The sequence below is a fragment of the Eretmochelys imbricata genome, chromosome 5 (genome assembly GCF_965152235.1).
Source record: "Eretmochelys imbricata isolate rEreImb1 chromosome 5, rEreImb1.hap1, whole genome shotgun sequence".
Classification (NCBI taxonomy): domain Eukaryota; kingdom Metazoa; phylum Chordata; order Testudines; family Cheloniidae; genus Eretmochelys; species Eretmochelys imbricata.
In genome coordinates this window covers 34,652,215-34,796,393 of record NC_135576.1, presented here as the reverse complement: position 1 = coordinate 34,796,393, position 144,179 = coordinate 34,652,215, and the positions used below count along the sequence as shown (strand labels likewise).

Here is a 144,179-nt window from a genome sequence, read left to right as displayed (position 1 = left end):
TTAGTACTTCCTGGATTTCAGTGGTTTAACTTTAGCCACGCTCCACGTTCTGGAAGGGCATGAGGCACCACGGGGCACCTTAACTCAATAAACCAAAATTATGGACCATTGTGCTAGGTACTGCGCCTGCAAACTGTAGAGGACAATCCTGAAGCTGACTGTAAATAGACATGACAAGCAAGGGAACACTACTATACCCATTATACAGATGTGAAACAGAGGCACAGAGGTGTGAAGTGACTCACCCAATGTCACATAGGATGTCTGACAAAACTAGGAACAGAACCCAGAACTTCTAAGTCCTGTCAAATGCCTTAACCACAAGATCAGACTTCTTCTCAACCCCCCCATCAATACACAGCCGTTCTGGACAATATTCCCCGCTGCCCCATGGGCTTTAACTCCCCTTCATTTAGCTGGTGTGTGTGTGAGCATGAAAGCAGGCAGGGAGGGAATCAGATTGTACATAAAATTGAGTGGTTTGTAGCGGGTGGCCAAACAAATAGCTTTGGAGAACTCTAGACATGTTTGAACTGTCTCTGCATATGAGATACCTAGTCTAAAATCAATTTAAAAATTATTTCTGGAAAGTTTTTATATTTACCCTTCTAGTCACAAATCAAATTTGCCTAGATTCCCTGATTTTTTTCAAATTCCTGTGTTATTATATTCCAAACTGGTTCTACTTGTTAGTTCATGTTCATAAAGATATTACTAATAATTAAAACAGCATTTAGAAAAACAGAACATATTACCTTTCTTTTAATAGACAGAATATTTTTGAAAAGGGCTACTTTTTTCTTTACTCTATGCAGTATATTTATCTACTACTGGAAAACAATTCCTAGGACACCTTAATTTTGTTCTTTTTGACAGCATTATTAAAATGACTAAACAGAGGAATTGATAATGTCTGCAGTTGCTTTTGTGCAGCATTACAGAACATGCAACTGCTGGGGAAAGATATATGAAATAGCTTTATTTGTGAACAATGTACCCTTGTCTGTCACACTTTCAGGAAAAAGAGATTTTATGGGAGGTCACAAGGGCAAAGCAGACAGTATCCTCCTCTTGAACTTCACTGGCATTTCAGTTTAGCTTCACCGGAGATTAAAGTGAATATGTAGAGCAGAAAATAGAAGCGAGTGGGAGGAGAAGTCTTATAAACCAGCTGTATCAAAGGAACTTTCCCCCCCAAAAGTGGGGAGGGGGAACAACCATGAACAAATGAGTTAAAACAAATCAATAGGTTGCTTGCTTTACTCAGTCTAGACTGGATTCTGTTGCATCAAGGTTTTAGTGTACATTTTGAAAAGCTGCAGAACACTATATGGTAAAAACATTAATGAACTGTAAATTTGACATTAAAAATGTCATTGCTTTTCATGCTGCATCATTAGGGGCCTCTGAGCAGCTGGACAGGGGAAGGCTCTTTGCTTTTGTAGAGCTGTACAAAGTCTGCTCATAATGGGCTGAACCTGCATCACCGATTTAAATGGGAGCAAGATCAAGCCCAGTAGAAGTTGCTGTACTCCGGCGAGCACAGGGGCTGCTCACTCCAGCACTCCTCTGAGGCATAAGACTCCAAAAAGGGGTTGGTGGGTAAGACCAGGCAATGGCCTTGTTCCCCTCACTGGCCTATGAAGGGGACTGATGAACTATGGAGCATTGTGCTGCATCTTAATGCTCCAACTACCATACACAAGAAACAGTCTCAGAGGCTGAGAGCCTGCCTCCTTATGGGGGTGAAATGGCTTTTCACTGCCTCCTCTTCTCAGGGCACTTGCCTAAATACCACGCTCTGGCCCTATATTTGTAAGCCACATTGTTCTGGGAAAAACAGAACAAAATAACTACAGGTATTTGGCTTCATTTCCCTTATTTTTCATGGTGTTTTAAAAGAGCGATGCAAATATTTTCTTTCATAATCGTTAAACCTAGAATCAGCCTTTGAACAATGCCTTTCTCAGCTTTTCTGGGGTCAGGTTCTGGCTCTGTTTGCACCATGCTGGTGAATATGCCTGGGGAGAAATACTGGCTTCATTGAAATCAATAGCAAAACTCCCATTCAAGTGGGGCAAGTCTTTAACCCGTGGTGTCTAGACATTATGGTGATAGCTAGAAATTTCTAATGCACCCGTCTCCATTCTCTTATACTGTATAGGCCCACTTCTGTAGGCCTTACTGAGGTAAAATGCCCATTGACCCCAGGAGGAATTTTACCAGAGTACAGACTTTAGGATTGTGCCCATAACACGTACAAGAATATATTATCTATATAATATTCAAAGGTAGCCTACTCAGAATTTACACCTTTGACCATGTAGTTGAGGAAGGTCAAGGGTCTTGGTTTATGGTTTACTAAATACTTAGGCCATATTTACATCAGCGAGCTTACAGAGGCACTACTGTACCGAAGCAGCTATGCAACTGTAAGATCGCTCATGCAGCCACGCTATGCCAATGGGAGAGAGTTCCCCTTTCAAAATAATAAAATCAGAGTGGTGGTAGCTATACAGGCGGGACATAGTGCTGTGTACATGACCATTTATGCCAGCAAAACTTATGTTGCTCAGGGGTGTGGTTTTTTCACACCCCCGCCTGACATAAGTTTTGTCAATGTAAGTGGTAGTGTAGACATGGTCTTAGTTATATAGCTTTGGTTTTGCAAGGCCAATGACAAGCAGTAAAAGGTCCCAGACCCCACTGGATATACAAGAAGCACTATTATTTTCTTATATTGTGGTAGATTCCACATCTAGGTGTTATACAGACCCAGAGGGAGATGCAGTCACTTCCCTGAAGAGTTTATAATCTAAAAAGACAAAGAAACACACCAGCAGTGAAAGTGATGCAATGTGTTGATTTATTAAGGGCATCCCACTGGTCATTGTGCATTCTATGTCTCCTTCTGTGTCTGATCCAAAGCAGATCAATCTGCTAAAGCTGCCAATGAAATGACTTAGGCCCTACTTCAACAAGGTATTTTAATATGTACCTACCTTTAAGCACAGGAGTTGCCCCAATGACTTCAATAGGCTTTAATACCTGGGGTCTAAGTCCCTGAGCTCGTACTTTTGGCTGGGGTTTAATTGTTGGGGATGACCAAGATGGTCATTATATAACTGTATGACTGTTCCCAACTGCCTCTCCATGCACCCATGATTAGTAAGTATGGGAATGTGATTCAGTGTAGAGTTAAAGAGAGTAAATTAATTACAGCCTGAGAAGAGAGGAGTATATAGAAAGAACAGAATAGAAGTTTGCCCTATGAAAGCCAAATGACATACATAAATGCTGCATTCAACCAGAGTCTAGGGCTCTATTGTCTCCTGAAACTTTCAGGAGGATTAGGCAGCTGCATGTTGTCATCTTTAATACCAAAACTAGAGACTACTTATGGAAAAAAAAAAACACCAACATTTTCAGAGTAAAGGATATACGATAAGTGACTTTACAGCACTGCTAACAACAATTCATGGTAAATGCTATTTGCTGGAATTTCATAATGAATCATTTACATTTATTTCTAGGACTTTCGGTCCTTTTTCTTTAGTGACCTCTGCCTAGAATAGCAAACTCTACTGGTTCTTTACTAAAGTCTCATCTTGTACTGTGTACAATGTGATTTGTTGGGCAAGAATCAACAAAGCTTTTGTAAAGGGAAATCATGGTTCACCAATCTATTAGAATTCTTTGAGGGGGTCAAATATGTGGACAAGGATGATTCAGTGGATATTGTGTACTTGGACTTTCAGAAAGCCTTTGACAATGTCCCTCACCAAAGGCTCTTAAGCAAAGTAAGTAGTCATGGATAAGAGGGAAGGTCCTCTCATATATCAGTAACTGGTTAAAAGACGGGAAACAGAGTAGGAATAAGTGGTCAATTTTCAAAATGGAGAGAGGTAAATAGTGGTTTCTGACAGGGATCTGTACTGGGACCGGTTCAACATATTCATAAATGATCTGGAAACAGGGGTAAACAGTAAGGTTGCAAAATTTGCAGATGATACAAAATTACTCAAGATTGTAGCCTGCTTTGGACTTAACTAAGAGTTACAAAGAAATCTCACAAAACTGGGTGACTGGACAACAAAATTGCATTTATCAACATTGAATTTCATCTGCCAAGAAATGCATAATGGAAAACAATCCCAACTATACATACAAAATGACAGGGTCTAACTTAGTTGTTACCACTGAAGAAAGATCTTGGAGTCACTGTGGATAGCTTCCTGAAGGCATGTGCTCAGTGTGGAGCAGCAGTCAAAACAGCTAACAGAATGTTAGGCACCATTAGGAAAGGGATAGATAATAAGACAGAAAATATCATAATGCCTCTATATAAATCCATTATATGCCCACACCTTGAATACTGCATGTAATTCTGGTCTCCTTATCTCACAAAAGGTGTATGTTAGAACTGGAGAATGTACAAAGAAAGGCAACAAAAATGATTAATGGTATGGAACAGCTTCCATATGAGGAGAGGTTAAAAAGACTGGACTTTTCATCTTGGAAAAGAGATAACTAAGAGGGGATGTGAGAGAAATCTATAAAATTGTGACTGGTGTGGAGAAAGTGAATAAGAAAGTGGTATTTACACCTTCACATAAGAACCAGGAGTCACCCAATGAAATTAATAGGCAGCATTTTTAAAGCAAACAAAAGGAAGTACTTCACACAATGCACAGTTGTAGTCTGTTATGGGGAGTGGCCCCTCCCTCTTTGGGTCTGTGGGCAGCCAATCCGCCTCACTACGTCTCTGGGAGGTCTCCTGACATGGGGAATCAGCAGAGCGACAGGAGACATGAGCGTGGGTCTGTGATCAGGGTAGAATGACAAACACAGTTACAGAGCCCAGCCCCTGGTCAGGGTGGGGCCACAAAGCATCTCTGGCTCAGGCCTGCAGTCAGGCTGAGCAGCAAACAGTTGGGCCCCTAGCTCTAGCAGAGGGCTGACAAGCACAGTCTTTTTGCCTAAGAGAGGGGGAAACTGCCACCCATGGATTGGGATGGCAGAGGGGACACAGGCCCACCCATTCCACTGTGTCCTGGCCCAGGGCCCTAGTAGTGGCAGAGCCATCTGCCACTGGGTCAGCGGGGATCCTGGCCGCAACACGGTGTCTCACTCGCTGGCAGCGTTGCAGCCAGACAGGCGTTGGCTACCCCTGGGACACTTCCTAACTCCCCCTCAGGGCGTACCTGGCTCTGTACAGGAGGGTTGTCCTGGTCATCAGGGAAGAGGGCCTCTGTCAGGGCTTACAGCTCCTTCGTGTTTGGGTCTGTAAATGGTCCTGGCCAGTCCTCAGCTTCCTCAGGGTCTGCAGCAGCCTCCCAGCTTGGGAACTCACAGGAGGCATCTGGGTTCTCCAGCCCGCCTTTTGTACTTCCTTTCCCGCCCACTGACTTCCAGTGGGAGGGTTGAGCATGGCATGGCTCCACCCACCAGGGTTCAATGAGTGGTCCCTCCCCTTCTGGGTCTGTGTGAGGCCAATCCGCCTAGGTACAACAGTCAATCTGTGGGACTCATTTCCAGGGGATGTTGTGAAGGCCAAAACTATAATGGGGTTCATAAAATAATTAGATAAGTTCATGGAGGATAGATTCATCAATGGCTATTATCTAAGATGGTAAGGGATGCACCCCCTTGCTCTGGGCATCCTTAGCCTGTGATTGCCAGAAGCTGGGAGTGGATGACAGGGGATGGATCATTCAATGATTGCCTGTTCAGTTCATTCCCTCTGAAGCACCTGGCATTGGCCTCTGTCAGAAGACAGGATACTGGGCTAGATGGACCATTGGTCTGACCCACTGTGACATTATCTGATTAAAATATGATCATATAGAGCATTGTTGCAATCACTGTTATATATATACAGCAAACCTTGTACAAAGGTTGTCAAGTGAGGTGCCTATGAAAAGGTTATGATTTGCTGGTTATGATTATGCTATCTGTATACATAAATCATTTTTGTATTTGAAGTTATGAATATACCTCTATTCCTGGATTTCAAATGTTTGCTCCTGGGGTAACATCTATAAAGTAGATGGCCAGAACATCTTGGAGGGACTACTCAAATTGAGTGGGCCATCAAAAGGACACTTAACTCACAATGGACCATGGGAGATGCCCATCTACACTGAGTGGACTGTCATGTAAACGTGCTGTCTGGAGTATAGGTAATGGCTTCCTGCAAAGACTGAGTGAGATTGGGCATGAACATGTGACTTGCCCATGTGACTCCAAACACTATCTGGTCACCTGTGATTCTCCACTAGCTGTGCTGAGGTTTTTGTTTGAAACAATAGGTTTCCCGCCACATGGCAGAGGATATAAATGGCCCTGTAAGCCCCTCCATTTTGCCTCTATCCTGCTCCAGCCTTGGGACTATGGATTTACACTAATGGGAGCATTTCAACCAAGGGGCTGAGATCCTTCCAATGATTTGGAAGCAACCAGAGACTTATTAAGCCAGCAGTTTATTCCATCACTGCTACAAGCCTGAACCAAGAACTTTGCAATTACTGTATGTATTTTATTCCTTTAACCAATTTTAACTCTCACCTTTCTTTCTTTTTATGAATAAACCTTTAGATTTTAAAGGATTGGCATCAGCGTGATTTTTGGGTAAGATCTAAGTTACATATTGACCTGGGTGTGTGGCTGGTCCTCTGGGATCAGAAGGCCCTTTTATTTGATGAGCCTGGTTGTAATGAACCACTCACCTTTAAATCCAGTGTTTTTGGTGGTGATACAAAGACTAGAATGCCTCAGGAAACTGCTTTTATGACTTCCTGTTAGCCAGTGTGCTGAAACAGAAATTTATTTTGTTGATGGTTTGGTATATCCTATGGGGGATTTGCCACCAGTCTTGGGATGTATCTGCCCTATTTCTCAGCAGTTTATCCTGAATTTGGCATCCTCACTTGTGACCCACTGAGGTATGGTTACACACACTAAGGCCATCCTTATGTTCCTCTTATTATTTGTAGGGTGGTAACACTTAGAGGCCCCAATCAGGAATTGGAGCCCCTATGGGCTAGGTGCTGTACACAATAAGAAAGACAGTCCTTGCCACAAAGATCTTACAATCAGTGTGTGAAATTAGAGACAAGAAGTGATAAAACAAATGAGGATGAAAAGAAACAAGTGAAAATTTTGAAGCATACTGGATTTCTAACACACAACAGAAATAATCAGTACTTTCATTGTGGATTGCGATGCACTGAAATTGGAGTATAATTGTAATGTTAGTTTTAATTCCTGAAGTACTCTACTGCCTTCTGAAATGATTAAATAGAACAATATTTCTATTAACAATTAATGGTTAATTGTTAAACAATTAACAAAAAATATAACAACTAATTTCAAGTTCTTCATATAACACAAATTCCCTTTTAAATTATGAATATATCCCAGAGCAGGTGGAATCTCAAATTCAGGACCAGCAGCTAAGTATTTGTTTTACATTAAATATTTGCCATAAGTAGAATTCATGCTCAACAGTGGACACAACTACGTCAAAAATTCTATGTTTTTTACACCTCATTTTGGGATTTTGGGGCCAGGCCAAAGTAAATTCTGGTATCAAGAACAATGGAAGTGCAGTGTGTATTTATAAGTACTGTGCTGTTCTTTTTACGTGAACTGTTTAACGCCTACACAATATGGACTTAGAAAAAATGGTTGAGCGTAGCAGTAAATCAGAAATAAAGGATGTAGAAATGAAGGTTATCTAAGTGAAAAAGGAGAGCTGTCAGTTGCTAAAAGTGACAATATGAAAGGCACAACAGCAAATTATCCAGATGCAGAGGAAAGACAGGAGGAATAATAAGAGACCAATATGGTGGCAACAGTAGCTCTTTTAGGACTTGAAAATCAAAAAGGAATCATACAAAAAATGGAAACCAGGACAAATTGCTAAGGATGCATATAAAACAATAGCACAAGCATGTAGGGACAAAATCAGAAAGGGTAAGGCATAAAATGAGCTATACTTAGCAAGGGTCATAAAAGGCAATTAGAAGAGGTTATATTAGAAGTAAGAGAATGTCAAAAGAAAGTGTAGGTCCATTACTTAATGGGGAAGAAGAAAAGGAGGACTTGTGGCACCTTAGAGACTTAACAAATTTATTTGAACATAAGCTTTCGCATCTGATGAAGTGAGCTCTGGCTCACAAAAGCTTATGCTCAAATAAATGTGTTAGTCTCTAAGGTGCCACAAGTACTCCTTTTCTTTTTGAGAATACAGACTAACACAGCTGCTACTCTGAAACCTGTCATTAATGGGGAAGGAGAGCAAATGACAGATGACAGAGAAGACTGAAGCGCTTATTACCTTTTTTGATTCAGTCTTCACTAAAAAGATTAATTGTGACCAGATGCTTAACACAGTTAATATTAACAACTAGGGGGAAGGAGGATCTTGGACCAGAATAGAAAATGAACAAGTTAAAGAATATTTAGATGAGATAGATATAGTCAAGTCGGCAGAACCTGATATCATTCACCCCAGAGTACTAAAGGAACTAGCTAAAGTAATCTCTGAATCATTAGCAATTATTTTTGAGAACTCATGTAGGATGGGTGAGGTCCCAGAGGACTGGAGAAGGGCAAACATTGCAACTGTCTTCAAAAAGGGGAAAATCCAGAGATTCCAAGGCTAGAAGGGACCATTGTGGTAATCTAGTCTGACCTCCTGTATAACACAATTTATACCTCAGCATAAATTATAAAAGCGGTGATCTTGGAAATATAAAATTCGTTTTTATGACATGTTTACACACTATTAATTATTTATCATTCCAGTACTTTTATTACATTATGAAAATGGAAACTCTTCCAAGATCTCAGTTTTGTAGCTTGTATCACTTTTGATTAAGCCTGTTATAAGACAAGGCTCCTGTCATAAATATAAAGGGAAGGGTAAACCCCTTTAAAATCCCTCTTGGCCAGAGGAAAAATCCTCTCACCTGTAAAGGGTTAAGAAGCTAAAGGTAACCTTGCTGGCACCTGACCAAAATGACCAATGAGGAGACAAGATACTTTCAAAAGCTGGGAGGAGGGAGTGAAACAAAGGGTCTGTGTCTGTCTATATGCTGCTTTTGCCGGGGATAGACCTGGAATGGAGTCTTAGAACTTTTAGTAAGTAATCTAGCTAGGTATGTGTTAGATTATGATTTCTTTAAATGGCTGAGAAAAGAATTGTGCTGAATAGAATGACTATTTCTGTCTGTGTGTCTTTTTTGTAACTTAAGGTTTTGCCTAGAGGGATTCTCTATGTTTTGAATCTAATTACCCTGTAAGGTATCTACCATCCTGATTTTACAGAGGTGATTCCTTTCCTTCTATTTACTTCTATTTCTATTAAAAGTCTTCTTGTAAGAAAACTGAATGCTTTTTCATTGTTCTCAGAACCAAGGGTTTGGGTCTGTGGTCACCTATGCCAATTGGTGAGGCTTTTTACCAAACCTTTCCCAGGAAGTGGGGTGCAAGGGTTGGGAGGATATTGGGGGGGAAAGACGTGTCCAAACTACGTTTACCAGTAAACACAGTTAGAGTTTGGTGGTGGCAGTGGATAGACCAAGGACAAAGGATAAAATTAATTTGTACCTTGGGGAAGTTTTAACCTAAGCTGGTAAAAGTAAGCTTAGGAGGTTTTCATGCAGGTTCCCACATCCGTACCCTAGAGTTCAGAGTGGGGGAGGAACCTTGGCAGCTCCTATCAGAGGTTCTAGTAGAAAAAAGGGGTGCGGGAGCAAAGCCTGCGGGAGCACTTCTGGAAAAGTGGGGGGGGCCCACAGGGGCTGCCAGAAAAAAGGGGAGGGACCAGCAGGGGAGTGCACCGACGTGGGGGCAGCATGTGACCTTCATCGCCCCTTCATACTGGTGCCTCTGGCTCCTAGGTTTCATCAAGGAGTATCAGATGTGAAACAGCATGAAGGTATTCAAGAAGCCAACTCAAAGAGTTCCTCCTACACAAGCATTCAGGTCTTGAACAGTCCAGGCAAACAATGCACGTTACAACAAAGCTTAAACTTGTTTTTCAAAATAATTTTAAAACACTAGCAGCTGTAACGATTCTGCCTCTGGCAGGACACAACTGAGAGTATCAATTCAGGATAAATTGCTTAGAGCAGGGCAGTTACAGCCCAAGGCTGAGTTTCCTTTACTATTAAGGCACACCAAACCAGCCAAACAGAGAGGACTTCGGTCTCACCCCACTGGCTAACCATAAGTCATACAAGCAATTCCCTTAGACACTCCAGTTTTCCAGCATCACCACCAGTGCCACTCATTATGGGGACAAATGGTTATGAAAACCAGTACTGCAGTAAAAGAAAAAAGGTTCTCCTGATTCCAAAGGACCAAGCCCCAGATCCAGGTCAATATACAAGTCAGATCTTACCCACAAATCATGCTGATACCAATCCTTTAGAATCTAAAATCTAAAGGTTTATTCATAAAGGAAAGAAATACAGATGAGTTGAAATTGGTTAAATGGAATCAATTACATACTGTAATGGCAAAGTTCTTGATTCAGGCTTGTAGCAGTGATGGAATAAACTGCAGGTTCAAATCAAGTCTTTGGAGTACATCCACAGCTTGGATGGGTCAAACAGAGCTTCCATGTAGCAAAGTCCCTCCAGAAGTAAGAAGCAGGATTGAAGACAAGATGGAGGGGTTTCCAGTGCCTTTTATATTCTCTGCCATGTGGAAGGACACCCCTCTGTTCTTACTGTGGAAAATTACAGCAGCAGGGTGGAGTCTGCAGTCACATGGGCAAGTCACATGTCCATGCATGACTCAGTTCTTCTACAGGGAGAGCAGCCATTGTTCACATGCTACCTTGAATGTTCCCAGGAAGACTTCTCATGTGGATTGGAGTCTCCCAAGGTCCATTGTCAGTTAAGTGTTTCTTGACTGGGCACTTAATCTGCAAATTCCTTTCTCAAGAAACGGACCAAATGCTTCACTAATGCTACTTAGAATGAAACACATTGAGATACAAGTACATAGCCAATATTCATAACTTCAATACAACAGTGATACACACATACAGATAGTATAATCATAACCAGCAAATCATAACCTTTTTATAGATACCTCACAGGACAACCTTTGTACAATATTTGCTGCAAATCTATAACAATGGTTGCCACAATGATCTCTCTGGTCACGCAATCACAGACATGAAGGTCGCTATCTTAAAACAAAAAAACTTCAAATCCAGACTCCAGCGAGAAACTACTGAATTGGAATTCATTTGCAAATTGGATACTATTAATTTAGGCTTAAATAGAGACTGGGAGTGGCTAAGTCATTATGCAAGGTAGCCTATTTCTCTTGTTTTTTCCTACCCCCCCCCCCCAGATGTTCTGGTTTAACTTGGATTTAAACTTGGAGAGTGGTCAGTTTGGATGAGCTATTACCAGCAGGAGAGTGAGTTTGTGTGTGTATGGGGGTGGGTTTTTGGAGGGGGGTGAGGAAGTGAGAGAACCTGGATTTGTGCAGGAAATGGCCTAACTTGATTATCATGCACATTGTGTAAAGAGTTGTCACTTTGGATGGGCTATCATCAGCAGGAGAGTGAATTTGTGTGGGGGGGTGGAGGGTGAGAAAACCTGGATTTGTGCTGGAAATGGCCTAACCTGATGATTCCTTTAGATAAGCTATTACCAGCAGGACAGTGGGGTGGGAGGAGGTATTGTTTCATATTCTCTGTGTATATATAAAGTCTGCTGCAGTTTCCACGGTATGCATCTGATGAAGTGAGCTGTAGCTCATGAAAGCTCATGCTCAAATAAATTGGTTAGTCTCTAAGGTGCCACAAGTACTCCTTTTCTTTTTTCTGAAACAATGATCTATGTGGTCACAATTTGTGTCAATAATGTCACAGCAAAAAATATCCACCTCCCTTTATATTTTATATAAGGAGTCTTGAAGTTTAAATCTCCTCAGTGTTATAGATATGCTTGGTTTCATCTGCTTAGCTCTTGGAAGTCCCCAAGACTCTGGGCTGCTGGTCCAATGCTGTCCAGGGCCTCCGTGGACAGCTGTCCACCACTAGGGATTTTTTTCCCTTGAGAACCCCTGTAACATTTGTGAACCCCTAGGAGTTCACGAACCCCAGTTTGGGAACCACTGGTCTAGGTGAAATTACTATAAGGTGGGTGCACAACTGGTTGAAAGACTGTATTCAAAGAGTGTTATCAAAGGTTTCCTGTGATATTGGGAGGATGTATCTAGTGAGGTCCTGCAGGGCTCTGTCCTGGGTCTGGTACTAGTCAATACTTTCATTAATGCCTTGAATAAAGGGGTGGAGAATATGCTTATAAAACTTGCCGATGACCCCAAGCTGGGAAGGGTTGCTAGCACTTTGGAGGACAGGATTAGAATTCAGAATGATCTTGATAAATTGGAGAATTGGTCTGATATCAACAAGATGAAATTCACTAAAGACAAATGCAAAGTACTGCACTTAGGAGGGAAAAATCAACAGCACAAATACAAAATGGGGCATAATTATGACCACTCAGAATGATGGTAGTGGGATTGAAGACAGAGCCTCTTGGATCCCTCCCACTTGAGCCAGAGGGATGAAATATGGAGAGTGAAGCAGTATGGCAGAGAAAGATCTGGGGGTTATAATGTATCATAAATTGAATAGGAGCAATCACTGATGCTGTTAAAAAACCCAAATGTAATTCTGGGATGAATTAACAGTAGTGTTGTATGTAAGATGTGAGAGGTAATTGTTCACTCTACTTGGCGCTAGGGAAGGCTCAGCTGGAGTACAGTGTCCTACTTTGGGCATCACACTAAGAAAGATGTGGACTGTAATGGGGTATACAAACCCTACACTGGGCTGGAAGGGGTTAAAGGCCTGTACTGGGCCCTGATAGACTCATCCCTCCAGCACTGCAGAACATGTTCCAACTGGAGTCAGGGTTGAAAAGGGAGCAATCCAGCTCAGAAGGAAGAAGGCTGGGGAGGAAAACAGACCTACATGGAAGGCTCCTAACAAAGGCATCAGAGAAGTCTCCCTGCGGGAATAGGACTATATGCTGAGCCTGTCTGGGACTGATTGTTTGGTTCTCTTTTGTTTTTCCTTTGTACCTTATCCGGGACTGGAAGCTGAGGGAGGAAAGCAACGGTAGGAAGTGACCCAAGGTGTGTAGCTCAGGGGACCAAATGCTGTTCACCCTTCTAAGGCCTTGGGTCAGAGTGGGTGGGCCTGGGCTCCCCTACTACTGGGTGCATGCTAACCACTAGATCATCCAGCCTGCCAAAGACCCTATTACATGCATGAATTAGAGAGTCTACAGGAGACCCCCCCAAAAAATGATAAAACATTTAGAAAACCTGTGAGGAAAGGTTGAAAGAACTGGGCATGTTTAGCTTAGAGACAAAAAGGCTGAGGGGCAGACATTATAACCGTCCTCAACCATGTAAAAGCTTTATAAAGAAGGCAGTGATCAATGGTTCTCTGTGTCCACTGAAGATAGGACAATATGTAATTGGCTAGTCTGTACCAAGGGCGATTTAGGGTTAGATGTTATGAAAATCTTTCTAACTATAAGGATAGTTAAGCACTGAAACAGGTTACTTAGGGAGGTTGTGGAATCCCTGCCACTGGAAGTTTTTAAGAACAGACTAGAGATAAAGACCTGTCATGGATGGTCTAAGTATACTTAACCCTGCCTAAGCAGTGCGGGGAGAGAGAGATGACCTAGATTATCTCTTGGGGTCCTTTCCAGTCTTACATTTCAATGATTTTATGTGGAGAGCAATTAGGCAAATGTCTATAATTTTAAGGAAAAAGAAAAGGAGTACTTGTGACACCTTAGAGACTAACAAATTTATTTGAGCATAAGCTTTTGTGAGCTACAGCTCACTTCATCGGATACTTATACGTATTCATTTAAAAAGTATTCTGAAATATTGTAAGCTCTGTGTGTACTACTTCCCTCTACTAGATGAAACAAGCATTACACAACTATGTGTCATCGGCCCTGTACTGTTAACACTGTTAACAGCTAAACTGTTGCTTCTACTTAAGAGTCTATTTTAAAACTTGTTTACTATGCACTAGCAGATACTTTCCATGGTTCCTTAGTGTTATTCCCTCTAGCTCAGGTGGGAGGGATGCAGGACGCTCTGTCTTTACTCCCCACTACCATCATATCATTCTGAATGGTCATAGTGTGCAGAAGAGTGATAATTGTAAAGTCCTAGGCAGTCATGGATTTGCCAAGATATTCTATTCATGATCACTTTAAAGTTATGTAAATCATAAACCTTAATTACAATGGTAGGTAAGGCATGTTTAAATTAAGCTTAATCAAAAATATTCCTTACAATTTATTGAACATTATATAGCTGTTTATTTAAAGCAATAAAAATCAGGGTAGAGCCTTAAACTCTTTTTATATAAAAGAGAAATTCAGACAAGATTAACCTGTTTACTGTACCAGAGAACCACCTAGAGTAGATTGTTACACTGTTTTCAGTCAACATTTACAACATAAGTCCTGAAAGCTTATGAATGCATTTGAATGACGTTTCAACAATAGATGTATGTTTAATCAAAGTGCTGAAGCTTAAATTGCAGGTTCTGGAATGCATGAAGTTATTAAATAAAGTTCATGTCTTTTGTATTTACTTTTCTTCCTGGATGTAATATAAATACCTATAAAAGTTCAAAGGAAGACTAAATTCAAATAGCAGAATTGCTCTATATTTTTGTTTGACACCATTGTCACAGTTCAGGGCAACTTCCCCTGTATTCTCTGTCTGTGGTTCAGCAAAGGTTTCCTAGGCTCCGGGCTCTTCAACCATCACTTTTTTTAGGTCGAGACCCCATGTCTCTCTCCTTCTTACTGGGATTTTTCCAGGCTGCACAGTTCCTTGTGAATTCTGTAAATTCCGTAAATTCTCAAGCAAGTCAGACTTCCTAAGCAAGCCTGTTTTGCTTTCTCCTCAGAGGCTATAAACAGTATAATTTCTCACAGTTAAGTTACCACACAGCCCTTCCTAAGCAAGCAGATTTATTTTTAAAGTGAAAGCATTAGAAAATTAAAAATAATAACCCTCACCCCCGACATTATAATAAGCTTACCAGAGATCACCCCCAACTCCAACAAGGGCTCTGCTAGGAGTCAGTCCTTCAAAGGGGTTTTCTGTGGGCACATAACCACTTTTGCTCAGAACAACACACCTTGTGACTCTGAGTCACTCCTTTATACAATTTGTGACTTTGATCTTAGGACCAGGTAAACAGCAGACAAAGGTCCACTCCTCAGGGCGAAGTGTCAAAAGGCTGAGTTCTTGCATAACTGGAGGGGGCACTTTTGCATACACCTCCCCTACAGATTTCTCGAGAAACCCACCTAACATTGTTTGTCCCATAAATTCATTCTTGTCTGGAACATTTTTTCAGCTAGTCCTTTGAAGCTCAGAACACTTCCCAGTGTTTATATTGGTCATGTCTCCCCCTATGGAAATTCCATACAATTCCACAGTAATACCATAAACTTTGCATTTTTAATACAATTGACTCCAATGCTATTTAAAATTAATTCAGTAAGGTTTTATGAGGTTATTGCAAGAAATTGCCATATCTGTCACAATAATCAAATAGCTAGCCAAATTTAAAGCAAGGAGATCTTAAAAAGATCAGCTTCATCACTGACATAAGAACATAAGAATGGCCAGACTGGGTCAGACCAAAGGTCCATCCAGCCCAGTATCCTGTCTACTGACAGTGGCCAATGCCAGGTGCCCCAGAGGGAGTGAACCTAACAGGTAATGATCAAGTGATCTCTCTCCTGCCATCCATCTCCACCCTCTGACAAACAGAGGCTAGGGACACCATTCCTTACCCATCCTGGCTAATAGCCATTAATGAACTTAACCTCCATGAATTTATCCAGTTCTCTTTTAAACCCTGTTATAGTCCTAGCCTTCACAACTTCCTCAGGCAAGGAGTTCCACAGGTTGACTGTGTGCTGAGTGAAGAAGAACTTCCTTTCACTTGTTTTAAACCTGCTGCCCATTAATTTCATTTGGTGGCCCCTAGTTCTTATATTATGGGAACAAGTAAATAACTTTTCCTTATTCACTTTCTCCACACCACTCATGTACCTCTATCATATTCTCCCTTAGTCTCCTCTTTTCCAAGCTGAAAAGTCCTAGCCTCTTTAATCTCTCCTCATATGGGACCCGTTCCAAACCCCTAATCATTTTAGTTGCCCTTTTCTGAATCTTTTCTAATGCCAGTATATCTTTTTGGAGATGAGAGAACCACATCTGTATGCAGTATTCAAGATGTGGGTGTACCATGGATTTATATAAGGGCAATAAGATATTCTCCGTCTTATTCTGTATTCCTTTTTTAATGATTCCTAACATCCCATTTGATTTTTTGACTACCGCTGCACACTGCGTGGACTTCTTCAGAGAACTATCCATGATGACTCCAAGATCTTTCTCCTGCTTAGTTGTAGCTGAATTAGCCCCCATCATATTGTATGTATAATTGGGGTTATTTTTTCCAATGTGCATTACTTTACATTTATCCACATTAAATTTCATTTGCCATTTTGTTGCCCAATCACTTAGTTTTGTGAGATCTTTTTGAGGTTCTTCACAGTCTGCTTTGGTCTTAACTATCTTGAGCAGTTTAGTATCATCTGCAAACTTTGCCACCTTGCTGTTTATCCCTTTCTCCAGATCAATTATGAATAAGTTGAATGGGATTGGTCCTAGGACTGACCCCTGGGGAACACCACTAGTTACCCCTCTCCATTCTGAAAATTTACTATTTATTCCTACCTTTTGTTCCCTGTCTTTTAACCAGTTCTCAATCCATGAAAGGATCTTCCCTCTTATCCCATGACAACTTAATTTATGTAAGAGCCTTTGGTGAGGGACCTTGTCAAAGGCTTTCTGGAAATCTAAGTACACTATGTCCACTGGATCCCCCTTGTCCACATGTTTATTGACCCCTTCAAAGAACTCTAATACATTAGTAAGACATGATCTCCCTTTACAGAAACCATGCTGACTTTTGTGCAACAATTTATGTTCATCTATGTGTCTGACAATTTTATTCTTTACTATTGTTTCAGCTAATTTGCTCGGTCCTGATGTTAGACTTACTGGTCTGTAATTGCCAAGATCACCTCTAGAGCCCTTCTTAAATATTCATGTTACATTAGCTATCTTCCAGTCATTGGGTACAGTAGATGATTTAAAAGCCCGGTTACAAACCATAGTTAATAGTTCCGCAATTTCACATTTGAGTTCTTTCAGAACTCTTGGGTGAATGTCATCTGGTCCAGGTGACTTGTTACTGTTACGTTTCTCAATTAATTCCAAAATCTCCTCTAGTGACACTTCAATCTGTGACAATTCCTCAGATTTGTCACCTATAAAAGATGGGTCAGGTTTGGGAATCTCCCTAACATCCTCAGCCGTGAAGACTGAAGCAAAGAATTCATTTAGTTTCTCTGCGATGATTTTTTTACATGGTGCTGGTGGGAAGAGAGAATAACTCTCATCCTCCATAACCAGCTTCATCCATTGTCAGCATCTGCCATCAGATTGTTCAACTGGCCTGCAGCTTCATGGTCCAGCTAGACTTTATACTGCCCTTGAAAACCCAATAGGCATGGCAGCAAAAAAATCCACTTGAATCTGCAGCTAGTTAGGAGGTTATGCCCAGTCCCATCAAACTCAGATCTGGCCCAGTGTTTGTAACATCTGGGCTCAACTACTGCAGTTCCCTGAAAGCTCCAGCTTGTGCAGAACACAGCAGGTCACCTGGTCAATGGCACAGAGCTTCAGGAACAAATCTTATTAATTTAAGAACATAAAAACACAAGTGGCCATGAGTGGTTCATCTTGCCCAGTATCTTGTCTTCTGACAGTGGTCAGTGCTAGATGCTTCAGAGGGAATGAACAGAACGTGGGAATTTCTCTCTGCGCAGGCTTCCCATTGAACGCAGAGTCCATTGCAAGGTCTGTGTCCTGATTTTCAAAGCCCTGCATTGAACTATTCTCACCTATCTGAGAGACTGTTCCTCTCTCTCTCCATGACTACGACCTCTCATGACCAGCTTCATTCCACTGGAACAAAGAACAGTCTACAATTGAGGAGGCTCATGACCTTTAGCAACAGAACCTTCATATGAGGCAAACCCAGACTATGGAATCAGTAGGCAAATGAGAATGATCATTCCCCTGATAGCATTCAGAATAAAATGCAAAACCCACCTCTTCGCCCAAGTTTCCCTGCAACAATACCCTCATAAGAGTTAAAACCCAACAAAAACCCTGCACTCACCTTTTCCATCAGGGAAGAAAGGGATATAATTATTGCCATTCTTACTCTTAGGCAGAGTTCAATTACCATGGTGAGATGTACCAATAAAAGAACTGAGTGATAGATCTTTACTTGCACAAATTGAATCAGGTAATCACAGTAACAGAATCTAAGAGCATAACAGAATATAATAAATTGACTAATTTTCATGCTGAAGAGTGAGACTTTTTAGTTTTAGTACTTTTTCTTGACAGCCATGCCCTGGATATAAGACAGGATGTTATGGCTGTCATGATACCCAACGTGGCTATATCTCACCATCCAATGCAAAGGTCAAAGTAATTATTAGTCTCTCTCTTCTATAAGAAAGAATATGCAATGCCATCTGAAAGTGAACACATGAGTTATGAGGAGAGGCTGAGAGAACTGGGATTGTTTAGTCTACGGAAGAGAAGAATGAGGGGGGATTTGATAGCTGCTTTTAACTACCTGAAAGGTGGATCCAAAGAGGATGGATCTAGACTATTCTCAGTGATAGCAGATGACAGGACAAGGAGTAATGGTCTCAAATTGCAGTGGGGGAGGTTTAGGTTGGATATTAGGAAAAACTTTTTCACTAGGAGGGTGGTGAAACACTGGAATGAGTTACCTAGGGAGGTGGTGGAATCCCCTTCCTTAGAAGTTTTTAAGGTCAGGCTTGACAAAGCCCTGGCTGGGATGATTTAGTTGGGATTGGTCCTGCTCTGGGCAGGGGGTTGGACTAGATGGCCTCCAGAGGTCCCTTCCAACTCTGTTATTCTATGATCCTATGAAGTGGAGGTGATTGTCATGGAAATCATTCCACATCCCACTCCCATTCAGTATGGGGAGTGAATTTTAACAGAGAGCTCCTAAGAGTTGTCTCCAACTCATCCTTGGAAAATATACTAATGACCTTTTACTGGCCTACTGTGAAACATCATCTATAATTCAGACTAAATAATGCTTTCCAAATAAATAAAGTACATTTTGCAATGTATTATCTTTACTTTTAAAAAAAGTCTGTTTGCTTACTGGCCAATTATTATGTTGGTTATGTTTCAAAAGTGCCCAGAGACACTAGTCAAATCTGAGTCCCATTGTACTTAGTGCTATAGATAGTTTAAGTCTGTGCCCTGAAGAGTTTACAATCTAATTTAAGCCAGTATGCAACATATGGATGTAACAATCAAATGGCTAGTGAGGAAATTTGGAGAGTTTAACACATTTCAGTGGTTCTCCCAATTATTTGTGCAAATTAGCAAGTTCTACTCTACTGCACAAATTTTTAACAAACTCCTGTTAGTCAAGAGTGAGAATTATGAAATATTGAATACAACAGTGACTACTGAGGAAATCAAACAAACAATTAGAACGTTAATAACTTGGAAACCTTCTGGTGATGGGTTCCTGTCTAAGTTCTATAATATTCTTTTTGCTTTGCTCATATTGGGCTCAGTCTAATGCCCATTTAGCTCAATAGAAAGACTCTCATTGACTACAGGGAGCTGTAGATCAGGTTGTGGGGAGAGGGCAGGGCTCCCTAGATTCTCTAGGTCCCACTGACCATCATTACCCTCTCTTCTCCCGCAGTTGGCAGCCACAAGCAGGGGGCTGACACCTTTTCTTCCTTTCCCCTTGCAAGAAAGAAGGATCTGGCTGGAAGAAAGACCAACCTCTCAGGCAGTCTCTAGTGAGTCAACTCTAAGGGCTCAGTCTCTCAGAGTTTATTGCCCCTTCATGGGGTTTACTTTCTACCTCTCTTCCCGTGGTGTATTGCTTTACTGTCAGTCAGGGTGGCTTCAGGAGCAGTGTTTCTCACAGCTGTCTTCTGAGATGGAAGACCTCTGTTACCAGCCATCTCTGGGTGGAGCAGCCTTCTTCCTGTTCATCCCTTTTAAGCTCCTCCTCCTCCTATCGGAATAAGCCTTGCAAGTGCATCTCATTAGCATGGAACAGGCCCAGAGGAGCTAGTTAGCCTCCTCTGAACCAGAGTGAGGGCATGTCCCTTCACACAGGCCCACTGCCAGCTGCTGGGTTAAACTCTCAATGGCTGGTGGCAGAACATCCTCATTGGGGACCTGGGCTTCTGGTACTCTGACAGGTTTTTGGTGGTATATTGATAAAACAAGTTCCTTACGTTGCTGGAGACAGCTATATTTAATTCTGATCTCACTGTCACAGATATAAATCAGGAGTAATTCCACCTAAGTCCACTGAGTTACACTGATATTAATGAGATCAGAATTAGGCCCACTGGGGCAGATTCTCCACTCTTCCTGAGCGCCATTTGTATGAAGTGTTTCAAGCAGTTAGTCCAGCTCTCTGAGCCTCAGCCACCTAGCCTTAGTACAAGCTAGAGCTGCACAGGAGCCATTCTAATTTATAGCAGAAAATTGGGTGTAACAAAGCTAAGCTCTTCCATGCCTCCTCTGCTCCCTATTCCACCCACCCCACTCCCATAACATGCACCCCTCCTGCCCTTTCACCCATGCGAGGGGGATAGCTATACAGGAGAAAGCAGAGCCACCTCCGGCAGAGAGTTCTCCACTGGCCATGTCTGGTTGCTTTAAAGCCACTTTATGCCACTTACATGGAGCAAAGTGGCCTGAGTGGACTGGAGAATCTGGCCCAGTGTGTTTAATTTATAGTGACATTGCCTACTGGCCAAGTTAGTGCAATCATAAGGCAATGCCAGTAAATGATTGTTGTATGAGTGAGCTGAACACTGGCAGGGGGCTGTGATAAGAAAAGAAAAGTACCTAAGTACCAGTGAATTTTTCAGCAGGGAGATGCAAACACGCAGAATGACTGACATAGTTACCTTCAGTGCCATGAGAGCCAGCCTAAAAATAAGATGAATGCGTCATTTCAATACTATTGCACTTATAGATGAGCCTGTTAAAGGACAGCAACTCTGAACCACCTGGGGAAGGTTGGGAAATTTGGATCTGATTCAGCAAATCTCTACTATTGTTTAACATCATTAGCCCGCCTTTCTCATCCATTCTGTACCAGTGCATGTGCAAGCATGCACACACATGCAGAGGACACACACACACTCTCTGGCTCTTCAGGATTATTTTAATAACGCAAGCAAAAGCAAATATACGTATATTAGATCTGAGATGTTGTCGCCAACCAGAAGGATTAGCTAAAGAGATGCTTAGAACTGTTATTAAGTCTTGTAGACTCTTTATACTCTCTGATCATCGGCCCAAGTCTCCACTGTTTTGGAGAGTGATAGTCTCCCCTCCCATTTGCTACCACATTAGGAGTCTGATTGTCCTCTTGCTTGTGTCGATTTTACAAGTCTGAAACTCCATTGACTTTGATGAACTTAGGCCCGTCGACAGCAATTCCGGGCCCTAGGGCAGAACAGTCAATGCCCAAGCTGCTTCCGGCTGTACTGCTGGTGCCCAGTGAGCTGCTGGCTGCGCGGCTGGACGCGCTCTTCCGGCATGGCCAGGGCTTCCACATGCCCGCCCGGCTGCCTTCACCGCCGCTGGTACCACCCCGCGGTCACCTAGGAGCCCTGCGGCCCACCCAGGGTATTTAAAAGGGCCCAGGACTCCCAGCAGCAGTGGCAGCAGCTGGGTGCCGCCGAGCCCTTTTAAATGGCCCAGGCCCCTGAGCAATTTCTCCCTTTGCCCCCCCCGCCTCCTCCATCCCCCTCCCCATCGGTGGGCCTGGACAGACTTACTCATTTTCTATGCCAACATCAGTAAGAGGAGAATCAGGCCCTACATCTCACAATGTGCTGTTTCTCCCAGTCTTTCAGTATGGTGTGGCAAGAGTGAGTGAACTGACACAATCTTACAACAGCAAATGCTTTTCTAAACTAGTTCATAATCTAATAAAATCACCATGTTTAAATGAAACACGTCCAAGTCTGCTTTATCTAAAAGCAAACATACCTGTGTAAATAAGGGGCATTTTGCTAACATTCAGTACAGTACAAATTAGCAAGTGGGTCATAATTTCAACATAATGGATATTTGTCAATTATGTTTGCATTACAGTAATACACAAGGCCTAGAATTAGGAGTGAATACAACAGCAAATAAAAGCTCTTAAGTAAAACCTAAGGACGGGAGACAAAGCAGCACGCAAAGAAAAATATTGAGGCATCACCACTGATTTTTTTAAAAAATGTGTTCAATTCTCTTCAAAGATAAAACCGTAAAATAAGACAAAGAAGAAACAGTGCAGGAGACAATACCCAGTAACCACAGAAGTATAGCAGGATTACTTGTCATCATGGCAAACAAATGAAAGCAGAAAAAGTCAGAGACAAATGGGAGGTCCACCAGTATGTCAGGAAAAGAATGCACTTGTATGTATTATAAGAAAGAGAAAGCAATAATTTTTATCCAGGCTATAGGCTTGTTTAGAAGGATTATTGTGCACCACATGCCATTAAAGGGGCATGCCATGTTGCAAGGAGATTGTGGTTAGAAGCGTAAATCCCCTGACCACTTGTGCTGGAAACAGATTCCATGGAACTGTTGGCAAGAGTCGAGGGTTGGAAGGGTTTGATTTTGTTTTGCATTTCTGTAGTCCGTTATTATATGAAATTCTAATTGCAAAAAGCATGATAAAAGGAAACATGCTGTAGATACCAAAACATCCACCCTTGCTGAAGGTCAACAGGTAATTTCATTGCTTAAAGGTATTTGAATTACTATCTGGGATTGCTAACTTTAAATGAATCCTAGAATGTATACATACATGGGAGGATTGGTTTGCTTTTAGATAACATACTGCAACAAAAATCTACTATGGTCTTGATCTGCAAAAATGTGTAGATGTCAATGGCATTATACCTGGGATTAGTGTGGCCCTATTTCTGTTCAATTCAGACTGGTTTTGGAAGGGATTTCTAGCGTCAAAGCAAGAAATTGATTGGATTAGAGAGAGTTTGTCTGTGAACATCTCTCTCTTAAAGCCAGTCCATATTGTTACATGTTCCTGGGGCAAACTGACTATAGTATGTGGCAAATTCGGAATTCACTAACTCACACAGGTGGCTTTTTTGAGGCTTGCCAGTTTTTCATGACCAGATTGTTCAAACTTGTAACTTTCCATCTGATTGGTGATGGTAGATCTGGACTGTTTCATTCTTCCCCATTGACAGTTCTGGCTGTAAGTGGAAGCTGCTCCAGTAATTTTTCTTATGGGTCATTTTCCTCCTTGTCGTTACAGTGAAGTTTAATTTTTCCCTCTTCTGGGCCTCTAACTCTTTTGTAGTCCCTCTCACCTGGCCTCTTCCAGTAATTTTTTTAACTCCCCATCACAGTGGCTTTATCTCACACTTTTTCATTCCATTGCTGTGCCTCTTATGAATCAGACAAACAAAAGCTGTACCTGGTCTCACGTTTACATTGCTATGCGGGCTCACTGGTGCCTTTTCCCTATCCAGAAGTTACTCCTTGCACACGCAATATTGTCATTTTCAGCAGAAGTAGAACATATTAACTCTGTGTAACTTCATTCATAGTTTACAATACTTTCAAAAGGAAGGACTTGGTTTTCATTTTTGCAAAGGTTAAATAAATGTGAAGGTTACTCAGCCCATCCCTCCCACCCTCTGCACTCCTCTTATAGAGACCTCGCTCATCACTTATTCTTCTTCTTTCTCCCCAGGCTTCCCCACACTCAGCCTTGATCTCCATTGCTTGTGTATATGGACTATGATTCAAGCCACTTAATTTGGAGCATTTACTCTTATAACCTGATATCTTTAGAACCTTCCAATCTTAAATGCAAATCTGTCTCGCTTTCACTTTAGGGACAAAGGAGGGTTCAGTCCTCTTCTAATTATTGAATTACTTTAACCTGCCAGTTCTTTAGTTTTCTATATTTCTCCAGCATTCTCAAGCATGTATTTTTATATTTGGAAGCAGCAAAGTTTATTCTGAGCACACAGATGGGACCTGTTCACTTTTAAAAGTGATTTTCTGAAATCTAGTTTATTCATATAGCCCATGACTTTCATAAATGGGCACGTTAGTCTAAAAAACAAACGACAAGCAAAAAGGAAAACCAAAAACTCACTACGTAAAATGCCCAAACTAAAGTATTGCTTTAAAATAACTCATTGTAGATGGCACATATGGAGAGTGATAGTGCTGGGTCACGGTTATAGCAGGAAACTAGAAGTCTGTTCACACCTCTGCCACTGACTCACTTTGTGACCTCAACCAAAGCACATGCAGGTACATATTCACCAGTGGCCCCTGATGTTGGGCGCCTCAACTTTCAGGTGCCCAACCTTAGATAAACTGGCCTGCTATTTTTGAAATATACGATATGGATCTAAGTTTTCTTTGTGTTTCTCATTCCTGTCCTTCACATTCTGTCCTTCCTCTCTTTCTGGTTCCTATAAAATCTGATCGTAAGAGTAATTAACACAACAAATGAGTGCTGTTTATTAATATCTAAAACTAAATCCAGCATGAAAAATTTCACGATGGTGCCTGTTCTTCACGTTGTTATGATCTATAACAGTGGTTCTCAAACTGGAGGTACCGACCCAAAAGGGGGTCATGAGACTATTGTGGGGGCAGAGGTCATAAGAGTGGTGGCTGCTGGCTGGGGGCCCAGCTCTAAAGGCAGTGCTGCCACCAGCAGCAGTGCAGAAGTATGGTGGTGGTGGGGGAGGGTCATCACAGCCTGAAATATTTTCAAAGAGGGTCCCAGCAAAAAAAGTTTGAGAACCCCTGATCTATAAATTGGGAGGACATGACTTTCCCAAATTCACCCCTCCATCGAGAAGAGGAAGAAGAGGAGGAAGGAGCCTTGACTGTAGGATCATTTCTGCCTTTCTCTCACCAGGATTAAAGAAGGTGATAGCTGCTGTGATCGTAAATATTTTCATAAAATTAACACAGCTACTGTCAGAAACAGACGTGGCGTAAGTGGGACCAGTTCCTTTGAAATCAATGTTCCAGAATCCTCAGTGCTCCATTTAAGCAATCTGTGAAGGCAAACATCCATGAAAATTGAAGTGGAAAGGCATTCCTTTCTCACCATATATTCTGTCACATGTAGCAGAATAAGGTACAGCACACATTCCACAGGTAGGCAATCTGTAGGACGAGGGTGGGTGTGCACAAAAGAATAGAAAAGAAAACTCTGGCTGTAATTCAAAAATTGCAGTCCTGGGTGCTGTTACTCTAAAACCAGCCCACCAATAGATTTTGGTGCTGAAAGAACCTCAGCAATGTTGCCTGGAGTTCCACCAGGGCAGAATCTAGCCTTTATTTTATATTGACATTCCTGGGCCAAATTTTGCCCCCATTTCCTCTTTGTTGTTGTTGTTGTTGAACTTTTACTTCAGGAATAAAATGTAATGGAGAAAACAATCATGTACAATACGTATCATCATACTAGACAACTGCACCATCAGTAGAGCTGTGCAAATAATTTTTTGGCTTGCTGGCCAAACTGGAGAAAAAAAATTGGATTAACCTGAAACAAAGATGTTTTGGTTTCCTCAGTGGAAAAAAGGGGGGAAAAGTAGGTTGGACAAAATGTTTCCTTTAGATTTCAGGCATTTTTAACCTTTTATTTTTACTAAAAGCAAAGGAAATTTGGAAAAGCCATTTACAAAACGGCCAGAGGAAGAGATGGTGGTTCATTGAGCCTGAGAAATGAAGTGAGAATGACTCTGTAGCCTGGTGGTCTGGGAACTCACCTAGGAGGTGAGATACTCACATTCTAATGTCTGCTCCAATGATTAGCTAATTATTTATCCAAAGTGGAATAGCTTCAACAGGAAAGACTGAGAGAGACCTACCCCCGACAACCCAATAACCCATTAGGGCACTTATCTGCAATATGGGAGACCCAGAACTTGTCTACATGGTGACTTCAGGTATGTCTACGCGGCAATTAGACACTTGTGGCTGGCTCATGGCAGATGACTTAGGCTTGCGGGGCTTAGGCCCACAGCTGTTTAATTGCGGTGCAGATGTTTTGCCTTGGGCTGCAGCCCAAGTTCTGGAACCCTCCCACCTTGCAGGGTCCTAGAGCCCAGGCTCCAGCCGGAACTCGGACATCTACACTGCAATTAAACAGTCCCTTAGCCCAAGCCCTGTGAGCCTGAGTCAGCTGTCAAGGGCCAGCTGTGGGTTTTTAATTGCAGTGTAGACATACCCATAATGGGCAGCAAACCAGGGTGTAAAAGGACAGTGCACTAGCCTACTGTGCAATAGATTGCTCTGTGGACCCTGCTACAACATTCTAAAAGGTCCATAGTGAGTTTTGATGTATTGGCAAAAGTGCACTGTACGTCAAAGCGCACTATGGAACTTTTATCATGCAGTAGCGTAGCAGGGTCCACACAGTAACTTAGTGTGCGGCAGGCTAGCGCACTGTCCATTCACACCCCGTCTTGCTGGATATTAAGTCACCATGGACACCAGCCCACTAGGTCAAATCCATGCACCAAATCAGAGTGGGGACTTGAACGAGACTCTCCCACATCCCAGGTGAGTGCTCTGACCACAGGGTGTAACGGGTCGGAGGGGGGAGGGAAGTGAAGACACTTCCTCCTCCAGTAGTTTTGTGAATGGTTCCTAAGTCTCTTTGTGACTCGAGCCTGCAAAAATATTTTTTGGCTGGAGTTACTTGGTGAATTCTCAAATAGTTTCAATCAACCTGAAATGGCATTTTTCAGCAAATAAACTATTTGTCCAAATTTTTTTGCCCAGGAGTTGATCCTGCAAAAGCCTGAGCACCCACTGGGATTTGAGGGTGGGTAGTACTGTACTGAATCAGACTCTAAGGGCCAGATTCCGGGCCCTATTACCATTGCTGCAGTGGTGTGGATGTGAAAAGGGCAGTGAGCATGGATCTCCAGATGCTGGAATGACCCGAGAGACCAGAATCAGCCATATGTTATATAGAGCAACTCTGGGGCTGCTGTATATCATGCTGGGGACCAGCCTGGGGGACAACAGTTACACAGGGCAATTCACCCTCTCTCAACCTCTCCAGAAATGCATTTACTCTGGGCCATACCCTGCTATCCTAATGCCTTACTCGGGCAAAATACTCATTGATGGCATTGGCATAGCAGACAATGTAATTTCCCCTAGGAGCTATAATATAAGATAATGTGTATACATTAAATTTAACTTGGGATCAATTATATGACAAAATGATCTGTCACACAAAGAGCTGCTAATTGTGTGGAGCGTTCCTGTGAAATAGTTGCTTATACTGATGATGTGCAAACAGTGAAAGGTTTAAAAACACATGCTATCACTGCACTCTCTCTCTCTGTCTCTCTCTCTCTCTCTTTAAAGTACCCTATCAATTGGGCATGAAGTGCTGTTAACATACTGAACACATTTTACTTATAGATAGAAATATGATAACCAGATTACCGTATCTGTATGACATAATCCATGGAACTGACCACTCCAAATCTTCTCTTTTACAGTACAGTGAAAGAAGGAAGATTCCATCACAAATAACTATGTGTCTATAAAAGTTCTTAAGGTACTGAATTAATTGTGACCTTCAAGAGAAAGCTCAACGTTTCTTGAAACAGCTAGAGCCTTTGAATTTTTAAAATAGAAGTCAATGGGAGTTTTGCTTGCATAGGTGCAGTGCTTACCTGGGAGAATCTCTTAGTTAACTAATGAGAGCTAGTTCTCTATGTCAAAGCACAAATCTTTTAAAACAGATTCGAGATTTTAAGGCCAGAAGGGACCATTATGATAACATAGTCTGACCACCTACATAAAACAGGCCATAGAAACTTAATCCAATAATTTTTGCATCAAATCATAACTTCTTGTTGAGCAACAGCATAGCTTCTAGAAAGACATCCAGCCCTGATTTAAAGACTTCAAGACTTTGTATCCCCTCTGGCAATTGTGACCTCACAAACCTCAGTATTAGGTCTTTTCATGAAGTCAGGATCAGATTACAAGGAAACAAATTGAAAGTGAAGTGAGGTGAGGAGCCATTAGTGGCCTCTCTCACCAGCTGCTCATGTGATGGATGGGACTGAACTGCAGTAAACCAGACACTACCATACATTCCCTCATGATGCAAAAAAGGGATTTCTAGTTAGGGGAATTCCTATTTTTCAGTAAAATATAGAATTTTTTTTTACTATGCCCATCCTAATACTTCTCCTAGTTCAAGGGATTTCAGTGAAGTTTTCCCCCCACTAATTTTCCTATCTATTTATATCTTTCTAGTATTGGTAGATATAAATGAACTATTTTACCAGTGGAAGGTTTTTTGGGGGGCACTTATTGCTGTAAAGGCCCTGATCCTGCAACTGCATATGTGCGAGTGGACTCCATTCGAAGTCAGTGGGAGTTTTGCTTGCATAGATGCAGTGTCTATATGGGAGAACCCTTGGTTAATTAATGAGAGGGAAACATGCAGTTGCAGGAGGAGGGCCTTAGAACTAATAACCTTTGGCTATTTGAAAGATATTTTTCTTTGTTAGAAGGAATTAGTTTTCACTGCTGAATATGGTGCTTTGAATATGCAAAGAACTATATGGGTCTCTCAACTGCTCTTGGGGTCTCAGATTTTTTCCTAACTGGCCTCCTTCTGTTCACCTCCAATTAGCCTGGTCCATCAACTTGACCTAAAATGAGTCAATCTGCCCTTAAACTCCAAGGCTTACAGTTGTTCTTTATCTCCTTGCCAGTTTCTTAGGGTATGTCTATGCTGCAATAAAACACCTGTGGCTGGCCCATGTCAGCTGACCTGGGCTAGCAGGGCTCAGGCTGCAGGGCTATAAAATTGCAGCATAGACATTCGAGCTCAGCTTTGGAGCCCAACAAGGGGGGAGAGTAGAACACAGAATGTTGCACATTCCAGATCAGTGTTTCTGGATCAGTTACACACTATTTTACATAGAGAACATAACTATCAACAGAACTGCTTTTTTTGGAAACAATTTCATACTCATAGATTTCTTTTCTGATTGTGTACTATACTAAAGTTTGTGAATTAATGGCAAATAGTTACAAATACAAATAGAAATTGGTGATAAGATGTTTCCTTATACTAATTTCAACCTGCCTTCCCACAGCTCTTTGTACCCTTAGAGCATTTTATATCATTTTAAATGGTGGGAGGTTAACACAGAGCTATGATGAAAATCTCTAAACCGTGACACATCAGAGCTTGTCTTTTAAATACCCTGATGCAGTTCTTTCTACTTTGGGATACTCCTTCCTATCATTCACATTGCAATTAGTTGGCTTTCCAGGCATGACTGCATATCTGAGGGAGAATTATACTCAGTATATGTGTGATAGATTCTTCTAGAACATTTTAAGCAAAATGTTCAAATATGCACTCAGTTTAGATTATTATGATCATGTGTTATATGTACTCAAGTAATGTGCACAATGCACTGTACAAACACACAGAGCAAGTCCCAGCTACAAAGAGTTTACAATCTAACGACTCTAAAAAATGTGAAGGGGGAGGGAGACAATCAAAATATATAACTATTTTACATATGTTTTAATTGTACTAATCTCTCTGGCCCTTTGTATATTGCTTGTCTTCTTAGGTCCCCACCCCACAATCCACTTCATGCAGAGTCCCATTTACTTCAGTATGTCTGTGTGTGTGCAGAGATTCACTCATGCAGAGGACATTGCTGGTTTGGGGTCTCAGACTGTAAACTCTTCAGGGCAGAGACCAGGGGTGAAAGTAACATTAAGCACTTACTGGTACTGCGGGGCCTGGCTCCAGGCTCCTGGAAGGGGCAGGGCCTCGGGCGGAGGGGGTGTGGCTGTGGGTCAGCCCGGGGCTCCGGTGGCAATTTAAAGGGCCCAGGGCTTCAGCTGCTGCTGTGGTAGCAGCGGCGGTGGCTGGGAGCCCTGGGCCCTTTCAAATCGCCGGCCCCAAGGCAGCTGCCCCTTTTGCCTCCCCCGCTGCAGCAGTGCTTTAACGTCGGCTGCGTATGGGCCGGTACTGGTGGCCACTTCTTACCAGTCCATACTGGCCCATACCAGCCCACTTTCGCCCCTGGCAGGGATCAAAGGTGCTAATATTTTCCTGTGTGTGTGTAGAGTATTTAGCACATTGTGGGTGAATACAAATAATTTAATACAATGCTGTGTATGGAATATTATGGAGGGATTATTAGAAGCACTAAAAACTGTAAAATAGAAGTATATCTATTCCATAGTTAAATTTGAGTTATGTGCTATAACTACGCTACTAACTAAATATGACACCTGATATTTAAATGTGAATCTAATGTATTGTTTCCATTTATAAGATTCACCTGTCATTGACTTCTAAGTGTATTTACAATAAAACACCACCACAATACATCAGCTAACTAATGTTACTTAATGTCACCTAATACTAACCACATAACTCCTTTACCAAACCAAATCAAAAATCCCCACTCAAGCCATGCTCCCCCGCCAGAAAAATCTTGGGTTGTTAGACAGGCCTTGCAGTTCTGAAAGTCAATAAACTTCAGATTTGTTGGATCTGTGGCCAGCTGAATGCCAGGAATATAAGATTTATAGAAAATTAAATAAGTACCATTTGATTATTGAAGTTCTCAGACAAGGTTGAAGAATGGTGTATTTGAGATGAAAGCATTGTGCAGTTGTTTAACTTCAGTCTAGCTATTTTACAGGCACTATTTTTAAATTTGTCCCAAACTTTCATAATTAAACCATAGTTTCAGGCCTGATCTTGTAAGCCTCCTGTTTGCAAGACGATGTGCAAGTTCTTAAAGTAAAACCCAGATTCACCAAAATCTAGTCCTGTGATTCCAGCTTGAGTGTGCAGGCCTGGTTAGAAAAATTTTACCTGTAAACAGAGCAAATCTGATATAGCGTCCCTGAAACAGTAAACCCTACCATACAATATTTTTTTACATTGCTGTGGCAGTTAGACCCCTGAATTGGCCAGGGGAGAATTCTCTCTGGTGAAGATTTTGCATGTAACTCTTCCGCCAGACATTGTCAGCAGCAATAAGGCCTGGGTTCCAATGTTTAAGGGGTTACTCTGAAAATTAACAATCACCACTGGCTTGAACCCCAACCTGGAAACCTATGAAAAACTAAATACCTTCTCTCGGTGTTCTTAACACAGTATTGCCCATTCTCAAGATTTTAGGGCTGGAGCCAGCCTTGTATGGCGTGCCAAGCTCTAGCCCCCTAGGGAATTTGAGCCATGCCTTGGGGAAGACCCCTCTGATTGGCTGCCTGCCTCATTTGCCTGCCTGCTGGGGAAGAGAAACAAGTGAGAGCTGTTACAGGAAGAAATCTCTCGTCATCCCCTTCCCCTCAGCCATTCTCACAGGATGGGGGGAGAGGATGTCAGGGAGCAGGAAGAGCCCAGCATCTCAGGGCAGCTCTGTTTCTCCTCCTCTCCCCTCTCCTGCCCTTCTATAAGCAATGGGGTTGGTTCCTCTTCTCCTTCCCCTTTCTTCCCCTCCCTGCAGCATCTGGCCTAGGAAGGGGCAGAGAAGGGTGAAGAACCCCTAGAACTGCCCCCTTCCCCCAGCCTGGAAAGGGTGCAACAGTAAAATCCTTTAAAAAAGTCTCCTGATTTTTGATGTCTTGAGGTTGGCAATACTGTTATCAGGCAATCCCTTCTAGCTCACAAGCACTGATTATTAAACAAGGAAAGATGTGTGTGAATGTGTGATAAACAAATGTCTCTAACACATCTCTCTTCACCCCATTACACCCCACTCATGGTTTGATGTCAGTGGGTAGTATAGTCCCAGAGTCCAGGAGTGCACTTTTGAAGGCCTGTGTGATGGGGTGTCCACTCTGCACAAGGCCTGAAGGGGTTAAGGTGTCTAGGTGGGCCAATTAACTGCCCAGGCTGCACCTGGAGGAGGAGCCAGGGATCAGGGATTAATTAGATGAGGCTCAACTGGAGAGGGACAGGCGGGGCCTGTATAAAGCCCAGGAGATGAGAATAGAAACAGGTGTAGGGAAGTAGTCTGCAGTCACTCCCTTGGAAAAGGGAGGTGTGTTTGGGGCTATAGAGAAAAGTAGCTTACAATTACTCCCTGGGAGGAGGGGGTTGTAGTGGGCTGGCAAACCTGGGGGGCTGGGTGAGTCAGAAAGGTAGGAAAGGCTCAGGGGAGAAACAGCAAGGAATAGGATAGGATAGTGCTGACCTTGGCTGCTGAAGAGAGGGCCCCTGAGCTGAAACCTGGAATAGAGGGCAGGTCTGGGTTCCTCTACCAGCCATTGGGGAAGTGGCATGGAACAGGCAGTGGAGAGTAGACTGTCTGGACCATTTGCCCTGAAAGACTTTGATACTCTGGAAGGAGAGGACCATAGTGAACTGCCTGGAGGGCCAAGTCATGAAGAGGAAGCTGCAGCTCCTGAAGCAACAGGAGCCACTGGGTGAGAGAGGATGCCAGAGGAGTGCGCAGCACCTGGAAAGAATTAATCTCCAGAGTGGCCAGGAGGAGGTGATGCTAATGGTGAATGCACCCTGTGACAGCCTGTCTCCAGCCCTTTGGGGAAGTGCTGCCTACTGTGATCGTCAGACTCCATCATCTAACCCGGCTATAGTGATTCCAGCTTTATTGGTGCCTCTTTACCAGGACCCTTGCCAGAATTCATGTCTTTTGCTACTGGAAGTAGAAGGGTTTCACCACCAGCGTGTACCTGTTTGCAATTCACATGGCTGAAACATAAGATACTTCTGAGGCTTTTTGAGGAACAGTTGCTTCTTTAGACACAACTCTTTCCCGCCCCCCCCGCCTCCCGCTTTCGTTTTTTCTAAAAGAAAAAACCACAGCTCTTGTTTACAAATTCTGGGTGTTTGGTTTCTAAATGTTTCTCTTGCCTCATGCTTTCCTTTACTACAACTTGAAAACAAATAACAAGTTGTGGCTGTGGATTTTTCTCTAGTCATATAGATACACAACAATACAAGCCTAATGTAACTATCATCATATTGTCTGCTTTTCTTCCTTTATTTAAATCAATCTTCTTCAGCCAAACATTTGCTACTTGGTAAAAGTAGTTCCACTGTAAAGATAAGCCTTCTCCTGCCTCTCTTGCAGTCCTCTTCCCTTATCTGCTAGAGCTGGTGTGGATTTCGTGGCTGGGGCAGAGGCTTCTATTTGCCCTTGGATCCTGGGCGGTGGGGGTGAGGGGGAAGCATTCACCGGGAAGTCTCTCCTCTGAAAACCCCCCAAAACACTTATGGCTCCCCCCATGAACCCTTCATGGCTCCCCAAGGAAGACACACCTCGTGTTTTGGGAATCGTTGCTCTGTAGCATCAGGCCATGCACAAGGCAGATTAGATTACCCTACAAGGTTCCTCTGCGAGTCCTGGCATAAGGGGTCATGCTGGGGGTGAGGCCTGGCATGGGAAAGGCACGTTGGGAGGGAGGCATAGGGCCACAGTACATGGTGTCAGGGCGCCCCTTAGGGTGTCAAACAGGGAGCATGAAGTCTAAAATATTTACTGAACATTTCCCAAAATTTTACCCAATAGAATCAGTGGCGGAGGGAGGAGATTGGGGTAGAAAGCCCCAGGGGGCAGAAGAGTTTAGGGCCTGGAGTTTAGTGGGTCAAGGAGGGTAGGGGACAGGCCTTACCATGCCTGCACCACAAAGTTGAATTACTGGGTGGGGCTGGTGCTCTTCTGTGCCTCTCCCCGACACTGCACTAGACCGGCTGGGCCCTTCACTCCAGCCAGATGCCTGGGACTCAGGCAGCCTAGCCCTGCCCTGCACTGGGCCACCTCAGGTGTTACTGGGAGATAGTGGCAGAGTTTGGGCTTGTGGGTGGGGCCTGAGCAGGTTGCACCATAGAAAAGGCCTAGCAGTGGCAACACTGCTGGTCACCACTTTGATCTCCCCAGAACCAGCACCCCCACAACCAGCTCTGAGTCCTTGGCACCCCTCCACCCACACGGGCAGCATGGGGGGAGCTCCAGAGAGGCAGCACTGCCCCAGCCAGCAGCAGTCACAGCTGAACTCTGCTGCTGCTGTGGTCCAAGGGCGGTGGGAGGAGACCTGCCGGCTTGAGACCATGCTGCCTCTGAGGCCGCAGCACCAGCACTACAGGGGATGGGAGGGACGCAATTTTACTGAATGCGTCAGCAGCAGGTGTGGAGGCCTTGGCTACTCTCCATCCCTTCCCCCCTTTTTGGCACCCCCTGCATAGTGCCATGCTGCCACTCATTGCAACCTGTCCCCAGCTGCCCATAATTTAGTCAGCAGCTCAGAACTGGGAAGGCTCAGAGATCGCTTAAAGCCATGTTAGGCCTGCCCACCCTCTGGGTTGTATGTTTTGTGGCCTCTAAGGAGCGCAATACAAAGTTGCATCCTAGGTATGTGCTTTAAGCTCCCTCCCTTCAGAGGTGTGTAAAGGTATGTTCTAAGGAATAATAATGGCTCAGAGTTCAATTTTTTGGACAATTTATTTTATGGTATGTAACAATGATGATAATGTTCTGTCCCAGGATGCTCCCCACATTAGAAAACACATCCAGTGAACGGTTGAAACTGCATTTCCTTGTTACACCTTTTCAGTGGCCATAGTTTTTAACTGTCATAAAATACTGTACCAATGGGTCGTACCTTATTTGAAATCACTTGAGCGCACATGAACAATTTAGGATAACAAGTACACGCAGGAAAAAACACTCCCCTTCAAAAGTGAAGGATAAACATTAATGTTGTTAATCTGTAATAAGCCATTTTGACCTCTGACTTTCCACACTCCAACTTGACCTTCTTCTTGGCTCAGTCATGAGTGCAAAAGTGGCCATTAAACATCCACTTTAGATATACAGATCTTTACTTGGAGTTGATTTTCGGTAGTGATTAAGTGATTTACTCCTATTTGATATGAGAGCTGAATATTAACTATAAACTGGATACTCTTTTTTTTAGATTACCTTGCATTTTAAATTTGTACAGGGCCCAATACAATGTGGGCTCTGATCTCAGTTAGGTGCCCTGGATGCTACTATAATACAAATAATAACAGGTTTCAGAGTAGCAGCCGTGTTAGTCTGTATTTGTAAAAAGAAAAGGAGTACTTATGGCACCTTAGAAACTAACACATTTATCTGAGCATAAGCTTTCATGAGCTACAGCTCACTTCATCGTTCTGATGAAAGCTTATGCTCAAATAAATGTGTTAGTCTCTAAGGTGCCACAAGTACTCCTTTTCTTTTTACAAATAATAATAATTATAATACAGACTGCAAAGGGAAAATCCCTTGTACAATTCCCTTCCACTGACAAAAGCAGTCTGGTACCAGAAATCTGATTCACAAATTGATAATTTTTTTGCAGCTGTGGAAGAAGGGAGAGACCTAAAGGTGGAGCTTTATGTACCCACTCACCTCTCTCTCCCAATCAGCACCACCATGTTTGGCAGGAGCTCAGCATAATATTTGTTTGTTGTAACTCATATTCTATAATGCCCACCCTCTGATGCTGATTATGTACCATCAAAACTAGTGTGTGCTATCAATAATAATTATTTGTTTAAAAAGAGAGTTTAGGGGTGTTGTATGGATTCCTGCACATGGAGTACACGCAGGCAATGCTCTCCTAATGCACACAGTCTGATGCTCAGGAACAAATACCATAAGAGTAGTACTAGAATGTGTGGAATATCAGTCATTAACGGCTAAGTTTTCAAAAATTGGTGTCTGTTGCGTCTCCAATGGCTTCTGCATATTTGCAATCAGTGGATACTGATCAAAGCTGTGGACTGGGGTCAAACCTTGGTGGGTTTGAGGCCATGAGCTGGGAGGAATGTGATGCGTGGGCTGTGGGGAACCCCCTATTTATGTGGGGCCCCATGGGCTGGACCCCCTAAGCTACGGGATGCGGAGGGGAGGGAATTAAACTGTGGAAGGTCCATATGTAGTAGTAGGATTTTATGTTTGTATTTTGTATAATTTAGATTGAGGGATAAAGGATAATACTGTAGCATGTATTAAATGTATTGGTGTAAGATTTGATCATATCCTGACAGCCACCCTTTTTGAATAGCAGAAAGGAATGGCCTAATGGGCCATTGGTAGAGATGCATCAGCCAGAATCTGTGTCTGAGCTGATTTTCAAGGCAGTAACAGACCTTTTAGGGTCACCACTTTGTTGTAGGTTTAGCATTTTAAAATAAATAAAAGAATGCAATGATTGTTTTTCTTTTGCATTGCAACTTGATATTCCTGTTCAAATGTTCTGTGTAAATCAATTCTGTTTTGTGAGTGAATGAGGAATGTGTGTGTTAGAAGACAAGTGTGAAGGCCATCACTGAACAAGATGTTCTAGGGAGGAACCTAGGACAGAAGCAAGGATGCCAGAAGAATACAACATACCCCTACTGAAATGTTAGAGGGCAGACTGATGATTCTAAAGATGAGACAGACACCTGTCAATGGGGACAAGATAGCTGTGATCAAAACCAGCATGGGGTAACTCCCTGAGAGACTTAATGAAAGAACAAGATAAAGGATGAGAAGAACAATTTAAGAAAACAAGCACTTGTCAAACAACAATTGATTTCAGCATGACGATAAAAAACTCATTGGTCCCAATGAAGGAGAATCCCTATATAAACAGGGTGCCTTGCCATGAAACTTTGGGTTCGTCCTGCCAAGACTTCCCCAGAGCATCGTGTCACGACCGACAGAACCCGGCTCCTCCCTACCCGTGATCAACCTAGCTGGCCACTAGATTGATCTAGACTCTTGACTGATAACTATAACATTGACTGCAGGACTGTGTGTGGGTGTGATTGAATGCATATGCTAATTGTTGTATCTTCAGTAAACACAGTGTATTGCCTTTTCCCCTGAAAAAGATCCCATGTGCTTCTTATAAGTATAACACATATGGTCTTTCTGTGGAAGCATTTGGTCTGTGGCCTCCTGAGCTGCAGACCGTAAGTGTGTGTGTGTGTGTGCTCTGAGCCAAGGGGCGTGTTTTTGGTGGGACCCTGAGCCATAGTTTCCTGAACTGGTTGGCTGTGAAAGCATGCCTTGAGAGAGTAGGACGTGGCAGTCCTCTGAGTGTATGCCATTGGGAGACCACCTGAACCATGGAGTATATAGTCTGGTGTGCCAAGTACCCCTGAACTGAAGCTCATGGGGGGGGGGGGAGGGCGTGTGCCATGTTGAATGAGCCAATGGGCTGTATTCTAGTGGGTTGCACAGTGTGGACAGCACCCTCAGCAAAGGGCCACGTGATCTCCAGCACTGTAAAAACCCCACCCCCACAAGGGGATTAGCTACCAGCACTGGGAGCTTGGCTCCCAGTGTACACCGCCACTTTACAGCGCTGAAACTTGCATTGCTCGGGGGTGTGTGTGTTTTCACACCCCTGAGTGAGAAAGTTTCAGCGCTGTAAAGTGGCAGTATAGACAAGGCCTTAGAGTTTATACATTTTGTCATTAGTGTAGCCTGATGAGACACATCTTGTTTCTGTGTAGCTCTCAGTGTGACAGCAGTCATACCAACTTTTCTGTATATTACAATAGCACACTTGATCTGAAACGGCAGATGACATGAAACAGTGACTAATTCAGTTTTTTCATGGGCAAGGCTGCTTAAGAAAAGTGATTAAAAGAGATGCAGTCTCAAATGCCAGCCTCCGTGAATCAGTTTTGGCTCTAGACTGTTTATTGTTCATACACTGATATGAGTGAAAGGAATATTTTCAGTCTTCATCAGTATCCATCTATCCCCCACACAACACACCTTTCAAGATCCATGCGTCCCACACGTACCTATCACATATGGTGTTCCTCATCCAGTGCACTAAACGCCCCACTAACAACTATGTTGGTGAAATCAGACTATCGCTACACATCTGAACGAACTTGCACCATACCACCTCAGGATGAACATTTTTCACAAAGTGATCACTCCATATCTGACCTCTTAGTCCTCATCCTCAAAGGAAACCTGAAAAATACCTTCAAAAAGATGAGCCTGAGAACTTGAATTCATAACTTTGCTGGACACTAAAAATCATGAACTTAATAAAGACACTGGATTTATAGCTTATTGCAACAATCTGTAACCCACTAACCCTTCTTTTTTTCTTCCTGTGACTGCAGAGGTGTTAACTGGCTACTTCATCTTGAATGGTCTCTGGGAATATGTGTTAACTACTTTTGCTAAACATTCTATTCCACCTTGCATTTAGCTTTGACACTCTGAGTACCTTTCCCAGACCTGAAGAAGAGCTTTGTGCAAGCTCAAAAGCTTGTCTCTTTCAGCTACAGAAGCTGATCCAGTAAAAGATATTATCTCACTCACCTGGTCTCCAATATCCTGGGACCAACAGGACTACATGGATGGATTTAGTTGGGGTTTGCCCTGCTCTGAGCAAGGGGTTAGACTAGATGATCTCCTGAGGTCTCTTCTAATCCTAATCTTCTATGATTCTGTGGCTACAACACTGCAGTGAACACATTAACATTTAAATGCCTTTTGTTGCTGTTACCAAGCTTTACCACTAAGTAAAGCTATGGTCAAGTTTGAATGGCTCATCTATCTGTTTTATTTGGTATTGCATTAAAAACTGGAATTGGGAAGGGTTTAATAGGGTTTATTATCCAAACTCTGGCCAAAATTCTCCTTTCAGATTCATATGGTAAACTTCAAATTTGATTTTCTGCTTGATGTGTGTAAAAAGAGAAGTACCATAGCTAAGATTTGCCATTCTGAGCACAGCAAAACTAGCAACAGGGACTTAAATCCATCAAATCTGCAGATTTCAATTGTTTCTGGCTATATACGTTGAGATGTAGGAGGATTGGTCCAGAATTTGGCAGGCTGCCCCAAATTATCAATGTACAAGAGAAAGGAGTTTCTGCCTAGCATATGACACTGCAGTTTCAGGTTTATCCTCTCTTCTGGGAGGGTGACTCCTGAATACCCTGATTTTGTGTGATGTGGGCTATTTAATTTGATTTGTTTTAGTAACTGATGGCAGGGATACCTAGAGCCCTGAATAGATACCCATTCTTAATCTTTGTATAAATCTAGATTATTAATATTAATATCCTGCCTATTGCTGAACAGGCAATGGAGAGACAGTGTCATATTTTCGTGTGTAGTGGTGGCTATTCATTAATTCAGGAGGTCTGGATTTCAGTATGAAATATTATTGGACAAGGTAACCGGGATATCTCTGGCCATGAACCCAAAGATTTTGTTGTTGTGGTGGAGTCAACAGGTTAATTCCTTTAAACAGAGTGGAGGTCTTACATTGTATATAGTCCACAAAATTGACATATGATCATTTTGATTTTGAAACCTAGGCAAGATAAAGAAGGATTTTTTGATGAAACAACTAACGCTACTGGTTTTGAATAGCTGACTATCAATGTGCACAGGAAAAAAAAAAAAAGAGCAGACAATGAACAATGGGATTAATTGAAAAACCCAGGGAAGGATCATCCACTATTAGAATTTTTGTCATACAGACTGAAAGATATATAGGGATCTCTCCTCCCGCCGCACCCAACAGGAGGAAATCAGGCATTGGATCAGGAAACAGATCTTTCTCTTCTAGAAGAGTTTCTAACTCATTGCTCTCTTTGCATTTCTTTTCTGAATGCATCCGATGAAGTGAGCTGTAGCTCACGAAAGCTTATGCTCAAATAAATGTGTTAGTCTCTAAGGTGCCACAAGTACTCCTTTTCTTTGTAATGTGCTGTGTAAACAACTGTATTGTAAATTGCAACTTTTACCTTTCAATAAAGTGGTAAGTTAAAAACCCACTACAATTGTGAGCTAGCAGTGCAGTATATGTAACCTTGAAATCCTCAGACTGTTTACATACTAAATGATAATTCTCTGGGGCCAGGGTTTTAAATAGAGTACTAATTTGTTTTTGCTTTTTCATTGTTTAACATTTTACTGTTGTTTTAAACAAATAAGCCACCATTTATGAGCTACAGACTGACAGCTGACGCAAATCCTGTCGCATGCCAAAGTATTTCTTAGTCTACTTACATACACACCTGTGAACTATATTAGTCATTATTGCTAAATTTAACATGGAAAATAAAAGGAGATTGAGCAACGTTAAGGTGTGGTACAAACTGACAAAAGCCTGAAAAAGTTAAGGATGAAACTCCATCTTTCATGTGCCAGTTTGCGTCTACATAATGCAGTACACATACTTGAGGTTAGCTATTTCCTGCAATGTCTGTAATACCTCCGCATAATGGAGCACATGCAGAACAGAGTTCCTGCTTCAGCTTCGTATTTCCTGGTTTGTATCCATTTGTGTAACAAACGTAATGTTGTTTAACCTCTCAACTGCTGCATGGACATAATGGACAGTCACCTTCAGTTTTTGTTGCTACAAGAAGGATGCCTGGAATGAAAGGTTGTCCAGTGGATAGACCATTGTACTGGCAATTGAAAGACCTGGGTTTTGTAGCTTTACCAGTGATCTGCTGTATGACGTTAGGCAAATCATTTTACCTTCCTGGACTCTTTCCTGTTTCCCTTCTGATACCTCTTCTGTCTTGCCCATTTAGACTTCTCTTTGGGGTAGGGGTGGTCTTTTACAATGTGTTTGTATGGTACCTATCACTATGGGGCTCTGATAATGCTGGGGGCTTCTAGGAAATAATAATAATGTTTAGTTCCCAGGGAGAAATGGTAGAAATAAAGGGAAGGTATCCTCTTCTTCCATGGTACTAAACCAGATACATCAAATTGCATCACATTCCACTCACTGGGAAAACAGAGCACTGTGTACTGTAGATATGCCCTTTGGGGATTCCTGTAATATAAATAAATACAGAGACTCCAGTCATGATCAGAACTACTTTATTCTCGGCACTGTAGAAGCACAGTAAGAAACAGTACCTGCCCCAAAGAACCCACACTTTAAAGACAGGACGTTAGCAGTGGGTGCAGCACACAACAAAGGGTGTTGTAGTAAGTGGAGGACCCAAACGGTGGTAGGAAAGTACGGCTACATAGAGTAGTTACGTGCGTAATTTGCAAGGTCACAATAAGGTATGGACGGAGAGTCCCTAACCAATATTTTTATTTGTATGTAATTTAGCATCTTGACTGAATTTACATCACTGTCATCAGCTAATCAAACAAGATTCCTTGAAATCCTGCCACACTTTCTACTCTCTTGAGTAGATACAGGATATTTAGAGACCTGTCATACTTTCCAGAGCCAAAGTGTTTGGGAAGCAGTTGTGTCATATGAACTCCTTAAATTTAGCATATACATATCTATAGAAGAGGATTCTGGTATTCCTATGACAGGTTTCAGAGTAGCAGCCGTGTTAGTCTGTATTTGCAAAAAGAAAAGGAGGAATTGTGGCACCTTAGAGACTAACAAATTTATTTGAGCATAAGCTTTCGTGAGCTACAGCTCACTTCATCAGATGCAACCATTACAATACAGTTCTTTGGACCATGAATGTTCTTCCATTGTTTTTATTCTCTGTGCAGAATTTCACACAATTGCTTTACATGCATTCAAGAAAGCATAAAAGGGAGAATGCTCTAATTCATTCATTGTATGCAGTGTTGGTCCTAGGATATTAAAGAGACAAGGTGGGTGAAGTAATATCTTTTTCTGGACCAACTTCTGTTGGTGAGAGAAACAAGCTTACCCAGAGCTTACTCAGAGCTTCTTCGGGTCTGGGAAGAAGGGCTCTGTGTAAGCTTGAAAGCTTGACTTTCTCACCAACAGCAGAGGTCCAGTAACCTCACCCACCTTGTCCCTCTAATCCACTCAGACATATCTGAACAGACAAGGGATGGGGGAAGAAATGAGGAGCTCTTCATTGAACTAAGAAATAATAGAGACAATACTGGAAGAAAAATTAGCATCCTTAGGTGTATGAGTCCACAAGAAAAGGTAGGTCAGAGTGGGCACTACATAAGTCTTCCTCCAAATAACCAGGCAGCTGGGAGCCCTTCAGATGGATCCGTTTCTCACAAGAAAAAGCCTCCAGCTAACAAAAGTGAAAGAGATCTGGGAGTAACACTGACAGATACCCTGTCACACAAGTGATCCAAGACTCTGTTGTACTTATTACCTCCCCTATGTCTGATAGAAAAATGATTCAGATGGTAAAGGAAGAATAAGGTGAAGTAATCCTGATCACCCCAAGGTGGCCAAGAAACGTGAATACAACTTTCAGTGACAAGAACAAGGACCAGTCCTTCATCTACACTCCAAACCTCTACATTTTATAGCCTGGACACTAAAAATGAATAAATGGATGAAAATGCCTGTTTTTTTTTTAACAGTTACATAGACCTCATTTTCTTCAGGACATCTACTCAGCAAGCTTATCATAATACCTGGACCATATTTTCTTTTTGATGCAAGGGTAGAAACTTGAACTCCTAAAACTCAGACCTTCCAGCAAAACTTAATTGCTGAAAAACAGGAAGACAATTTTGGAAAATTATAGTCAATATATTTTCTTTCAATTTTTTTGTAGCAATTCAGAATCTGAGTGAAAGTTTCACTAAATTTTAAAAAATGCCCACGGTTTTCAGTTATAGTTAAAAGTTACCTGGTTATGTATGAAGTTTTAAAAGTTACTTATTACATTTTGGAAGCACTAGTTTGGGCAGGAAGTAGATGGGCTATGGTTACGTGAACATTCTTACTAGGCAACAAGTCTTCAGCTGCCTCTAGTCCTGCAGAGGGGGTACAACCTAGAAGTCAGGACTAGTAGTAATGTTATTCAGAGAAAACTTTCGATGTCTCTGTAATTAGATAACAAGTTTTCTATTCCACGCACAATTCATGTGAAACTCTAGCGAAATGCTATAGGCCTGATTCTCATTTACGCTCAGGTCACTATTGCCAAAGCAATGTAATCTGGCCTTAGTGTAAGTAGAAATCGGGCCCAATGGGATTTTTGCTTGAATAAGGCCTGCAGGATTCGGTCCTAGGACTATAAAACTAATTGAGATGGGAAATAATTGCATTTTGTTATATGAAAAACTCTGATGTTTTCATGCTATTGTATCTTAATTATTTAAGTTAAATACAGAAATTAATTTTGCAGAAAAGGTAAGGATTTATGCTTATTTTGAATTTAAAAAGTCTTAAGATAATGGGTTAAAGTTGATTTTTCTCAGTATTTATGGCACCTGCATCCTGAATGGATAGATCTTTTCTCTCTAGAATAATTTGACATCCTCGCATTAGACAATGTGGGTGAGATAATATACCAGCACCACCTAGAGCCAGTAGAGGCAAATTGCACTGTTTTCATTTATAAATCCCGTGTTTTAGGGGTTTAGTCTATGCTGCAAAAACTTACTGCACACTGAAAATTGGAAGACCATGTTTTTCGCATGTAGGTAAAATAATTTTTATTTTCCAAATCACTAGTTTTTTGTTAAGTTGAGTCAATGTGATATTTAAGAGGCCTCCTAATTAAAATGGCTTTTGTTTTTTCTGTTTAACTCTGAAGAAACTTCAGCTTAAAAATACCATGGATTGATTCCTCAGATGCTCTAAATAAGCACTGAGGATAACAGAAGTTGTCGGCATCTCCCTGATCTTTAGGCCAGTTTTCTGCTAGTTCCATCCCCAGAGAAATTTAAAGCAGCCTTAGGGCTGCTTAAAACTACACCAGCTTGTAGCAGGCCCCATGGGCCATTACAACAGGTGGTGATCACTGGCTCACAACATGAACGAAGAGTGATGCAAAGAGACCAACATGGGATCAAAGATTTAAAGTGAAGCCCACAATCCAATTGATTCTAAACTGCTTTATACGGTTGTTATAAGAGTTGTTCTTTTATTTAACTTTAATAAATCTGCTTTAGTGAGACCCAAAACAAAATGTGTGTAATGTATGGCACAAAGGAAAATCTCCCACCTACCTATTGATTTAGTAGGATTAATACTGAGGGGAGCATGGAACCAGGGAATGAATTAAATGGAAACTTGTCATTGAGACTGTTTACTCCTTGGCTCCATCTGTCACTCTGATATGGCTCCCATAAATACATGCAAAACCCCAACTGCACAGAGTTGTCACAGAGAAGCTGCTACAGGCTCTGGGGAATCTCTGTTACCCTCCCCTCTGCAAATTTAGGGTCCTTTCTGTTTCATTCCCCTTTGCACCTCACAGCTCCTACTGACACACACAGAGCAGTGAGCATAGAGACAAAAATGCTCTGTGTATTTGTATATGCTGTTCTGCCCAGACGGTGGTTCCCATTCACTCCTAATGCTCTCTCTGGGCTTCTTCTCCTACACTCACAAGTACTTGACAGAATAATATGTAGCAATTTTCTAACACTTTCCATCTGAAGGTCTCAAACCACGTTACAAAGGCGCACAAGCAGCCACATCCCTATTTTATAAATAAGGAACATGGGGCACAGAGAATTTAAGGCCAAAGGGCTCAAATTTAGGTGCCTAATGTTAGGAAGTTAAATCCAGATTTAGGCACCTAAATAAATTGCCTGCTTTTCAGAGGTACTGAGCACTCACAGCTTTCATTGACTTCCAAAGAGAAGGGATGGGAAGGAGGGCGGAGGAAGGAGCAATGGAAATGAGAAAGGGATCTTTTTCTTGGTAAAGAGGCCTGACTGTTTAAGTGTGGTAATGCTGGTGATAGCTGTCAGCCTGTTGGAACTTTCTATCTCTTGGGCAATCAGAAGAGGCCTGGAAGAGCTCACCTGACCCACCTGTAATTGTAGGGAAGGTGTGTATGTGGGACAAGCTTCTCTCAGATCCTCAGGCAAAAGAAAGTGCCCCATGGAAAATATGCTGAATAATGCAAAGAAAGGCAGCTTAGTGGTTTTATGCCCGATGTCAGCAGGTGCTCAGCCCTTAACTGCTATTCTAAAAACAAAACACTTTTTGTTTCAAAATTCAGTTAAGGTTCCTAAGCGACAACATTGTACTTACCTACCACATTGTTTACAAACCCCCACACACTTAAAACAAGGAAATGAGTATTAAGGCACATGCTAAGTCTTACTGTATTAATCAATAAACACTTTTTTTCTGACCAAGTACAAATAAATCCATATTTCACAACAACCCTAACTCTAAAGTTTTTATGTGTAGTAGGTGTTTTTTGTCTATCTTGATTTCAGTATTTAAATATGCTTAAGATAAACTGATAAATGGATAAACATTTTATCATGCTTTCTCCTTTGCTACCCAACGTGCAGAGGAGATTTACAAAAAGTTCCTCCAAAATCCACTACATTATCTTCCTTCAAATTTCTCCTTAAAAATCACTCCTGATGTCTACAAGTAACAATGACTAGAAAACTGGTATGCTTAGTATACAAATCAAAATAGTTTCACAGGTTTCAGAGTAACAGCCGTGTTAGTCTGTATTCGCAAAAAGAAAAGGAGTACTTGTGGCACCTTAGAGACTAACCAATTTATTTGAGCATAAGCTTTCGTGAGCTGTAGCTCACGAAAGCTTATGCTCAAATAAATTGGTTAGTCTCTAAGGTGCCACAAGTACTCCTTTTCTTTTTGCGAATAGTTTCACAGTTATACTGTGCTTCCCCCCTCTGCTTTTGTATCCACCTCTTTTTTCTTGTCATATATTTAACTGTAAGCTCCTCAGGCATATTTTCATTATATGGGTGTATAATGGCTGGCATTACGGGCCCTTGACTGGAGCCTATAGCCACTAGTGTAATACAAATAAATAAGGTTTCAGAGTAGCAGCCGTGTTAGTCTGTATCCGCAAAAAGAAAAGGAGGACTTGTGGCACCTTAGAGACTAACAAATTTATTTGAGCATAAGCTTTCATGTAGCTCACGAAAGCTTATGCTCAAATAAATTTGTTAGTCTCTAAGGTGCCACAAGTCCTCCTTTTCTTTTTACAAATAAATAAGTTAAATTTGTCAACGACAATGGATTTTTGGCAATGTATTTATAACAGGGTTCTTGAGAATGAAGTCTTATATATACAGTAGTTTAACAGGAAGGTGCATAACTATATATCCTTGGGAAATTTTGCTACAACTGTGGACTTGCATTGAGGCAGATGAATATATATCATTAATGTGCACATGTATGTTTTTTGTTTCTTCTTCTAAAGGGTTTTTATTGTATTTATATTTTGAGATGCTGTTGAATGAATACTATTTGTTTTGGATTGGTCTTAAGGTGGTTGTGTTGTGATGAAATATACATTTTTAAAATCTCAAGAAAGCAAAGAAAATTGGGATCAACAAAAGCAAAGTTAGGCCAAAGCTGAGCACTTTTGAGAAACCCACACATTACATTTTGATAGATCATAATTCAAATTGACAAACAAAGGCCAATAATATTATTTTAGGAATTTACTCCAAATCAAATTCACTGAAGAGCTCACAAAGGACCAGATTGTGAACCCTTTGCTCACATTGTTGAACACTTAAACATGACTAGTCCCATTACGTTCATTTCAAGGCTACTCAGGTAAATAACTGCTCATCAGTGTGAACAAGAGGTTCATACTCTGGTCCAAATTGACAATTCCATATACATAATAGTTAATAATTCTTGCTTGGTTATTGCTTATTCATGGAGCATTCATCCACCAAATTGGTGGTTTCACATGCTGTAATGCATGCCAGCATTTACTACTGTCCAATTATTCTGCACTGTAATATTATATGACAATGTTTACTGAAGAATATTAATTTAAGAGGAATTAATATTCAAACGACTATCTGAAGTGTTGCAAATAGGACCGTGTGTGGGTGAAATGCTTACAAAACCTACTGTATTATTTATTTTTAAAGAAATCATGTAAAACAAGGTTAAGTGACTCAGACACTTTGCATTTCACGAATAAATTGTGGGATTATGAAATGACACTTTTGAAATAAATCAAGCAGAAAGTATATTGTATTTGTATTGTGTGGTATTCATTTAAGTATTACTCAAAGCGAAAGTGCTAGCAAACGTTCTCCTTCATGACCTTGCTTCCCCAGTGCCTCATAAGAGTTGTGTGTACAGCTACACAGCTATAAAACTAAAGCTGGTTGTGAAACTGGGATTTTTTTCCTGCAAAATAATTTGAAGGAAAAATCCACTTTTAAAAATTTCTCCTCAGAATAGTCCAGTCTTTCCACAGGAAGTTTAGAAAATGTGGGAAAGTGTTTCTACCCCACTTTACCACCCTAGAGGAAGGTGGTAGCGGCTCATCTGCCTTATTCAATGCATACTTTGGTCTTGTCCTTAAAACTGGTCACATAGGTGAGTAGTTTCACGCATGTGAATATTCGCAGAAGTTCAAATCAAATCTGTGAGACATTTTTATGTGGTGTGTTTAATGCTTTTGGCCAGCAGTGTTTCTAACACTGCTCTCCCCATACAGTATGCAAAACATGAATGACATATCCTTTTTTAAAAAAAAAATCCAGGAGTTTTTTCTTACTGTTTTAGAGATATTACATATAGTGTAAAAAGAACAGGAGGACTTGTGGCACCTTAGAGACTAACATTTATTTGAGCATAAACTTTCGTGAGCTATAGCTCACTTCATCCGAGGCATGCAGTGGATTATGCTCAAATAAATTTGTTAGTCTCTAAGGTGCCACAAATACTCCTTTTCTTTTTGCGGATACAGACTAACAGAGCTGCTACTCTGAAACCTGTCACATATACCGTAGTTCTTGCAAAATGACATCACACTAATGACAACACAGATTATGCTAAAGACAGCACACAGATTTCCAAATAAATCAACATATCAAGGATTATTTAGATGAATAGGACCATTTCTTAGACAGAGAGGGGAGGACTTGTCGATGCCCATTATTTCTGGAGTAAAACAGACACATCCCCTGCCTCCGCCCCACCGCATCCATTTTAGAGACTAAGCAGGCCTGTGATGACGGTTTTGCATCCAAACCGGGCCAAGACTCACACTTCCAAAGGGAAAACAGGCGTTTGCTAAAAGGTGGCATAAAATATTTCGCTGGCTCGCCATTTCATTTCATGCACTTTTCCTCTGTCCCGCCCCCGAAGTTTGGCATAAAGTGAAATGTGGGGAGGAGGGAAGGGAGGAAGAAAGAGCCCAACGTAACATTTGATGAAAGCCAGCGAGTGGCTTTCGGCTCCTCAGCTCTGTAGCTGCCGGCTCGGGAGATTCAGCTTCCTAGCGCCTGCGGCCGGGATCGCTGCTGCTGCCGAGCGATCCTCTGCCCCGCAACTCAGCCCCAGCTAACGCGCCCCAGGCTGCGGTGGGGCGGCGAGCAGGCTGGGATGGGGGCAGGGCAGCTCCGCCAAGCCTGTTAGAGGGCCTGGCGAGCCAAGCCCCGCTTCTTTGCCCGCCATCGGTGGCAGCAGAGGGACCCCCGCGAGCCTTGGCGCTGCTGCCAGCAGCTCCGCCCCGCTGCAGACAATGAGGAGGCTCGAGCCGCCCAGCCACCGCGGGCCCGGGAGCAGGAGCCTCCAGGGAGGGAGCGGGCAGGCCCCGCCGTTTACCTGCGTTCCGCGCCCCAGCGTTCCCAAGAAGGGAATCCCCCTCAGTCACAGAGCCGGGCGGCCAATCAGCTGCCAGGGCAGGGAATTCCCGCTTTGCCTGCCGCGCGTGCGGTCTGTTTAAATGGCATGTCGGTCCCTCTGGGAGATCTCATTGGGGACAGGCAGGGGGAGAGTGGGGAGGAGGGGAGCGTAGCGGAGAGGAGCTGGGGAGGCAAGGGGTGGACAGGGGATAAGGGGGCTCCTAGAGGGCAGAGTGTAAGGCAGGCAGAAGGCGCAGGAGGGAGTTTAAATAAGAAGGGTGGCTGTTAAGGGCATCTAGCCCATCACTCTGTCCTTGAAAAGAGGCAAAAAGCCAGATTGGCTCCGGACCCTGGTGTCTCAAAAGTGAGTGATATTTATTCGCATGGGTGCACATAAGTTAATATAGCTACATTATAAATAAGTACTTTTTAAGGTAGATAATCCTGGCAGGAGCTTATCTTCAGAGATGGAGTGGAAATTAGAAAGATCTGCTTCTAGGAAGGTCAAGACAGATGAAGACATGTTGTGGGTAAATGCCATTCATTTTTCTTTTTATTCTAACTCACCAGTGCTTTGCTGGAGTAGAGTAAAGTGATTATCTTCTCACCGTTACACAGTACAATAATTGTGGAACAAGTCATAAAGATCATACTTTTTCCTAACTCAGGCAGAACTCATGAAGTCAGCTGAGAGTTTTAGCTTAGCAGAGTGTGGAAAAGGGCCCACAGACTTCAATAATTTTGGTACAAGAGAGGGAAGGACTGCAGGATTTGATCTTCCACAAATTTCTGGTTTCATTTGACCAGTGATTTAGACTGGGGATAAAAATAGTTGTTGCTCAGATGATACATTTAACAGCATTGTTTGTACTTCTGTATTTTTTTAAGGAGAAAGTAATGAAAACACTTGGGAAAGATCTTAAGCAGATGAGAAAACAAAGTTTACAGAAGTTCACTAAGGTAAGTACATATACAAAAAAATCTGCTTTGTATATTTTTTAGGGGCAGGGAGGAAGGGACAGAAAAAATAGAACATCTATATAATAATGAACACAAAAATAACATTTTAAGAGATTTTTTCCCTGTTATTAGAGTCACCTCAAATGAAGCTCATTTAAATGCATAATGTGAAACCGTAGACAAATGTACATAAGCTACTTTCGTGGCAAAGTGGCAGTGATATAATGAAAACTTCAGAAGTAGATCCTGGGATTCTTTCTTCATAGGGTTATGGGGACCGATTACTGAATATAAGCTACTTGATCTGGTTGAAGTGGGTGCAGGCATGTGGGGAGATGCCTGTCCATGAAGCATCACAAGCCAGCTGGCACATACTTGTGTGGTTGCATGGTAAGGAATAGAAGAAACAATGAAGAGTGAAAACATAGTGGATAGATCTAAACTTAGAGTTTACCATGTGTTAATCACCAACAGTGTGCTTGGCAATGTACAAGATGCAAAATACAGACAGCCCTTACCTCAAAAGCTTACAGTGTAAATCTGGTGAGTCATTTTAGTAGAATCCTAAGTGAGATTCAGATACACTTAGGGATGGAGGCAATGTAAAGGGAGACGCCTAGACTGGAAATTTTAGAGCAGATAAACAGGGTGCATTAAAGACAGAATATAGTACAGAAGTGTAGTAATCACTGACACGCAAGTATATTACTATACTGTTAAGTATCAAGGGATAGCCATGTTAGTCTGTATCCACAAAAAACCAACAAGGAGTCCGGTGGCTCCTTAAAGACTAACAGATTTATTTGGGCATTTACTGTTAACATTCATACAAGCAATACTATTGGGAAGGCACAATGCTAGACTAAACATGTTGAACAATAGCTAAGCTATAGAAAGCTGTCTGTGGGACACAGAAAATGGCCAAGAAGCACTGATGGAGCACAAGGATGTGACAGTTTGGCAGTGCATTGCTAGCTGGCTGTTGAGAACTTGATATATGAACAGTTGCTAGCTGCATTCCACGTTGTTGCATTCAAAAGCATCATGGAAGTCATGGAAATAGCAACCTCTTGTGGACTGTGATGGGAATCAGATCCATATTAACCAACTCATTCATTTGGCTTCTGCCTAGCCGTGGCAACTGGACAAGTAATTGTTCATATAGGTGGGGTTTTTTTTGATAATTCAGGAGTATTGCAAGATAGAATTCCTTTTGAGTGGTATAAGAGCCCAGTTTTGAAAAGCAAAGAGAAAGGACCACAATCTGTCCTTATTTACATCCATACAACCTCTTTGGTTCTGCCTTCAGTAACATCCATACAGCTCACTACCCATATGAGTCCTAAGATCCAAATTTATAATAATTAAGCACCGTGAAGGTGAATTTTTATCAGCAACATCAATTTTGCTCATTACGGGCCTGATACAAAGGCCCATTGAAGTCAATGGGACTACTCACATGCTTAAAGTTAGCCACATGCTTAAATGCCTTGCTGAATCAGGGCATGAGCTAGAATGGTTACCAAAAAAGGGCAGAATTTAGCTTGATTCTTATTTAAATTACACCAGTGTTAATCCAGGGTGATTCCAGTTAAATCCAGTAAAACTGATGTGAATGAAAAGCGAATCTAGTCTAACACTCTCTGAAGTTTTGGCTGACAGTTTAGGGCCTGATTCAGATCTCACTTTTTACTGCTTTACACTATTGTAACTCAACTGACTTCCTTGGAATTAGTCTGTATTACCAGTAATTTAACTAAGATCAGAATCATGCCCTTGATATTTATTGCATGTAAGTATTTACATTTTGGGTTGAAATACATATTGAGTTAATTTTGAAAGAGGTTAGCAACATTGAAATTAGATGGAAAATGGAGTGATTGCTCAAATGGCTCTTTAACTTTTCCATCACTCCACTTTGCAAAGTTCCTGTTACGAATAAAATTCAGTCACACCATCTTTAAAAAGGAAATATGTTGCCTTGCTCAGACTCCCTGTGTCTGGTAGGCAGTGTACTGTTAGCTGGCTGCTTTATGTGAATCTAGCAGTCTCTACTACACTGTCACCTGCTGCAGGGACAGCTCCCTGTTATTTTAATGAGATAGACTATGAAGACATCAGGATACCAACTTGTGAGAACATTGGTGGTAACTAAATGTGTGTGCTAGGAAGGCAGTGTATTGTTAGCTGGTTGAAAATCCGACACCAGCTAACTTACACCTGCTATCTTATTGCACATACTGTGATCGTCCAACTGCAGCAAAACTTATTTTACATGACAGGTTTCAGAGTAGCAGCCGACTTAGTCTGTATCCGCAAAAAGAAAAGGAGGACTTGTGGCAACTTAGAGACTAACAAATTTATTGAGCATAAGCTTTCGTGAGCTACAGCTCACTTCATCGGATGCATTCAGTGGAAAATACAGTGGGGAGATTTATATACACCCATTGTTTCACGTTCTCTGTGTATATAAATCTCCCCACAGTATTTTCCACTGAATGCATCCAATGAAGTGAGCTGTAGCTCACGAAAGCTTATGCTCAAATAAATTTGTTAGTCTCTAAGGTGCCACAAGTCCTCCTTTTCTTTTTATTTTACATGGTGCATCTTGTAGGCCCTTTTTATTTTCTGCTGTAAAGGGTATAATCAAACAATAGTGAAACCTAATATTTACTGTTATCGCTGTTTCACACACTCCTGTTATCCAAAGTACAAAGAGAAAACTTTTGTTTAGCTCTTATAATGCTTTTAAATTTTGATCAGCACTTAGAGACCAATATAATAGGAGGCCTTATAAATACTTAAGTCAGATAGACAGATAGTAGAATTCAAACCAACAAGCAATGACTTTCCTAAATTCTTTCCTTTGAAATGTTCTTGCTGTTTTATATAGAATATGTCAATACATTAATAAAACAACATTAGGCAAAATTTACATTTTTTTCAATGAGCAATTAAAAGCTGATAGAGTTTAAAAATTGACAAACCCAAAGGTGTTCAATCAAATGTCCTACCAAATACCCCAAAATTATATTTTAGTGTCATCATGACATTTCCACTATTGTACTGGCGAGAGAGGAAAGGGGAACAGTGTCTTGAAAATGGTTCCTGTCTTCTCCAAGTGCCTTCAAATTTGTCAACATTTTTGTGGTTCTGAAGTACTAAAGATGTATGTAGTGTTTCTAGGGGTTCTCACCAGTTCCACAGAGAGAAGAACTCTAATCTGAATGTTATGATCCTGCATAATGAAGATCAAAGAGATTGATTTTTTTCATGTTGTTAACACACATATATATATAATATACCGGCTACAGTCACTGCATTACTGCTTTGCAAGAAATATCAGCCTCATACTGAATATTGTTTAATTTCTTTCCCTGTCCTTATGTTAACACACTTGATGGGTACAATTCCATTAGGTTCCGAAAACCACTCAATTCCCACTGACTTTCTTGGGTGTAAAAGGTGCTTAGAACTTTTTGGGACTGGTCCCTTTATCCTTGTGTATCGTTTCTCTGTTCTCAATGATTTTTGCAACATCTCCTATTGTAGCATTACTTGTCAATATTATTAATGTTCTATTAACTCCTCTTCAGGATCACTAATTCAGATGTTCAGGAAAACTGGGGTTATTGTCTTCTGCAGCACACTTATTGGATGCCTCCCTCAGATCAATGCACTGTCATTTACCATTCACATTGCTAGCCACTTTGTCAGTTTTCTGTTCAAGGGAAATGGTTTATAGCCAGCTAATTTAAATTAATTTTAAAAGAAATAAACTTTGTTTCTTGATAGGAGTATTTCAGTATTAGCTTAAGGCATCTACAATCCTGGTGTCCAAATGCTGGTATTCATTTGATGAAATCCATGCCTTGTATTTGTATCTAGGCAGTTCTTATTTAAAAAAAAAACAGACTATTTCATTATATGAGCTCCCAGGTAAGCCAAGTAACACATATACCCCATCATTCTTGCAAACTCTCCAAGTGAAGACCTCCCAGTGAAACAGCATGTGTGTATATGTGGAAGGCTTGCAGCATTAAGGCCCATAATAGAACTAGTTTTGTGTATGTGCTGATTAGGCAGTGTATTGTTAGTTAGCTGTTGTTCACATACCAGCAACTAAATACACTTCCACATTAGCACACAATCTTGCATCAATATTTAGACAAGTAGATTACAAGTGGTTATTATGAGCCTCTCTCTGTAAAGATTGTGGGCCAGATGCTGAGCAGATCTGGCCCACAACTGTAAATGTGTGTTGGCATAGATCCATTGACTTTAGTGGCCACTAAGCCAAATTATACCAGCAGAGTATCTGGCCTGTAGATATTGTGGCTTGTTCGACATCAGGAGTTAATATGTTTGGGTCTGATCCTACAAAATTTTACTTATATGAATAATCACATTGACTTCAAAGGGACTACTTGCACATGTGAGTATTGCTTTAAGGTTTAGGTCCCATATGAAAATGTGCATTTCATACAATAGTATGTAATGTAACTTTATAAGCTGGAAACATTCAGAGAGGATATAAAAAGATTCCTAAGGGAACCAGAGACACAGTTTGGGAATTGTTTGGTTTTGCTTGACACTACTTCTGTTGGTCGTTTTGGGGTCAGAACATCCAACAGAGAGGAGGTAAGATACTCCAGCTCAAGTCAGGTTGGTTGAAATGTATTTGGAAAATTTATATTCCTGGTGGCTCTTTACGAAGGAAAGGAGTCCCAGGTTAAACCATTCCTGCTGTAGATTATGGGGAAGAAGTAAAGATCTGTGGAAATGGGTAATCATTTGATTTCCAAGATATACCTAGACACCAGCGCTTAATTTGTGCCAGGGCTTGCCAGGGCTGAGCCCCGGCACCTCTAGGCTTGGCAGTTCATAGCCCTGGTACCTCTGGGCTTGCTGCATCAATTATGAAAGTAAAAAAAAATGTTGAGCCCTGGCACCTAATTGCTTGAGCCCTGGCACCTCTTTCATTACCAAACACACTTAAAGGACTCAAGACACAAGTTTTCCTTCAGGTTTCCCATTGGAGAGCTCCTTGCTCTCCCCTGGGTCTCTTCCTCAGCCAGCTCAGTACAAAGGCCTCTGGCCCTCAGGAAAAAACCATCAGTCTACACTCCTCCCCAGTCACCCTCAGACACTGCTGGCTTTTCTCCCTTTTAAGTCGTACACCCTACCCAGGTGTGGTAGGGTGGTACTAATTGAATAGGGCTGCCAGGCCCCATGCCTCCTGAGCCAGAAAGGGGCAGACTGCCCTGTCACAATGTCCTTTACTCTCACTACCAGCCTGGATGGAACTACTAGTCGGACTAATGACTCTGAGGTGAATGCCCCAAATGCCTATCGTTCCCACTCCCCAGCACCTTTGTGTGGATTACAAAGGATATGTGGTACAGTTTGCCTCTTACCTAATCTCTGTGAAATTAGTATCCACCACAAAGCTGTGTGAATAACTGCACATTAATGACTGCTGTTTACTTGTACCTACATTCCACAAACAGTCAGGGCTGGATCAACCGTTTGTGGGCCTGGCGCCAAACGTATCTGTGGGCCCCCATGGAGGCAATGGAGCATGGTGCGAGGAGGTCAGTCCCCAGAGCAAGGGGCCAGCCAGGGGCAATGAGGCATGGCATGGCAGGGGCGGCCCAGCTCCGCCCAGCCCAGTGCGAGGGCACTGTTTACAAACCAGCAGTTGCCAGACGTCCAGTGGCCCGCCTGGCCCTGTGCTGCCAGCGTGTCCCTTCCCCTCAGGGGGTGGGCCCATGTTGTGCCACACAGCCCCCCCCCGCCCAACATCCCCCAACTCCCCGTGGCCAGAGCCCCTCAGGACCCACTATACCCAGCACCCACCCCAGACCCCTCCACAAATGCACAGTGCCCTGCACAACACCAGCCCTGCCCAGCGCCCCCCAGCCCACAATCCCACCACAAGTGCCCAGCACCCCCCCACAGAACCCCCACACCCTAGTGCCCCAACAAACACACCTCCCCCCCCACAGACCCAGAAGAGACCCACTCCCCCATGCCCTGCCTCTCGGCCACACTCACCTGCCCTGCTGGGAGGTGTCTGTCTGCCAGGCTGAGCTGGCAGTGCAGCCAGGGTTGGTCCCGGGGCAGGGAATCGCTCCGGCCCCTTGGGAGTGGCGTGATCAGCCAGGCCAGGGCCTGCCCTGGCCAGGCTCCCTGAGGGCCCACTTGCCTGGAGAGGCCCAGCCAAACCCCTCTCCCCCCACTGTTGTCCGCCCCCACCGGCTGAGACCTGAGACTGGCCACGCTTCTGTACCAGTCCCAGGCAGCTCAGCTCCGGGAGACAGGTGGGGCCAGACAGGTGGTGGGAAGCAGAGACTTCCCGGAGCCGGGGCTGCACTGGGGTCCGGGCGGGGGACAGAGACAAGTAGGAGTGTGGGGATGGGGACGGTGACGAACCCTCAGTCAGCCGGCAGGCAGGCTGAGAGGAGCAAGTGGTGGGTGGGGGAGCCAGCGGGGTTTCAGGGCGCAGTGCAAGCAGAGCAGGCCGGGGCCCCTTCTGAGCATGGGCCCGGCTCCATGGCGCCATTGTAAACCCGGCACTGTGAACAGTACAAGGGTGAAATTCCTCCCTCCAGCTTGGCCCCATGTGCATCGGCAGATTCGTTTCTAGTGTTTCCAGTGCTGCTCTCCGTCCAGGTTTCTGGCATTGAGAACAACTTCACCTTCTACTTTGGCAGTTTTGGCTATGCCTCTTCCCTCCCCAGCAATGCCTTCTTTTGGCCTAGGGGCTCCCCAATGAAGCCACAGCCTCCAACCAGATTCAGCTTCAAGATCCTCACAGTTTCCCCTCTCCCACACCACAAATGGTGAGAAAGTGTGAATACTTTACTATCTTTGGTTTGAAAATGCCACACATAACCAGCCATCTTTATTCATCATTACACTTCAGCTCTTCCAGATGTGATATTTACTATAGCGTATCCACTCTTAGAATTATTCTAGTAATTTATCCTGCTTTGTCTCAGACTGTAAAATACAGCCACAATGCCTGATGAATCCCAGCTTGTCTGCTGCTTGATTCACAAAGTTTAGCAATCTAAGTTTGCCTAGCTCCAAATAAAATAGGGGCCGATCTTATCATTGCTTTAGTGTTAGATTCTCCAGAATGCTCTCACTGTGTATGGCTGCACAGTGTCACAGAACATTTTGTGAAATATATCAAAATACACACAATGTAGGCTAGGAACCATTTTGTGATTTTTTTCTTTTTTAATAAACAATCTTCATAGAACTATCTATTTACAATTTTTTTTAAAACTTAGTTTGTAATTTTCACAATTCATCAACCTTCCTCTGTTAATGTAGCAAAGCTGGTATTTTCAGTGGCATTCAGTTTTAACTACTCTGGTGTGATGCTTCTGGATTGATACAATGGCCCTAAAGTAATTCAGTCACAGAAGTTTCATGATTGGCAATCAAATATAAAAAAATCCCCAACACTTGTTACAAGTAGCTGGGAAACAAAGCTCTTGGCTTGATAAATTAGTCAACTTCATACTCATACAAACCCTCTGTCTTCTTTTTTAATCATTTTCATGTTGGTGACATTATTAACCATTGGCAGCAGTGTGAACTTACAGGGCACATTAGCAATTTTATGCCAAACTAAGGGTCTGATCCTGCAAAATTCTGAGTGCCTTGCAATTCTCATTGACTTTATTGGTGCTCAGTATGTCGCAGGATTGGGCCCTATATTAGCGCTTAAATAATTTGTAATTATTCTCAGTACTGCCATTAAAACCAAAGAGAAATTTAAACATTTGATGGTCTAGCTTCTAGCATCATTTAACAGGAATGTATTAAGATTGTCTATACATGCGGTAAAATGGATTCACAGACTGAATGGCCTTTTCAGAGATCTTCTTTCTTTTTCAAGATGATCTGCCTGATCAGGGATGCTACTTCTGGCTTGATGTTTTCTATGGGCTCTTCAGGTCTCCAAAATTTCACAACTTTACCTTCTGGGCTGACAAGATACTTCCAGAAATTCCACCTAGGCTCTTTCTTTGAAGAATCTGCAGAAAAGGCATCAGATACTTTTAGTGGCCTCAAATACTGCTATCCTTGCAATTGCTTAGCCACAGAGCAGCTATTCTTTAACATTCATTTGAAAAAAGGAAAATCCCATTCTGTGTTAAGTCTCTTGATCTGGATGTTTGGATGGTTCTATTGATCGAGGAGGGTGAAATGAAAGACTTTTCCCCTTCTCTTTGAAGCAGTGTAAGAGCCAAATACTCTCTTCTGCTTCCTGGGGAGCATGACATGGGAGAGCGCTGCCACCTCTGTAGTTAAACCTCTTCTCCCTGCCCTACAGATGTCCCTCAGTAAGGGCTCCATAGTATTTCCAGCTCTATGGGCTAGCAGGGGGCAGGTGGGTACAGGAGATGGGGATGTTGGGGGTGATGGCTGGGTCAATTTCTGCATGATTCTACCCCCTCAGTCTCATGAGGCAAAGCCTCAGAGGTTACTCTGTCCTATGGAATTTCTGGGAGTGGAGGTTTCTGGGGACGACAGGCTGTTAAGAAACACCTGGCAGCATGGCTCCCAAAGGCAGCAGCAGTAGAGTCCCTTGCCTTTGCCATGTCCCTGGAGACCCTCATGGATCCTGCAGATTTAGCTGGTGGAGCCCCTGGCCCTTTCTTGGGGGAACTCATAGCCTGATGGAAGAATTTAAAGAAAATTGTGAGTTCAGAATTATCACTTCTATAGGGGAATAAGCCATGTAGTGGAGAATAGGGTCCTACATTAATTCATTAAAAGTAGCTTGGCAGAATTTGATGGTATTTTTTTTTCATTTTGATGGATAATATCAATGTTTGTTTTTAAGTAATTTTAAATTTTTTTTCAATTTAAATTTTCACAGTTGCATAAAACTATGGGTTTTAGGCATTTTTTCTGATTTTTAACAATTAACATTTTCATAGTAGCGGGAAATTAGGGGTGTATGAGGCAATGGGGGTATCAGACAATATTTATTTAATGACAGCAGACGGTTAGATTTAAAAAGTTAAAGCTTTATAACCGATGAAACACAAACTGTCACATCACATGTCAAAATATACAGATATACAAAGTAAATATCCTTAAGTCAACTCTAATAAGTTCTTAAGCTGCACTTTTCTTACTTTGCTTATCTGTAAATTTCAATGATCATCAATTGAAATATTTTTCGTCATTTGTGTATATACTGTGAAGTCGATGTGTACTGACATTTACAGATACAAATCTAATCCTTCCAAACCTAATTAAAAGCCATTGGCCCAAGTCTGCCACTGAACCATATTCATAACTTCCACAGCCTTAATAGGAATTTTCCATGCCAAGGGATGGCGGGATATGTTCTATGTCATGTTGACCCTTTTCTGTTTAATAATTGTATCTTGATTTAATTGTTATATCTAGGATCAAGCTGAATTGCACACAGTGCAAGTCAGAAGAGAAGGTCTTGGGGTGGTATAAACTCACCATTGCCCTTCTCCTGATTCTGGGCTAGAATACAGAGCTAGACTCCCAGTGTAAATTAGAGCAGCTTGATGACTGCTCTAATTTACAGCAGCTGCAATAGTTCCCACGGTCCAAAACCACTGCTGGGGATCAGTGAGATTTAGCAGTGTCCTGAGCATAACCCCATTGCACTGGCCAATCTCCCCTTTTGCTGTTACATTGGGATGAAGGAGTGAAATGACAGTGCTTAATTTGTGCCAGGGCTTGTCAGGGCAGAGCCCTGGCACCTTTAGGCTTGGCAATTTATAGCCCCGGTATCTCTGGGCTTGCTGCATCAGTTATGAAAGTAAAAAAACTGCTTCAGCCTGGCACCTAATTGCTTGAGCCCCAGCACCTGTTTCATTACAAATTAAGCACTTCATAAGAGACTCTGCACCATCTCTATGCCACTGGAGGATCCTCCTTGCACTAGGATGATTGCTCTGGATATACTAGTTGTATGGTCAGAATCAATGGGTGGTGTAGTGTAAAACTGTCCCAGTGTGGCTGAGAATTTGACCTAGAAAGTATTAAATGTATAAGAGAGTGAAAATATCATCCTCTTTGGGCAGAAGCTGCACAGTAAATTCCTTTGAGGCAGGGGACTGCGGGAAGGGAAAGGATGAATTTCATAAAATACTTTCAAAATATACAAATAGCAAATAAACTGATTTTTTGTCTATGTCAAACAAGGTATTATGCATTTTAGAACAGAAAGAGTGAATGTGGTATCTCTCTCCCTCCACGGGTATGGATAAGTATTTATTTAATGTAGTGAATGGGGCATAGTCTGCACTAATTTACACCATCTGTAATGTAACTGAAGTCAAACACTCTCCTTGTCTTAATGATCATAATGCTATCTGAGGGGATATTAGGATTGAAGGGAGTATAAACTAGTGCAGAATTTGATCCATTGTTTTTAGTTAGGTGAAAAGAAAACATATTTGAAATTCAGACTGGTGAAAAGATTTACAAAATCTGCAGTATCTTGTTGTTTTGCTAGTGATATGGCAAGTGATTTTTGAAACTTATCCTCTTTAAAAGTACTTAGTTGGCCCCCATCACCAGAGCAGCTGAGCACCGCATACTCATGGAACCCTATGAGGCTGGGAAGCATCACTATCTCTGTTTCCTAGATGAGGACCTGAGGGTAAGTGACTTACTCAAAGTCACAGAGGAAAGCTGTGACAGAGCATAGAATTGAACATATCTCTCCCAAGTTACGGGCTAGTTCCCTGACAACTGGACCATCTTTCCTCTATTATACAGAAATTCAATGGTAACCAAAGACCTGATCCAAAGCACATTGAAGTCAGTAGGAGTCTTTCAATTGGCTTAATTGAGCTTTAATTTAAGCCCTAAGTAAATACAGCCTCATTCCTATTTGTGAGAATACAGGGCCCATACCTACAAACCCCTACTCATATGAGTAAGTTCCAGTGGCTTCTCATGTGAATGAGGCATAGTTGTGTGAGTAGGTTTTGCAGATTGGATCTCAAAAATTTACAAAATGAGTTAATGTAAACCAGTGATTATTTCCCACTGTTCATGCATAACTTGCATCTAAGTCAATAAGATATACATGTCTGGTAAGAGGGGAATTTGCTGATCTACACATGTTTGTATTAACTGTTGAAATATTAAGAAATATAAGACAATAATGACAGGTTTCAGAGTAACAGCCGTGTTAGTCTGTATTCACAAAAAGAAAAGGAGTACTTGTGGCACCTTAGAGACTAACCAATTTATTTGAGCATAAGCTTTCGTGAGCTACAGCTCACTTCATCGGATGCATCTGATGAAGTGAGCTGTAGCTCACGAAAGCTTATGCTCAAATAAATTGGTTAGTCTCTAGGGTGCCACAAGTACTCCTTTTCTTTTTGCGAAGACAATAATGGAGATTTCTCTATTAAATTCTCTCAGAAAGATTAATATAGTGTTTTGAACAACTTTTCATATAAAATATTTTGTAATGATAATAAAAAATAGACAACAACAGTTAAATCAGGCCATTACATGTTTGCTTTAAAAATAATATTGTAAAGAGCAGGTAACATTTTGGTTAAGAGTAACCTCATATAAATTTGAAAAGATTTGGTTTAATGTTTTAGAAATCTTTGATTAATTCCTAGCAGATGGAAACTGAGATGTCTTCTGTCCCTGTTCCTTCTCCTCCCTCCCCTCCCATTTCTTTACCTTTCTGTTCTTCTGCCATTTTTTCTGTTCTCCCCTTATGTTTTGGGGAAAAAATCAATATAAATGAAAAAAATTGCAATGATATGCAGCATAATATATAATAGGCAAATATTTACCTATCAGAAATTTAAATGCAGGTTCTGTTTCAGATCCTAGAATCTTAATTTTGTGGAAAATAGGGAAAGTTGCTCCATAGTTTCCCTTGGCAAAAGATTCTATTTCCTGGCTTGAGCTAGGCTCCGATTCTCCAAACTGATTGCACGGAAAGGCCAGCACAGTGAAGTGGGATGGACCAAACTCTCTGTGTAATTCCTGCAGCGAGATGTAATTTTTGTCTGTGTGCTGGCAGTAACTGGCCACGTTTACAACCAAAGACGCCTTCAGAGAAATAGAAGGTGGAACATTTAGAAAGAAACGGCAAGTTCCTAAATTACTTCAAGTCTTAAAGATATAACTTTCAATAGCATAATCTCTCCTGCTTGAATACTATCTTTGACCATTGGAGCATAATCTCATTAGATATATTAAGAATATCAGAAGCTGAAATCAGGTATTCTTTAAGATACATTCTTTTAATAAAAATCATTAGACCCTTGAAAAGGATAAAATGTTTTTAAATTACAGTTTAGTTTTAAAAGCACACATGCAAAGTCAGACATTTAAGGATTGTGCATAATAAACAGTCTCACATTATATATTTTAGATCAGCCTCTAAAATATAATTGCAATATGCTGACATTCTTCGCTACTGTGGTTAAAATATATTTGTTGCATTGTTAGAGCATTTCAGTTATAACAAATCATATTGAATGACCATTTTACATTATTCATTATCACTAAACTTAATATAGCATCTGTACTGCTAGTTTAGCACTAAATACTGAAGGAACAGGGGATTTTAGCAAACATCTTTATCTCCCCATAATGCTACAGTGTTTTTACCATATGTAAATTGAGTATATCTGTTGCTCTCTAAAGTTTTAGTAAACAAAGAAATAGTGCTTTGAAGATGCAACTTACTTTGCCTCTGTACTTCTCCAGAGAAACGGTCCTCCCTCTGGAATCTTTCACTTCAAAAGAATAAAAATCTTTGATTTTAGGTTTTAAGAATTTGAGCTGCAACAGGCAGAGCATCACTGTACACAAAACCATTGACAGGAAAACAACAAACACCCTTGCTTTGGGCACTGAACATTTTAAAGGATAAGTTGCGAGAGGCTCCATTTTGGAGAATTTTGAGGGAAGCCTCAGCAGGCCTGGAATGTGAGGCGGAGCTGAAACATGAAACCTGCAGCTACTCTACACAGACCATTGTAGCTGCTCATTTTGTCCCAAACTTCGGAGAAATGTTTCTGGGTTTGAAAGCTGCTGCTGGTTCCCCCAGACGTAAGCCAGTATGAAACACTAGTTTGATAATATGCACAAATGTCTCTCAGCGAGATAGAAATAAATTAAAACTCAGTGCCAATTACATTAAAAAAATAGTTCCGCTTAACTGGCCCACACAAATAGATTCAGAGACCATGTTCTCTTGTCATTGACATTAATTTTACACCCATGTAACACCACTGACTTCAAGGGAGGTAGGGCCTGAACCAAAGCCCATTGAAATCAATGGAAACACTTTGGGTCTGTTGTGCAAATGCCTGTGCTCTAAGTTGTTCAAGGTAGCAAAAGTTTAACTCAGTTTGTTACATAAAATTGTTCATAAAATTCAGCAAACATGAAAGAACAAATTAATCCAGACAAAAATGGTCTATTGACTCCACCCCAGGACTGCGTTAAGACTGTAACTGGAAATAAATGGAGTATAGAACTGGAAATTAATAGATCCAAATTGGTGTGTTGGAAATTAGGCCTAACTGGCAAACAAAATAATAAGGGGATGGGCTATTCTGCCCACCACTTCCTGTTGGGTCCTTAAAAAAAGACATTGTGGGGGAGGTGGGGAGGATCAAAATGGTTGAGAGGTGAGCTAGAAGTGAGATTTACCATCGTGGCTTCCACTTCCATCTTCTGAGACCCCAGAATCTAGCACAACACTGTTGGACCTTCACTGTCCTGATCCTGAGAGATGTCCTGGCCAGACTGGACCAGAAACAGTGACCCAGATGACATCACTGGCTCTGGCTAAATTCCAGATGCCACTTAGAATGTGAGACTTGGTTTCCTGCTGTCTTACCTTATGTATTCTCTTTCCTGTCTCTCTTCCTTTCCTTCTGTTTTATAAGAATCTGTTTTCACCAGCCAAGACTGCATCTTTTGTAACACTGCTGTGAGACCATGACCAGCTAGGCAGCTAAAAGCAATGTATGGATGCTGGATGCTGGTACAAGTTTGCCAGGTTTTGGAGGGGCTGATAAAACCGTGTGCTGAGCCCACATTCCTTTAGCAATGAGGTTGCAGGTGAAAGTCAGCACTAGAGACAGAAGCTGAATTTTCTATCTTTGCTGTTCTCTTCTCTTCTCTTCCCTTTGGTACATGTTTGACTTATTTTGTCTTCAAGGAAATGAGACTGTACCTTTAACAACACCAGGCCCAGGCCATCTCAACTTCTTTTTGTTTCACCAAAAAAGGCTAGTTATTACCATCATTAATACCATCTAAAAGACTGTCAGACTGAAGGATTTCCAGATAAAACTCTAAAGGGAAATGGAATGAGGGATATAGTTAAAATCCTTAATTAATACATTACATTTCAAATGCTTTAACTGTTTTTTTTTCTTTTCTGTATGTTTAATAAAAAGTTTAAAAGATTTTGAATGATGTGTTTGTCATGGAACTAAGCAGTGTCTGTACCCAAGCCCCTGAATCATGTTCAACTGTTTAGTGTTGTCCAGTGACAAGCTCATATTAACATCTTTTACTCTCTGAGCCCATTTATTCCATTGAATTTGACGCAATAGGTCCCAATGAGCTTTGGGTCCCGTTGACTTCAATGAGCTTTGGATCAGGACATTAATCTGGATTTACCATTGAGAGAAAGTCAAGCTTAAACCATTTTTTTGGGGTGGGCGTGGTGTATGGAGAGCTAACACAGAAGATGGGCATAGTTTTGCTACTGTGTATCTGGCTTTTAATTCTGTCTGAGGACTGGAGAGGAAGAAGGGAATGCATCAGAAAGAAGTGAAGTTGCTTGAGGTTTGGAATCCCAGATATAGGCAGGTTAATTCCGGGGGGCTTCTCAAGAAAAATGTGAAGATGCTCTACAAGTATTTTAATGACACAATTCTGAAACCCTCTGCCTTTATTGTATTTTTTTAAAATAAGTCTTCCTCTGTGTCATTCTGGATCACACCTGTCAATTCCCAGTACCTGAACTGACATTTTTGAAGGCATCACTACATATCTGTGGCAAAAGTTGCACTTACTGGATTTTTTCTCTTTTCTTTTCTCTTATTTTGTTGGTTTTCCTCTTCTTTGGTTTTTTATACTCCTCCATCACTTCTGACCTCATGTTCCCTGACACTGCCTGTCCCCCCTCTTCTTCTTTCTCTCTGTTCTTTCATCTCCTGATTTCCTTTCTTCTTTCCACACTCCCATTTTCAGCCTTCTCTATGACGGGTTTGCTCATAGAGACCCCCTTCGGACTGCCACCTGATGAGCTGAGACTACCTCTGAGCCCATTTTCTCTGCCAGTTTGGGCCTCCAGAACCCTGCTTTGTTGAGCCAGACACACCAGTCTGCTCCAACACAGACCCAGGGTCTGAACCACGCGCCCCAAAGCTGCAAACTTAACTGAAAACAGCGTAAGAAGTGCTCCTGTCTCCAGCACCCAGATACCCAGTTCCCAAATAAATCTGTTTTACTCTGTATAAAGCTTATACAGGATAAACTCATAAATTGTCCGCCCTCTATAACAATGATAGCAAGATATGCACAGCTGTTTGCTCCCCCAGCAATTGCTATAATTGCTAACTGGGTTAATTAATAAACAAAAGTGATTTTATTTAGTATAACAAGTAGGATTTAAGTGGTTCCAAGTTATAACAGACAGAACAAAGTAAGTTACCAAGCAAAATAAAACAAAAACATGCAAGTCTAAGCCTACTACATTAAGAAACTGATTACAGATAAATCTCACCCTCAGAGATGTTCCAATAAGCTTTTTTCACAGACAAGACTCCTTTCTAGTCTGGGCCCAATCCTTTCCCCTGGTACAGTCCTTGTTCCAACTCAGGTGGTAGCTAGGGGATTTCTCATGACTGCTGCCCCTTTGTTCTGTTCCACCCCCTTATATAGCTTTGGCACAGGACGGGAATCTTTTGTTTCTCTGGGTCTCCACCCCTCCTTCTAAATGGAAAAGCAACAGGTTTAAGATGGATTCCAGTACCAGGTGACATGGTCACATGTCATGGGAAACCTAAGCCTTCATTCTTCCTGGCCTGACTCACACGAGGGCTTGCAAATAAACAGAGCTATTTACAACCAATTGTCCTAGTTGATGGGAGCCATCAAGATTCCAAACCACCATTAATGGCCCACACGTTGCATAATTAAAATAGGACCTCAGAGTTATATTTCATATTTCTAGTTTCAGATACAAGAATGATACATTTATACAAATTGGATGACCACACTCAGTAGAGTATAAGCTTTGTAATGATACTGTACAAGAGACCTTTTGCATGAAGCATACCCCAGTTACATCATATTCACCCTCATTAGCATATTTTCATAGAATCCTATGGAGTGCAACGTCACATCCTGAGTTTCTTTCGTCTTTCCACGCTCCCATTTTCAGCCTTCTGTAAACTATCATTTGTCTTTCACTTCATTCCAGCTTCCAATTTCCCCTTATTCCCCTCCGCTCCCAATCCTTAAATTCCATTCAAGAATTATTCTTTCTTGGTCATTTCTTGCCTCTCCATCAGTCTATCTCTGACTCACACAAAAAACTTGCTACATCACCTGCTCAATATTATGCATCTATATTGTGAAGGGGTGATCAGAATGGAGTGCTGTGTTTCAAGAGTGAAATCCTGGCCCTATTGAAGCCAATGGGAATTATGTAAGGATTTCATCCCAAATGAGGGCATACCTTGGATTTAGATAATAGCATAATACTGTTTCCAGTATTTTCTGTCATATTTATATGGCTACACATTTTGTTTGCTGTTTTTGACCAACACTACACAATGAACGTGTTTACATCAAGCTGTCGAGATGACCCGAGGTCTTTTCATGAAAGGTTACAATCTACTTTGCATTTGTCAGCACTGACTTTCTGCCATTGTGCTGCTCATTCACTTAGCTTTCTTAGGCTTTCTTAGTTTAACAGGAAGATTGAGAGCAAACATTAAGTAAAATCAGGTATTTGTGTGTGTGACTCCTGTTAGTGTGTGGTAAGTGGAGCTTTGGAGTGCTGGCTGGGATCGGGTGTTCCAGCAGCATGTGTGGAGAAGGGTTCAAATGCATCATTGAAAACAAACAAAAATGCAATCAAAAGGAAACATATAAAAACAATATTGACTTAAGAAAAGTCTGAATTTGTCTCTTTAGTCTGGGAAATCTATGCAGGAGTTTAGCCTTCCTGGGGTTTGGCTCGCATTTGTTACTGTTATTGCTAAAATTTTTTCTAAAGCTCTCTAAAATGCAGAAAATCGTATCTGAAATTTCAAAAATGTCTGGGGGAAGAGTTCTAGGTTCTCCCATTTAAATATTGTTCTTCCCTATTGTCTTCCCACAGCTTCCCCATTCTTGTTTGCATAGCTGCACGCCTGAGTGCAGCCACTGAGTCTCTCAAAGTTTCCTGCTTCTAATACAGTGCAAGACTTTCTGGAGGAAAGATGATTTAGGGGTTACGGGTGCTAGTCCAGAACTTGGGTGACTCAGGTTAAATTCTCTGTCCGATTACAGACCACCTGTGTGAACTTGGGCAAGTCACTTAGCTTGTCTGGGCTTCAGTTCTTCATCTGTGAAATGGGGGTAATAGTTTTGGCCTACCTTGCAAGGATATTGTGAGGCTAAATATGTTAATGATTGCGAGATGCTTAGCTACTATGGGTATGTTTACACTACGGAATAAGGTCGAATTTATAGAAGTCGGTTTTTTAGAAATCGGTTTTATATATTTGAGTGTGTGTGTCCCCACAGAAAATGCTCTAAGTGCATTAAGTGCATTAACTCGGCAGAGTGCTTCCACAGTACCGAGGCTAGAGTCGACTTCCGGAGCGTTGCACTGTGGATAGCTATCCCACAGTTCCTACAGTCTCCGCTGCCCATTGGAATTCTGGGTTGAGATCCCAATGCCTGATGGGGCTAAAACATTGTCACGGGTGGTTCTGGGTACATATCGTCAGGCCCCCTTTCCCTCCCTCCCTCCGTGAAAGCAAGGGCAGACAATCGTTTCGCGCCTTTTTTCCTGAGTTACCTGTGCAGACGCCATACCACGGCAAGCATGGAGCCTGCTCAGGTAACTGTCACCGTATGTCTCCTGGGTGCTGGCAGACGTGGTACGGCATTGCTACACAGTAGCAGCAACCCATTGCCTTCTGGCAGCAGACGGTGCAGTACGACTGGTAGCCGTTCTCGTAGTGTCCGAGGTGCTCCTGGCCACGTCGGCTGGGAGCGCCTGGGCAGACATGGGCGCAGGGACTAAATTTGGAGTGACTTGACCAGGTCATTCTCTTTAGTCCTGCAGTCAGTCCTATTGAACCGTCTTATGGTGAGCAGGCAGGTGATACGGGTTGCTAGCAGTCGTACTGTACCATCTTCTGCCAGGCAGGCAAGAGATGAGGATGGCTAGCAGTCGTATTGTACCATCTTCTGCCGGGCAGGCAAGAGATGAGGATGGCTAGCAGTCGTACTGTACCATCTTCTGCCGAGCAGCCATGAGATGTGGATGGCATGCAGTCCTTCTGCACCGTCTGCTGCCAGCCAAAGATGTAAAAGATAGATGGAGTGGATCAAAACAAGAAATAGACCAGATTTGTTTTGTACTCATTTGCTTCCCCCCCTCCCCTGTCTAGGGGACTCATTCCTCTAGGTCACACTGCAGTCACTCACAGAGAAGGTGCAGCGAGGTAAATCTAGCCATGTATCGATCAGAGGCCAGGCTAACCTCTTTGTTCCAATAAGAACAATAACTTAGGTGCACCATTTCTTATTGGAACCCTCCATGAAGTCCTGCCTGAAATACTCCTTGATGTAAAGCCACCCCCTTTGTTGATTTCAGCTCCCTGAAGCCAACCCTGTAAGCCGTGTCGTCAGTCGCCCATCCCTCCGTCAGAGCAACGGCAGACAATCGTTCCGCGCCTTTTTTCTGTGCGGACGCCATACCAAGGCAAGCATGGAGGCTGCTCAGCTCACTTTGGCAATTAGGAGCACATTAAACACCACATGCATTATCCAGCAGTATATGCAGCACCAGAACCTGGCAAAGCGATATCGGGCGAGGAGGCGACGTCAGCGCGGTCACGTGAGTGATCAGAACATGGACACAGATTTCTCTGAAAGCATGGGCCCTGCCAATGCATGCATCATGGTGCTAATGGGGCAGGTTCATGCTGTGGAACGCCGATTCTGGGCTCGGGAAACAAGCACAGACTGGTGGGACCGCATAGTGTTGCAGGTCTGGGACGATTCCCAGTGGCTGCGAAACTTTCGCATGCGTAAGGACACTTTCATGGAACTTTGTGACTTGCTTTCCCCTGCCCTGAGGCGCATGAATACCAAGATGGGAGCAGCCCTCACAGTTGAGAAGCGAGTGGCGATAGCCCTGTGGAAGCTTGCAACGCCAGACAGCTACCGGTCAGTTGGGAATCAATTTGGAGTGGGCAAATCTACTGTTGGGGCTGCTGTGATGCAAGTAGCCCACGCAATCAAAGATCTGCTGATATCAAGGGTAGTGACCCTGGGAAATGTGCAGGTCATAGTGGATGGCTTTGCTGCAATGGGATTCCCTAAGTGTGGTGGGGCCATAGACGGAACCCATATCCCTATCTTGGCACCGGAGCACCAAGCCGCCAAGTACATAAACCACAAGGGGTACTTTTCAATAGTGCTGCAAGCTCTGGTGGATCACAAGGGACGTTTCACCAACATCAACGTGGGATGGCCGGGAAAGGTACATGACGCTCGCATCTTCAGGAACTCTGGTCTGTTTCAAAAGCTGCAGGAAGGGACTTTATTCCCAGACCAGAAAATAACTGTTGGGGATGTTGAAATGCCTATATGTATCCTTGGGGACCCAGCCTACCCCTTAATGCCATGGCTCATGAAGCCGTACACAGGCAGCCTGGACAGTAGTCAGGAGCTGTTCAACTACAGGCTGAGCAAGTGCAGAATGGTGGTAGAATGTGCATTTGGACGTTTAAAGGCGCGCTGGCGCAGTTTACTGACTCGCTTAGACCTCAGCGAAACCAGTATTCCCACTGTTATTACTGCTTGCTGTGTGCTCCACAATATCCGTGAGAGTAAGGGGGAGACGTTTATGGTGGGGTGGGAGGTTGAGGCAAATCGCCTGGCTGCTGGTTACGCGCAGCCAGACACCAGGGCGGTTAGAAGAGCACAGGAGGGCGCGGTACGCATCAGAGAAGCTTTGAAAACCAGTTTCATGACTGGCCAGGCTACGGTGTGAAAGTTCTGTTTGTTTCTCCTTGATGAAACCCCCCGCCCCTTGGTTCACTCTACTTCCCTGTAAGCTAACCACCCTCCCCTCCTCCCTTCAATCACTGCTTGCAGAGGCAATAAAGTCATTGTTGCTTCACATTCATGCATTCTTTATTCATTCATCACACAAATAGGGGGATGACTACCAAGGTAGCCCAGGAGGGGTGGTGGAGGAGGGAAGGAAAATGCCACACAGCACTTTAAAAGTTTACAACTTTAAAATTTATTGAATGCCAGCCTTCTTTTTTTTGGGCAATCCTCTGTGGCGGAGTGGCTGGTTGGCCGGTGGCCCCCCCACCGCGTTCTTAGGCGTCTGGGTGTGGAGGCTATGGAACTTGGGGAGGAGGGTGGTTGGTTACACAGGGGCTGTAGTGGCAGTCTGTGCTCCAGCTGCCTTTGCTGCAGCTCAACCATACACTGGAGCATACTGGTTTGGTCCTCCAGCAGCCTCAGCATTGAATCCTGTCTCCTCTCATCACGCTGCCGCCACATTTGAGCTTCAGCCCTGTCTTCATCCCGCCACTTACTCTCTTCAGCCCACCACCTCTCCTCCCGGTCATTTTGTACTTTCCTGCACTCTGACATTATTTGCCTCCACGCATTCGTCTGTGCTCTGTCAGTGTGGGAGGACAGCATGAGCTCGGAGAACATTTCATCTCGAGTGCGTTTTTTTTTCTTTCTAAGCTTCACTAGCCTCTGGGAAGGAGAAGATCCTGTGATCATTGAAACACATGCAGCTGGTGGAGAAAAACAAAGGGACAGCGGTATTTAAAAAGACACATTTTATAAAACAGTGGCTACACTCTTTCATGGTAAACCTTGCTGTTAACATTACATACATAGCAGATGTGCTTTCGTTACAAGGTCGCATTTTGTCTCCCCCCACCGTGTGGCTACCCCCTCAATCCTCCCCCCTCCCTGTGGCTAACAGCGGGGAACATTTCTGTTTAGCCACAGGCAAACAGCCCAGCAGGAATGGGCTCCTCTGAGTGTCCCCTGAAGAAAAGCACTCTATTTCAACCAGGTGACCATGAATTATATCTCACTCTCCTGAGGATAACACAGAGAGATAAAGAACGGATGTTGTTTGAACGCCAGCAAACATACACTGCAATGCTTTGTTGTACAATGATTCCCGAGTACGTGTTACTGGCCTGGAGTGGTAAAGTGTCCTACCATGAAGGTCGCAATAAGGCTGCCCTCCCCAGAAACCTTTTGCAAAGGCTTTGGGAGTACATCCAGGAGAGCCGCGAATGCCAGGGCAAAGTAATCCTTTCACATGCTTGTTTTTAAACCATGTATAGTATTTTAAAAGGTACACTCACCGGAGGTCCCTTCTCTGCCTGCTGGGTCCAGGAGGCAGCCTTGGGTGGGTTCGGGGGGTACTGGCTCCAGGTCCAGGGTGAGAAACAGTTCCTGGCTGTCGGGAAAACTTGTTTCTCCGCTTGCTTGCTGTGATCTATCTACAACCTCCTCCTCATCATCTTCTTCATCCCCAAAACCTGCTTCCATATTGCCTCCATCTCCATTGAAGGAGTCAAACAACAGGGCTGGGGTAGTGGTGGCTGAACCCCCTAAAATGGCATGCAGCTCATCATAGAAGTGGCATGTTTGGGGCTCTGACCCGGAGCGGCCGTTCGCCTCTCTGGTTTTCTGGTAGGCTTGCCTCAGCTCCTTCAGTTTCACGCGGCACTGCTTCGGGTCCCTGTTATGGCCTCTGTCCTTCATGCCCTGGGAGATTTTGACAAATGTTTTGGCATTTCGAAAACTGGAACGGAGTTCTGATAGCACAGATTCCTCTCCCCATACAGCGATCAGATCCCGTACCTCCCGTTCGGTCCATGCTGGAGCTCTTTTGCGATTCTGGGACTCCATCATGGTCACCTCTGCTGATGAGCTCTGCATGGTCACCTGCAGCTTGCCACGCTGGCCAAACAGGAAATGAGATTCAAAAGTTCGCGGTTCTTTTCCTGTCTACCTGGCCAGTGCATCTGAGTTGAGTGCTGTCCAGAGCGGTCACAATGGAGCACTCTGGGATAGCTCCCGGAGGCCAATACTGTCGAATTGTGTCCACAGTACCCCAAATTCGAGCCGGCAAGGCCGATTTAAGCGCTAATCTACTTGTCAGGGGTGGAGTAAGGAAATCGATTTTAAGAGCCCTTTAAGTCGAAATAAAGGGCTTCATCGTGTGGACGGGTGCAGGTTTACATCGATTTAATGCTGCTAAATTCGACCTAAAGTCCTAGTGTAGACCAGGGCTATATAAGAATCTAAGGGTATGTGTTCACTTACAGTGCTGCAGCGGCACAGCCTGTATTTATTGATTTTATTTGGGCTAGATTTCCATTTTTTGAAGGGTGCTTGATTGACTTGGAAAAGCTCCGTACCTTGCCATTTCATCATGCTTTTTTTCTTTTTGCTTACTGTTTTCTTTTGTGTTTAGTGCTATACATATCTTCTCTGACTCTGTAGCTTCCATGCAGAGTTTAAGAATTTTAATTTCCTTATTTCAGGTGCTTTGCAACTAGCATAATTACTTTTAAAAATCTCCCTGCTGAAAGTTAAATATCTGAGTGCTAGATTTTGGTACTATCCCTCCCCACAAGGGTATTGAACTTAATTATAATGTGGTTGCTATTACTTAGTGGTTCAATGATAGTTATACCTTGAACCAACACCTGTGTGCTATGTAGTACTATGATGAGAGTAGCTGCTCCTCTTCTGTGCTCCAGAACTAGTTGATCCTGTCAAACTGTCCTGCAATGGGATGAGTAGCAACTTCAGGGCAGCCTGTTAAGAAGCAGGGCACAAACCCCAAGCTAGTTGTGAGTTCCATACTTTGATTTCACAAGCCAATTATCAAATGTAAACTCCTCAAGCAGTATAAGACCCTTAACATGTCACAGACAATCTCCTTGGGTACTCTCTATCTTGCATCCAGGTAAGCTTGGCTTTGTGGTAGATGGTCCCTTTCACCAAAAATCACAACAATATTCAAATTACTCCCAGTCCCAAAGGACCAGTCATTTATCCCAGGTCAGTTGCATCATAGATCTCACACCAAAGACAATACTTATTGTCAATCCTATAATAATCTATCTAATGGTTTATTAACTAGGGAAACAAAATAAGAGAGTTATTCACAAGATTAAAGCAGATAAACATACACACATGCAAATGAGTTACAGTCATAAGTTTCAAAAGGTAGTAGCTTCTATAATAAGCAAGCTTTATATGTCCCTTAGGGCTAACCCAGCTAAACACTGGGGATCTCTTGCTTATGCCTAGAAAATCTTGCCCTTAAGAGTCCAAGCAACAGAGAAATACAGTTTCTTCTAGACAGGGATTTTTATTTCTTTTCCCTCTTCTCTGAGCTGCCACTTCAGCTGATGGAAGGAATTCATTTGAACTTATCCTCTTGATGAGCGGGGAGAGCAACCAATAAAGTCTTTTGTCCTCTGATGTTCCATAATAATTTGTCTGATGTTGCTGGGCCTTCTCTGTTGGGCAGGACATCACACCTTTTGTTTTAGGTCAGCATTTCCCACTAATTAACATCTCACTCTGGTTTGGAGCTTTAGAGTCACAGTCAGAGGCTTACAGTGTAAATGCTCAAATATTAACTTACAATATGGGATACAGATGTTATAAGTATGGGTGGCAGGTATAAGAGGCTTGGAGAGGCTAAGCCTCCCCACATGGGGCAAGAAATGCTGGATGTGGCGCATCGCTTTTTGGAGGCCAGCCGGTGCCTTTGGAGCACCGCTGGCGGAAGCTCCTGAGAAGTGTGTGGGAGACACTGGCACCTGGACTGTGGACCTGCCCGTGCTCTGCCCCAAGGCCTCACTCCCCCCTGACCTCTTCCCCCATTACACCCTTGTGCCATACCTCTTCCTCCCAAGGCCTCCCCTTGGTCTCCCTCTTTCCCCAAAGCCCCCCATGTCCGCTGCTTGAGCTTCTCTGCCACCACCCCTGAGGCCTCCCCACTTGCCACTCACTACTCTCCGCTCTCTCACTGGAAGCCCTCCCCCAGACTCCTGCTTGCTTCTCTCCGTCCCCTCCCCCAAGAGGCCCCTGCCCACTGCTCGGAGAGGAGGGGCAGAGAGGAGAGGGCTGAAGGGCCTCAGGAGAGGAGGCCAAGCTGGGGCAGGGTCTCAGGGTGGAGTGGGTAGGGGATTGGGCCACAGTCCAGGCACCAGTGGCCCCCCCCACTTATAGCGAGCTTCTGGCACTCGTGCCCAACCACCCCAAATGCAAGAGTCACACACCACCTATGGGTTATAATCCATACAATTTACAAGCATTCAATAAAGTCTAAACACTAAGCACATTTTTACAACCTTAATACGTATTTTAACAACAGTAATATACACAGGTGAGGCTGACTAATTCCAGCTATGTATTTGTTAGCATCCAAGTGAAGCATGGGGACCTTGGCATAAGCTGGCATCTAGTTTGCCAGTGTCACAGATCCATGAACGTTTCATTTAAGGTGTTAAGAAATTGTGTCCTGAAGTGACCAGTTTATATGCGAGAAGTTGAAATGACCCATTATTGCTTTATTAGTTGTACTTACTGTCACAGAGTGTGGGGGAGTCCAGGCCCTGCACCCCTCTTCCAGGGATTCACTGAGACTCTCAGCCAGCCAGTAAAACAGAAGGTTTATTGGACAACAGGAACACAGTCCAAAACAGAGCTTGTGGGTACACCCAGGACCCCTCAGTCAAGTCCTTCTGGGGGAGCAGGGAGCTTAGACCCCAGCCCTGGGGTTCCCTGTGTTCTTCCACCCAGGCCCAAACTGAAAACTAAACCCCCCCCAGCAGGCTCTCTCCTGCAGCCTGTCTTCACATTCCTGGGCAGAGGTGTTACCTCCCCCTCCCCTTCCTGGCTCAGGTTACAGGCTCTCAGGTCTCCCATCCCCAGGGCACATTCCCAGCTCAACACTCCCCCCTCCCTGCTGTCACACTTACCTCTTTGGTCTCTCTTAGCATTGCACACCCAATGTATTTCTCCTCATCTGGATGTCAGTAGTATGCTTTATATTCTGATGGCTTTGGAACTATATCCAGTGATGCTGTATTGTCCTTTGGGGAAAATCTTGCTCCTTTAATGTGGATTTGAAGGACCTTGTTAGCAGTGGCACTGATGTGCACCCACATGCCAATAGCCATGGGAGTTTGAGAGGGGTTGAGGGAGGAGCAGGGACAGTACACTTGGATTTGTGACCACCTGGATCCACTAGCCATTCCTCTTCATAGAGCAGAGACACATGCACTGCAGAGGCTGCAGTTGTGTTCCCAGAACAGCTGCGCTGCTACTCTGCAGATCTGCAGGTCATGGGAAGAAAAATTCCTTCCAGGCGGCTCCCAGAGAGATCCCCTGCACAGCCTGCAATTACATGGGCCACATGCTGGGAGGCAGGATTGCCCATATGCATTAACAGTGAAAAGGCTTTTCTACAGATATATAAAATGATATAAGTGCCAACACTATATTAAGTCATTTGGATTGTTTGACAATCCATGGGTTTAATAACCATTAACCTTCCTATCACATAATTATTACAGCTAAATTCTCTACTCTTTTAAATAGATACCTGATTCAGAAAAGCCCACCTATTCAAGATTTAAAAGTTGCATTGTGAAGAAACTGACGTCCACAGTCCCTGTTGCTAGTAGCCCTATCATCACAAGATGGCAGCAGACACATGCAAGAAATCACGTTGAGCAAACTTTCACAGAGTGTCAGCCTCTTAATCTCTTTCCAGCTGATGGATCTGAGCTAGTAAGGACTCCTGCAAAGATCTCAACAATCCCAGGTCAGTCTGCAGGTAGAAAAACAGCATGGGGACCAGATCACTCTGGAGATTCACAAGGACCTCTAAAGTTCCCAGTTAATCTGCATCCGGCCAAAGCTGGTAGTGACCAAAAGTGGTGGGTTCAGTGTCCCACCTGAGATATATGTGTTGATGTCAGTCCAGTTCCTAGTGGATAAGTATTATTATTAGAGAGACAAGGTGAGCAAGGTAATATCTTCTATTGGACCAACTTCTGTTGGAGAGAGAGACAAGCTTTCAAGCCACACAGAGCTCTTGTTCAGGTCTGGGAAAGGTACTCCCAGCATCACTGCAAAATGCAGAGTATTATCATTTGTACATAGCAGCATAAGTGTGCAGGAGCTTTAGAGGGAGAATAAAAGCACAGGGTCTAATTCGTCTTAGTGGAATTATACTGCTCTTAAACTGGTGTAAAAGGAGAATTAGGCCCATGACCCCTTCCTGTGGAATGTACAACCTAGCATAGATAGGGCATGACATGCTGGTAATGCAGGGACAGGTGACATCAGGGAAGGCAAAGGAAAAAAAAGAGCCAGATCCTTGTGTCCAGACAAGTTGCTTTCAGTGTAGGACCACTTTGGGCCCCTGGTCCTGGGGGTAGATGGGGGCTGAGTGCTCTAAGATGCACTGGTTTGTAACAATACCTTCAATGGTTTTACACCAGCTGAGATTGCCTGGAATGCTGATGCTCAGTCTGTAAGCTGGTTTCTTGGTGAGGGAGGTGATCATTTCCTGGCCTGGCTTGGACCAGCTCTGGCAGCCCAGAGGTTGTGTGGTGTGTAGAGGGACTTGGGAGGAGACCCAGGCTTGTGTCTGTCCTTGTGTGTGTTGGCAGAGAGGAGTTATGAGGGAGCAGGCAGTAAACTGGCCAGACCTATGGTAGCTTTAACTGAGAACCTGAGGCTGTGTGGGTCAGCTGAGCTCAGTGCTGGCTCATTGAAAGAACAGCCATGAAAAGGGTACATGGTTTCCTTGCTTCTTCTGGGGTGCCTGAGATTTGATTCCCATATGTAGCAATATCGAGGACAGATGGGGAAGTCATTCACTCATTGCATGCACACAGTTGGCTGAGTTATGGGACAAAGTGAGATCCATATTTACCTGATTCAGGATCCAAATCATTAGACACCTAATAAAGGTTGCTCCTAAAAACAGAGAGTGGGTTGTCACCCTGTTCCTACCAGCCAAAGACTGTTAGGGACACTTGCAATGTGTGCCACTTTCCTCTATTGAATGGAATGTGACAGTTGCTCAAGAGTGTGATCCTAACTCTAGTCTCTGGCTCACAAAGAAGGTATAAGCCCTTAAACAAAAGGAGTTCTCCCTTCTTTAGCTTTAATGGTAGGAGCTTGTCTGTATGATGCAGAAATCCCTGCGTTCCATTTCTGATGGCAGTGGTGAAGTTGTGTGTAGCCATGGAATCCTTGCCAACATTCCTAGGAGACATTTCCTCTGGGGCTGAGTGCAGAGCCCTGCTCCTACCAGCCATGAAGCCTGGAATCAAGCTATCAACATAAAATTTGGATTCTGTTGGTGATAGTGCATTGTTCTACTAACAAAGCATCAGGCCAACCCTCAGGATTAGTGTTACCAAAGAATCTGCTTTATAATGGAAAGGAACAATACAAGCATTGGGCAAACGTACTCTTATTTTTTAAAGGAAATGTATCCATTAAAACCTTTTTTGCAGTATCTTTTCAGGTGCCTATCAAAAATTCTACCAACAAACCTTATGTCATTACTAATGCCACAGCTAAGTGTCATGAGACAACTTACTTACAAGGAAGAAATAAAAGGAGAGCCGAAATTGCAAAGAAGCAGGTAAGTAATGTAACATTGCATATGTGTTGACAGGATTTATATTAAACCCTTTTCTGATATTTGCATTGTTAGCATATTTTGTTACCTTGTCCTCTTCCCAGAATCTCCTGCTTATTTTCTACCTTTTTAACATGTCAAACAGTGACAAGAACAGCAGGCTCCAGAGCAGCCATCTAGATAAGTGTAATTAAAAATTGCTCTGTCACTTGTGGTTAACTTACATTCATGTGTCTCTGCTTCTCCAGACTATAGAGAGATAAGGATAGTGGGGTAATATCTTCATTTAAAGTTTTATTGAAAACTCACTTCTCCCATGAAGAACATGGCGCTGATCCATGTCAGTAAAAATTATCACTACATCATGAAACACAAACTATACTTTCTCCCTCTCTTCTATCTTAATTCTATCTGCTTGGACTCTCAGTACAATCTTATGTTGTTCATTTGCTCAGTCTGTAAGCTGTTTGGGTCAGTGACAGTGTGATGGCTGCCATCTTTACTGATACATTGGGGTTTGAACCGGGGATCTCCAGAGCTAAAAGCATGAGCTAAAGAGTCAAGGTTATATAGCTAGGGGCTGGAGCAACTGCCTCTCCCTTTGGCTTGTACAGCACCGTTCACATGTCAATATTGTCACAGGGTAACTGGCCCTCTGAAGGGGTCAGGAACCCAGCCTACCTGTGACAGGATCTGCTAAGGAGAATGAGTCAATGCAGATCCACCAGTGAGTAATTAATTGCCTAGGGTGACAGTTAATTGAGCCCTCATGACCCTAATTAGACCCAGGTGTTCCTTAACCAGTTAGGAGGTCCTGGAATACAAGAAGCTCCTGAGAAAAGGGACTTCTCAGGGGAGCTGGTTAGAGAGTTCACCAGGAAAGGAGACCTAATTAGGGTTGCCGCCTCTAAGGAACAAAAAACAGACCATAAAACTGGACAGCTCACAGTGTGTACTGACAGGTTTCAGAGTAACAGCCGTGTTAGTCTGTATTCGCAAAAAGAAAAGGAGTACTTGTGGCACCTTAGAGACTAACCAATTTATTTGAGCATGAGCTTTCGTGAGCTACTGAGCATCCTTACAGATTTCCCAGGACATCTACCTCAAAAAAAAAAAAAAAAAAAAAAAAGGAACAATCCTGGGGAAACGTGGGGATGGTAACCTGAGACCTACGGAAGGTGCTCCTAGGAGGAAGACATTCAGAAAGGGGAGCACTATAAACATCAAGCTCTAGGAAGATCTTGTCCTGGAGCAAGGACAGCAGCAGGAGGTCCAGACTGCAGAGGAACTATACTCTGCTCTGGAAAAGAGTTGCAGTAGCTTGATCGTTAGGTTGACCCTGAGCCCAGAGAAGGAACCCTTCCCCCAGGTCATGGCAAGAGGCCTGACTCCAGAGTGGGTCCTGGGTCAAGAGGACCAAACTGGTGAGGAGATTTGACCGAGGAGGTTGATGGACCCAGGTGGGCACAGGTAGATTAAGACGAACTTGGCTCACTGGCTAGGATGTTTGCAGTGAAGACTTGCTTGTGTGTCTGTTTGACCTTTGGTTAAATGAATTAGAGCCCTGAAGGGGCACTGTTCATTATGTAAAAGCCTTGTTGAACTCAGTAAAGTCCGTTAAGGAAAACTGAGGCAGATACATATCCACGGTTTGGCACCAGGCTACCAGAAAGTGCTCCAGGGTTGTGTCCACCTTAATAAATAATACATATGAATAATAATAAAGAATACAGATGTGCCATTTTCACATAATCTTTTTTGTGACCATACCCACACTTTAAGGATGGAGCATAGTTGTTAACTCTGAATGTCTTTGCTTCTATTGGTTTGTGTCACATCATTAACATTATTTAAACATAAATGATAGGCTCTGGTCTCAGCACACGAGCAGCCAAACTATTGTCAAGTTTTTAGTAAGTGTCACGGCAAAGGAGAGTTAGTGTGGGTGTCTTTTCTATAATACTGAAAGAAGAACAGAAAACAGTGGTCAGCGCTGACTAGAAATATATGGGAGGATGCTCTAATAATTTTCTACAGGTATAGTAATGAATAAGGCTAAGATATAGTCAGTGGGTGGAGTGTCTGTCCCCTAGACCCGCTCCAGCAGTGGCTGGCATGGCTTCCCTGGAGGCCACCTGAGCAGCTGGTCCTGGGGTCAGTCACACTGGATGCTGCGGAAGTCACAGAGGTCGCAGGAAGTCATGAAATCTGTGACTTCCATGACCTCCGTGACAGACACGGAGCCCTAGTAATGAATGACCATTTAAGATGATAAATAGTGCTCATTCTGCCTGATAGTGGAAGGGGGTAGTGCAAATCAAGAATAAAAGTCTCTTGGACATTCCAGTGAACGTGTGGTCCTTTTGTGGTCCAGAAGATTATTTCCCCATGTATATAGTATGTTTTCCATATAAATGTCTGCACTAGTTTCCGAGACATTCAAATCCAAGTAATCTGATTATCTTTTTGCCAAATTGTCTGTATAAATCATTAATAAAATGCCTCTCAAAGAGGTCATGGTTCAGAACAGCTCTGGGACATGCAAAGAAGAAATATTACTTTTCCAGTGATGTGTCTGTGAGACATTTCTTGTAATTATTAAAGTAGGATTTAGAAGAAGAGCAGCATTTTGCCCATTTGGAGAGATTGGATTTCATAAACATTTTTTAACTAACATGCTGTTAATCTTCAGCGGTGGGTGAACGCATCAACTATATTTCCACCCGTCTGAAAAAAATATTACAGACCAAACTAACATTTCTCTGACCTCATAACAAACCCACAGAGAAACTGTCATAATACTATTCAATGCAATATGAACAAACATTTTGGCCTCTTGTTACCATCATTAAGAAGAAATGTGGTGTCAGGGATAGGTGAAGAGGTTAGGATCAAATAAGAACTGGCCTGAGCCTTTGCCCAAATCTTGACCATAATCTTAAACAGGTCTTTTCTGAAGACTGAAAAAGTTCCAGTAACAGTTTCCTTCCCCCCACACTTACTTTCCATTATCACATGCTTAGCATTTTCTGGTTATATCTGAGACCCAATGCAGGGAGCATCAGAAATCTCATTAAAGACCCTATTTCCATGAGATTAGCCGCCTGATTTTCAGCACCAGGAGATTCAGATAGTTTTTGACAAGGTTTGGATAAGCATCTGAACTTTTGGGTGGCAAGTAGATGTTCTACGGAGGGAGGATGGTGTTGAGATTAAGGCACATGGTTTGGAGATTAGAGACTGATATTCTACGCATCGCTTTGGTACAGACTCAGTGCCTGACAGGAGCCAAATCACTCAACGTCTTTGAACCTCAGTTCCCTCATCTGTAAAATGGGGATGATAATACAGGGATATTGTAACGGTTAATTCGTGAGTGTTTGTAAAGTGTGTTGAGTCCCTTAGATCAGTGGTTCTCAGCCACGGGTCCAGGGCCTCAAGCAGGTTTCAGGGAGGCCTCCAAGTAGGGCCAGCATTAGACTCACTGGGGTCCAGGGCAGAAAGCCAAAGCCCCACCATGTGGGGCTGAAACCCAGATTCCTGAGACCCGCCACCCGGGGCTGAAGCTGAAGCCTGAGCAATGTAGCTTCATGGGGTACTCCTGTAGCATTGGGCCCAGGCAATTGCCCTGCTTGCTACCCCCTAATGCCGGCACTGGCTTTTATATGCAGAAAATCAGTTATTGTGGCACAGGTGGGTTGTGGAGTTTTTATAGCATGTTGGGGGGGGTGCTCAGAAAGAAAAAGATTGAGAACCTCTGCCTTAGATGGAAGGGGCTATGGATGTGCACATAATGATGTCATGCATAATACTTCAAAATTCCTCCTCAATAATGTTTTCATTTGAATATATTTGTAGAAATGTCTTACTCAGCTGTTAATGCTCCAAGAGGGTGGATTTGACATCCCAGAAAATGACAGTATAAAGATCTGTGGAAACACTGAGTGTATTTGGAAAGGTATGCTACTGGGACAGTGAATGCTAGTAGTATATCTTGGCAATAAGGACAATATAAGATGTTACTTGGGCACCAAGAGGATTCTTTGATTATCATATGAGTCTTGTTTATCTACTGTTTATGAAAAATGTTAATTTGTTTTGATGGTCTAGTTATTTCTATGCATCTCAAATTCTCAGCAGTTAGGTCCTGATCCAAACCCTTGTAATCAACGGGAGTCTTTCCATTGACTTCAATGGGCTTTAGATTTGGCCCTTAGTACCAGACTGCACAGATACTAATAGCCATGCCGATCAACTGAATGCTCCATAGCTACTGGCCTTAATTATGAGTCAAAGCAACAGAAATATCTCTCAAGAGTTCTTTTAGACTAGCTGGATAGAAAGATTTCCTCCTCTCTGTGGTTTCTGCTTCACTAATTTTAATTAGTGAGAGGCTCAAATATCTGATTTTTTTTTCAGGGACCCTCAATATGGAAGCTTAAATATGTGGGATGGAGGGTACCATTTAGGTAGACAGCAGTGGGCAATTGCTTGGCCCCAGATTTTGGTAATCCTCCTTGGTATTCTGACTGTCTGAGAGAAATTTTCAAACCTGATCACATATATTGTGACTGCAGGAAAAGAACAAGAAGCCTCGGTCCTCTACAGTTTTACATGTCATTATGGAACTTTAGTAATTGCCCACAGAAATGGCTACTTATGTCTGCAATAACCTGATGTGCCTGCAAAAATATAGGCATGTGAGCTCCTAACGGACGTGTGTATAGTTTTGAATCCACAATTTAGGCAGCCGCATGTGAATATTTAGCTTGCTGGGTCAAATTGTAGAGGGAGGTAGGAGAGTCAGAGGCTCATCCTTCTCAGGTGCTACCCTGAGTTTTCTTATCTTGTTTGTCTGTAGCCAAAATCTTTAGGCATTAAGCCCAATGGTGACTGGGGAGAGATTTTTAAAAGCATAAATGGTAGCTAGGTGCCCAGTTCCCATGGAAAGTCAATGTGAGGTAGGCACTTAGCAACCATGTGTGCCTCTGAGAATCTGCCCCTGAGAATCTGGTTTTGGTCTCAGTTACTCCGGTGTAAATAAGGAGTAACTCCAATGAAGTCAATGGTGTGAGAACAAATCAGGCCCTGGGTGGTTAATAACAGTGTTACCTAGTGGATGGAACAGCGGACTAAGTGTCAGGAATGCCAGTTTTATTCCTGTTACACACTTGCTATGTCATCTTGAGTAAGTAACTTAGGGTAAAATTTTCAAAGGTGTCTAAATCCCATTTCCAGAAGTGGCATGGGCACTTTGGCTCAGATTTTTAAAGGTATTTAGGAATTGCTCTGCTCAGTTTTGCAAAGCCTAAAACCCAGATGCTAATCCCCCTAGATTAGGCACATAACTCCTACTGGGCCTAAGTGATTGAGATGGCTTAAATCCCATTTTAAAAATGATTTAGGAGCCTAAGTCTCACTGCAAGTCAATGTTAATCTGTTAATACATCTGTAAAATAACACAAAGGGGTGCAATGAGGTTCAGGCAGCTCAATGATGTAAAAAACTCACACATGGAATATATTAGAATGCTGTGGTTTTATCACAATGCACTTCGGGTGGGTACATTAATCATGAGAAGAGAAACCACAAGTGCGTTATGCTGATCATCCCATCCTTTATAATCAACTGTGCCATACCATAGTCTGTATATGCTACAGAAGAACTGTTTTAGGAATGCTTTAAAGAGCTTTTCAATTTTTATTGTGACTGTCTTATTATATTCCTCCCTCTGTAAAACCAGATGTCTTAATTGTCACTAGTTCAACTGTAGTGGGCTGAGAGAGAGTCAGACAGGTCCCTAAAAATAACCTAAAATAACTTTTCTGTACCCATATGTCATACCTTTATCGTCAGTTATTTTGGGCCCGTCTAGGGTTAGCAGTGAGTGCTGTGCGTCCCCCTAGGCACGAGGGAATTTCCCTTATCCAGTGACTTTTGCAGGAGTACAGGATATCAGACTTCAAAGTCCCAACATGTTTATGCATTGAACAAGTTGTCACTGGCCCAGGGATGACTCTTGTTCACCTTCAGTCTAAGACAAGTGTCACTTTCTGGGAGCAAATCCCATATTTGAGAGAGGAGAAAATGTTTGTCTGGCAGTTTGATTTTTTATTTTAATGGCATATGTTTGAACCTGCTCTGTGATGTTGGAATGCTAGGATAAATCCTGGGGAGAGGAATATGAGATAGAGCAGGGCATCATGAACAGAGTTGTTTATGAAAAAGCAGATTCGTCCGAAGGAGCCTCAAGCTCTCATCACAGACACATTGATTAGGAAATTATCTGTTAAAAGTCTAGGGCTCTTAATTCTTGAAACCCACATACGCTGCATCTAAACTGGGGAAATTTACAACCTAATCCTGCAATGAGCTCTGCTCAGATGGGCCCCACTGGCGTTCTGTACAGAGCTCCTTGCAGGAACACTCGCTTAGTCTTAACTTCATATGTAAGTTTAAGAAAACAAAGAAAAGTCTTTAAGATGAATCCTCGAGTATGGCTCTAAATCCTGCATTTCCCACAATCACACTTCACTTACAGATTCCAGTGGAAATATTAAAGGGTTTTCAGAAACACAAATACAGTGAAAATGGCTTAGAGTCAAGCGATTTGAGCCTGACAATCAGCTTTGTGGAATTTTTCATGAAATGTATTAAAAGATTTCATGAAATCTCTCTATAAACATGGAAGGAAAACTGGCAGTTTGGATTTAAGTCTTGCCCTGAAGTGACTGAAAAAAACAAGGAAATGTTTGGGTTGCAAAACCCTCCAAATATGCTAAATTCTGCACAGAACAAGTAGAGACATGGCCCCTACACTGAAGAATTTACACAAAACACTGAATTAATGCATGAGAGCTAGAAAGTGAAACCAGCTAAAAAGAAAAAATGAACCATTTACCCTGTTTTCCCTGTCCAAGTTGAGAGAAGTACAAAAAAGTAGGGTGAAAAGAATTTTTAGCAGTGAAGGTATTTAGCCATTGGAACAATTTACCTAGGGATGTGTGGGTTCTCCATTACTTTTAAAACAAGGCTGGATGACTTTCTAGAAAATCTGCTCTAGCTCAACCAAAAGTTATGGGCTTGATGCAGCAATCACTGGGTGAGTTCTGTGGCCTGCACTATGCAGGAGGTCAGATTAGATTATCCTAATGGCCCCTTTTGACCTTCACATCTATGAATCTAGGTAATCCAAGGTGAGTGTTAAATACATTTATCATATGGCTCTGCAATTTATGACAGATATGACTTTCACAGATGGTGTTTGGGGGTGTGTGTATGTATATATGAACTGAGGTTATAGCTTTGTGATAGATTGCAGAGCCATGTGATAATACAGATTTGTTCTTGACAAACTTCAACATTTGCTGATTTGAAAGCTGAACATTAATTATCCTTGTAAATCAATTTCCTTAGAATGCCTGGAGCATTCCTTATTCATTCTGAATATCTTTATCTAAAGAATTTGACAAAAATATTCCTTGTAAAGGGGGGTTTCAAAATGGCACAAGGAAGGTGCACAGATGCGAATGCCCATCATGCTGCTGCAAGATAATTTCTGAAGTGTAACAAGAAAATAAAATCTTGTTGCTAATTACATAGCTCTTTTCTACAGGACGTGGGGTCTTTGCATCAAAACGCAGACAGTGACCACAAGGCTGACGGTTCTGCTTGCTCATACTTGTGTTTTTCTGCTGTTTTTTTTCTGTTTCTCACTTCTTCCTCATCACATACCTAAAATGGAGTGATCAAAGACATCAAAGGCAGGCCTGATGTGAAAAGTCTTTTCCTGTGGTTTTGTATTGGGGGGACTCTTTTGATGGGAACTTAAAACCAAATAGCAGCAAATATTTAGAGAATGAATTAACCACTTCATTGGGGATTTTGAGGTGACTGAGCATCTAAGAAGCCTTTGAAAGTTAAAGACCTTTTAACAGAGAACTAAAGCAGGAGAAAAAGGCAAGGCTAAATTTTAGGGCTGTCGATTAATTGCAGTTAACTCATGCGATTAACTAAAAAAAATTATTCACAATTTAAAAAATTAATCGCGATTAATCGCAATTTTAATTGCACTGTTAAACAATAGAATACCAATTGAAATTTATTTAATATTTTGGATATTTTTGTACATTTTCATATATATTGTATTCTGTGTTGTAATTGAAATTGAAGTATACATTGTTTTTTATTACAAATATTTGCACTGTAAAAATGATAAAAGAAATAGTTTTCAATTCACCTCATACAAGTACTGTAGTGCAATCTCTTTGTCGTGAAAGAGCAATTGACAAATGTAGATTTTTTTGTTACATATCTGCACTCAAAAACAAAACAATGTAAAACGTCAGAGCCTACAAGTCCGCTCAGTCCTACTTCTCATTCAGCCAATGGCTGAGACAAACAAGTTTGTTTACATTTACAGGCGATAATGTTGCCCTCTTTTTATTAACAATGTCACCAGAAATGGAGAACAGGCATTTGCATGGCACTTCTGTAGCTGGCATTGCAATGTATCTATGTGCCAGATATGTTAGATATTCGTATGCCCCTTCATGCTTTGGCCACCATTCCAGAGGACATGCTTCTATGCTGATGACGCTTGTTTAAAAAAATAATACGTTAATTCAATTTTTGACTGAACTCCTTGGGGGAGAATTGTATGTCCCCCTGCTCTGTTTTACCCACATTCTGCCATATATTTCATGTTATAGCAGTCTCGGATGATGACCCAGCACGTTGTTCATTTTAAGAACACTTTCACTGCAGATTTGACAAAACACAAAGAAGGTATCAATGTGAGATTTCTAAAGATAGCTACAGCACTTGATCCAAGGTTTAAGAATCTGAAGTGCCTTCCAAAATCTGAGTGGGATGGGATGCGGAGCATGCTTTCAGAAGTCTTAAAAGAGCAATACTCAGATGTGGAAACTACAGAATGTGAACCACCAAAAAAGAAAATCAAACTTCTGCTGGTGGCATCTGACTCAGAGGATTAAAATGAACATGCGTTGGTCCGCACTGCTTTGGATTGTTATCAAGCAGAAGCTGTCATTGGCATGGACGCATGTCCCCTGGAATGGTGGTTGAAGCATGAATGGACTTATGAATCTTTAGCGCATCTGGTACATAAATATCTTGCAGTGCTGGCTACAACAGTGCCATGTGACTGCCTGTTCTCACTTTCAGGTGACATTGTACATAAGAAGTGGGCAGCATTATCTCCTGCAAATGTAAACAAACTTGTTTGTCTGAGCTATTGGCTGAACAAGATGTAGGACTGAGTGGACTTGTGGGCTCTAAAGTTTTACGTTGTTTGTTTATTTTTGAATGCAGTTATTTTTTTTGTTCCCAATTCTACATTTGTAAGTTCAACTTTCATGGTAGAGATTGCACTACAGTACTTGTATTAGGTGAATTGAAAAATACTATTTCTTTTGTTTTTTTACAGTGCAAATACTTGTAATAAAAATAAATATAAATTGAGCACTGCACACTTTGTATTCTGTTTTGTAATTAAAATCAATATATTTGAAAATGTAGAAAACATCCAAAATATTTAAATAAATGGTATTGTATTATTGTTTAATCGCGTGATTAATTGCGGTTAATTTTTTTAATTGCTTGACAGCCCTACTAAATTTGTTTCACGCTGGCCTTTGATATAATTGAAATGGAATATAACAGGATGCTTTATTCTGGCTCAGGTACACTTCATGAGGGGATGAACAGGGTGGAGGCTTTAATCTACACTTAATATTTACATCTAATATTTTGGCCCTGGCTGGGTGTGTGGCCAGCCCCCACTGTAAATTAGAGCACCCTCAGGGTGCTGTAATTTATGCCTGGGTTGTCTCTGGCCTCATAGGAACCATGAATAAAACAACTATTGTCTGAGGAAAACTAGTGGCAATTTTAATGAGTGAATCACATACTTTGAATCTTTAAACGCAGGCTGCCAGAATGGAGTGAATAATGAATTTACTGCTCACAGAGTTTCCACTAATACCGAATCTTTCATACCATTTGTCCCAGAGGTCAGGCTTCATATTACTGGCTTACGCAATGATTACTGTAAGTTTTTTATTCTCTTTCATTACTTGGGTGGTTGAATTTTGTAGGAGAGTGGGAACTTTTGTATCTTATGTCTTAAGATGGGTAGCTGAAGTGTGGCCCTTACACCAGATGTGGTCCATGGAGTTCTACAGTGAGGCCTATGGCTAATCTCATTTTTCTTACAGGAGTGCAGCCTGTGAAAACTATAGGTCCTAATACGTAATTTCAGGCTGCTTGGATGAAAATGGAGCAGACTGCATGCTGGGAATTATAGTCTCCATGGGTAATACCTCTGTAGTTGTAGTAATTATAATAATACCTAGTTCTTATATACTGCTTTTCATCTGTAAATCTCAAAGTATTTACAAAGGGGATAAGTACTATCATCCCCACTTAATAAAGTCAAGTGCAGAATAGGTGTTATTCTTGGGCTCATAGCAGTTTACCTATGGGCCAGTCCCTCTATTGGGCAAAACTTGAAATCTGGTTGTATTCTGAGATTTAACGGAGGTAGTTTGCTGTTTATATGATATATACATTTTGGGGCAAATTTTCTCCCAGGCCTTTAGCTGATCTTCAGTAGTGCACATGCAAAATTACACAGGAATGTAAATTTGCTTGCACTCTCCACCTGCAAATACCTGGGCAATCACTTTAAAAATTCTAACAATCATGAACATGCAAGTGTTAGAGCTTCCACTTGCAAAACTATCTTGTCGCTGCATTTTTTTGTGGATTAACATGAAAACATTTGCATATGTGTATTAGACAAGTTCACTTGTATCTGTGAATGTGCACAATTTTGCTGATGCATAAATTGAGTTTGGGATTCTACCCTGGTTATTTACACTTATTTCACTCAAGCTGTCTGCTCTCTGAGAGTGCAGCATCAGCACAGCTCTGTTCCTGCAAATGGTTCCTTATTAGTGTTGGTTTATATTCATTTTTGATGGCAGCAATTTGGTTTACAGGCAAAGTAAAGGAATGACAGATTTAATAATTCTAAAGGGTAACAGCTTTGTTATGAAAATATTAAGCAAGATCCCGCCCTACAGTAAGGTCACTCCATGCTGCTGGAGCAATGCAAAATGACCTTAGAGTTGTGCTAAACAGGCAGATGAGAATTCCCCAGTAAGTGGAGGGAATCCTTGGCCGGTGTAACCTGCTGTAGAATATAACATCAGACCTAGAGTGTAGCCAATGCTACATTAGTCCTTCCTGGTATAGGTAATGTTTTGAGGGTCTGGCCAAGGTATGTAGAGATCTGACTTACCAGTGTACCAGTCAATGAAAGTTAAAGCAGCTCCTGACCATCATGGTATCACAAGATGTGGAAATATTGCCTGGCGCCATCTTTGCCTGCCCACTCCTGACCCGAACTCTGGAGCTGAGGATGCAGCTCTTTGTCTGATTCTTGTTTTTATAGTGTGTGCAGGGTAAACTTCAGGATTAGCCCTGATGTCTACAAAATAAGGGAAGGATTATAATCCTTTCAGGTAGGGATTTTTTCTTTCTGTGATTGTACAGTGCCCAGCACAGTGGGGCCTTTGGATACTACTGTAATATATATATATTTAATAATAGCCTGCAAGCAAAGGCTTAAGTGGAATCATGTTTGGTGTACTAACTATGAATCTGGGAAAATAACATCTTGTACTCATTCACAAAGGTGGACATGGGAAGGATTCTGGCACTATTAGAGTAACTTGATTCATTTGGTTCTTTCTCTTTAGTGTCCCAATTGAATAATAACCTGACAAAGCTGCATAATTAAAAACTATCCCCTTACAGGCTTATTAGTAATTTTAACTAATTTTCTTCTAGATCTAAACATCCTGGACTGGAACCAGGAAAATCTCATTGCCATTGCTCTAGGATCTGCTGCCCACATTTGGAATGGGGAAACCCACCGAAGCACTGAAAGAGTTAATTTAAACTCCAGTTTAAAATATATTTCTTCTGTAGCCTGGATAAAAGAGGGAACTTGCCTTGCAGTTGGCACCAGTGATGGAGAAGTGCAAGTACTGGATACCTTACTTTTAGATCCTTTTTTCTGTTTAGATAAAGTGGCCACAAGACAATTCACATCACATAGATTCTTTTTATTAATAAAAAGTTATGAGTAGTGAACCATATAAAATTCAGAAAATCTCTGTTGGAGAGAGATTTATAGCATCTCCTTAAGCAGTGCTGCACCTCACTAAATGCCTTGGTATTACCCACCATTACCTAAAGGTAATGGAGCTCCGAGAGCCACGTAAGAACTTGTAGCTGGGTAAATGATTCAGTCACCCAAGGGCCTCTAGAGATTTTGCAGCCATGAGTTGGAACCTCTCCACACAATTATTTTCTCCAGGGTGCATACTTTTTTTACCATGACTTTCTAATAGATTGCCCTGTGATGTCTGCTTTGATGACATTTGCAATTAGAATCCCGGGCAAAATTCTCCTATCGGATCCACAGAGCAGATCTTGCCCTCAATATTCTGCTGTCCCTATATGTATAGAACTCCTCATACAGTACACCCCAGTTATCCAGAGATCTTGGGGAACACCTGGCTGACACTGTCAGATGAAAGGGATAAGCCAGGAGAGCCAGCCCTATGGGCTTGAAAATCAGTAATTGAAAGAGCACATAAGACAACATTTTCAAGTGTGGATTTCTAGATATCGACACCTAAATTAATGGCTGTATTTTCAGAGGTGGTGAGTAGCTGCACTACTTTGGGAGTAGTGATTTAGGAACCCAAGTGTGGAAGTGTTGGCCGGAGACCCAAAACTGAAGTCTTTGTGTGAAGAATGGTTTTCAGGATTGAGCTCTTGACCATCAGCATCATGTCAAATTAAAACTGAATGGTGGAAGAGGCGTGGCAGTAAAAAAAATCTTTTTTTACTTGATTTTAGAATTGTATTTTGTGTTTTGTTTTGTCAGTTATGGGACATTGAAACCAAAAAGAGGTTGAGAAACATGTTTGGCCACCTGTCTGTGGTGGGAGCCATGAGCTGGAATCATTATATACTTAGCAGGTGAGCAGTTCAATATATTCATAGGATGCTTTGTCCCACAGCTTTTTCCTATGCTGTTTACCTATCTGCCTACCTATCATGGTCTCATGAGGTGAAATTCACCCTTATGCAGAAGGCCAGCACAATGCCTATCCACCACATAGGTCCCATTTTGAGGACTCAAGTGACAAATAAATGATTGTTAGACGATTTGCTGGCCCTCCGCACAGGGGTAAATTTAATCCCAATTGCCTAACACTTTGTATCTAAGCACTATTTCAGTACAGGGGTTGAGGTAAATCAAACATATTTTCCTCAGCCATTATGGATTTACAATCCACTTCACTTTATGTTCCCAATTCATTTTCTCAAAGACTTGTAGGGCTGATGAGAGACCTGCCAAAAATTGTAATTATATTTGGTGTTATATTCTGTGCTTTGTAAAGCTTCCATTTCAAAGCCATGTGAAATTCTGATAATTTGGGTTATAAACAGAAACAAAAGCTGTGTTTCATTCATACTTGGTTTACAGCCTTGAACCTTACAGTAAAACTCAAAATAAAACTTTTTACTATCTCTGGACAGTGACACATTTCTGGAGAGTTTTGTGGTTTCACTTTGTGTGACAGTTGATTGTAATACATCTGCTAGATAGCCTACCTACACAATATTCACTAGTTTCAGTTTGCATTTGAACTTTGCCATATGAGACAGATGAAACAGAAACCAATAGGTTACAAATCTATCTGAACAGAAAATGACAGTAAGATTCAACAATGCGCATATGAACAAACACTAACAAATTGATCCGTTTCTGAGGGTTAAAATTCATCTATGAATGCTCTACTTATCATTTCTTAGCAAATTCTCCATGCCACTGCAGGTCCTCACATATAAGGAAATCTTTGTGCATGATGACAGGTTTCAGAGTAACAGCCGTGTTAGTCTGTATTCGCAAAAAGAAAAGGAGTACTTGTGGCACCTTAGAGACTAACCAATTTATTTGAGCATGAGCTTTCGTGAGCTACAGCTCACTTCATCGGATGCATACCGTGGAAACTGCAGCAGACTTTATATATACACAGAGAATATGAAACAATACCTCCTCCCACCCCACTGTGGACACTGTGGACAGTGGGGTGGGAGGAGGTATTGTTTCATATTCTCTGTGTATATATAAAGTCTGCTGCAGTTTCCACGGTATGCATCCGATGAAGTGAGCTGTAGCTCACGAAAGCTCATGCTCATATAAATTGGTTAGTCTCTAAGGTGCCACAAGTACTCCTTTTCTTTTTGTGCATGATGACATACACCCTGCATACCATGTGATGAGACTTGACATATGCTACCCAAATTTGCCCTGTGGAGCCAGTATCATTCCATAGAATATTAATGAATTAGTGGTCTTCTAATTCCCCTTAAAGTATCCAGAAGAAGGTATCACCCCAAACCCACAATAAACAGAAATCTGCCATTTTGTAGCCGTGTACTTAAGCCACCACTTTAGCTTATCTTGTTGGAATCTATTCAGGCATTTGCGTGCTTCATTAATTTCAAGAATTTAGTATGTCAATATAACACAGGCTAATGAAACACTCTCTTTACCTTACAAATCACTCATTCCTTTTTGCATTTATGTTAACAAGAGGCTACAAGTCAAAGTGATACTTGACTTGCATATAAACAACCTAAGAATAAAAGCCTGTCTTGAAAGAAAAGCTCAGCACAAAGGGGCTATGACAATTTACTCTATGGGATAGTTTGCTGTAATTATTATATAGACCAGATCTTCTTGTAGTAATGTCAGATGCCTGGCTTTACCAAGTAAGGAAAGTTATTATTAATCTAGATGGTAGTTTTCCCAGTCTGGTCAGAATGAATTTATGAATGACCTATGGAAGGATCTCTCATTTTGCCACTGATTTGCTGGAGTCCTTTGCTGGGTAGAGAATGTTATCAGCAGCAAGACATTTTAAAATATTATTAATTTGCCTGATGTTTTTGTGCTGTATAATAACCACGCCACCAAGAACCAGACTGTGACCCTGGCTATGCTCCCAGGGTAGTAAGGGAGCCCCCTTAGTCCCCTGGGGGCCATTACTTGCCTTCCTATAGGAGGATATATCAGGGTTCAGGAGAGGGTGCAGCCTTGGATCCATTCCCCAAAATGCCAGTCAGTGCAGCTGAGCCAGCATGGCAGGGAAAGTAAATGGAGCCAGGTTTGTGGAGATTACCTCTCACCCTGCAGGAGCTGGGGAACCTGCGACCTGATGGTGACTCTGTGAGTCAAGGTCTGGTTCCTGATGTGTTCCCCAGGCTATGCAACTATGTACTGCCCCTTAGCTGGGAGTCGTGGCAAAGACACAATTGACCTTGCAACATATGGTTTGAGGATTGGCCTGCTAAATCCAGGGTTGTGAGTTCAGTCCTAGAGGGGGCCATTTATGGATCTGGGGCAAAAATTGGGGATTGGTCCTGCTTTAAGCAGGGGGTTGGGCTAGATGACCTCCTGAGGTCCCTTCCAACCCTGATATTCTATGAAGTATTTCACAATACAGAAAAAATGGCTGAGTGCTTTTCTTAGGGATGATGGAAGTGATTGAATTGAATTGTTTATAGGTGGAAATTGGTAACGTACACTAGACTATCTCTTCAGGTAAGTGCAATGTGTAATGGAGAACAATTAATCTCCCTGACCTGGGCTGGGCATCCACTTTTCCCTGATCCATTGTATGGCAGCACTACAACTTGAGTTCGCTTTTGACACTGGCTTGTTTTGCCTTTGATTTGTCACCTTGTTACTGTATTTGACATACATGATCCCCCTCCCCCATTGTTGTGTTCTGCTTCTGAAGCCACAGAAGACTTGTGAATTTGCAAACATATCTGAGCTCTATCTTGCTAAATGATGCTGTCTCCTGTCATCTACAGTGGTTCAAGACTAGGATTAATTCATCATCATGATGTTCGGATTGCTCAGCACCATGTAGGGACCCTTTGCCATAACAAGCAGAGTATTTGCAGCCTGAAATGGTCCACAAACAACAAGCTGCTGGCAAGTGGGTCCAGTGATGGTCTATTGAATATCTGGCCTAATGACCCCGGTGCAACAGTGCATTGCAAGCCATTGAAAGCCATACCCCATGCCTCAGCAGTAAAGGTACAAAGGAAAACTGCTCTATTATTTTATTTCACATATTGTACATTTAACAGAGAGAATAGATATTTTTCTAAACATATTTCCATGCAGTATAATTGCTGATGCAGTAAAACTATGACCTGAATAAAAGGCTGTCAAGATAAAATAGTGTAGCCTTTTATTTTATTTAAAGTGAATTTTGTAATGTGGTATTATACCACCATGGGTTTCAAGCTTAACAGAAAGAAAAGGAGTACTTGTGGCACCTTAGAGACTAACCAATTTATTTGAGCATAAGCTTTCGTGAACTACAGCTCACTTCATCCGATGCATACTGTGGAAAGTGTAGAAGATCTTTTTATACACACAAAGCATGAAAAAAACCTCCCCCCCCCCACTCTCCTGCTGGTAGTAGCTTATCTAAAGTGATCACTCTCCTTACAATGTGTATGATAATCAAGGTGGGCCATTTCCAGCACAAATCCAGGGTTTAACAAGAACGTCTGAGGAAGGAGGGGCGGGGCTGGAAAACAAGGGGAAATAGGTTACCTTGCATAGTGACTTAGCCACTCCCAGTCTCTATTCAAGCCTAAGTTAATTGTATCCAATTTGCAAATGAATTCCAATTCAGCAGTCTCTCGCTGGAGTCTGGATTTGACCAGTCGGAGAACACTTCAATCTCTCTGGTCACGCGATTACAGACATGAAAGTCGCGATATTACAACAGAAAAACTTTAAATCCAGACTCCAGCGAGAGACTGCTGAATTGGAATTCATTTGCAAATTAGATACAATTAACTTAGGCTTGAATAGAGACTGGGAGTGGCTAAGTCATTATGCAAGGTAACCTATTTCCCCTTGTTTTCCAACTCCCCCCCCTCCTTCCTCAGACGTTCTTGTTAAACCCTGGATTTGTGCTGGAAATGGCCCACCTTGATTATCATACACATTGTAAGGAGAGTGGTCACTTTAGATAAGCTATTACCAGCAGGAGAGTGGGTTTGTGTGTGTCTGTGGTAGTGGTGGGGGGGGGAGGGTGAGAAAACCTGGATTTGTGCTGGAAATGGCCCAACTTGATTATCATACACATTGTAAGGAGAGTGATCACTTTAGATAAGCTATTACCAGCAGGAGAGTGGGGTGGGGAGAGGTATTTTTACATGCTTTGTGTGTATAAAAAGATCTTCTACACTTTCCACAGTATGTATCCGATGAAGTGAGCTGTAGCTCACGAAAGCTTATGCTCAAATAAATTGGTTAGTCTCTAAGGTGCCACAAGTACTCCTTTTCTTTTTGCGAATACAGACTAACACGGCTGTTACTCTGAAGCTTAGCAGAGTGAAAGTCACCTCTGCTACTTGTTTTAGATTTAGAGTGTCTAGGAACACATAAAGACTAAAGGTAGTGACCACACAGACATTCAAAAGTACAAGGGCTAGTCTCTTTTACAAGTTTTATTAAAGTTACAATTAAAGTTATGATTGTCCAAGCATATAGAAATTTTATACAGACCTATGCACAAGTCACAAATGTAGTTATACTCGCATCCTTAACAATCGTGTTTAGGGTCAAGGGGTTTCTCATGAATTGCTCATCAGCAGAGGGATGGTTCCTGCTGGAGTTTCCCATAGGGAGCTCAATTTTCCCGCTCTGGGCACCCTCTTTTTATAATGTAATTCTGACTATACCTCATTAGTGCACTAGCGCACTCTGCGGTTGGGGCATGTGTTAGAAAAATGTGATTACTGGGTATCTTATAAGCAAAAATTACTCTTACGTTAATTTCACCCATTGGTACATCTTTTCCCATAATCTTAGGGCATCGGGTTAACATTTCTTATCTCTATGGCCTAGCATGGCTAAGCTAAAATCTTACAGGCCTGAGCCTGTAGGCCTTGTGTTTCAGCCCTAATTACATAGATATCTAATGCATGATTGTTCCTTCTAACTACTGATCAATTTTATACTTCTATAATCCTACAACTTACTCTATTTAATATACAATGATTATATATGACATAACTTGTTAGTTAATCCTGGTCACACAATAAATGAACAATAAACTAAAATCATTGGCTACAATAGTACTTCTTCCATTGCTGTACATGGACTTTTAAACTTTTAGGGTTGCCCAATAGTCCTGCTTAAGTTCTGCTACCCAGAATGCACTAAAGTTAATTTCAGACACCAGTTCCCCTCATGAATCATTCTAGACCACAAGTAAGTTATTAGCAGTTTTTGCTGGTGCTATGGTTTCTCAGATGTTTCCCCCCCACCCCTTCCATTTAGGAGCTATTTTAACTATGATGCCAAATAAAAATAAAATGTACAGAAACAAAAACAGTAGCTCAGGATCAGAGGACTAATACAAAAACGTTCTGCCACTTCTAGAAGAGAAGCATTAGAATAAAATTGTAGCTATTCTCCTGGAATTTTTAAAAAACAAGGTGTTTTCCTCCCCCTCATAACCTTGCTTTCCTTCCTGGGTGTAACATCTGGTGACAATGGTTATGATGGGATGCGTAATGAGGGGAAGCACTAGATGATTGAAAGTGTGGGGCCTAGATTTTTATGGGCTCCTTAATCTTTAAAATACCTGAATCTGTGGAAGAGTAGAGACAGCAGAAAGCAGCAATAGGAGTTGGGGGAACCCAGGTTTTATGGGCTGTGCATCCCTGAAAATAGTTTGAAACTGCAATGGAACAGCAGCAGTAAAAGGTACTGGCAAGCAGCTGAAAATTGGTGGTATAATTGGTGTGTTTTATTGGCACTCCACCAGGTATAGTCTGCAACTCAGGAGTAGGCAAGAAGCAGTTTGAAGAAGTCCTAGAAGCCTGGAAGCATACAGGTCATAAAGAGTGAGGTGCTGCTGCAGTCCTGTCTGGCCTTAAAATCTATGGATATATGAAACACAATGTATAAGCAACAGCCGGAGCCAAGGGAACCTGAATTTATTGGCTTACATGGAAGTAGTGAGGCCACAGTGAAGCATTGGCAATGGGGGCCTGAAGCAGTGGCTGGAGCTGAGGGAGCCTACATTTGTGGTTTCCCTGGAAGAAGTCTGGGCTGAGTTAGGTGTGTATGCATTGGGATGGGGAGCAGAAGCACCTCGAGTTCTGACCCAGGTGTGTTCTGAGTGACTGTGCTTCATTTCTCCAATCCATTTTATAGGCAGAATCAGTTACATTCCCCATTTCCCCTCTTCCAGCTAACCACCTTTTAATCCAGCATCTTATCTATTTACTTTCCTTTAGGCTATGAACTGGTGTCCATGGCAGTCAGAAATCCTTGCCACAGGAGGTGGAATGAAGGATGGATTTTTACGTGTCTGGGACATAAACACTGGGAAAATCATTGAAACCACAGACACAAAATCGCAGGTGAACGCATAAAATGTCTTCAAACTTAAGCTCTGTGAGCTGCACTCTCCTCGTACAGCTATATTCTTCAGGCAAAATCCCATTGACTTCAATGGGAGTTCTGTGTACAGAGTGGCTGCAGGGTTCTGTCTGTCTGTCTATGCATTTCTACTATACTCAGTGCTGTGTTATCTCGTTGTGCTCAGGATCAGTTCATTCATGTGCCAGTCATCACCACCCCTGTTTCCTCACAACTTTTAATTTGGTCGGAGAGGAGGTAACAGGGAAGTGGTCTCATAGCAGAGCCATGTGCTATCCATCAACACTGGTATTGACCAAATGCCTAACGAGGAGAGGAAGATGTGAGAGAAGCAAGTTTCTCAGGAAGCATGAGAGCACTAGAGCGGGGAGAGGCATGAGGAGTCAGAGAACAACAATCAGTCTCTGTAGGTTGAATATGAGGAGACAGTGGTCCAGATTCTCAAGTGTTGTAAATTGTCATGGCCCCATTGATTTCCCTGGAGCTATACTGATTTCCATGAGCTGAGGCTCTGGCTGAGGATTTTGTTTTTAGATCTGGCAGGATGTCACCCTTTTTAGAAAGGATGATAATGTAGCTGCACTCAGTAACAGTCGCTATAGAGGGAAAACAAATAATCCTTCCATGAATATATAACTATTTTTCTGTTGTTGCTCAGGAACTTGTACATTTTGAGCATTTACTAAGAACATTGTCAGTCTAAAAACAGTTGAATGGTACATGTAGATCCTTTAAAAAATTTAAATGATTTTTTAAACTACACTAGATTTGCTCCCTGTTCTGGTTACCCAAAACCAATGAATTAATGACTGGACAAGGCCTCCCTAAAAATCAGATGAAAATATGGAAGTATCCCACACTTACAAATTCAGCTGATCTCTATGGTAAGTATTTCAGTAAGCCAGTTTTTATCTCTCTAGTTGCACTTTCTCTCTCTCTCTCTCTCTCTCTCTGTGTAATCTATGCATTTACACACACACACACACACACACACATAATTAAATAAAACAAGCTAAAAAGCAGCCTTTTCAGTCACACACACATACAGGTGTGATTGAATATACTTTGACTATTTTATATTGAATATACACAAACTCGGTGTGCTCATGAATGAATATCTATATACAATATATATATATACATACTATATATGTGCATCTAATTATCTATCCATGTGCACACATGCACACACAATGGATGTCTATGTATGTGATTGGAAAGGCTGTGATTTAGCTTATTTAACTTAACAATGAACTACCTCTATAAAAATACTTTTTTGGCAATGGGATTCCTTTACATCAGCATATATTATGCCGGAGACCATTTAAGACCCAGTCTGAAGGTACCCACCATTTCTCCCTCTTCTGTAGGTCCCACAGTCCAATTTCACTGAGCATGGAGGACTGGATAGAACTCTTGTTTCATCTCTGTCTCTCAAAAATTAGCTGACATGGACACTACAAAGCTTTCCAAGACTTATCCCTTCTTCCTTCCGTGGGGTTGAGTGAACTAATGCAGGACTGCTCCCATCCTGTTCTGGCCTGGAAGACATAGTCCACAAGCTGACTGTGGATATTGAGTCTAGCAGCTCAGAGTGCTACCTGCAGAACACTAGGCCAGCAGCTGCTTCCAAAATAACTTTTGAAATAATTCTTTCCACAGGTCTATTTGCTAATTAGCTTTTTGTTTGTTTTAATGAATGACTTTGACCTAATAGTGCAAAGGAATGTGTGCCAGGTACCATAGTGACAGCTAGAATGAGTGTGTTTTCCTTTCTGCTATGTGAACGGTGTTTCATGAGGCTGTGGTGCAGCAATACGTCCTATTAGAGTCTTTTCTTGCAATTTGTGCTTCTTTTAGCTGTCACTCCCATATGTTAAGTTACAGATCATCACTTGTTTCGGCATAATCTGAAACAATTCAGCACAGGCATCCAAAATTAAATTAAAACACATGTCCAGTTTATGTACAAAAATGCACACAGATTTGTATACCTAAGTGTGTAAGCATTTACTGCAGTTCCATTTGTGTGTCAAGTATTTGCATGCTCAATGGCAAGTTATCGCTAACATGGTTTTCTTTTTTTTGTATAATAAGAGTGTCTGTTCATTTAAAAATACTTTTTCTGGCACATTTTGGGTGCACTTTTGTGCAGTCTTTAATCACTGATACACACTGGCTGGCTTTCTTACCACTCTATGCCTTTCTACCATGGTACTGATAGTAAATCTGAATCCATTTTCATCCATTAGGGTTGCACTGGGTGAAATTCAATCCTGAGGTGAAATTCATCCCCATGCAGCATCCGCATAAAGCCTGTTGAACACCTAGATCCCTCTTTATTTTGAGGGGTTAAGAGGAACGATTATGGTGTATACTCCACAGAGTCTCTGTGGGGGTCCAGCCAAGCAAGTGGCTGCAAAAATACATTCCTATGCGTCTCTTGTGTGCCAGCAATTTGGTCCCAACACCAGCCTATGGGGGACTGGCATCAGTGGTCAGACTGAGGGTAAAATGGGGGAGGGAACTGATGCATACTTATACATATGTTATGGCCACAGTATTCTTGTGCAATTGGCAGAGAAGGCTGAAGAATGACTTGTTATATTTGTGGCACTATCAGTTTAAACTTTTGCTTTACATTCAGTCGGTAAGTACAATCTGAGACTTTTCATGTGTTTGAATAGCATATGTTTAAAAAGCCTGAATGCATATGGAAATTAAACCTGCTTTTGCTTTAACTTTTGATAAAAACTCAGCTCTCATGCTTACATATGAAACACTCAGCACACAAGTGACATTTGCTACAGCAGCACAGTCACCCAGGGTCACTCCATTTCCTCTTGAGTTTTACCTCTTCACAATGGAAACTAATTTTCTTAACTGTGAAGACCAGATAATTATGAACCAGAAGAAGTTTCTACTGAAGGGGACTCTGCCCTGTTGTAAGCATATGGAGTTAAGAGAGAAAATTGATTATATATATATATATATTATCCAAGAAACCCTTAGTCACACGAGTTTCACAAGAAAGAAAGTAACAGATGAGTCATTATTGGGTTTCAGTTTTTAGAGGCTGGATGGTGCTGAGCACCTCACTTGATGGGCTGAGCTTCCGCAGCTACCGTTGAATTCAGTTGGAGTTGAGGTTGCTCATACCCTGCAGGTTCAGAATACGACACCAGTGGAATAGAACCATCTTTTTAAAAACATTGAATCCATTCTTTGGGTATTTCTGGTAAGTCTCTGACTCTTTTCCTTCTGTGTTTATTATAGCTGCCCAGAGGAGACTGTGTTAAGAATTCTTTGCAATGCAGACTCATTCCCACTCACATGCACTCAGCATAGGACTGCCCATCCTGCACTCTTGCTTAATGATCCAGTAAGGAAGCAAAGCCTGAAAACTAATCCATAGTGGAAATAAATTAGTGACAGTCGCACTTTAATATTAAGCCTTGGGCAAAATTCCAGCCTAAGGGCACTACTACAATTAAACACCTGCGGCTGGCCTGTGTCAGCTGATTTGGTCTCACGGGCCGCAGCTAAGGAGTTGTTTGATTGTAGTGTGGACGTTGGGGCTTGGGCTGGAGGACTGAGCTCTGGGACCCTCCCGTCTTATGGGGTTCCAGAACCTGGGCTCCGGCCTGTGTAATTAAACAGCCCCTTAGCCCGAGCCCTGAGTCAGCTGACACGGGCCAGCCACAGGTTTTCAGCTGCAGTGTAGACATACCCTTAGAGTCTCTGCCAAGTGACATCAGCATCAGTACTGCTCTAATTTGCTCTAAGTCAACATGGCCACAAGGGGCCATTCCAGCAGCCTGGCAGTACTAGGCCACTCTATCTAAGGGACTTGTATGGCCCTCGTTGCCATCTGAGCATCTCATCTTTTTAATGTATTTATCCATACAACATCCCTGTGAGGTAGGGAAGTGTTGTTATTCCCATATTACAGATGGAGACTGAACCACAGAGAGGTTAAGCAAGTTGCTCAATGTCACACAGGAAGTCTATGGCAGACCAGGGAACTGAACCAACTCTCCTTAATCCCAGTATAATACTTGTCCATCTTTCCGCTATGGCTCTGTCTGAATTTTCTCAGCTATGTCTGCATGCTGGGGGAATCCTTACATAACCAGGTAAGCCAATTTTGCAGCTTTGTGCTGGTGGAGTGGGGCAAAGTGGCCACAGCAGCCAGCCAGAATCTTGTCCCTAATTTTTTCTATAACCATGGGTGCACTCAACATACAACTCCAATAAATTATTGTGTAGGAGCTTTTTCAAGAGGGCTTTATAGTGCAAATAACTCAGAAGTTGGAGACACTATCTCATAACTGCTGAATCAGTGGCAAAGTGTCTGAGAAGCATGTGCAGCCACAGGAGAAAGATCAGTAGTGAGGCACATTACCAGTCATAGATTAGACACATATTTTGACTGCAGTGGAGAATCAAGAGTTCAGGTTTAAAACTAAGTGGCTTAATATTCTCCTTTGAGAGAAAAGCCTTTCAGAGCTTTTGTAAAGTCCTGATAGTTCAAATGTGACCCCAATAAGAGGAAAATTTTGCTTTCAGCTTTTTCTTAGTGTAAAACTGTTGTAAATCTTAGGCTTGCTCAAACCAAACAGCACATCCTATGCAACATGTTGTGCAGCTGTAGTTATAGTAAACCAGGCCTTACCACGGGTGGGCAATTTTCAAAATGGCAAAGAGTTCTCATTTTAAAATCATGACATCTCCCTGATCTCTGTTATAAATATTGTGGTTTTGTTTTGTAGGTCATAAAGGAAGAGTCTTGCATGTAACACTGAGCCCAGATCATAGCAGGATCTTTTCTCTTGCGGCTGATGGAATGGCTTGTGTGTGGAAATACTGCGAATCTGGCGAAAGCAAGGACTTTCAGGAGGATTATTCGAGTTAGTTGTGGCAACTTTTTTCCATTGACTTTTGAAAATGAGCAGTTAAAGGTTTTTGGCAATGACAGTAATATAACAAATCTGCATTCTTTCCAAATGAAACATGGAATATAGATAACACCTTTGTTCAAGAGAAAGCACTATTCTAGTTAGTTCATTATCACATGGAACGTGCTTGAGCCCAAACTGCCCATGCTTTAGATGAAAAACATTCTAACTCTGATTAATAATATCACATTTGTTTTCCTTAAACCCATAACACATGCACAGAGAGCCAGCACGAGGACTATGCACCAATTAAGTCTCACTTAATGCCTGTTTTGAGCCATAGGCCTAATGAAAAGTTCTATATTGGCCTATTCTCAGGAGTACAGTCCATTAGGGTATGTCTACACAGCCCACAGAAGCAAGCCTCTCAGCCTGGGTTGACAGACTTGGGTTAGCAGGGTTTGTGCTAGCACAATAAAAATAGCTGTGTAAACAGTACTTTGAAGTTGGAGCTCAGATTCTGAAACCTAGGGAGGCTTTTATTAAACCCCACCCCTCTGTATTTCAAAAAGCTTTTAACATCTAAAATAATAAATGCATAATAATCATAATTATATGGTCTTTTTGTAACTTACTAGTCAGTTACTTGTCTATGTCCAGGAAACAGAGGCTGTGAGTCTGTGTGGCTTTTGGCTTAAGCTGTGGTGACTTACGTCTTTTGTTTTAGAGGTCACCAGTTTGATCCCCTGCATTAGCAAAGATTATAGCTATCATAGTTACATAGTTTCATACTTGCTGGGGCAAACTCTCTTTGATTTTTTAGTAAGACTTTGCCTGAATAAGGACTGAATACTGACATAAGCTAAATAAGGACTGCAGGATTTGGCCCAGTGATCAGCAACCTCTCATTCAAAGCATTTTAAAGCCTTTGCAACTCCATGGATGTCTCTGACGTTCTCCTTCCACCATCTGAAAGCAGGAGAAGCAATGGACTTGGAAAGGGCTAATGAGAGACAAGAGAGAAGGAAAGGCTTGCCTCTGTTCCCAAAAAGACCCTTGAAACATTTTTTGTGTGTGAAAAGAGCCCTGTAGGAGTAGAAACTCATGGCCCTTTCTGTCTGAAAAATATTAGAATAGAATAGAATGGTTCCTGTAACTCAGCTGGGGAGGTGGGAGTTGAGATGAGTGATATAAAGTCAGCCCATGGTTTTCAGACAGAAAAATTCAGCTGCGGTGGAATGGGTGACGAAAGGGAGACAATGTTAAGGGGGCTGCAGAGGCATCTAGAAATGAATCTACGATGGTCACATCTTTTATTCTCATCCATAATTTAAAACCACATCTCTGCTGTTTGTAAATCACGTAAGAACTGACTTTAGGGCTGGAGAGCAGACACCACCAGTCGCATTTTCTCAGATGTCACAAGCACATCAAAAGTTGTTCATTTACAAAAAGTGTGATATAGCCCCAAACCTCTGGTTTAGTGGCCACCTATTGTGGTCTTACTTCAAAGCAGGTTGGAAAATAAGAACTCTTTGGTGGTGCACGTAGAAATAACTACAAAAAAGCTGAGGTCTAAGAACAGGAAATTATTAATTCAGAGTTTGTCTTCCAGTATGAACATGGCTATTGCAGCTGATTTTAACAAGCATTTAAAATCTGTGACCAGAATAGTGATTTCCCCCCCCTCTCAGTTGCAGGAAAAGCAGAGGGAACAGTAAACTGTGAATTTGTTTATTTTCTCCTACTTATTTCTGGGATTTTTTCCCATTTTTCTGTTGGGGAAGTTTGAACATCATAACCTCACCAACTAGATTAGGGGAGATATTTGTTTTGAATCTGATCATACTTTGCTTGATAAATTGGAAGGGGATTCTCAGAAAATACAGTGCTGTGAGGCTGATCCTTTCTCCTTCTTACATTGCAGAGGTCCTTAAAATGTGAAATCTTGATTTATTCTAATTTGTCCATTGGCATTACATTTAATGGTGACGTGGGAACTTGTTTCTCTCCTTGGGCTGTCAGAGTTAGTATTTGTTAAGCTTCTGAGCATACAGCAAAGCCCATCTTTTTTCTTTCTTTGCTAAGACTGTTGAGAATGAAGTAGATTGAGATGGATATATTTATGGGCAGTCCTTTTTCTATGTGTATGTTGTGTCTTTTCATTTCTAGTATCGGTACCCAGAACACTGGATGGGTACCTAGAGACGTATTTAAATAAATAATTAGATTAAATTAAATTAAATTAATGCACTAATGAATGCATCCATCTTAAGTATTCATGTATTAAAAAAACACAATAAAAAGACTGTGGAATGTTTTTGTTGTTACTGCCTTTTGTGACATGGATGTGATGTAATTTAGCACTTCTGCCATAGATGGAACACTGTAGAATGAGTATCAGAACAAAGAACTGCACAAAAATTATGTCTACAAATAGCAGTCTCTTGAACTTTTGAATAATCTGTTCAAGGATTGCATCCTCCTGGATTCTCTAGAATATAACAAGGTTGTTCTCAGAGTGCTGCATAACTGAAGAGATTAGAAAATTTAGATCCATGGAGCTCTTCGATTAGCTTACAGTATAACCTACTGAAATGTTCACGAAAGAACAGACATGGGGCTTGCTTGCTTAAATTCATCACCTTATCTTACATGCATCAGGCCTTCACTGCTACAGGATGGTCTGCTGTGATGATTCAATGATTAAATGATTATGCCTGTTCATTTCTCACTGGCTACCTCATTAGCTTGTAGTAAGTGGAAATCATTGCATTCTAGATGGCAACATGTCATTAGCTAATCATGGGTTTCAGAGTAGCAGCTGTGTTAGTCTGTATTCTCAAAAAGAAAAGGAGTACTTGTGGCACCTTAGAGACTAACCAATTTATTTGAGCATAAGCTTTCGTGAGCTGTAGCTCAAATAAATTTGTTAGCTAATCATGGTCACTCTTCCCTATCTATCCAATAAACTTTTATTGGCCATTGCCTAGAGGGGGAGATCTGATCGGAATGGGTGCTGTTTTCTTGATCTGAAGAGCTTTCCAGTTTAGGTGAGAGGGCATTTCAGTATCCAGGCTCACTAGTGTCTTTGCTGTAAATGCCAACAAGTTTAAACAGCGACAGAGGTATTTAGGTTATTTTTACTATGTGAATCCTGAGCCACTAGGAATGATGCTGAGTCCAACTGATCTTACAGAAGCCATCAAACAACATTCAGGTAAAATAATTGCTATTCACCAGAATCAAACTGGGGAAGATTCAAGACATTTCCCTAGAGAAGGAAGGCTTCATATTTTGTGCATGCTTATCACATGTCTTCTAGCCCAGCACGTCTCTTAGACCTTTACTATGCCAGACCCCCTCTTTCCTAGTCTCCTGGGTTCTGTTGTGCTAGGAGGACCATGAGCTAGGGTGACCAGACAGCAAATGTGAAAAATCGGGACTGGGGTGGGGGGTAATAGGAGCCTATATAAGAAAAAGACCCCAAAATTGGGACTGTCCCTATAAAATCGGGACATCTGGTCACCTTACCATGAACTTTATCTGACTGTGAAATGGAGAAAGGATGAATCTTTGGTTTTGAGCAAATTGTTGTTTTTAATTGACAAGTATGGTGTCTCTAACATCCAAAATGAAGGTAAAGAGAAGGAGCAGATTAGAAGAAAAGAAGAATGAGAAAATGCTACAATAAGGCGAAAATAAGAAAATGACAGCAAAACAAAGAGTGGACAGAAAGAACAGAGAGTGAATTAAGGGGAGTTTGTGGGGAGAGAGAAACACAAGATAGAAACAGTGCCAAATGGCAAGTGTCTTTGAATATCAACTACATATTTTCCTTTACATTTTTTACTTTAAAAATCTTTATATCTTTTTCTCTCTACTTGGATTTTTAGAATCACTTCCGCACTTACCACCGGCTTTGTGCTGGTAAGAGAAAAAGAAATTGTTCAGACTTTTATTAAATAGAGTACGATTAATTTTATTCCCTCTGTTTAGGCAGAATATTTTGGGTGTAAATTCCAGTCACTGGGCCAAATTCAGCTCTCAGATACATTGATGTAATCCCATTTGGCCTGGTATCCTTCTATCCTCCCTTATTTACCCACTATGTGTGTATGTGGTTCTTTTTACAGAAGAATAAGTTAAATAAGTAATAGCAGGAAATATGATTCCTAACTGAAAGCAGTGGTTAAGCACTGGAATAAATTGTCTAGGGAGGTTGTGGAATCGGAGGTTGTGGAATCTCCATCATTGGGGATTTTTAAGAGCAGGTTGGACAAACACCTGTCAGGGATGGTCTAGATAATACTTCGTCCTGCCTTGAGTGTAGGGGACTGGACTAGATGACCTCTCAAGGTCCCTTCCAGTTCTATGATTCTATGTAAAACTATTTTTAGGAGGAAAAATACTAAATACTGCAAGTACTGACTTGGTGCAATGGAAACACTCATGAAATATTGAACAGAGATTTTTGTATTTGGAACTTTTAGTAAGAAACTTAGTTTCGGCCCCAGGAATTTAAAGTTCTCTGTCTTCCCTACCCACATCAAATGCTATTGGTATGACAACATGCTTTTTTTTTTTTTTTAACTCCAGCAATATGTCAGCTGATGCTATATGCATGGCCGGTTTTAGTCTCTGTTTTGCTATGTTGTGTATCATCTTCAATGTTTAATGGCTCATAAAGAATGCAACAAGATGACATTTTAATTAAAATCATATGCAATATATCTCCACCCATTAAATATTCTTTTCCCTCTCATAAATCTGTTAGCTATTTCCTATTGCTGGAGAAAAAACTCTGAAGATGTTTATGGAACTGGAAGTGGCTGAGTTTATCAGTATGCACATGACAATACATCATTTTGGATCACAATCCTGTTGCTGGAAATGTTGGAAAAGTGGTCTGATCATTTCATGGCTAAGATATCACTGAAATCTAGCTAACTACTGACACTGTAGTCATGAAATAGGACTTTTATATTTTACCAGCTAGTATTTATTATACTAATATTTTATCTAACCAGAGAAATTGTCTATCATTTCACTTGAGGGTTTTATATAGGTGTGACACTCTGTACCTTAAAGTAGCACCCTGGAACCTCCATATTTACCACTGTCATATAATTATGATATGTTTTGTACAAAGTATGCCTTGTGAGGTATCATGTTAAAAGTCTTAATCAGTTGAACATTAATATCATGTTGGACCGTATGTACTGTCATTGTATGTGAACTTATGAGGTATTGCTATATATGTAACTGAAATATGTTGTGAGGTTGGGAACACCCACAACCAGCCTTTCAGTTGCAACAAAGGTGGTCCCATCAAGAAAACAATCCACTATCCCCGAGACTCCTTAGAGAAGGCATGTACTCAGTGGAGACGGCTTGACCAATGGGGACTGACTGACCCCCAACGTCACAGCAAGGATCTTTCTAGCAGCTGGAAGAAGGTATGAAAAGAGAGACAGTGACATCATCAATTGGCATCTCTCCCCCACCATCTCAACAGCGGGAAGAACATCTGGAAGAAAAAGATTTTGAACTGGGGAAGAGTGGTCCGAGGCTGGAAGGGTGTCTAGTCTATGTACTGAGGAACTGTAAGCTGCTTGTACCATCTGTTAGGGTGAGACATTGCTTGATTCAAATCTTGCTTAGTCTGTTCAAGTTAGAATTTAGACAGAATTTCTATTTTATTTTTTAGGTAAGCAGCTTTGATCTCTTTGCCTGCTACTTATAATAATTTAAAAGCTATCTTTCTGTAGTTAATAAATCTGTTCATATTTTATCTAAAACAGTGTGTTTTGGTTGAAATGCCTGGGGGGAATCTAAGCTCAGGTTAACAAAGGTGATGCATGTCCACTTCTACTTTCCTATGAAGAAATGACGAACTAAGTAATGAACTTACACTGGTCATGCTTCTGACCAGTGCAAGATGGTACAGTTCTAGGGTGCAAGACTGGACAGCTGGGGGGCATTGGTTGAAGCCTCCCTATCTATGGTTCATGAGTGGCTGGGAGACCATTAATGTAACTCAGTTGGGTGTGTCCCTGCCTCTGGATGTCTGTGTAAGTGCAGTGCCTGTCAGAGGCTTGTAACTTGACATCAGCATCACATATGAGAGGCAGCCCAAGTTGGTGGGTTTGGAGGGCTCAGCAGTCCCACAGTCTAGGTTGCATCCTGCAGACCCTGTCACAATGGAGTTTTCAGCTGAATGTTTAACATAATGTATGTTATAAACAAGTATATACCCTGACTGGTTTGCAAATAGTTTACATGTTCAAAACTGCACATAATATTTTTACTGCAAGAGACAGGGTGTTCCAGATAATTGCATATTTCAAGCCACAGACTTTATTGCCTTTTCTTTATTAAATGCAAAATATTATAATGTAATGAAATGGTTGAAGTTTTGAAATACATAGACGTTAGGAAATTCAAAATCATTAGATTTCACAGTCAAATAAACTTCCCTACAAAGTATGCAGTCTTTGAAACTCCTCAGGCTGCCAGACCTAACAGCCCCCTTCAGAGGGCCTTCAGAAGATGGGGGGTAAAAATAAATCATGGGTTCTTCAGAGGAAGGAGAGGCATCAACAGTATTTCCAGGATTCTGGGGTTATTCCTAGAATCTCAGTGACTCTCCAGGATTTTTACGGAAATCCAGATATAGATATGTGTAATTATTCTCAATATGCAATTAGGACCAAATTCTATTAAGTTCAGTGAGAGTCGGATTGGACCTTGAGCTGAAATGCTCATTATCTATACAGAGATCTAGTAAATGTGCTTTGTAAAGGTGAAGTAATACTCCTCTCCTTAGCCATGAAGCACCTGTGTAGCCCCTCTGTGGCTGAGAATACAGGGCATATACTGTTATAGGAGAATGCTATGCTTATGTTGTGCTGGGGTTAAGGTAATTTCTTTGCTGAAATCACATATATGAAATTTGTGCCCCAAAGTGAATTCTGATGGGAAAGTTACAAGCGATTGAAGGGGCTTATAGTGAAATTACCACTTCAATCATAGTATGTACATGAAGCTATTGCATAATACTCTGATCATACTGACTTCATCATTCAAAAATAAATTTTGTTACAAGTAAATATATATCAGAGCAACAGAAAATCAGTCAGTGATTGACTCAATCTATAAGTCACCCCCTATGGTTTTCTTTATCCAGAGAAGATGCGTCTTCGTAAGACGAGTGTAGACACCAGGGCTTTGAACAGCACCACACTTGTTTTTCTTGCCAAAGGAGGTGATGCCTTTCAATTCACCATTACATATCAAAGGACCACCAGAATCCCCCTAAAGAAGAGGAAGACAAACTTGACATCAGAATTTACAAAGGTTTGAAAACACACCGCTAATTAAACTGGTGCACATGTGTGTGTATGTGTAGACAAGGTCTGAGGAAAGTTTTCAGAAATTAATTCTTACTTCTATGGGTCTTTCCTAAGAATATGTGTTCTGTATCTAAAAAATGAAAAAGGTTTGAATCTGATCCATTCATTTGTGAATTAAATAGAGAATAAATCTAATTTAGTAGTAATGAACATGTCCTTTTTTTTATAATCTGAAACAAACTGGAAACTTTGCCCTTTGAATGCAGAAAGTTTCTGGAAATAATTAGTAAATCTAATCGAAAAGTAAAACTTCTATGTTGGTTGGAAAATTAATCATCTAGTAATGTCCTTGTATGGGGTGTGTATAAAACAGATAGTACAGTGTGTTAACCGTTTTATTGCTGGATAGAAAGGCTTCTATGACAATGGAGAATTGGACAAAACCTTTGAAATCATCAGTAAGTCAAGCCATAATATACCAGACAAAGTTGCCAAGAGGTGTGATTTTCCCCCATGTCCCCAGTGTATATAAATGGATGGAATATTCTGCAACAGACAAAAGTTAATCCTTTGTCTTTTTCTCCTCTTTCTCCTGATTTAGATTATAAGTAAAGTGGATTTGAAGATCTATATTAGGAATTTTGATAGTGCCCATCAAAGTAGTATCTACTTTCCTGATCCTTCAAGCCCTCATTGGTACTACTCATGTGATTAAAGTTATAAATTTCTAAAGTATATTCAGGATCAGAGACTAAGTGGTTATAAACTAAATCAGTCTTTGTTAAGGCCTGAAAATGTATTACCTACACTAGGATCAATTTAGTGTATAAATATGATGTAGAATAAATGTTTTTAGACTTTTTCAAATATTTTTAGAACAACAGCTTTGGATCATTCCTGATGACAGACTGTATGAGAGAAAGATGCATGACATGAAACAAAGGAATGGGAGTGACTATTAGGTATTAGCCATTACTTCTGGATAGGTTGGACAACCTCCTTTTTGAATATACCAAATGCACTTGGGTGTTCCTTTACTGTATCAGAAATGAAATGATACAAAGCCATGAAATGACTCATGAGAAATTATAAGCAGGACTTGGGTCTTGACTCTGCTTCCATTGAAGTCAATGAGAGTTATAGAAATGACTTTAATAACAGCAGAATCAGACGACTGGGGCCTCATCTTGTAAGGTCTTGAGCAACGTTTGTAGAGTGGTTTTTGAGCACCCTCAACTCTTCAGAGGTGGGTACTCACTGCTTCACAGGACTGGCCTAGGAACCTCAATGCAAACATGTACTTATTTTCTGTTGGAGTGCAAGTATATTAAGTTCTCAATTATTAAATTTGTCTCTCTGTATAAAATTAGAAGCTATAAGGCTAGTCATGAGTAACTGGGGTAGGGTCTGCAGTGGGTACTCAATTATTACCTGCCAGAGAATGTGAATACTAATGTTTTTGTAAAAGTCCACTTCTTGATGGATGATTCCACTTATAGCAAAAAACATTATATAATAAATTAATTATGTAAACATTGTAGAAATATGGCTGTTTATGTATAGCTATCACCACTTGATATGGTTGAAATTTGTTTTATCACTTGACTTATGTACATATGAAATGCACTAGACCATGTAAAGCCTGTTCCAAAGCTCAGTGGAGTCAATGGGAGTCTTTCCATTGATTTCAGTGGCTTTTAGAATAGGCCCATGTAGCTTAATCTGAATTACCATTGTAGAGACTGGACATTTCCACTGCTCTTTCTCCACTAAAGACCATTTGACTGCAGAAAAGGAAAAATATTTTCCTCTTTTCCCTGCTCAGAAAAGCATAAAAGTCCAGTGGCCCTCAAGATAGTTTACAAATCAGAAGCTTTGATTTTAAGTCTTAGGAAATCAGATCAGCACAGTCCTTTATAACTCTCAGACACACAAAGGGCTTGTCTACATTACCCGCTGGATTGATTCAGTGGGGGTCGATTTATTGCATCTAGTCGAGCGCTCTCCCGTTGACTCCGGTACTCCACCAGGGCGAGAGGCACAGGCGGAGTCGACGGGAGAGTATCAGCCGTCAACTTACTGCAGTGAAGGCAAGTAAGACAAGTAAGTAGATCTAAGTACGTTGACTTCAGCTACGTGAATAATGTAGCTGAAGTTGCGTAACTTAGATTGATCCCTCCCCGAGTGTAGACACTTGTTTTGCAGCTGAACTAAAGACCTGAGCATTCTGATGGGCTCATCATACCCATTGTTCTATATTTTATTTTTAAGAGCCTCTAGATGGGTACAACCAGCATATCTACTTACAACACATGAGTCTTTTCCTCCGTTCTTGTCTCCAGCACACACCATGTTCATAGTTATAATGGGTTTATAATTATAGTGATTTTGATCATTGCAGGTTCTTCTGTCGATGATGGTGATGTTGACTTCCCTCAGGATATCAGAAAGTTTACGCTCTCGATTCTTAATTATTCCCCATCCTGCTACTTGGCAATTTGTTCCTGGTTTGGGATCAGTGTCTGTGTTAGGTAGCTTAATGGTTTTCACAGCTTTATTAATTTTTGCTGTTTGTTTAAGCTATTGGATAATAAGAAGACATGGTTATTGCAGGGGGAGCTGGTAGTAACCCCTGTCTTTAAGTTGCTCAATACTCTCCATTATGATTATGAAATATTTTTGTGACCTTTTCTTGGAGAAGATCTCATACCTTTGGTATTCAGCAGCAGACTACTCTTGAGCTAGGGAAGTGCCTTTCATTTGCCCCATGAAATTTCATTCAGCTTTCCATAAGATACTATGAAAAATCATAATTTCCCTTCTCTGGCTTATGGTCATCAGAAAATTTTTGGCAACTTGCCAAAATAACTGAACACAGGAACATTCCAAAGTGCTGGGCTTATACCTCTGCCAAAGCAGCAAAACCACTGTATTGGGAACATCTGGGAGTAGGGCTGGTCAAAAATTTCCATTGAAACTGTTTTCTGACAGAAAATTGGGTTTTCATTAAAAAAGTTTTTGTGTGAAATGTGTCTGCTTTCTGCAGAAATTTTTGTTTAACTGAAAAACTAAAAAACGAAATATTGTGGCTAAACCCAGACATATTTCTATTTAGAATGGCTTTGCAGTGCTTCATGTAGGTTGGGAGTTTTATGCTCCAAATCTCTTCTATGGGCTGGCTCTCTGGCTGGCCTAAATTTCCCATGACGCATCATGATCAAGGACTCCTATGATGTACCTTCTTCCAATACCAAATTGGGAGAAAGTGATACATTATGGAAGATGGAAGTAGAAATTACCACATCTGAGGTGGAAGTCAAACTCAAACATCTTAATTGGACTAAACTGGGGGCCCTGGATTACTCTCCATCCAAAAATATTAAAGGAACTGGCACATGAAATTGCAAGCCCAATAGCAAGGATTTTTAATGAATCTGTAAACTTGGGAGTTGTATCCTATGACTGGAGAATTACTAATATAGTACCTATCTTTAAGAAAGAGAAAAAAAAGTGATCTGGGAAACTACAGGCCTGTTAGTTTGACCTCAACTATATGCAAGGTCTTGGAACAAATTTTGAAAGAGAAAGTCATTAAGGACATAGAAGTAAATGGTAATTGGGATAAAATACAGCATGGTTTTACAAAAGGTAGATCTTGCCAGACCAACCCCATCTCCTTCTTTGAGAAGATAACTGATTTTTTAGACAAAGGAGATGCAGTAGATCTAATCTTCCTGAATTTCACTAAGACATTTGATACAGTTCTACATGGGAAATTATTAGTTAAATTGGAGACTATGGGGCTTAATATGAAAATTAAAAGGTGGATAAGGAACTGGTTAAAGGGGAGACTACAATGGGTCATACTGAAAGGTGAACTGTCAGGCTGGAGGGAGGTTACTAGTGGAGTTCCTCAGGTATCAGTCTTGTCACCAGTCCTACTTTATATTTTTATTAATGACCTGGGCACAAAAAGTGGGGAGTGTGTTAATAAAATTTAGAGATGACAGAAAGTTGGGAGGTATTGCCAATATGGAGGAGTACCAGAATATCATACAAGAAGATCTGGATGACCTTGAAAACTGGAGTAATAGAAATGGGAGGAAATTTCAATTGTACAGAGTGCAAGGCCATGCACTTAGGGACTAACAACAAGAATTTTTGCTATGAAAAAGGCTAATTCAGTCTTAGGATGCATCAGGCAAGGTATTTCCAGTAGAGACAGGGAGTCTTAGTACCATTATAAAAGGCACTGGTGAGACCTCCTCTGGAATACTATGTGCAATTCTGGTCACCCATGTTTAAGAAAGATTAATTCATACTGGAACAGGCGCAGAGAAGGGCTACTACGGATGATCAGAGGAATGGAAAACCTATCTTATGAGAGGAGACTCAAAGAGCTTGGCTTGTTTAGCCTAATGAAAAGAAGGTTCAGGGAAGATATGATTGCTCTCTATAAATACATCAGAGAGATAAATACCAGGGAAGGGGAAGGAGTTATTTAAGTGACATGCCAATGTTGACACAAGAACAAATGGATATAAACTGGCCATTGACAAGTTTGGACTTGAAATTAGATGAAGGTTTCTAACCATCAGAGGAGTGAAGTTCTGGAAAAACCTTCCAAGGGGAGTACTGGAGGCAAAAAAGCTAACAGGCGTCAAGACTAAGCTTGATAAGCTTATGGAGGGGATGGTATAATGAGGTTGCCTGCAATGGCATGTAACCAATCTGCGATTGCTAGTAGCCAATATCTCCAATGGCTGGACACTAGATGTGGAGGGAGCTGCGTTACTACAGAGAATTTTTTTCCAGGTATCTGGCTGGTGGGTCTTGCCCACATACTCAGGGGCTAACTGATCACTATATTTGGAATTGGGAAGGAATTTTCCCCTGGGTCAGGTTGTCAGAGACCATGGGGTTTTTTTTTACTTCCTCTCCAGCATGGGACATGGGTCACTTGTGGGTTTAAACTGGTGCAAATGGTGGATTCTCTGTAACTTGAAGTCTTTAAATCATGACTTGAGACTTCAGTAACTCAGCCAGAGGTTAGGGGTCTATTACTGGAGTAGGTGGGCAAGGTTGTGTGGCCTGCAATGTGTGGGAGGCAAGACTAGATGATCATGATGGTTCCTTCTGGCCTTAAAGTCTATGAGCATATCAGAAAGCTATTGGAGAGCTAGCCCCACAGAGGAGAATGGGAGCATAAAGCCCCTGAACTGGAACTCCCTTGAGGGACCACAATGCCATTTTGAATAGCAATATTTTGTTTTTTTGGTTGAAAAATTTTGCCAAAAAGTTGAAAATTTTCATAGAAAATTCAGAGTAAAACAAGCAGACGAAAAAATGTCAGAACAGCTGACAGGGGGAGGGGGAAGAAAACTGGGCTGGGCTCAGCTCCCCTTCCATGGCCCTGGCCCTAGCACATGGCCCCAGTGGCTCATTCCCCCACCCAGAGGGGTACATGGAGCTGGAGCTCCCCTATCTCTCAAGAGTGGGACGTAAGAAAGAGAATTAGGCCAGTCCTGGTGACTACTCCATAGACCCAGCCCATGTCCTCAATTGCCCACCGCCTGCTTCTGGAACAGTAGCCTTTCCTTTAGCCAGCTACAGTTAGTCCTGTAGCTCATGTGGTAGCAATCTACCCTACAGAGCTCAAGATTCAGGGGTTTAAGCCTACTGTTGCATGATAGAGGATCTTTTGTAACTGAATAGAACACAACATATTTTTGCCTTTTTCCTTTAAAAAAACCCTAGGAAACTATACATATCCCCCCAACAAACTACATTAAAAGAATGTTAGATTGCAAAGTCAAGTGCTTGACATTTAGGAAATGGCAGATTTACAGTTGCTTATGAATTTCATTATCACATAGTCTTTAATTATCATATGATATGCTATTTTTTTTCCACTGGACCCCTGCCTCATTCACTCAAAGGGTGCACTGTCAGGTAACTGTAAATTGAGCTTTTCCTAATTTCCTAAATAACATTCTTTTAATGGATTTTTAAAAATCTAATGTATAGCTTAAGAGAAGTAAAAATATTAAATGGGAGTCAGATATTTGACTAACAACACTCCCTATAACAGGGATCAGTAACCTTTGGCCTGCGGTCCGCCAGGGTAAGCCCCCTGTTGGGCTGGGCCGGTTTTTTTACCTGCCGTAGAATCATAGAATCATAGAATATCAGGGTTGGAAGGGACCTCAGGAGGTCATCTAGTCCAACTCCCTGCTCAAAGCAGGACCAATCCCCAACTAAATCATCTCAGCCAGGGCTTTCTCAAGCCTGACCTTAAAAGTATCTAAGGAAGGAGATTCCACCACCTCCCTAGGTAACGCATTCCAGTGTTTCACCACCCTCCTAGTGAAAAAGTTTTTCCTAATATCCAACCTAAACCTCCCCCACTGCAACTTGAGACCATTACTCCTTGTTCTGTCATCAGCTACCACTGAGAACAGTCTAGAGCCATCCTCTCTGGAACCCCCTTTCAGGTAGTTGAAAGTAGCTATCAAATCCCCCCTCATTCTTCTCTTCCGCAGACTAAACAATCCCAGTTCCCTCAGCCTCTCCTCATAAGTCATGTGTTCCAGTCCCCTAATCATTTTTGTTGCCCTGCGCTGGACGTTTTCCAATTTTTCCATATCCTTCTTTTAGTGTGGGGCCCAAAACTGCCAATGTCGAATAGAGGGGAACGATCACCTCCCTCGATCTGCTGGCAATGCCCCTACTTATACATCCCAAAATGCCATTGGCCTTCTTGGCAACAAGGGCACACTGTTGACTCATATCCAGCTTCTCGTCCACTGTAACCCCTAGGTCCTTTTCTGCAGAACTGCTGCCTAGCCATTCGGTCCCTAGTCTGTAGCGGTGCGTGGGGTTCTTCCATCCTAAGTGTAGGACTCTGCACTTGTCCTTGTTGAACCTCATCAGATTTCTTTTGGCCTAATCCTCTAATTTGTCTAGGTCCCTCTGTATCCTATCCCTACCCTCCAGCGTATCTACCTCTCCTCCCAGTTTAGCGTCTGCAGATTCGGCTGATCACAGCTCCCACTGGCCTCAGTTCGCCGCTCCAGGCCAATGGGGGCTGTGGGAAGCGGTGCCGGCCGCAGCCCCCATTGGCCTGGAACAGCAAACCATGGCCAGTGGGAGCTGTGATCGGCCGAACCTGTGGACGCGGCAGGTAAACAAACGGGCCTGGCCTGCCAGGGGGCTTATCCTGGCAGGCTGTGTGCCAAAGGTTGCCGATCCCTGCTCTGTAACATTAGATTATGTAATACTTTGCACAATAACTAGTTAACATATTCAGATGTCAAGTATAGGCTATTATGTGCACAAAGATATTTTCTATAGGCAGTGCTCCTTATAAGAAGTCAGAAGTCTGCACAGGAAGTTTGGGAAAGTATAAAATGACAAATGAGTGTATGCATAACAAAGTCAGAAATATTATATAACTAAAGATTTAACTAACAGTTACATAACTAAAGATTTTGTCTAGAGTCTTTGTAAGGCAGGTAGCATGCCATCACATATCCATACAGGATAGAAAGTTGCATATGCTTAAAATTCTGTTTAATAAAAATTCTATACCTGCAGAAGCATAATGTCATTTTCTTTTCCCTGCTCATTAAAGCATGGGTAGCGAATTGATCTTGCAATCTTAAAAATCTGTTGTTCTTTGTCTTTCTTTGAAAGTGAATGAGCTCCAAGAATAACTGTGCCTGTATCACTGAAAAGAACAACATAGTTAATCGTATTAATTATACAAAACTATACATGCGTTCGGTAGTGTTCATTTCTAGTAGGTACTATACTCTCTTGCTGATAAATACACTGCTGTAATTTGTTCTATAGTGTTCAGTTGCTTAGCTACAAAGTTGATCAATCTCTTTTCGTATGCCAAAGCAACAAATAATAATTAATACAATAATAAGAAACAACACATTACTATTAATAATTCATAATTATAAATAATTACATGAGCTAAAATCATACAGCTATATCTGTACCTATATGAATTTCACAGGGTCTTGGAGGGGTTTCGGATCTCAGGATACAAACCTGTCCCTACAGTTTTGGTTCTGGGATTGATACAAAAGTGGAAGAGATCTATTTTCTGGTTTCAGTTTGGATGCATCAGAAATTTGATGAGGACAGCTATACTGGGAACAGAAATCTTATAAAAACTGACACTTATGTGATTTCTGCCATTTTGGGCTGAAATCTCATGAGAACAACTAATGGAATCTGGATGCTGTTTGATCTGAAATCAAATCTGAACGGTATCATTGCTTTGACCTTGAACCTGAATCCCAAACCTTTGAAATATTTCCGATCAGGATCTCAACACTGTCTCCTCAGCCCACATCTAATTCAGCTCAATTGCCTCCCCTTAAGTGTCTGGCCTCCTTATAGACTCACCAGACAATGGCGGTGTCACTTACTGATCTGTGCTTGCTAGGGGTTCCTTGAATGGATGCCTAGGATTCTATGCTCTTCTTGGCCAATCAAGGACCAGTTTTATATCAGACCATGCCACTAATTGCTCCAGTGACTCTAAAGTGCACTGTGATTGCATGGGAGGAAGTTGCACATGCATTTAAGTTGAGCTGGGATATAGGATTGGAGGACATTCAACAGCTCTTCCAATCTCAGCAAGATTTGCCCTTTCACCCATTCAAGCACTGTGGGCAAGGCTATGGGGAAATGATCCTTTTTTCTTAGGACATTATATTGGTGTTTAATTGCTGGTTGAACTTTATGCTGGCTAGCTATTGCATTTTCTCTTTGTTCAGGTCAAGCCAGAATTGCTTTCTGTTTTCCATATGTTCTTGTACACTAATATTGTAACTGTGGGGCCCCAAGTAGTCTTTACAAGGAGCTAAATATATTCACCTGTTTGGGCTGTGACAGTAGGAATTAATCTCTCTCTCTCTTTCTGAATTGTGGGATCCAAGCTTCATTGGGATTGAAAGACTTGACAGGAGAGACACTGTGTGGGGTCTGGCTCAGTGGCAGCTCTAACCCTCTTGATGGGGGTAAAAGGTGGGACTTGTGTTTTAAATCTCATATCCACACCTGGGTGGGCCAGATAGATTATTCGGCTAGGTAGCCTGTCAGTCAGGAGAAAGGTTGGCTCACAAGCTAAATTATTAAGGCCACCCTAGCCAGAGGCGGCAGGTTTATATAATTTTTGGTGGTGCCCAGAACAGGTCCAAGTCCCGCCCGTCCCCACCTGCCTAAGGTTCTGGGAGGATGTTTGGGTGCTGGGTGCCGGCTCTGGGCTGGGGCAGAGGGTTGGGGTGCGAGAGAGGGTGAGGGGTGTGGTGCTTACCTTGGGCAGCTCCCGAAAGCGACCTGCACACCCCTCTGGCAGCGGCTCCTAGGCAGGGGCGCTGGCGGGGTGTCTCCGCATGCCATTGCACGCAGGCACTGTCCCTGCAGCTCCCATTGGCCATAGTTCCCAGCCAATGGGAGCTGCGGAGTCAGTGCTCGGGGTGGGGGCAGTGCACCGAGACACCCCTGCCCCCCGAGGCTGTAGGACGGTTCTGGCCACTTCCGGGAGTGGGGCAGAGCAAGGCCAGGTAGGAAGCCGCCTTAGCCCTGCTGTGCTGCTGGTGGTGGTGGCGGTGGCCGGGGGTCCCCGGGCCCTTTAAATCCCTTGGGGGTGGCGGGCAGGGTTGGGAGATGCTCTGGGGGAGGCATGCAGGGATAGCAGGTGGGACCGGGGGAGAGACCTGGCCCCGAACATTGGTGAAGCCGGGGCCCCATGCCCTGAATAATCCTGGAGCACTGGCACCACGGGCCCATATAACTCGCCGCCCTGACTCTAACTGCAAAGAGTTTGTTCATCCTCACCTTCATTTGTTTATCTTGCTATTTCACAAAGTTAATTCATAAAGAAAATAATTTAATTAATAAATATATAAATTAATACATAAATTAAAGAGCTATTTTAGCGTATCCTCAGGTAATGAACTGCATTCATCTTATACAACGAAATGACACAAATTTCATTCCACTTTTGTGGGCAGCTATTTTGTACTGCTTTGAACTTTGCTCAGCAAAATTGTGATTGACTAAGAAAAGAGTCAATAAGTCTTTCCTTGAGTTAACTGCTGCTATTCTATGCCTGCGTCCAAATAGTAGTTAATAAAATATCTCTGCATATAGATAGAAGGTTAGGGCACCTTATTATGGCTTTTGTTATTCACGAACATGTTGAAATGGAGACCACAATTGCTTGGTTGCCAATGTAAATGCTAAAGTATAATAATAATATTATATCCCAATTACACTAGCTATACAAAAATATAAGAGATATTAATTTTCATGCTTCAGAAGATAAGCTACTAATTGTCTGGAGTTGGAAGAAACGCACCTCACAGGCATATTATTGCATAATTATCTATTATGACAGGATACCAGAGTAGATGAAACATTAATTTTATTTGTTGTGGCAATTTCTAAAGCATGCTAGATCTACAGTATCAGGCATTAGCTTTGGTTCATATTGTGTATTATTTACTTTGCTGTTAAACTAGTAAGAACATTCTATGAGATAGAAATTTTTAGAAGAACTTACATTTTACAATGGGCTGCCGTTAACACCCAATTCTCTTTGATCAAAGCTCCTCCACAACATTGTTTCCCTTTGATTAGGGCCATATATGGTCTTGAATGTGGAGTCACTGCATACCCTCCAATGATATCCACACATGAATCTAAAAATAAAAATAAACCAGGCTTGACACAGTTGGGACAGCATATAATGTAAAAAAATCCCATTCATAGAGAAAGGGGTAGCGTAATTTTACAATATAATGCATATAAATATATGCACAGACTTACAGTGCTGGATGTAGCTGTATTAGGGGTGGGATTTTTAAAATGGGTCTGTGTTGGTCTAAATCTGCTTCGATTGAGTTCAATGGGAATAGAATTAGGCCAACCCTGATTTTGAAAATCCCACCCTAAAATACTAATGGTCTTGCAGAGCTTTACTTGCTTGAGCTGCAGTTGTTTCCATTGCTAGGTTCATCAGCTTTCATTATGCCAAAGAACCCTGGATCTGACACTGTCTAAACATTATGCAGTGTACTCTGAAAAAGTGGATACACAATTCACTGCATAAATCAGATAAAGTGTTAAATGAACAATATTTTTTCAAAAAGTTTGGAAATGAAGAGATTTATGCCAATTGCAGCATCATTTCTGATGGAATTTTCTGACTCGTGGATAGATATACATTTTTTGAGAAGGGAAAACATGCAAGGTTAATATAACTCTTCTAGACTCCAGTTGCCTCCCTCCTTTGCAGGTTAAGTTAAGATTTTCCCTTCATATGTTATTTTTTGATTTGTCATAAGGCTTAACTTTTACAATCAATGGAAAATAAATAAAAATGTATTCTTTCTCTTACTTACTGATAACTTCATTATTTAAATATATCTAGCTACATGTTGCTCTACACACATCATGAATTACAATGACAATGGATAAAAGCAGCACTTACCTCCAGGAATTACCAGGAGAATAATGGTAGCAGAAGCAGACAAAGTGAAGAGAAGCCCCATTATTGCTGCAGTTTGTTCTTGTATAATACATGTCTAATATATATTGAAAATGAAAAGGATGTGGTTTTTTTTTTCCTCTGAAGGACATCTGACATTCTGTAACTGTGAAACAAGAAAAGAACCACAATATAACTTCTACGATGTCTTGAGGAAGGTGTCATTTCTAAGCACAGCACCTGCATCATGTATTGATGAGGCATGAAGCTAGGAGCCCCTGAATAGGGCTGGCTGGAAAACAAGTGTAGAATTCAACAAATTGGCATTTGCTGACAAAAAATGTTTGGTTAAAAAATTTCTGACCAGCTCTACCTCTGAGGTCAAATCCCAGGCCTAACATTAGCTCACTGTGTGTTCTTGGGAGAGTCACTTGACCTTGCAAGCCACTGAATATCGGTTTCCTCATGTTTAAAATACCTCAGTAACGTGCAGTGTGCTAGTTGGCTTAGACTTGCACATTTCTTGAAAATGTAACGTACTAACTACTATTAGCCTGAGACAAGTGTCAGATCTTGTGCAGTATGATCACTCCTGCTGAGACACAGTACAGCTGATCTTGAATCAGTGTGGACATGAAGACAGAAAAAGAGACTAAAATGCTTTAGGAAAGTGAGATGATACAAAGATTAATTAGCCAAGGAAACTGCTAAAAAGTATTTTATTTCATCTGTATCTTATTTAAAGAGGAATGTGCTTAACCGAGAACAGAGGATGTTTAAAAAACTGTTGAGGAGGGGAGTGACCATTATTCGTTTGCTGCATCTTCATACTAACTAGAATGAGGGAGCGAGATTTTCTTATAGTTCTTTTCTGAAATATTCTGATTGTACAGTGTGCCTAAGATTTTGGGTGATAGGAACAGGAAAAGGCCATCCAGCTTTCGATATGCGGCATTTTTTGGTTGATCTTAATCCTACATTTGGGCTTCTCCACATGCTGGCCCTGTCCCTTTACCAAAAGAAATTGAGATGTCTTTTGAACCCCCTGTGTTTCACTTAATTTCTCTGATACCACTATCTTATTTCATATGTTTATTATCCTTTCTGCCCAAGTTCTCTATTTGCTCCCCGATTCATTATTTTTGATGTCTCTTAATTTTTTAAGCTGTTTCCTGTGTGATTTGTTAAGTTTGGTGGGATTGTTAGGGGAATTGATTCATGTACAAATATAATACATCTACTGCAATTAAAAAACCCAAAGACCTTGTAATGAATCTGTGGCCACCTGCATTCAGACACCACCTTTGCCAAAGCCATATATATCTGACATAGAGAATAAAAAGTTGGACACTGTGTTCTCTTCTACTTGTGCAGAAAGTGACTTTGCCATTAGTTTTTTCATTCTCATTAAGACATATACTCTTTGCAGGCCAGCCACTTGACTAGATCCATCAGACCAGAAGCCATGGAACACATGAACAATAGCTGTGTCTTTAGAGTCCTATTTGGCAAAGCATTTATGCACATGCGCAAATTTAAACAGGTGAATAGTCCCATTGAAGAAGATAGTTTTGATGAGGGAAAGATATTTCAGGAGAAATAGTTTGATGTGGTCTCTGCCCTTGCATAGCTGCTGATTGGATGTAACAGAAGTGTGCTTTGATTTAAAGAGTGCTTTGGGTATTTGCTCAGAAAGTAAAGCTACCCATACAATCTGGAGTTCCACCTAAAGATAGGATATAGTGTCAAAGTTTTGCTGATATTGAATGTACAGATGTGTGTATTTTCAAACTTGACCATAGCTAGTAATAATTATCTATTCTTGCTGTCATGGAAAAACATTTCAGTACTGAAACCTCATTCAGCGGACTTGTGGTTTTCTAAGCCATTATTAAAAATAAGAGCTACATGGTTTTGGAGCAGTTATATTTCAATTGGTATTTTAAGATCACTGTAGGTTTTCTACATTCTTCACACTAGGGTCAGACCGTTCGTTTGTAGTGGTTTAGCAGATGACGTGCCCAAGATCAGTGGAATCACAGGTGGTCTGAAATACGGATTCATACCTCTAGCTGCTGGGCTTGCTTTAACGGTGCAGTGGTTTTGTTACTCTGATGGCTACTGACGCTGGATCTTTCCTACACGATCAGACACTTAGGTCATGAATAAGGCTCTGCCAGCCCTGTCTATCCTGGGCTGCTCTTTGCATGGCTTCTGTGTTGTTAAGTCCCATAAGTTTTCCCTCTCTGACTAGTGTTTGACTGAGGGATTCTTCAGTCAGACACTTTTGTGTGTTCTCCAGCTGCCCAGTGCCACACCTGCCATAGAATCATAGAATTGTAGGACTGGAAGGGACCTCGAGAGATCATCTACTTCAGTCCCCTGAATAGGTACATCCTCAGGTCCTTCCCCGTGGGTCCCATGGGTATGACTTAACCCTCTTCTGCTGTTCGAGCCAGTGGCATTTCTCCTGGTCAGCAAGCTTCTGTTGCTCCAGCTCTGTCTCCAGCTCCTGCCATCCTTCCTGCATGAGCAGCCTTTTCCACTCCAGTCACCATGTCTCTGGATCTGTAGCCATCACTGCTACTTCTGCTGGACACTCTGGAATCATCTCCTCAATCCCCAGCATGCCCTCAGGAGGAGAAGGGAGCTCTTCTGGCCCCCCGTATGAAGGAGGTGTGATGCTGTATGGAATATGTGGGACACTTCATGATAAATTGCAGGAAATCTGACCAGATATGCCATGTGAGGTACCTGCAAAAATGTTATAAATTGCCAAGTATGATAATCTTGTTTATATGTTTGTATCACCTTTGTATTGTGGGTTATAGATATGTAGGGTATATCTGTATTTCCAAATTTGTGCTGTGTTTCTGGGTAACACCCCCTGACAGATTGGCATTAGCACTGCCTAGCCTGTTCAATGGCCCATCAGGGGTCATCAACTGTACAATGAACCTACTGAAAGGCTAGGGACTACACCTTATGAGTCAGCAAGGCATGTAGGGGCAGGCAGGTGGACAGAGACCTCTAAGGCTTTTCCATGCCATGTGCTGTGAAGCTTGTGTTTAGAACACAGGAATTACAAGGCACATGGCAAAAGGAATACAAAGGTCAGTTGCATCTTCTCCACTTTGTCTTCAATCCTGCTTCTTACCTCTGCAGTACCTGTTCTACAAACTGAAGCTCTGAACAAAGGACTGAATGACCCATCCAAGCTGTGGATGTGTTCCAGAGGAACTTTCAAGCCAGCAAACTCACCAATACTGCTCATATATGGACTTTGAAATCTTTGTATGTATGTGATTGCTTTACCATTTAACAACTCTCTTCTTGTTCTTTCTTTCTTTTATAATAAACCTTTAGTTTAGATGCTAAAGGATTGGCTGACAGTGTAGTATTTTGGGTAAGATCCAAACTAATATTGAACTTGTAACACGGCAGAACCTTTGGGGTCAGAAGAACATTTTGTATAGTGAGCAGAGTTTTTTTTAAATAACTTCTCACTGTACAGGACGTATGTGCTGATTAGGAGTCAGAGAGCTGGAATGCAATAAAGGGGGATATATGATTTCTTTATTTAGCTTCTTGATAACCAGTGTGGCGAATCAGAGGCATAGTTTGTGACTGGTTGGGGAGTTACTTCAGTGTTAACAACCAGGTTCTGGGAGAATCTGCTCTCCCTTTTGCAGACTGCCTTGATCTTGGCATTTTCAGTGAGGGCTGCCCCAGGCACAGCAGGTCAAAGAGGTACCCCATCTTGCCTCAGATCAGCTGTGAGCAGCATGGTTTACCTCCAATCTCTTCAGATCAGCAACAGACAAATCTGGCTCATACAAGGTCAACAACTGCTGTTTCTACAGTGGCTCCTAATTCCTGCTCCTTTCTCTCTTTTTGCTATTCTTTTCCCCAAAAGACCATGAGAACCCTTTTTCTTTGTGCTTTTTCCTTCTGCAGTATTTCTTTCACTGCTGTTGGCGCTTATGGCAAATCACATTATCACAGATTCCAGCATTGTTACAGTTTCAGGGTAACTTCACCTGCATCCCGCCCCCACTGGTTTTAGTTCCTGGAAGACCTGCAGTAACATAATCATACAGAAACTATCCATAAATGTAATACAATGGCTCCCAAAGATACTGCAATATCTGTCACAGTCCCAAATATTTTCATCTTCTTTTCTGGATAACTCTGGAGACAAGGTGTTATTGACCTCTGGCATTTGTTATACATTCATTCCATTGATTACCTAGTATTTTGCGGACACATTTGCTATTGGAGGTAGTTATATGTCTGTGCCAGTATCTTTGCATTTGCAGGTTTCACATCCATGTGCTAAGCTGGGGAAAACCTTTGAGTTGAAGATTCACAGTCTGTTCTTTAAGTTGTAGGTTTATGATACCCAAATCTTGTTTAAACTGGTGAATGCAGCTGCCATCACCTTGCCATTTGGTAACATTACTTCCTTCTGGATTTCCCCATTTACTTGCATCTTACTGCCAAGGTCTGGGAATTGATTCACCTCTAGTATTCCTTTGCCTTATAAAGTAATGCTTGAATTGGGAGCTGCAGGGGTTCTCATTAGATCAGTGGTTTTCAACCTGTGGTCTGTGGATCCATGTGAACTTCAGACTGTAATCCTAAAGGGTCTGCAAAAAGTTGTCGTTATCAACCTGTGGTCTGCAGAGCCTTGGGGGTCAACTATGCCTAAGATTTCCGAAGGGGTCCGCAAATGAAAAAAGGTTGAAAACCATTGCATTAGATTAAACTACTAAATTCCTTAAAAGATGTAGGGGGCATTCATGAAGTGGGCTGATTTTAAACAACAGAGTAGAACAATTGTAGGAGTAATGCAGTGTCACTGGCCCCATCTTTGACCACTCTAACTGAGGAACTACAAGAGTGGGTGGTGCTCAGGAACACTCATCTTAAAATAATTCAGCCAGACCACATCTTCCTGCAATAGGTATTTAAATACATCATACGTTATACATCACACCTTAGAACCATTGTTCTCACCTGGAAATGGTGCCAATCATGGTGAGATGGCTGTCAGTTTTACTGTTCTCTGAAACAGTTGCTAATCTACCTCTAAGGTGTTAGTAGCCTTCCCAGGATAAATACATACCTTCCTTCTTAACATGGATTATGTATATGTGACATGGTTGTGCCTTTTCTCTTTTATTGCAGAGGGCTGCATGGAGATCATTGGAGACACACAGTATTTCTACATTCTTGGCCTTTCATGGCTGCTATACAGAAAGGCAACTTAACCATGTGTGGAGGAGCTCCCGTTAAAAAACCCTGGGTTTTGACAGTAGCACACTGTAGAAAGTATAATTTGAGATGCCTTTTTACACTGTGGCAGCTAAGAGTTAATAATACATGATATACCATCATGCTAATAAAGAAGGCTTGAGTGCTGCACATTTTTTTAGTAATAAAAAACCAGCATTTTTTGTCAATAAGCAGCTGATCTAGGACTTCTAAATTCTGCTGTAAGGTATTTTTTTTTAATTCCAAGATTTCATTACATACAATAGTCACTATGGGTCAGATTCTACCACGCTTACTCATGTTGAGGAGTATCCTTTGCAAAAAGTAGATTCTCTGAAATCGACAGGGGTCTCTGAGGAATAAGGTGCTCCTTAGTGTGAGTGAGAATTGCAGAATCTACCCCAATGCAAAATTAAATTCCCTAGGTAGTGCAATGGGTTGATGGCTGCCATACAAGTCTTTCACCCCTGGAAGCTTAGCTTAGGTCAAAAGGGAAAACATTTGTAGTAGCCATAGCATCGCCTCCAGGCAACTTTGTCCGCATTGCAGAATAAGAATGGCCCAATCCTGAGATCCTCACTTGCTCCTCTGCCAATACCCCCACCGAAGTCAACTGGAATTTTACCTCAGTGAAGAATATCGATGTCAAGATCTGGCTTACTGATTATAGTTCGCAGTTATTGCACCTTCCATCTGCAGGTCCCCCGCATCTGAAGGTCTGAAAGTGCTTTGTAAACTCCAGTGAATTAATCCTCAAAACACCCTGGTGAGATAGCGGAGTTTATTATCCCCATTTTACAGACAGGGAAACTGAGGTGATGTGAAAGTTAAAGAATGAGTGGCAGAGCTGGGACTAAGACACAGATCTTGGGACTCTCAGTCCTGTACTTTAGCATCCTTCACCAAAACTGCTTCATAGGTCTGCAGAGTGGGGAATAAAATAGAATAGGTGCCTAATTAGTTAGAACAACTGGCTCAAAGTAGGGGAGGCATCTATTGTCTGTGGCAGGGATTGAAATTTCCACCTTTTTTCTTGGTTCGATTACTCTTTTTTGGGGAGGGGAGAAGAAGCTCCTGTATTTATTTTTCTACTTGTATAGTAAATTTAATAATTAAAATCATTTTAAGTAATTTTAGTGTTGATCCTGACTACCTTGTAGGCTGGAGTCCTCCTCAGATAAAGCGTGAGCAGCTGCTGTGCCCCATGCTGTGCCTTCCCTACTCACTTAAGGAGTAAAGTGGAGGGGAAGAGAGCTCCCTTGCTCCTGCTAAAGCAGAAGACCTTTTCATTTCTCTTGCTGAATGCATCTGACTTGGAGTTTTGTAACTACTGTATGGAATAGTCACATACAGCAAGTTTATTGTCAGACAGTTTAATAAAATATGCTGCATTGGGGATTAGATGGTTTAGGGATTTGCTAAAGGATATGGAGCCTTTCACCTCCAGATTACCACATCAGATCTGTCCTCAGTCAGTAGTCATTGAAAGCAGTTCAGATTTGACAGCTCTCCAATGACCTATGTGGAAAGAAGGGTGGTGGGGGGATGGTGTGCCTAAGCCCACACAAAGCCTGAGTAGAGAGAAAGGAGCAATTAACGCTGTGACAAGCTGCAACTGAGGGAGAGTCAGGGTTGATAAGCTTCTAGTGGATGATGAAGCACAGCTGGGCAAGAGGCAGGCTAAGCTGCTATAAAACCAGAAACTAGATCATAACAAAGGGGCTCTCACCTCTAGCAGTCATTTTCTGGGCTTAGAGTGGGAAAGAAGGAAGCCAGGGGAAGCATAGAGGCCCTCGGATCCTGGCCCTGAGGGAAGGGGGTACCTAGAGGAAGATGACAGGTTTCAGAGTAACAGCCGTGTTAGTCTGTATTCGCAAAAAGAAAAGGAGTACTTGTGGCACCTTAGAGACTAACGAATTTATTTGAGCATGAGCTTTCGTGAGCTACAGCTCACTTCATCAGATGCATACCGTGGAAACTGCAGCAGACTCTATATATACACAGAGAATATGAAACAATACCTCCTCCCACCCCACTGTCCTGCTGGTAATAGCTTATCTAAAAGCCATGCAAAGTAGGAAGCAGCCCAGGGAAACTGCAACAAGGTTTGGGACGGTGCAAACCTTGGCCACTGGTTGTAGGCCCTGGGCAGGAGGAGCTACAGCAATAGGGGAACCCAGACCCACCCATCAGGCACAGTCTGGGCAGTGGAATGTAAGATTGCCTGAGACAAATCACCCAGTGGGACTTTGATACTCTGAAAGGGGAGAACTATAGTGACCTGGCTAGAGAGCCAAGCCATGACAAGGGAGCACCCTGACTCCAGAGAGAAACAACAGGGCAAGTGACTGAAGGAGGGGACAGCAGATTGGTGGCAAGCTAATCGTTAGTTGAGCCCCGAGGAAGGGTACCGGTGTTGAGTAGAGAACCCTGTGACAGGGAGTTAGTCTAATTTTTACTGAAAAGGGAGGGCTTCATGTCACAAAAACCACCAGCCCAATTAGCACTAATGGATATCTTATAGGAGATACTTAGGACTGAATGGGCATATAACAATTCTGCTACCCCAGAGGTAGTACTTCCAGATCAAAGTTCAAGTAGTATTTATTATTTTTGATAAGGTGAGAACAAAGAAGAAAATAAGGCCGCCCAGGGATAGGGTAGGAGCAAAAACTGTATGGAATTGTGTGATGAAACTTGCCTTGCTACTACTTGTACTGTGTCGGTTTGGTAGACCAATAGAGGATTTCAGGTTCTAGTGCTGTCTAGCTGGCAACTCCCACAAGAGTTAATGAGAAAAAAAAAATGTGTCTTTTAGTGAAGACTTGCTGCTGGAACAAAGAGAGGGGTTTTTTGGTTTTTTTTGGCTCTACGCAATCTTCACTTTGCCATAAATAAAATATCCTGTATGTAGTGAGGTTGGGGGTCTGGAGGTGAACCCAACAGAATATTTACTGGCAACTTGTTTTTACAGGGGATGACACAAAAAAAGAAGAACGTGAATGAGTATTTTTTCTGGCTATGAATTACTTGCTCAGAACTCTCGGGGAGATTTTTTGAAGGCAGAAAGCTCCTCTAGGTGCCCAGGTTCCACTGGTTGTCAATGGGAATTAGGCACATAATTCCCCTTTGTGCTTTTTGAAAATCACTTCCCCTCCCCTCTACAATAGTCATATAGACATACATTGAAGCTGGAGAGCTCCTCTCTTTCTTCATTCCCCTCATTAAGGGCCTGATCCCAAACACATTGAAACTAATGGCAAAGACCTATTGACTTCAATAATGCAAGATCAGGTTCCCAGGCCCTGGTTTGGCAAGGTACCTAAGCATCTGCCTAACTTTAAACATGTGTGTAGTCCTAGTGATTTCAATGAGGCTACTCAGGTGCTTAAAATTAGGTACATTTAAGAACCTTGCTGAACTGGGGTCTCAGGTCTGATCCAAAGTGAAGATAACAGAAAGATTCCCATTGACTTCAGTGGGCCTTATATCAATTCCTGAAAGACAGATCCAGCAGTCCTTACACAGGCAATCCTTCCAGCAAAGTCAGTGGAAATTTTGCCTGAGTAAGGACCAGACTCTAAATGTATAGTTACCTGAATGTCAGCCACAAAGTTTAATTTCATGGACTTGGATCACAGTAGTGAAAAATGTGGGTGACCCAAAATAGGAAAATAAGTTTTCATCTAAAATTTAACCATACCATTGTGCTTATTAAGGACCTTATTCCAAGGGGAAAAGTAGTCCGTGCAAAGCAGGGTGAGCCTCAGATAGCATAGACCTAACAATCTAACCCACTACTTGAAACAAAAATATGTGCAATTTGTAGCCCTGTCCTTTATATATAAAATTTCCACTACAGTATATGTGTATATATAGAGAGAGTGAGTTTTGGAAGGAATATAAGCTCCTATGCTTCAGGGTGCAATCCAAACTGTTACTGTTGGGGTCTAGTAAGAAACTTTCCCTATGGGAAGCTTATTCCATTTCTGTCTACTGAATATTTTTTTGCTGCTGCTTCTTCTGCAGCATTTGGTGCTAGCCACTGTTGGAGACAGGATACTGGGTTAAATGAACTACTGGTCTGATCCAGTATGGCAATTCCTATGTTCCTATATATTTACTAATATATGAATGAATATGGAAATAGCCCCTTTCTCATGTTGCTGTCCAACACACACACCTAATATATATAAAAATGACATAATATTCAAGTGTGTCATATTTTCACATAGAGGACTATTTATATATGGCCATTTCACATGGAAAGGCAGATAAGAAGCTACTCAATAAACTTCAAGTATATCTAAGTATCAATCATTTTGCATAAAATAGATGTATTTCTTTATTATGTGAGGGATATATTTAAAGGTACATTAACTTTTAAAAACCCGCCTTCTAAAAAGGAGATTATGATGAAAATGTGACACGGCTCTCCGTTTCCTGAGGGTTGTTACTCAGTTCTAGCTGTGACTATCTCTTACTGGATTTTGTTTGAGTTACAGATTAAGGAAGTCAGAAGTTAAAATTGTTCTTGGAGCCCATCAAGCATCCACAGCTGAAAAAGAAGAGCAGCTATTTAAGGTAATGTGCTACTTTTCCAATCCCCAATTTAAGTGTTCTTCCAAGGAAAATGACATAATGCTCCTCAAGGTATTCTGCTAATTACTGGTATACTGTTACAATGAGAATTTTGCAGATGATCATTCTGGCGATCCATCTGAATGAAAGAAAACATTATTCTGAAAAAAGAAAAGGAGTACTTGTGGCACCTTAGAGACTAACAAATTTATCTGAGCATAAGCTTTCGTGAGCTACAGCTCACTTCATCGGATGCATTCCGAATGCATCCGATGAAGTGAGCTGTAGCTCATGAAAGCTTATGCTCAAATAAATTTCTTAGTCTCTAAGGTGCCACAAGTACTCCTTTTCTTTTTGTGAATACAGACTAACACGGCTGCTACTCTGAAACCTGTCATTATTCTGAAAGCTTAGCAATGTCACGTAACGCTCCATTTCTGGTTCTGTTCATCCAGAGTGGATGACAGGACCACGGCACCATCAACTGTGATGGGATTTGATGCCCATTCTCCGCTCTGTAGCTCCCTTTAGTTCATCAGCTCAGCAACCTTTCAAAACCCCTGCTATTGCTTAGTCATTTGATAGTATGCCTGAAAGGAAATGCTGAGGTGTTGTGTGCAGATGAATCTGGGCTGTATTTGAGACATCCATCATACAGGACTGAGCAAAAATAAGGGTATCTTTTTTGGATGAGAGAAAGAAGAATCTGTAGGCAGGAACTCTGTAGATGGACAAAGTTGTTCAGGGCTGGGCTGGTGGTTCCAGGGCTAATCCAATGTCCCTGGGAAAGATGGCCTCCTAATTAGAGTAAGCCTAATATCTCCCTTGTGTTCACCAGGAAGTGTTTTTTGTGAATGACTAAAACGCATGTTTAAAATAAATGAGAACACATGAAGGGAATTCTAGGCCTCTGAAATAATTGTGTAGAGTTATCGGAAAAAAATAGCTGGATAGCATTTGAGACTATTTAACCCTCAAATGTTATTAACACAGTAATATGGCAGTGACACTCTGGGGAGACTCAAAGTAAATAAGTGACCAGAACCAGTCATCAACCCAAAAGGAAAACAATTGTGCCATGATTTCAGAGACTGGTTGATTGATGGCAACACATGCAAGTTAGAAACCATGAAAAGAAAGCCATAGACCAGGTGCTTTCTGCTGGAAAAGTACTGTTCCTGGCTTCTGACCTGGAGCTGTCAGCTGCCAAACTCAACTGGTGATAGACTACACTCTAAGCAAGCCTGAGGTTTTTGTTTTTTTGCGGGGAGGCATTTTAACTGTCTTTGAGCGTGGCCATCATCAGCTTGAGGAGGAATGAACTACGGTTATTTGTACAGCTGGAGTATTACAAAATGGATCAAAAGAAAAGAATTCTTGGGTGGGATGTTATTGACAAAACTCTGTGTTCTGCAGTTACTGGGACACCATTAGCATCCTGCCTTTTTATTTTATATAGAAGCAAGGATACCACTATAGTTGGAGCCTCCCTAAAATGCTCACACCTATTGTTCTCACTGTAGAGACATATTATGATTAAGTTGGGGTATTTCCAACCCCACAAATATTGTGGTTTGGAAATTTCCATATGAAGCAGCCACACTTTATGGCATATACATTTGGTTTATTGCACTGTCCATTTGAAGCGACCAACCTGGCCAGAGCAGTTTAACTGACAGTTCATTCCTTCAAGCCACCATAAAATACATAAATCCCTGTTCAAATGAGATCATGGGATGGTAATTGTGTTTGGAACACTGAATTTCCTTTTGGCAGCATCATCAAATCCCCCAGTTTTCACTACCAACAATCTCAGTGGGGTTATGTCAGTGTTTTCATTACTTTTCCATTTGAAAGTCTGATAGGCTCATGCAGGCCTGTGATGAAGAGTGAGGCTGTCAGATAATGACAGAAAACTTGAATAGTTCAAATCCTTTTGAACTTTCCTGATTTCAGAACCCTGATCAGCAGTCCACTATAGCCCTAGGAAATATGTTGTCATTATGGAGAGTCTAGGAACTGATTTTTCCCTATATAAATCTCTTTTGTAGCATCTGATCATTCTGGGCTCTTTCTTTTCACAACTTTTTACTAGGCACATTGCATTGTCATTACGAGTTTTTACATTTATCTATTCCTAAGCAAAAGACCAGATTCTGAACTCATTTACACTGCTGTAGATCTGGAGTAGCTATGTTGACTGCAGTGGAATTCCTCTGGATTTTTGCTGGTGAAATTAAGGTCAGAATCTGTCCTTAAGAAATTTGAAAAGTATTAATTATTGGAAGGGAAAACATTTTTAAAGAGTCTAAATGCCAGTTAAAAATGACTGACTATGTTTTCCTTCGTCTTTGTATCACTGTGCATTTTTTCTCTTTTTTTTTTCCAGTTGAATGGTAGTGCAAACTGAAATCAGTATTTTGCACTTCTGCTAGTACCCAAGTCCAAAGAAGATATCAAAGCTGTAGGAAGTGCCAGGTGACAGGATGGGAAATCACTTCTTCAGGAAGCCATCATGGGGTCGTTAGGAAGCAAATGTTACAATCGTTGACAGGAAAACCTGCAACAGAAACTATAAAAACCAGAAACAAATAACTAACAGCATGTAGTGTGTTGGAGGGAAAACCAGATTTTCAAAGAGAGATGCTTGTCAGGTGAGAAGTGAATTTACAAGGCAGAGTAGATATATTTTTAACGGCTGATTTCTTTGACTCATAAAAGCATGCGCGTCACTGAGAGAGTTTGTGCTTTTAACCACATTTACATCAGCTTTATCACTGCGTGTTATGGTATTACAACCACAGTTAAAAAAATATACATATTTTAGGTCTAACCCCTAGGTTGCCTACTGGAATTCTCATCCCTGAGTTAGGAGCTCAGGCATGGGAAGAATTAGGTGTCTCGGGAAGGAATTCTTAGAAGGAATTCACCTGGGAGGGGGAGATCTGGCTTCATGTCCCTGGTCCAAATCAGGCAGATTTGGGGTTCAGACCTGAGAATCTCAGATCAAAGATGAATGCCTTAGCCGCCAGGCTAGTGGGTATTGTCAGCTGTCTTTCATGGAGACCTGAGCCTGTAGGAGTGCTCTGAGAATGCTGGCAAGGTATGCAGGGCATGGGTAGTGGGTGGAGTGCCCCTTTGGGGAGGCTATCCCCCAGCTCCTCCCCTTCCGCCCATGACCTCCCCATGGCCAAAGCCCTGAGACTCCCCCCTGTTCTCCCCTCCACAGCCAGAACCACTAGCCCCCCCCCCATGCCCGGAGCACATATCCCCCCTCAGCTGCTGAAGCCCCGAGTCCCCCCACCCAGAAGAGCCCCAGGCCCGAGCCCCCTGGCCAGGAGAAGCCCCAGGCTGGCTGAAGCCCTAAACCTCCCTTCCCTCCCCTGCCGGGAGGAGCCCCAGGCTGGCTGAAGCTCCGACCTCACCCCACCTGGAGGAGCCCCAGCCTGGCCGAAGCTGTGGGCACTCTCCCCCCACACCCAGAGGAGTCCCAGGTCAGCCGCAGCTGTCCCTTCCCAGATCCAACCTGCCCAGGGGAAAAGTGTCTGTTAGAAGATGCTTTTGATATGCCCCATGCAGGTTCTGGGGCAGCTGAGGAGGGGCATGTGCCTCCTCTGCTGCCCTGGAACCTGCATGGGGCAGAATAAAGCAAAAACTTCACTGCCAAACCCCGCAACCGGGGTCCGGCGGCTGCAGCACCACTGGGGGAGGCAGAGCCTCCCCGCCTGTTATACTGGCTGCCCATGATGCAGAGGAACACACAGTCTGATTATCTCGCTTCTGGGACTTTGGCTGTGCTAGGGATCTGGGCAGCTCATTAATTGTGGGGAACCATCAGGATTTAGGTGGCTTTGCACATGCCTACGATCAGAAAGTTAGGCACCTAGGGTCTTAGGTGCTTATGGGTTTAGATTGCTGAGCGGTGGGCTTGAGAATGTCAGTGGCACCCAGCGTTGGACTTCTTCAGCCTAAAGAGGCAGTTAGGTCTTGTGATGGGGTATGGACCCACACCAGCTCTGATAGTTAGGGCCCTATCAAATTCAAGGCCATGAAAAACACGTCATGGACCATGAAATCTGGTCTCCCCCTATGAAATCTGGTCTTTTGTACGCCTTTACCCTATACTAGACAGATTTCACGGAGTGGTGGAGGGAAACCAGGGTTTCTCAAATTGGGGGTCTTGACCCAAAAGGGAATTGCAGGTGAGGTCACAGGGTTATCTTGTTATACCAATAAAATAAAAACCAGCAGGATCTTATTAAAGGGAAAAAGGCAAAATACCACATTTATTGTGAATACAGAAAGAATCATAGTAAGCAGTTAGTTATAGCTATAACATTCCATTCAATCTCATATTTATTCACACATTCATTCATACAAACACACACACACAGGTTCTGCAAGGTTGTTATCATAGTTACCAGCCTTTGAGTTGCTCATGCCAAGCCATTGGACAGGTGGCCTGGACATGAGGAGGGAGCAGGGCCTTTTCAGATGCTCATCTGATGCTCCTGGAAGTTGGTTTGCAGAATCAGACCCCCCAAAGTTCTCACTTTCTAGAGTCCATTTTTATAGGAATTTCTTCCTATGCCAATCTATGGGAATTGCTTCATCATGCTGTTGCTGAATCAATCAGCAGATAGCACATTCCTGACGGTTCCGTGCTGCTAGATGTTATTTTGTTCTTTGGTTCTCCCATTCTTGAGGCTGTTGGGTGGATTCCAGTCTGCCCTCCGGGGGTCCTCTGGTTATTTCCACTTGACGCCTTCTTCAGCCGATGGACACTGGATTCTTAGGCTGGCACCTCCCTGATCATTCAGTTGTTATCCACACCAAGCATCCATCCACATACATCCTCTATCTCTATTTTAATCACAATTGTTAATACAACAAAAGGGCGGGGAGTCTCTGGGTGCAGTTTCTGTTGTTAGAGTATTGCTTTGAGTCCCTCTCTCTGTGAATTGCTTTGAGAACAGACTCTGTCTTAGAATGTACTAACACAATTAGCAGCTTGCAAGTTTCACACATAGAGGGAGAGAAACAGTACCAAAAACCAAGAGGTTTCAGAGTAACAGCCGTGTTAGTCTGTATTCGCAAAAAGAAAAGGAGTACTTGTGGCACCTTAGAGACTAACCAATTTATTTTAGCATGAGCTTTCGTGAGCTACAGCTCACTTCATCAGATACATACCGTGGAAACTGCAGCAGACTTTATATATACACAGAGAATATGAAACAATACCTCCTCCCACCCCACTGTCCTGCTGGTAATAGCTTATCTAAAGTAATCGTCAGGTTAGGCCATTTCCAGCACAAATCCAGGTTTTCTCACCCTCCACCCCCCCACACAAATTCACTCTCCTGCTGGTGATAGCCCATCCAAAGTGACAACTCTTTACACAATGTGCATGATAATGAAGTTAGGCCATTTCCTGCACAAATCCAGGTTCTCTCACTCCCTCACCCCCCTCCAAAAACCCACCCCCATACACACACAAACTGCTGGTAATAGCTCGTCCAAACTGACCACTCTCCAAGTTTAAATCCAAGTTAAACCAGAACATCTGGGGGGGGGGGGTAGGAAAAAACAAGAGGAAATAGGCTACCTTGCATAATGACTTAGCCACTCCCAGTCTCTATTTAAGCCTAAATTAATAGTATCCAATTTGCAAATGAATTCCAATTCCAGACTCCAGCGAGAAACTGCTGAATTGGAATTCATTTGCAAATTGGATACTATTAATTTAGGCTTAAATAGAGACTGGGAGTGGCTAAGTCATTATGCAAGGTAGCCTATTTCCTCTTGTTTTTTCCTACCCCCCCCCCCAGATGTTCTGGTTTAACTTGGATTTAAACTTGGAGAGTGGTCAGTTTGGACGAGCTATTACCAGCAGGAGAGTGAGTCTGTGTGTGTATGGGGGTGGGTTTTTGGAGGGGGGTGAGGGAGTGAGAGAACCTGGATTTGTGCAGGAAATGGCCTAAGTTCATTATCATGCACATTGTGTAAAGAGTTGTCACTTTGGATGGGCTATCACCAGCAGGAGAGTGAATTTGTGTGGGGGGGTGGAGGGTGAGAAAACCTGGATTTGTGCTGGAAATGGCCTAACCTGACGATTACTTTAGATAAGCTATTACCAGCAGGACAGTGGGGTGGGAGGAGGTATTGTTTCATATTCTCTGTGTATATATAAAGTCTGCTGCAGTTTCCACGGTATGTATCTGATGAAGTGAGCTGTAGCTCACGAAAGCTCATGCTAAAATAAATTGGTTAGTCTCTAAGGTGCCACAAGTACTCCTTTTCTTTTTGCAAAAACCAAGAGACCTCTTAATTAGTAATACCCTGGAATTTAAACTATGGGGAATCAAACTCATTTGTGATTTTAATACAGAACTTCTTTAATATGATCCAACAATCTTAGGGGGGTCACAGTATTGCCACCCTTACTTCTGTGCTGCCTTCAGAGCCGGGCAGCTGGAGAGTGGCAGCTGCTGACTTGAGGCTCTTGGCAGCACTGCCATCTGCAGAAGCACAGAAGTAAGGGTCCCAGTACTGCAACCCCCTTACGATAACCTTGCAAACCCTGCACCCCATCCCCACAACTCCTTTTTAGATCAGGATCCCTACAATTATAATACCATGACATTTCAGATTTCAATTGTGGAAATCATGAAATTTATGATTTTTAAATCCTATGACTGTGAAATTGACCAAAATGGACCGTGAATTTGGTAGGGCCCTACTGATAGTGTTAATGAGGGCCTGAGAGGCCAATTAGGCTACCTGGTGTCACCCGCGAGAGGGAGAGTGAAGCCCAGCTGGAGAAGGGCTGGGACAGCACTATAAAGCCAGAAGGCTGAAAGCAGAAAGGAGCTGAGTTTGAGTGCTGGTGTCTGGCTGAAGACAGTGAGGCTGGGCTGTAGAAGCAGGCTGGGCTGCGGCTGGCTCCATCTGAAAAGAGGCTGAACATGGACCCTGACAATGGAGGTATAGGGGATGAAGAGAATGTTGCCTTGGACTATGAAGGAGAAGAAGCTGGGGATGAGGAGTGGCCTCGGATCAGGGAAAAGAAAAAGACTCGATATATCAGAAGGAATGCACAAAAATGAAAAACAGTAACAGTATAAAAGTCAACATTTCATAATTGTCAGATCAGTGACATAAGATTTGAAAAAAAGGAGATATTAACCCCCTGAAAATGGTGAAATGGATAAAGTGAAGTGCTGGTGATGTACAAAGAACTAAAAAGAACAGAAGTACTTGTGGCATCTTAGAGACTAACAAATTTATTTGAGCATAAGCTTTCATGGGCTAAAACCCAATTCATTGGATGTATGCAGTGGAATTAGGTTGGATATTAGGAAAAACTTTTTCATTAGGTTGGATATTAGGAAAAACTTTTTTACTAGGAGGGTGGTGAAACACTGGAATGCGTTACCTAGGGTGGTGGTGGAATCTCCTTCCTTAGAAGTTTTTAAGATCAGGCTTGACAAAGCCCTGGCTGGGATGATTTAATTGGGGATCGGTCCTGCTTTGAGCAGGGGGTTGGACTAGATGACCTCCTGAGGTCCCTTCCAACCCTGATATTCTATGATTCTATGAAAATACAGTAGGAAGATATATATATACACAGAGAACATGAAACAATGGGTGTTATCACCCAATGGGGGGGTGGAGGAGGAATAGTTTTACTTTGTGTAATGACACATCCACTCCCAGTTTTTATTCAAGCCTAATTTAATGGTGTCCAGTTTGCAAATTAATTCCAATTCAGCAGTCTCTCATTGGAGTCTGTTTTTGAAGTTTTTTTGTTGTAATATTGTGACTTTTAGGTCTGTAATCGAGTGACCAGGGAGATTGAAGTGTTCTCCGACTGGTTTTTGAATGTTATAATTCTTGACATCTGATTTGTGTCCATTTATTCTTTTACATAGAGACTGTCCAGTTTGGCCAATGTACATGGCAGAGGGGCATTGCTGGCACATGATGGCATCAATGCTCAAATAAATTTGTTAGTCTCTAAGGTGCCACAAGTACTCCTGTTCTTTTTGCAGATACAGACTAACACGGTTGCTATTCTGAAAAAAGAACTAAAAGAATGCAGGGTGGAGATCTATTGATCAGAGTATACACATAAGGAGCAAGCTGGAAAACTTCTGAAAACTGCAACCTCAGGGAAAATGAAAGTTACTTGTCAACTGCCTAAATTCCTGACGGAAGCAAGAGGGGTTATGTATGGAGTGCTGCTAGGATTGTCTGAGGATGATATCAAAAAGAGTATAGGCGAAGATAAAATATTGTTTGTTAAATGACTACTTAGTAGGAGAGCGAGAGAAAGCCAGCCATCTATAGCTATACTCATAACATTTAGAGATGGGACACTTCCAGATTGGATTCAAATGGGGTATCAATCTTTCTGTGTTAAACCATATATTTCTTCCCCCTTGTGAGATGTTATAATTTTGAAAGGTTTGGACATGCAGGAACATTGTAAGGGAACAATGAGGTTCAGTACATGTGAAGGAAATCACTCATATTAGAACTGGTGTGGAAGGAACAGAATCTAAATGCAGCAATTGTGGGGGAAAGCACAGTGCAAAATATAAAGGACGTGCAGCAACAGAATGAGCTAGAGAAATAAAAAAAAATTAAAATTATTCAAAAATATCATACGCGGATGCTATCAAACGGTACCCACTCCAGAAAAGAAAAAAAGAAAAATCCACAAGTCAGAGAAAAGATGCACAGGGCAGCATAACACATCTCTGGTCAGGGAGAAGAATATGAGAGGCTTGGGAGCTGATGTATTGCTTGAAGGTAAAGAGATGTTTATAGCATTCGTTATAGAAGTCATCAACTGCACACTGCAGATCGGAAATAAAACAGGATTAAAATCATAGCAAAAGCAGCAGAAAAATATCTAAAGATAGGCAACCTCTCAATAGACTTCATTCATGGGATTGTAAATGAAGGTAATAATACTACTTAAATAAAACAGTCTTAACTATCCTTAGCTGGAATGCATATAGTTTAATAAGGCAATTAATAAGGACAGGAATTTTAAAAAGCCATTTTTGAAATGAGGGGAAAAAACCTGATGTAAAATGTATGCAATAGGGCTGTTGATTAATCGCAGTTAATTCACGCAATTAACTCAAAAAAATTCATTGCGATTAAAAAAATTAATCGTGATTAATCACACTGTTAAACAATAGAATACTAATTGAAATTTATTAAATACTTTTGGATGCAATGGGAAAGGGCTCTAGCAGTGGGGAACTGGCAGAGCGTTTCCTTGCTGCAAGCACCTTTTCCCACTTCTGGAGTCATTTCCTGCAGTGGGAAAAGTCTCCAGCAGCAAGGAGGCAGTGGGGCAGTGTAGATGGGGAGGGATGGCTTGGGTGAGTAGAGAGCCATATAAGATATGTATGCAAGCACCTACCTGTACCCTTCAGTCATGTTTTTATTTGCCTAAGCTGTACCTCATGGTATGCCCACTGTGTATACCCATGCTAGGGAGACTACACAAATATGTACACTACATGTCACTGAGAGAAGCGTGCATTGTAGATGTACCCTTTGTTTAAACATGACAGATACATGTGCACTAATACCTGATCTGCATGGGCTCAGTGGTGGATTAGCCACTGGGCCAATGGGGCCTGAGCCCGGGGTCCAGGTCAACTGGGGGGTCCTGGAAAAATGGGTGCCCCTGCTCTGCCCACCTGGTGCTCCAGTCGGGGAGTGGGGTTGGGATGCGGGGGCTTACCCCGCTCTGCCCGCCTGCCCGATACTCTGGTTGGAGAACAGGGTTGGAGAGCGGGGGCTTGCCCTGCTCTACCCGCTCGGCACTCTGTTTGTGGCAGGGGCTTGCCCTGCTCTGCCGGCCGGGCACTCTAGCCGGGGAGCAGGGGAAGCCCCTGTGCTCTGATCCCATTTCCACAGCAGAAGCACCTGGCAGGGGGACCCACTTGCTCTGGCCCAGGGGCCTCGCAAAACCCTAAACTGCCCCTGCATGGGCTAGATAGATGCCTGTGTGCATCCGTGGATTGCATGTGTGCATGCAGAAGTACTTACATCAACTATTTGCATATTTGTGCATGGACAAATTGTACCAATCTACTTCCTGAAAATCAGACCCTGTATATAATTGTATAAAAGTTAAATCTGCAGTACAACAAAGATACAATAGAGTATAAATCTAACCATGGTTGTCTATGGAAATTCATGTGGAAGGGCAACCAAATATGTAATAGAGACTAATTTGCAGCGCTAGTCAGAGAGGAGTGCTGGCCGTAACATGTGATCTAACAGTAAACAAAATATATTGCCATGTTCGTGACTATCCAGACCACATTAGAGCAGAGCTAAAAGTGTCAATATGAGGAAAGCCACATAAAGTCAGTCTTGGTATTAAACGTATTTAAAATAATACCCTGTCCCTTGCAAAGTCAGATAAAATACAGGTAGAAGAACATCCTCCTTGTAAAACTGAGAGGAGCTAATATCAAGTTCATATGGTTACGTCCACTCAAGGCTTCAGTTTCTAACAGCAGATAAACAGTTGTTTAGACTGTTGTGACTCTGGTCTCCTTTAAAATGCGAAATCTAGTTCTGTTTCCTTTAACCTGTCATGTATCAGTGTTAAACACCAGCTGCTTCTCAGGTTTCTTTTCAGCATTAGCCCCTCTCAGTGCTTAATTTGGGTCAGGGCAGAGCCCCAGCCCCTCTAGGCTTGGCAGTTCAGAGCCCCGGCACCTCTGGGCTTGCTGCATCAGTTATGAATGTAAAAAATACTGCTTGAGCCCCAGCACTTCTTTCATTACAAATTAAACACTGGTCCCTCCCCTCAATTTCCAAACGTCACAGCTTTTGTAATAGACTTGTGTCTCTCACACACTCTCTGCATCTATGTCTGAAATGTCTTTATTGGTTATAGAGGGGAGCCCGAGAGGCACTATTTTTCTGAGTTGCCGTGGGGGTGCTCGACCAATGCTCCACTCCAGGCCCCACCCCACTCTATCCCTTCCCCTCAGCGTGTCCCGCTCTCCCCCACCTCTTTCTTTCCCCGCTCCTCTCCCCCCCATGCCTCCTGCACAACACTGAACAGCTGATCGTAGTGGGCGGGAGCACTGGGAGGGAGGGGGAGGAGCTGATGGAGCGGGCTGCTGGTGGGTGCTGAGCACCCACTATTTTTTTTCCATGGATGCTCCAGCCCTGGAGCACCCACGGAGTCGGTGCCTATGGTGAACCCCACACTAGAACACCCTGGAACTTCACGAAGGTCTAATCCAGACTTTACAGCTGGGGATAGTCTCTGGTTGGTTTACTTCTTTGTCAGTCACCATAACTATTTCAGGCTCTATCACGGTCTTCAGTTAAAGTGATAGGAGCTTAGGAAATACATGCCAAGAAGATTATCTAATCAGTGGTAACTTGCCATACATTCCCATTTGTGGAGTAGACTATATATTATATACTATAGATTATATATGTGTGTGGGCCACTCTGACATTCCATCCAATAGAGGGCATGGGTAACTCATACATTGTGAAAGGATACAGATACTAGTCAGCTACTCAGTTTCCATAAACTTATGAAGTTAGTTCACTTTTGTGTGTATTGCAATACAAGTTTCCACATTCCACTGTCTGGATTAATGCGTGATTAATGTCTTGTATTTATTTTATCTGTAAAACCAAAGTGCATGTTTAATGTGGACTCTTTTTAAAAAACAAACTTTTAATACTTAATAGAGCGCTTGGTACGTCTTGTGTCAACAAATATTGTTTCCAGAAAGTGGAGTGGTATGTTTTGATTATGGATCCCATCTGCAACTTTTAGTCAAATTCTTTGTTTAATGTTCCAACTACAGAGCCACCAGTCTGCGTAAAAAAGCTCTCAAAGGGATCTTCCTTTTTGGTAACTTGATCCGACATTAGTAAGAAGTGTTTTCAGAACAGAGTTTAAAATGCAAACACAAGATAATTTTCCTGGATACCTAACAGAGGGAATTAAAGAAACTCAAAGGGCTCTTTCGATTTTTGAACAGATCACAAAACAACGTACCATACACAGACAAATTAAATCAGGTAATTTTATTATGGCCATTATACCTTTTCCTCATGGTTTACCAGTTTCTATCATTTATCTCCATCTTATATAGATTTAGCAGGCAATTCAGATGCCTCAATTTCAGTATGTTTACAACACACCACCACCTTATGTTGCAGATGACCTTGAACTTAGTAATATTTGCTAGCAACCTCTTTTTCTTTCTAATAAATTGTAATTGGTTACTAATAGCTCCGTCATGATGCAAGATATTTTGATATACATAGTTACAGAGCTTGTTAAATCAGCTACTGTGCATTAAAGTGCAGTCACCAATTTTACAGGACATGATGCACCAAGTGACAATCTCAGCGCTGTATCAAGTCCTGCATACTTGTTAGGACAAAACAAATCAATGGAAAGAGGAACAAAATAATACTTCTTAACTATTGTAATGAAAGTCAAACGGAAACAGTGCTAATCTTCCGCTACTTCAAAAAGAAACTGTGAGATTCTTTTAACTGGTTCTGCAACAGGCAATCAGTAAGGTTGATATATACAAACACCACATTCTTTAGTGCTTATTTCTGGGGTTGGCATTATTTCTTTTTTTTCTCTCTTTGTAAAGAGAGAGTCTTCACAATATAAACTGATCTACTTTTGCTCTGTTAACACATTCTTACAAAAATCTCATTTCAATAATACCAAGGTGCTTTGGTAGCCAGGTGATATTCACCCTATAAATACATAAGACAGGTAAATAGCTAAAAACAGCCACAGCAGAAAAAGTTCAAATTCTTTCCTCCTCATTCTGTTCACTTCAATTAGGTATCACTTCTACCAGTCAGCATCCTATTTGCCTCAGTGAAGTGCTAACTTCAAAGCCATGCTGGAACTTGTGATGTAGAAAAAATGTCTAAAATATGGCATTGCAAACACACGAAGAGTTAGGAATGATAATTTTAAAAAACAGAGAAAAAATAAGTTGAGTATCTTTGACAAGACTTGAGAGTTACTGTCTTCCTTGAATTCTTGTAATGACCAAATAACTGGTCAATTCTATCTGAATGAGTAAATTACATGAAATGATAAAGTTATAAAGGTGAATGGTATTTTTAATCCATGCCAGGCACATCTCATACATCTAGGTT

The 144,179-nt window shown here is 41.9% G+C and overlaps 3 protein-coding genes across 6 annotated transcripts; 1 reads left to right on the top strand and 2 right to left on the bottom strand.

Moving 5' to 3' along the window:
* The first annotated feature begins 49,276 nt into the window (after nt 1–49,276).
* CDC20B (cell division cycle 20B) lies at nt 49,277–102,269 on the top strand. Its single transcript, XM_077817241.1, has 12 exons — nt 49,277–49,339; nt 49,698–49,769; nt 75,696–75,921; nt 77,630–77,760; nt 81,616–81,715; nt 87,709–87,828; nt 89,635–89,831; nt 90,743–90,837; nt 93,748–93,976; nt 97,210–97,335; nt 98,121–98,238; nt 102,127–102,269. Exons 1-12 carry the CDS (start codon nt 49,277–49,279, stop codon nt 102,267–102,269), a joined length of 1,620 nt encoding a protein of 539 aa, XP_077673367.1.
* On the bottom strand, nt 57,660–62,714 carry GPX8 (glutathione peroxidase 8 (putative)). Of its 4 annotated transcripts, none has more exons than XM_077816276.1 (3): nt 62,511–62,714; nt 61,607–61,868; nt 57,660–57,823 (listed from the first exon to the last, which is right to left on the bottom strand). In XM_077816276.1, the coding sequence occupies exons 1-3, from the start codon at nt 62,712–62,714 to the stop codon at nt 57,660–57,662; spliced, it is 630 nt and encodes a 209-aa protein (XP_077672402.1). The 4 variants fall into 4 exon arrangements, with proteins under 4 accessions (XP_077672402.1, XP_077672404.1, XP_077672405.1 ...); XM_077816278.1 differs by having other exon boundaries at nt 62,664–62,714; XM_077816279.1 differs by having other exon boundaries at nt 61,607–61,742; nt 62,664–62,714.
* A 6,414-nt stretch (nt 102,270–108,683) lies between the features above and the next one.
* On the bottom strand, nt 108,684–121,183 carry GZMA (granzyme A). Its single transcript, XM_077816275.1, has 5 exons — nt 121,123–121,183; nt 120,193–120,331; nt 117,198–117,336; nt 111,915–112,187; nt 108,684–109,569 (listed from the first exon to the last, which is right to left on the bottom strand). Exons 1-5 carry the CDS (start codon nt 121,181–121,183, stop codon nt 109,408–109,410), a joined length of 774 nt encoding a protein of 257 aa, XP_077672401.1. The 3' UTR covers nt 108,684–109,407.
* Between the last annotated feature and the right edge of the window lie 22,996 nt (nt 121,184–144,179).

Coding starts and splice junctions, on each gene's coding strand:
- CDC20B (XM_077817241.1), top strand. CDS start 49,277: ATGGAGTGGAAATTAGAAAGATCTGCTTCTAGGAAGGTCAAGACAGAT. Junction 49,340..49,697: donor CAGATGAAGACATGTTGTGG/GTAAATGCCATT, acceptor TATTTTTTTAAG/GAGAAAGTAATGAAAACACT. Junction 93,977..97,209: donor CCCATGCCTCAGCAGTAAAG/GTACAAAGGAAA, acceptor ACTTTCCTTTAG/GCTATGAACTGGTGTCCATG.
- GPX8 (XM_077816276.1), bottom strand. CDS start 62,714: ATGGAGCCTCTCGCAACTTATCCTTTAAAATGTTCAGTGCCCAAAGCA. Junction 61,869..62,510: donor TGGAGAAGTACAGAGGCAAA/GTAAGTTGCATC, acceptor ATTTCTCTGAAG/GCGTCTTTGGTTGTAAACGT. Junction 57,824..61,606: donor TGCATTTAAATTTCTGATAG/GTAAATATTTGC, acceptor CCTTTTCTGCAG/ATTCTTCAAAGAAAGAGCCT.
- GZMA (XM_077816275.1), bottom strand. CDS start 121,183: ATGGGGCTTCTCTTCACTTTGTCTGCTTCTGCTACCATTATTCTCCTG. Junction 120,332..121,122: donor TCTCCTGGTAATTCCTGGAG/GTAAGTGCTGCT, acceptor TTTTATTTTTAG/ATTCATGTGTGGATATCATT. Junction 109,570..111,914: donor GAGGAAAAGACTCATGTGTT/GTAAGTAGATAT, acceptor CCTCTTCTTTAG/GGGGATTCTGGTGGTCCTTT.